The 144,179-nt window shown below is 44.1% G+C and overlaps 1 non-coding gene across 1 annotated transcript; it reads left to right on the top strand.

Moving 5' to 3' along the window:
- The first annotated feature begins 83,693 nt into the window (after positions 1–83,693).
- Trnat-ugu lies at positions 83,694–83,768 on the top strand. Its single transcript has one exon. It is a non-coding gene; the product is annotated as a tRNA-Thr (tRNA).
- Positions 83,769–144,179: the final 60,411 nt, after the last annotated feature.

The raw sequence follows: 144,179 nt of genomic DNA, 5'->3' as shown, positions 1-144,179 counted from the left end.
TTCATTCGTCTTCTACCTGAGAAAAATGATTACTGAAACTTTTGACGTACATTTATGTCACACCCTTTATTTATATGTAAGATCTTCCCCTACATCTGGAAAATTCTAGCTATCTTTTTGTTTCACACTTTCGTGACTGAGTCTCTGAGTCTTCGTTAGGAATAGATAGTTGGGACTTCGCAATGACTAATTTCTCAATCGTGAGTCGTCATCTCAGCCACAACTTCTATCTCTAGAACTGTCTAGTGAAGTAAGCAGTATTCGTACGATGACCGGAATAAAGTCATTACTTCTCTTGCTAGATAATTACTTCATGGAAATAAAGTGCTAATCTGGAATTCTATAATAATTACTGTTTATGAAATTTATTCGCAGTTGCGGAATCTTTCAGACATTAGCTGCATTAGGTGTTGAGATGTTACCTATGGCTGACACACGGAAACTTTTGTCGGACCAGCAACCGGATTTCCGCTTGCCTCCACCACTTCGGCTACTGGAGCACGCTTACAGAATCGACCCATACGATTTCATCGCCCACAAGTTTACTTGAATTCGCACACAGGGTTTCAAGGACACAAACGTATTACGCGTTAGTATTACAATCGTCACATTGCCTGTCGAGGGTTTTAATACTAACTTTTAACAATGTCTGAAGAAACAGGCGTTGGTGACGACCTTGCAGCTGTACTAAATCTATGAAATTTATTTGCAACTGCGGAATCTTTCTGACATTAGCTGCATTAGGTATTCACGTGTCTAAAACAGGTAATATCTTCATACCTAATGCAGCTTATATCATAAAGATTCCGCAAATGCGAATAAATTTCATAGATTTAGTACAGCTACAAGGTCCACCAAAATGTGTTTCTTTTTCAGATACTGTGAAAAATAAACAATTATGATGATCGGTTTTTTACAGCTTTTAGTAAGCATATTGAAGACATTGTTTTTTGTGATTCCCACTTTGTTTAAGGACAGGACTTGTAGTGTGCACGGGTTCGATTCCCGGCGGGGTGTTGTGTGCTGTCCTTAGGTTAGTTAGGTTTAAGTAGTTCTAAGTTCTAGGGGACTGATGACCATAGATGTTAAGTCCCATAGTGCTGAGAGCCATTTGAACCATTTTGTAGGGTACACAATGGACTTTGTTCTCTTCCCTTCCTATCCTGGCAGCCACCACAGAGAACAGTTTTTAAAATCACAGTGTTTTTTGAAAAAAGAGTACACCGCCATTTGACTACATATTACTATATTTTTCTTCTGCACAATACAGGTTTCTGCTTTGACGCCATTATCGACAGTGTTCTTACACCATTATCACTTTTTATGTACTGTGCAGGATGAAAAATACAAAGTTCAAATCATCTGCTTAATATTGATACAAACGGTACAAAATTAACGTCTCGTAGGAATGCAGCACATTATTGTGGAAGCCCGTCACATCTGGTAAAGGCCGCTTTGGGTTGATTTTACCAGATATAGTAATGTACAGTCACATGGTGGAGAAAAAAAGTAAAAATAAAAAGTTTCATCTCGTAGTCCCGCCTCGACAGAAGCTGGCATATTAGTAGTGAGTCAAACGGAATCTGTTGAGCGCCTGAACGCCAGTGGCGGTGACCGAGTGGTTCTAGGCGCTTCAGTCCCGAACCACGCGGCTGCTACGGTCGCAGGTTCGAATCCTGCCTCGGGCATGGACGTGTGTGCTGTCCTTACGTTAGTTAGGTTTAAGTAGGTCTAAGTCTAGACGACTGATGACCTTAGATGTTAAGTCCCATAATGCTTAGAGCCATTTGAACCATTTTTGGAGTTTGTTGAGGTTTAACTAAAAGATGACCATCATATTTTGGAACAACAGAACTGAAATTAGCAAGAAACTTATCAAAATAGGGGGCAGTAGACTATATGAAAGAATTCTGCATCTAGGAAGCAAGGAGGATATAAGAAGCAGAAAGTACTGGCAAAGACAGCATTCCTCGTCAAATGAACTTTATAGTACCAAATAAAGGCCTTAATTTGAGGACAAAACATTCTGAGAATGTTCATCTAGTGCTCAGCACAGCATGGAAGTGAATTGAGTAGTGGGGGAAAAACGAAATTAGGAATAAGCGTTTAAGAAGTTATGTTAGAGTGGTATGGAGAAACATAGGTGGACGATAAAATTTGAAATGAGGGAGTTTCCGAAATAATTTCCACTCTTCAGTAGAGTGTGGGCAGATTCGAGACTTCCTCGCCGGATCGGGGCTCGAATCTGGGACCTTTCCCTGGAGTAACGAAGGGTACCAAGCGAATAGGGAAAAACAGCTCTGGTTATTCCCGTTTTCAAGTAATGTCGACGGAAGAACACACGTAGTTATAGGTCCATACAGCTGGTATGAGTCTGTTGTAGAATTATACAAATTTTATATACTAACTTATTAGTACAGTTGGAGAATGAAAATTTCCTGTATAAAAATCAACGTTGATTCCGCAGACAACTCTTGCGACAGTCAGCTCCCTCCGTCCGACCATGAGGCCCGGAGTGCCATAGACAACGGCACCCGTGTTGACTTCCGGAATGCACGCAACAGAGTTGCCCACTGCCGGCGACGTCTGAATCACAGACGCCTCGCGTCGGTATAACCGCTTCCAGCGACGCCGCCTGTCCAGGAATGCGACTGCCGGCGGCTTTTAGTGCCTTAGCCCGGTTTACTGCCGTCAGATGGCGCGCCGGTAATCACCCAACCGATAGCACCCACTTAGCCGGCGAGCGACTAGGCTACGGCGTGGGGCATTCTCTCTCCTTCGCTCACCCCATATCATCTGGATTCTGTCGCCGGGGTCGCCAAACAAAATCTAGAAAGCTCCGGCTCCACGAAAGCTATAAAGGACTAGGAATTTCAGATTTCATTTGACGAGCCGCGGTCCTGTTCTTTAAAGGCCGTGTTGCTCTTCGTAGGGAACTGACATTAGAAGGGGATTAGTGACAGCGAACCGCTGTTGGAGTTGCAGATACGACGGCACCAGCAGCGTGTCGCTAGCAAGCATGCACACACACACTCGTCTCTATCGGGCGCTACGTATACACGGTTTGCCACCCGTAAAAGAGAGTCGATACAGAGTACCATATTTCTTACGTTGGCCGCAAAACTGCTCTCCGTCTACATAAGTAATCAGCAAACCACTACACACCGACGTTTATACTCCGCAAACCACCTTACAGTGTGTGTGGAGAGTACTTCTGGCATTAAAATGCTTCCCGCCTTTCCTCTTCCATTTGTAAATAGTACGTTGGAAGAATGCCTGTCGGTACAACTCTATATTAGTTTTAATATATGTCATTTTTCCATTCGGTTGAATGTCTACATTATATATTGTACCTTAATACGTACACACACATCAGAGTATTGTTTTTTTTTTTTTGTATGTGTGTGTGTAACAGTATTGCCGCGAACACGTCACAAATCTTGCAACTTAACGTTTTCCCCATGGCTGTACCTGTTGTAGAGACGCAATACTTACGTCTCTAAAGCAGAGTTTCGATAAAGTATCAATTAGTGGCACATGTCTGATAGTACTCCACAGCAATTAGGGCTAAATGTAGTGTTGGCAGAAGAGCCAACACTGTGTTTCTAGAGGAGGCCGAAATGCACGCGTTTAATTACACGCTGACTAGCGTGAGGTGTGGAACAGGACAATATCTTGAGAATTGCAAATAAAGTACGTAGATGATGTAATACTTAACTTTAATCCACAATTGTAGAACATCTCTCGTTACGGTACATGCTTCATAATATTAATTTTCAACTGCTATGGCACCTTGCTAGGTCGCAGCAAATGACGTAGCTGAAGGCTATGCTAACTATCGTCTCGGCAAATGAGAGCGTATCGGTCAGTGTAGCTTCGCTAGCAAAGTCGGCTGTACAACTGGGGCGAGTGCCAGTACGTCTCTCTAGACCTGCCGTGTGGTGGCGCTCGGTCTGCTATCACTGACAGTGGCGACACGCGGGTCCGACGTATACTAATGGACCGCGGCCGATTTAAAGGCTACCACCTAGCAAGTGTGGTGTCTGGCGGTGACACCACACTCAAAATATGAAAATTACGAAGAAAAAAGTTCGTAAGATGAAAATGTGCTTATTTGTCTTAAGTGAAATTCTAGTGCTACCTCCATGTGGCCTGAAGAGAGGAAACGTCGATGCCAACAAAAAAAGCGAAGAACTATTCCACTGACGAGGCCTTAAAGTAAAAGGCGAAACGCGCCTGGAAGAAAAAAAATGGTTCAAATGGCTCTGAGCACTATGGGACTCAACTGCTGCTGTCATCAGTCCCCTAGAACTTAGAACTAATTAAATCAAACTAACCTAAGGACATCACACACATCCATGCCGGAGGCAGGATTCGAACCTGCGACCGTAGCAGCAGCGCGGCTCCGGACTGGAGCGCCTAGAACCGCACGACCACCGCGGCCGGCGCGCCTGGAAGCAATAAAATACATAGTAACATGAAAATTCGGTTTTTATTTAAAAACGGCTATTTCTTTGCTTCCTGCGCATGATGGTCGTACTAATAACCATTTGTGTGTGTGTGTGTGTGTGTGTGTGTGTGTGTGTGTGTGTGTGTGTCTGGCGGTCAACGGCTCGATGAAACCATTCCGAGGTATTCACCGTCAGTCACACTCGGTGATGCCGGCCGAAGTGGCCGTGCGGTTAAAGGCGCTGCAGTCTGGAACCGCAAGACCGCTACGGTCGCAGGTTCGAATCCTGCCTCGGGCATGGATGTTTGTGATGTCCTTAGGTTAGTTAGGTTTAACTAGTTCTAAGTTCTAGGGGACTAATAACCTCAGCAGTTGAGTCCCATAGTGCTCAGAGCCATTTAATTGACACTCGGTGATGGTACTAACAAATCTCTCATCTATCCTATCTTCTTTTTATATTCTTCTTAAAAACAACAAAATTTTATTTATATTTCAACCTCAAATTACTGTTATTTTGAATCATTCTTTGTAAATTTTGTAGATAAAACAAAAGGAAAGAAAACTGTAAAAAGATGAAAAACGAAAATTGTAAGATGTACGACCTGTTTTAAACATCAGGTAACAGGTCTATAATTTGGCAATAAATAAATAAAAAAAAAAATGATGGTCGTACAAAAAACCTTGTAAAACTAAGGTTCGTGTAAATTTTACCACATGATTTTCTGAATTTCAATATGTGGGGCCTTGCCCACTCGTTGCTTATAGGGTGCCGAAAGGATGTTGCGTTCTCTGAATGCTATACAACAATTCGAACAACATTAGTAGTTTTATTTCTAGAAATCCCGTTGACAATACTTTGATTACAACAAATGTCGCTAGCGAGAGTCGACAAGGAAACAGTATAGTTCTTGCTATACACAAAGTCCAAGTAAGCACTTGATACGGATCACGAAAATCTGATAGCGTAGCACAGACGTCCGTTGCAGACCGGGTCGATCTGAGCATCCGAGGCTAGCAGAAGCGCCGCTTATATTCCCATCTTCTACGTGTCGCTCTTGGCGCGACGCGATAGAATTTCGCGCATCATTCGCCGATGTTTACTCACCGCCTTCTCTGGTCTTGCGTTCCGCATTCTCTTTCCAGCGCTTCTGCTTACGCAACACAATACTATGAAATTAATAATTATATCCTTTTGTTTAAAAAAAAATCTTCAAATGTATGTGAATTCCTAAGAGACCAAACTGCTGAGGTCTTCGGTCCCTAGATTTACACACTACTTAAACTAGCTTATGCTAAGAACCACACACACACACACACACACACACACCCCTGCTCGAGGGAGGACTCGACCTTACGCCGGGAGGGGCCGCGCAATGCGTGACATGACGCCTCTAACCGCGCGGTCACTCCGCGCGGCTCTTTTTGTTTGTCTGGCCTTCTTACTAGTAATTACTTGTCTTCTCGGTGCTTACGCGAGATACTCGGGTAGCAGAGTACTTGTGGAGTGCACATTTAATCCTTTTAGGCTAGGCGGTAATTTCGGGTACTTCAATGAACACTCGCCAATCAATATGCAGATAGCGAAATCAGACTGTCCAAATTATATCAGTAAATTGTCGAAGTATTTGTAACAAAGTTTCCGAATTTACTGCCGTCCAGGAAAGTTCTCATGCTCAAATTGTTCTTGGGTTCGAGAGCTGGGAGCGGTTCTAGGCGCCTCAGTCCGGAACCGCGCGGCTGCTTCGGTCGCAGGTTCGAATCCTGCCTCGTGTATGGATGTGCCTGTTGTCCTTACATCTGGTAAAGTCCGCTTTGGGTTGACTTTACCAGATATAGTAATATACAGTAAAATGGTGGAGAAAAAAAAGTAAAAATAAAAAGTTTCATCTCGTAGCCCTGCCTCGACAGAAATTGGCATATTAGTAGTGAGTCAAACGGAATCTGTTGAGCGCCTGAACGCCAGCGGCGGTGACAGAGTGGTTCCAGGCGCTTCAGTCCCGAACCACGCGGCTGCTACGGTCGCAGGTTCGAATCCTGCCTCGGGCATGAACATGTGTGCTGTCATTACGTTAATTAGGTTTAAGTAGGTCTAAGTCTAGAAGACTGATGACCTTAGATGTTAAGTCCCATAATGCTTAGAGCCATTTGAACCATTTTTGGAATTTGTTGAGGGTTAACTAAAAGATGACCATCATATTTTGGAACAACAGAACTGAAATTAGCAAGAAACTTATCAGAATAGGGGGCAGTAGACTATATGAAAGAATTCTGCATCTAGGAAGCAAGTAGGATATAAGAAGCAGAAAGTACTGGCAAAGACAGCATTCCTCGTCAAATGAACTTTATAGTACCAAATAAAGGCCTTAATTTGAGAATAAAACATTCTGAGAATGTTCATCTAGTGCTCAGCACAGCATGGAAGTGAATTGAGTGGTGGGGGAAAAACGAAATGAGGAATAAGCGTTTAAGAAGTTATGTTAGAGTGGTATGGAGAAACGTAGGTGGACGATAAAATTCGAAACGCGGGAGTTTCCGAAATAATTTTCACTCTGCATTAGAGTGCGCGTTGATCCAGTGCTCAGCACAGCATGGAAGTGAATTGAGTAGTTAGGTTGAAGTAGCTCTAAGTGTAGGGGACTGATGACCTCAGATGTTAAGTCCCATCATAGTGCTTAAACCCATTTGAACCATTCGAGAGCTGGTTGAAACCGGAAGTAGAAAGCTCTGGAATGTATACCGGAAAGACAGATTAGATGCCATAGGAGGGGGAGTGCTCTTTGCAGCTGACAAAAATATTGTCTGTAACGAGGTCGAATCTGAATGTACAGTGAAGTTATCTGGTCGTGAAGAACAGGTCTAGATGAAACCTAGTTAATTCTTGGATGTTTCTACTGGGGACCCAATTTCGCAATGACAGATCATGAACCATTCAAAGAAAGTCTACTGTCAGTAGCGCGTAAATAGATCATGCTATACTTCTTGGAGGCGACTTTAACCTACCGAGTATAGTCTTGGACGTGTACTGATTCATTGCAGGGGGTATGGACAAACAGTCTTGCGGAGTACGTTTGAACGTGTTTTCCGAAAATTGTCTTGAGCATCCAATTCGCCAGCCCACAGCCAATGGAAATATCTTAGACCTTCTAGCTACAGACACATCAGACCTTATCGATGGCGTCAGTATGGAAATCGGGTTGGTTATTCTGATGTCAGCATAGCGACTATGGTTACGAAAGTTAATAAATCAGGGGAGTGTTTCTGCTTGAAAGAGCAGATAATCAGCTGTTATCATCTCACTTAGACACTGAATTAACGTCGTTTAGTTTTAGTGTGATGGACGTAGAGAAATTATTGGCAAAGTTCAAACAGATTGTAAATCGTGCTGTGGACAAGTATGTGTCTAATAAGAGGGTTAAGGACGGAAAAGACCCACCGTGGTTTAACTATGACGACAGACAAAGATTAGCAGAGATTCGTGCGGCTGTGAAAATATCTGTGCACGAAGCTTTCAACAACTACCACCGTCATACCATTCTCGGATCTGACCGAGAATCCGAGAAAGTTCTTTTTCCGTGGAAACCCGCTAAGAGGGTCTAATTCTTCCAACCAGTCACTTGTTGCCCAGTCTAGCGTGGCAGTGGAAGATATGAAAGCGCAAGCTGAAGTTTTAAATTTCGCATTTAAGACACCGTTCACGCAGGGGAGTCGCACAGACGTACTGACATTTGACCATCGCACAGAGTCCCATATGAACGACGTACTAATAAGTATCCCTGGAGTAGAGAAACTGAAGGAGTCCGAATGGAATCCCAATTCGGCATTACTCTATGGCATTGGCCCCTTACTTAGCTTACATTTGTAGCGAATCTCCCAACTGGACAAAATCACAGTTGACTCCTGTAGAGTACATAAGAAGAGTAAGAGAATGGAGCCACATAATTACGGATGCATATACGTAACACCGGTTTGCTGCTGAATCCTTGAACATATGAGGTCGAATACAATAAACTTTCTGGAGACCGTAAACTTATGCCGATGACTCAGCATGGTTTTAAAAAGTGTCGCTTGTACGAAATGCAGCTTGCCCGTTTCTCACGTGATAAGATGGGAAATATGGGTGAAGCGGCAACAGTCATTTCCGAAAAAAAAAAAAACGGTACCCCACTGCAGACTGCTATCGGAGATGTGAGCGTGTGGAAGATTTTCCCAAATATGTTAGTTGCTCTTAAGTAATAGAAAGCAGTATGTTGTCGTTGAGGGTGAGCGTTCATCAAAGGCAAGGGTATCGTCGGGAGTACCCCAGGAAAGTATTTTACGACAGCTGTTATTTTCTATATGCATAAATGATATAGCGGATAGGGTGGGCAGCAATCTACGTCTGTTTGCTGATGATGCTAGGGTGTTCTTGACGGTGTCGTCGGAAAATACAAAATGGCATAGACAAAATTTCTAATTTGTGTGATGAATCGAAACTAGCTCTAAATGTTCAAATGGCTCTGAGGTCATCAGTCCCCTAGAACTTAGAACTACTTAGGTTCCGCCATTTGACTGTTAATCGTTCAATTATTTTACATAATCACGATTTCGGTTTTATAGCCATTGCCAAGTGCACGATATATTTTAACATTTCAATGTGCACTTGAGACTGGCTGCGAAGCCACATGATTGTGAAAAATACATAAACAATTTACAGTCAAATGGCGGATATTTATTTTTTATTTTTAAAGAAAGACCACTTCCCTAAGACAGTAATGTCCGTATTTTGTCTCCTCCGGGGAACAATCGCTGTCCAAGGCAGTGTACTGGGTTCTTTTATTAAAGAGTCTTCGAACCACTCACGTATCTGAGAGCCTGTTCCATACCCTCGGACCTTCGTTAACAGTCTGCAACGCGGCTTTGCGTCAAGCGCTTTCCGGAAAGCTGGGAATATGGAATCTGACCGTTGTCCGTCCGTTGTTCGGAGATTATCGTGTGTCAAAAGGGCAAGATGAGATTCGGACGAGCAGTGATTTCTAAGCCCGCGGTGATGTGTGGATAGAGAGTTCTCCCTCTCAAAGAAATTTATTGCATTCGAACTTAGAATATGCCATACAATGGACGAATAGAAATAGGAGATCGCCAGTCCTCTCGATGATGCACACCGCCCCTGTTGCAGCGTCTGCCCAACTATTTCGGCGAGTATTTGCACAACTCTCTCGCCCTTGCTAACGAACCCACGTGAAATGTGCTGCTTTTCTTTGGATCTTCTCCCTCTATCTTGTACGAATCCTACATTGACCATTCCCAGACTGACAACAGTACTCAAGAATCGGTCGAGGGAGTGTTTCGTACGTCAGTTCCTAAATGGATGAATTAGTTTCCTAAGGATTCTTCTAACGATTGTCAGCGTGGCATCTGAATTTTCTACGACTATTTTTATGTCATTAGTCCACATCAAGTCACCCTGGACGGTTATGCCTACTTACAGTTGTTACCGTTTCCAGTGAGTTATCGTCAACAGCGTAATCGAACAGTAATGTATCTTTCCCCACGTTAACGCACAATGCGTTGCATTTATTTAAGTTGAGTGTGAACGACACCAATCTGCACCAATCAGCGACGTGTAGCGGAGGATACGTTCGAGAATGGTGTAGGGATAGAAAAGCTATTGTGTCGCCTCTTTATTAAATATCCGTAATTCGAAAAGAAAACCAATGATGAACAATACAGCTTTAAAACGTGGTGCGACGATTGGTGCTTAATTTAAGGTCATAGTCATAAATCCAACTTTCGACACTAAGGAAAACGTCTCAAACGAAGTTTGATTCGTTTTGAAGCAGTTGTTTGAGTTCCCTTCCATGCGATGTTGTTTCTGATCGTCTTGAACCAGTAGTGTGGTACAAATTAAACGTCAGTCCGTCTCATGTTCAATTCTTCTTACAGAATACGTTCACATGTACCTTAACCTATTTCCCTAGGTGATAACAGGTCTTAGGTGGGATATCTGCGATTTTCCAGAATCAGATTCCTCAGTTTATGGACATTTTCTGGCGTGATACCAGTTGGCACTCGACCAGAACGTTCGTCAACGTCGGTCCAAAAGCTTGCTTCAGCATGTGGTGCGTTGCTGTTATTTCAGGTCAACCGTCACGAAACCGCAGTCTCAACGGAAATACGCTCGACATCTTACCAAAGAATTCAGCTCGCAGTAAGTTGCCACAGTGATTTGATTAAGTTGTTTGGGAACACCTAGTGCTGTCTTAGTGTACCCGTAAGCCACTTACGGAAGAATACGAATTTTGGGAACTTTTAGGAACCACCTCGTACTGTTTCCCATCCATTTCGAAGGTATGACAGCCATTTTCAAAAACTTCATAAATTCTGTGACTGATCCACGTAATATAGTTGTATTGTAACAAATAAGCCCTCGGTCACAAATATTAAGTCAAAAATTGACCTGGTTTCGACGCTACTATGAGCGTCGTCTTCAGAATTAGACTAACTGTTCTAAAACATTAGGTATATAGTACATTAATAAAATTAAAGTTTGTACTGACTCGAAAAGATGCAGTACTTACAAGTCACATATTAAAAAAGATCTCAGCCGGAAAGGCGACGCCATGAACACTTGTCAGATGGCGAGCCGCTAAGGCCTGCTCGTACTGTGGACAAGGGTTGCAACAAGACTGAGGTGCCCACTTCAGAAAGTGTGGGCAAGTAAACTTGGTGTTGCTACGAGCGCCATCTAGTAGCCGCAGAAACAACTAGGCTACTGTACATTCAAAATTAGACACATGAAATTGTGATGCAGCTGATTCAGTCATGACGTAAGCATTAATAATAACAGGATGAAGTTACATATTTATCTGCTTTAAATAGAGATACATATTGTAACGTAAAAACGTTAGTTATGACATAAGAAAACAGCAAAGATGTGACAGGAAAACAACATTTCGGTAAACTGCATTACAAGTTCCCGTGTCGACTGCTTGGAAAGTTTTAAGAAAACGCGTAGAACTACGTCCTTACCGTTTACAGTTATTACAGGCTCTAAAGCCGGTGACTATGGATTACATGACAACTTCGCCAACGAAATGTTGTTTCATGACGATGAAAATTTTCTGGACCATGTTGTCTTCAGTGATGAGGCGACCTTTCACCTCAGTGGACACGTTAACACTCACAATGTTCGCATCTGGGGTTCAGAAAATCCTCACGAGGTGGTACAAATGCAACGAGCTTCGTCTGGAGTGACTGTTTTTTGTGCCGTATTCTGGCGGAAAGTTTATGGGCCTTTCTTTTTCGGTGAACCTACTGTAACTGGCACTTTTTACCTTGATACACTAGAGCAATGGCTCTTCCCTCGGTTGGAAGAAGATGAGCCAGGAAACTTCATTTTCCAGCAAGATGGTGCGTCTCCTCACTGGCATAGCGAACTACGTGATTGGTTGGACTTCACTGTAGCCACAGCCAAGTACTGGATAGGTCTCAAGGGGCCCAATGACAGGGCTTGCTTTGCATGGCTTCCACGTTCTCCCGACCTAACGCCATGCGATTTTTTTCCCTCGGGGCTTCATCAAGGATCGTGTGTACGTGCCTCCGCTACCAGCAGACCTCCCTGAATTAAGAAACCGGGTTGAAGCAGCTGTTGGTACAATCACTAAAGACACATTTACCAACGTTTGGGTAGAACTCGGCTATAGACTTGATGTGTGCCTTGTGACAAATGGTGCTCACATTGGACATTTATAAGGTTCTTGGTAAAACCGTCTGAGTTGCTCTTTCATTTGACATATCATTTATAGCTGTAAGTTTAATATAATAAATATTATAAAGCGTTAAAACCCCGATATTCATTTATAAACACGCTGTATTTGACGGCCACACACACACGCAAATCGCTCATAAATAGCGGAAAAGGAAAAAATTGGCTCCAGGAAGGTTATGAAACTATACAACCGTGTCTTTAAGATTAACACTGAAACTCTGTAGGGGCGTCGGTTTCTCATTAAACATTCTCAAGAAAGAATGCTGTAGAATGGCAGGAGAGAATTAGTGTAATTACAGACAATTATACTCGGAACACCGGAAGATTGCTGTAAAATTGTTGTGGTCTCGCAGCTTAGGAGGAGAATTTATGTAAATTACACAGCCGCGGACGCAAGTGGCCCATGTGGACAACCCGGAGCGTGGTGCGGTCCGCGACTCGCCATTTCAGCGGGTGGACACCGCCAGCAGCTATAAGGATGCGGTGGGCGCATTCTACATGCAACCTGGCCGGCGACCACGACGCCCGTCGAGCGTCCGGCAGCACGTGGACGGGCACTTGGCAGTGCATGCGAAAATCACCCACTGGTTTCAACTGAATCTAACGCTACTGGATCTCGACATAAACTGTGAAGTAATCGTTTTGTTGTTATGTGTAACAGGACATCCTCCTCTAGCGTTAGTTTTCGTCAACAGTGGCTGTCGATATCAGTATTATTTTTCGAATTTTGGACAGGTTCGGTTTGTATTATCTCAGCTGCTTTTCTGGAAAATTTCATATAATCTTGTACACAGTATGTTATATTTCAAGCTAAAATACATGAAAAGAAATTACTTTATTTTGGATGTTGTAATCGATAAATTCTAGTTGTTAATACACAGTTAAAATCATTTTCTTACAAACATTTGAAATTACGAATTATTTAACACACTTAATATTTCTGTTATTAATTACTCAATCTGGTAGTGTTTATTATGTTAATTTCTGGATTCATTTATGAAATAATAATGGAAACCAATAAAAATTCATGTGTCAAGAGAAATTGTAAACCCTTTGGAATACTGCTATTTCCGCTGATTGAGACAGAGGAAGCATCCCTCTGATGTGATCGGACGTATTTTTGTATTTTTTACGAACATCGTAATTTCGGCTTTGTTAATGTGACAAAATATAGTAACGTAACAACAAAAATTCTGCAATAACAATCTTCAAATTTATTTAGATCAGTTCAACCAAGAGGACCTGAAATGTGAGAATTTCAGCTTCAAGGAACAGACCCCTAGGCAAGAAGAACTGAAGCCACCTCTGCGTGAAGAGATAAGTAAACTAGAAAGTTTATTGTAATCTTCGCTCCTCTTAAATCTTCATAAAAGACCAATGTGGACAATAGCGGCAAGTAGGAATGAGGGGCTTGATTACGTGCGCGACCTCGTTAAGTGTGCACACAGTGATAGAACACTGACAATATTTACTTTGCTTCAATAATATTTTGTTCGCATGTAGGTCGTGTTGAGCCGGCCAGTGTGGCCGAGCGGCTCTAGGCGCTTCAGTCTGGAACCGCGCGAACGCTACGGTCACAGGTTCGAATCCTGCCTCGGGCATGGATGTCTGTGATGTCCTTAGGTTAGTTAGGTTTAAGTAGGTCTAAGTTCTAGGGGACTGATGACCTCAGATGTTAAGTCCCATAGTGCTCAGAACCATTTGAACCATTTTTAGGTCGTGTTGGCAGACTGCTCTGTAGTGTAGCTTAGTTGGAAGGTGAAATTTAGCTTCTGAGTTGACAAAGCCGACGTCAGTGATATCATAAGAATAACTATAATTCTGGCAATGCCGCATATTTAACGCAACTGATATCCATGATTGGTTTATGCCCCCCAATTTTATGACGCCTTGAGTCAGTAAAGGCGCTTGGTATAGGCAAGTTCAGTATTTCGGCCTACTGATAGAACTTACGTTGTAGCATTTAAGATGCGATTCCTAACGAGATGACGGGTGCTGTAGAAGTACAGTGTGTTTGATATTTGCTTTAGTCGTTGAGCCTTATTTCCTAGCATGTTTTGTTCTTATTGTCTTTTCTGACGGCGTGGGCATAATCGTGTCGCGCCGACAATGCTTGTAGTATCTAGTACGTTGAATTGGTATAGGTTCTGCATCGACTGCGTCAGCATCTCGAGGTACAGTACCGGGAAATGAACACGTGAAAGTTGCAATGGGAAGTATTAAGCAGTTATATCGAGAGCCCTATTATTTGGTTTATAAAGTTTAGTTAGAAAATACCAATTGGAGAATCTTTCGTGTTGTGCAGAAGTAAATTTACACCCAAATGTCATCTATGGGATTCGTATGAAGAGCCATAGTTAGCGTGGACATAGTAATGCAGAATAATTTACAGGCGTTGTGAATATAGGCCTATTAATAAGCAGAAATGACAAGAACAAACTGTGGATTTTCTGGAATAAAGGGATTTTAACTTGCAAATTATATCAATAGGAATGAGTAAGGCACAGTTAGATGCTTCCTATTGTTTGAAGATTAATAAACTAAGTCAGTTCTCATCGGCTTTTATCTCAGAGGATCCCTGTCATCACTTGTTATTAATTTTGTGGTTCAAAATGGCTCTGAGCACTATGTGACTTAACTTCTGAGGTCATCAGTCGCCTAGAACTTAGAACTAATTAAACATAACTAACCTAAGGACATCACACACATCCATACCCGAGGCATGTTTCGAACCTGCGACCGTAGCGGTCGCTCGGTTCCAGACTGTAGCTCCTAGAACCGCACGGCCACTCCAGGCGACAATTAATTTTGTGCGGCAGTTTATTACAGGTACGTCGAGGGAAATAGGCACGGGTTTTCATCATTCGCTCTGCATGATTTGTTTGAAAGTTGTCTCCTTTCAAAGATCAGAATGACTCCAAATTAAATTTAATTAGCATTACAAGAAAAGTAGGGGGAGCTTACGATACCACCCAAATTTCTGTGCAGCAGGTCACATTACAGGGTCTATCTCACATTTCTCAAAGGATATTCAGATATTTTTCACAATGTTAGGCTTTGTGCAAGTTTACGCGTTAAGAGAGAGGCACGCAACACACAATTGAAAAATTATGAATTCCACGTCGTCCAAAACTATTCTACGATTGAAAGATAAGTAGCATTGTAAACTGTCAACACCTTCATCAATCTTTAAAGAGAGGTGGTTCAAATGGATGAAAATGATGGCCAGAATGCTGACACAACTCTCATACGTGTTCTTCTTCTACGTTAGCCTAGAGGCGGGTCTAATGCATGCACTCAGCTCCTACGATGCATGGAGTGAGTTTTCTCTCCATACTCAAAAATAGGAAGAACATTCTTCCCCAAAAAAGACGTCACTATCCCGTAGTCTACAGCAGTCCTGGGTAGAGGTTGCTTAAAATTCTCGGTGCTGTACCGGAGTTGAGAAGAAAATCGAGCTTTCGAACATTTGAATCATCTTCATTGTCAAGAGAGGATTTGACTGCCGGAATCAATGTGAGCCTCTCACTCACTGTCGTTTCGTTGTTAGATTAATGATCTTGCAGCCGACGGAACCTTAAACCACAAACTTCCTAAGTGATGACCTACTAATAAATTGTCAAGCTTTAGTTTTCCGGTGGCTATAGTGTGGTAAGCATTGAGGAGGTCATTACCATTGTCTAAATCTGTTATGAATGTGTGCCACCATATAGCGATCACTTGAGAAATAAAAGGCAAAAACTAGGGTTTTTCCATGAAGGAAGACGTTCGACCCTAAACTGCAGAAAAGCTATGGCGGTGCAAATTGCAATCTTGCGTACAATGCAGTAGAAGCTAGTTACAAAAAATAAGTGGTCAACATCTTGAGGAAATCACATCGTATAAGTACTTAGAGAAATACTACAGAAGTTAAGTGTATTAGGGCGATTACGTAAAATCAGTGTTAGGGAAAACGAATTGAGAACTTGAAATTGTTGGAGCGGTTGTGTGAAAGCGAAATTCTTCTGTAACGTATATCGCATACAAGATGAGAATGCGACCAATTCTAGGCTATTGTTGCAGTGTTTGGAGTTCTTACGATGAAGACGTGACGACATACATGGATCGAATTCAGAGAAGCGCTGCTAGGAACGTACCAGGTCGGTGTAACGCACACCAAGTGTCACGGAGATGCTAGTGGCACTTTAAATGCAGGCACTTAGAAGTAATACGATGTAGTTTTCACGGAACCCTGTTGGTAAAGTTAGAAAAACTGTATTCGAGGAATAGTGCGACTACAGGCCATTAAGATTGCTACACCAAGAAGAAATGTAGATGATAAACGGGTATTCATTGGACAAATATATTATACTAGAACTGACAGGTGATTACATTTTCACGCAATTTGGGTGCATAGATACTGAGAAATCAGTACCCAGAACAACCACCTCTGGCCGTAATAACGGCCTTGATACGCCTAGGCACTGAGTCAAACTGAGCTTGGATGCCGTGTACATGTACAGCTGCCCATTCAGCTTCAACACGATACCACAGTTCATCAATAGTAGTGACTGGCGTATTGTGACGAGCCAGTTGCTCAGCCGCCATTGACCAGACGTTTTCAATTGGTGAGAGATCTGGAGAATGTGCTGGCCAGGGCAGCAGTCGAATATTTTCTATATCCAGAAAGGCTCGTACAGGACCTGCAACATGCGGTCGTGCATTAGCCTGCTGAAATTTAGGGTTTTGCAGGGGTCGAATGACGGGTAGAGCCACGGGTTTGTAACACTTCTGAAATGTAACGTCCACTGTTCAAAGTGCCGTCAATGCAAACAAGAGGTGACCGAGACGTGTAACCAATGGCACCCCATACCATCACGTCGGGTGTAGCGCCAGTATGGCGATGACGAATACGCGCTTTCAATTTGCGTTCACCGCGACGTCGCCAAACACGGATGCGACCCTCATGATTCTGTAAACAGAACCTGGATGCATTCGAAAAAATCACGTTTTGCCATTCGTGCACCCAGGTTCGTCGTTGAGTACACCATCGCAGGCGCTGCTGTCTGTGATGCAGCCTCAAGGGTAACTGCCGCCATGGTCTCCGAGCTGATAGACCATGCTGCTGCAAACGTCGACGAACTGTTCGTGCAGATGGTGGTTGTCTTGCAAACGTCCCGATCTGTTGACTCGGGGATCGAGACGTGGCTGCACGATCCGTTACAGCCATGCGGATAAGATGCCTGTCATCTCGACTGCTAGTGATACGAGGCTGTTGGGATCCAGCACGGCGTTCCGTATTACCCTCCTGACCCACCGATTTCATATTCTGCTAACAGTCATTGTATCTCGACCAACGCGAGCAGCAATGTGGCGATACGATAATACGCAATCGCGATAGGTTACAATCCGACCTTTATCAAAGTCGGAAACGTGATGGTACGCATTTCTCCTCCTTACACGAGGCATCACAACAACGTTTCACCAGACAACAACGGTTAACCGCTGTTTGTGGTTGAGAAATCGGTTGGAAACTTTCCTCATGTCAGCGCGTTGTATGTGTCGCCACCGGCGCCAGCCTTGTGTGAATGCTCTGAAAAGTTAATCATTTGCTTGTCACAGCATCTTCTTCCTGTCGGTTAAATTTCGCGTCTGTAGCACGTCATCTTCTTGGTGTACCAATTTTAATGGCCAGTGGTATATTTTTCCACAAGATAACGCAAGACCGCATGTTGCCCATGTTGTCGTGGCCTACCTCAGCAAAGAGGATGCTAGATTGTTGTCCTGGCCAATATGATCTCTAGATCTCTCAAACGGTTTGATTTGCCGAGAGCACGCCAGATTTGCCACTGATCTCTGAGCTGTAGCTTCATGGACTGATCACGGAAGCTCAGTCCGACTCTATGTCCAAACGGGTCAGGACTGTTGTTGATGCGAGACTTGTCACTACTACTGTGTACTAAATTTCGCTAGTCCATAGTCCCATATCACCTCCAACTTTAGTCATGTATTTCTCAGATGTGCCATAAGTAAAATTGTATTGCAGTTAGAAACGGCATCCGCGTAGAAGTTAAACGTTCCCTCGTTCAATGGAATAGGACAGAAGCTGGATGGTACTGATAGTAGGTGGTGGTACCACCCGCTTCGCAGTGCGCTGTGGCTTGTTCAGTATGCAGACGTGGGAATGCCACGTAGCTGGGGAGACGGCAGGCGTCGTCAGCCGGCGCTGTCGCTGGCGGTGGCGCTATGACTCAGACAAGCAGCCAGTGGGGAGCCGTGGGCGGACGCCTCGGCGCGTCGCGAAACACGGCGACACGCCACGCCTGGCGACCGGGCGTGTCCCGCATCGCGCTGCATCAGCGTCAAGGAATGCGCGGCGGCGCGCACCACGGCGTCTGCCGCGTGGTCCAGTTACCTGCCGGGCCGGCCGGCACAGGGCTCCGACCCTGCGCCGCGAGCCGACACCCGCGCATTGTGTTCGCTAACGTGCGGGCAGCTATGGACACTCAGCATCGGTGCAATCTGACAGCTCTCTCCCTGAGGCTGAAAGAGTAGCTGTATCAAGTAATGGAATTTGTATAGGATTAAAAGCTTGAATTCCTATTGGAGCACACCTGGAGAAATTTGTTTACTTTGGATACAGCACACCTGGAGAAACTTGTTTACTATCTCCCTGGCAGAGCTGAGGCCATTATCAGTGAGAGAGGCTGTGCTCTCCTGGAGATGATTTTTTTTCAAATTTGCGAAAATGCCGTGCATAGGGAAAACAAAGAACATGATCTAAAGCAGATGTATAATATGAGGAGTTCAGACACACAAAGCCGCATTGAAGGAAATACTGAAAGCTGTAAGGAATTTAGAGAAGGGCAACATAAAGGAAAAGGACAACGTGATGGAAAGAAAAAAAATGGTTCAAATGGCTCTGAGCACTATGGGACTTAACTTCTGAGGTCATCAGTCCTCTAGAACTTAGAACTACTTAAACCTAACCAACCTAAGGACATCAAACACATCCATGCCCGAGGCAGGATTCGAACCTCCGTCCGTAGCAGTCGCGCCTTTGTAGCGCCTAGAACCGCTCGGCCACTCAGGCAGGCGTGATGGAAAGAGAAAAGTAACTGGATGGAGATGTGGCATGAAACACGTCGAGAAGAATTTGGCAGAGGGCTGAAAAACCTAAGGTAGCTGCAGTGGATGACATTATTCCAGAATTAAGAAACCTGGGAGATCCAAACCTATCAAAAATCATTTAGACTGGTATGGAATATAAGAGACAGCAGAAAAACTAGAAAACTTAAATAAGAATTAATGAACCTAACACCGGGAAAACCAGATACACTCAGTTGTAAATAGTACCGAAGCGTAAGTCAAAACATTTAAACAAATAATCTGTAGAATATTGGAACGACTAGTAGAAGCCGGCCGCGGCGGCCGAGCGGTTCTAGGCGCTACAGTCCGGAACCGCGCGACTGCTACGGTCGCAGGTTCGAATCCTGCCTCGGGCATGGATGTGTGTGCTGTCCTTAGGTTGGTTAGTTTTAAGTAGTTCTAAGTTCTAGGGGACTGATGACCTCAGATGTTAAGCCCCGTAGCGCTCAGACCCATTTTGCTAGTAGAAACGGTCCCGGCAGGGTTCGAGTCCTCCCTCGGGCATAGGTGTGTGTGTTTGTCCTTAGGAAAATTTAGGTTAAGTAGTCTGTAAGCTTAGGGGCTGATGACCTTAGCAGTTAAGTCCCATAAGATTTCACACACATTTGAACATTTTTGAACTAGTAGAAACCGACTTGCGGGAAAAACCAGTTTCGGTTCCAAAAAAATGTGGGAACACGCCAGCCACTTCTGACTCTAGGACCCGTCTAACAATAAGAAGATTGACAGAAGAAAGGCTAAGCTACCGTCATAGCATATTAAGAGCAGAGTAAAGTTTAAGAGAACCATTCGAAAGAAAAATTGGGTAAACAGGTGCGATACTTCAGTTCTTAGCAATGATGTGTTGGAAGTTCTCAAAGGCTTTTGAAACAGCGGTAGTGAACACCACAGTATGTCGTTCAGTTGAAGAGCAACGGACACCTCCGAAAAGTGCAGTCACAGAAATTGGATAGACAAATACAGGTACAAGGAATGTAACTGCAAAGAAACCATCCGCAACCTAAGAAAAATTTCAATTGATCCATGAACGAAAGAACTATAAAAATGCTCAGGAAAAGACTGTAATACAGCAATGTAAGTCACTTAGGAAGGAAATAATTAGGTCGTATAGGGTAGTCAAGGCTACAGGGATGCAGGAACAATGTGAACAAATGGATTAAAAAGTCGTCCGAACGGCTAATTCAGCGTATAATAAAGTCAAATCACGCTTGAGTAAAATTTAAAACAAAGGCGTCAACATTAAGAGCTAAACGCAGAGGATAGAGTAGACACTTGGAAACAGTACGTTGAAGGCGTCTACAAGGAGAAGGAACAATCTGATAACGTGAACAAAACGAAACAGGAGTCGATGTGGAAGACAGAGGGGGTTCTCTACTAGAGCTTAACAGAGCTTTAAAGGACTTGTGATCAAATTCCTTCAGTACGTCTAAAATCATCGGGGAAGTGGCGACTACACAACTATTCATGTTTTCAGGCATGCCATCAGAGTCTCGGAAAAATATCCACACTATCCAGAAGATATCAGTGTCAGAGAATTTCGAGAACTTTCGCATAATCTGATTAACAGTCCATTCACCCATATTACACAGAAGAATAATATGCAAAAGAATACAAAAGAAAACTGACTATATTAGATGGCGAACAGTTTGCCTTTGGGGAAAGTAAAGATGTCAGAGAAGCAAATTTTTATGTCTCCATTGATAAAGGAAGCAAGACGTAAGAAATATCAAGACATGCTCATATTGTTTGTTGTAGCCTATCACCAAAGTCAATCAACCAGTACTTTCAGGAAGCAGTGAAGGAAACCAAGAAAAAATTTGAAAAGGGAATTGAAGTTCAGGATGAAGGAATTTAAGTTAGATGTTTCCTGACTTCATTGCAATTCCGACAGAGACGGCAAAGAACGTGGAAAAGTAGTTAAGGGAATGGACAGTACCTTGAAAAGTGGACATGAAATGAATATCAACAAAAGTAAAAGAAGGGCAATGGATGTGGTGTACGTCTGCTGTTAGCTTAAAGTTGATTCTTAGGTAGTGAACATGTCTGATCACCCACAGTTCTGTTTTAGAGTACATCCATGACGTTACACTTACGTGCAGTGGTAATCAGCTTGAGGTTGACCTAAGGGCAACATTGGAAGCTCCAGGAGGCTGTTCACAGTTGTCTATAAGAAGGTAGCGAACTGAAGACCTGTAGAGGATCTATGACTGTAAGAATCTTGAGGAAATGTATTCATTCACAACAAAAGTGGTTTACAAAACTGTTGTTCGATGGATTCTTGAGTACTGCTCATCAACTGTTGAGCATCACGGAGAGGTTTATTTCGAGTAAGAAAGTTGTAGCAAGAGTAGTGCAATATACTACTTACTCTTATATCTGCGTCGCGAAATGTCCGCAACGTGAAAATTAGAGAAATTAGAGCTAGAAGGAAGTTTACAGTAATCCTTCTTACGCGCTATTCTCGAATCAATCAAGGAAGCGTGAAAAGGACATTGGTAGGAGAAGTATCTTCCGCCAAACAATGTAACGTGCTTTTCGGAGTATACAGGGTAGTCAGAAATAGTCTGCAAGCTTGTAAGGGTGTTACAGAGTAGGTCACGCTGAGAAATAATTGTTAAGAAAAAAATTCGATACGTTGTGCCGTTTCAGAGTTAACTGGTAATGAAGTCAGACATCAGGACGTTGCGTGCGCAAATCAAGCGGCCCGCGACAGTGTCAGTTGTTCTCATAGCGCACGAGATTGCCCAGCCATTGGCTTGCTTTCGATTCTTACTACCGCCCATGTCCAATGTTTGTATCGCTCTCTTGTTCCGCTTGGGAAACGAAAGGAAGGACACCTCTAGCGACACCGTCTCCGACGGGCCGCTTGAATTTGGGAAATCGACGGCCAGACTGGCTCACTTCAGTGTTAATTAACTCGGAAACTACACAACGTATAGAATTTTTTTACTAACAGTTATTTCTCAGTGCGACTTACCCTCCAACACCGTTGCAAGTATAATGATAGGAACAATTTCACTAACAGCTGATAAAATTGTTGTTTATTGAAAAACAACCATTTTCGCGGCCTAAAGCCACATCATCAGGTCCAGCCTGTAAAAAGCATTCTGCGAATATTAAAATTAATAAAGGAATGTCTAAAATGTACTGACAACATTAAATGATCATGGATATACCCTCCGTTCCTAGTAAAAATTTACTACTGAGTAAACAGGATTTTACATTTTCAGATATAGGCAGAAAAAACAGGCAGAAGGAAAAATCTGTCGTAAAAAAATGTAATGAAGCGGATGTATACTGCATTACATGCAATGAATGCCCTCAGAAATATGGAGGGTGAAGAAAAATTCGAGCACTCGGACTTCGCAGCACGATTCCTCACATACTAGCGATGCAAAAATGTCTCTCACAAATTTTTGTCCTGCTCATATTTCAGGTAGTAAATGGACATTAAAGGCTGGAAATCTGGCAACACTGTAATCATATGTACAGTAACTACCTCTCTCAGCATATGTGAGTAGTATTGTGCAGTTGGTGCAGCGCATAGCGTTTTCGGTTAGCATGCAGGAGGTCAAGCGTTTCGATTCTGGATCAAGGCGTATTTGTTTTTATTTGCTAAATGTAATCTCCGTGGTACGATATCTGGTGTCTTAATCGTCATACAGCGATTAGAGTGGGTCCTCAGCAAAACATTTGTACTTACATACAACGAACACAGAAATGGACTTACTATCAATTTCACTGGTCATCTTTTAAAGAAGTTTTTGCACGTTGTAGACGCGAATTTTTTCACACCACTGCACCTACTGGATTCCAAACCTATTTTTCGTGTACCCTCCCACTGTGGTCTCACCGATTAGTACTAACTATTATTGTTGCGACGTTCAGGTCCATTACATTTTGTTAGGGCCTTACGTCACCCGTTGGGGCTAGCAATGTCATTTGCAAATAATTTGCAAACATGTACCATGTTAATGTCGGATACATGTGGCTTAAGAAATGGTGTATACTACGGTATTATATGGCAAAATGAAACTGGCAAATAAAAACAAATAAGACTCGACACAGTATCGAAGCATTGACCTTGGTTCTTTGACGTCCATTTACTGGCGGAATTATGAACACGGCGAAATTTTGCGAGAAACATGTTTGTACTGCGAGTTTGTGAGGAATCGTTCCGCGAAGCCCTAGTGCGTGAACTTTTCTTCACCCTGTACAGGGTAAACCGGCAGGTCATTTCTAATGAGATTTCAGGAACACCTTAACTTAAATAACCCCCGATCTGCATTAACAACCCTCTTACTTGAAGAGGGGCACAGCGTTACAAGCTCTTCAGAAAATTTAAAAATACTTAATAAAAAAGATAAAAGCCATACTTGTAATATATTAAAGGAAGTATTTAACTAACAGAACCCAGTATGTTGTCCTCGACAGCGAATGTTCATCATCGTCAGAGACAAGGGTACCGTCAGGAGAGGCCCAGATAAGTGCGATACGACAGCTATTGTTCTCAAAATACATAAATGATGTGGTGGACAGGGTGTGTAGCAGTCTGCGGTTGTTTGCTGATGATGCCGTGGTGTACGATAAGATGTCGAAGTTGAGTGACTGTAGGAAGATAAAAGACGACTTGGACAAAATTTCCAGTTGGTGTGATGTATGGCAGCTAGCCCTAAATGTGGAGAAATGTAAGGTAATCCGGATGACTAGGAAGAACAACCCTGTAATGTTAGGATACAGTATTACCTGTGTCCAGCTTGACACAGTCGAGTCATTTAAATATCTGGGCGTAACGTTGCAAAGCAATATGAGGTGGAACGACCATGTGAAAACTGTGGTAGGGAAGGCAAATGGTCGACTTCGGTTTGTTGGGAGAATTTTAGGAAAGAGTGGTTCATCTGTAAAGGAGGCCGCATTTAGGACGCTGGTGCGACCTATGCTTGAGTACTGCTCGAATGTTTGGGATCCGTACTGAAGGACTGAAGGAAGACATCGAAGCAACTCAGAGGCTGCTAGATTTGTTACCGGTTAAAACAAAACGTAGGTGTTACGGGGATGCTTCGGGAACTCAAATGGAAATCCCTGGAAGGAAGGCGGCGTTGCTTATGGGAAATGCTATTGAGAAACTTTAGAGAACCGACATTTGAAGCTGACTGCCGAACGATTCTACTACCGCCAACATACATCGCACGTAAAGACCACGAAGATAAGATACGAGAAATTAGGGCTCATACGGAGACGTACAGACAGTCGTTTTTCCCTCGCTCTATTGGTGAGTGGAACGGGAGAGGAAATGACAAGCAGTGGTACAGGGTACCCTCCGGCAAGAACCTTTTGGTGGCCTGCGGAGCATTTATGTAGATGGACATGTGGTTGAAGTAGACATTTTTAGGTACAAAAACGAAAATGCAGAGCTCACGTTGAATAACCAATTAGAATGAAAGCACCATAGCTTTCTGGTCAATTTTGATTGTTTATACGATCAGGTATTAGTATATAGTAAAATCCTGTATTATTCTCCCTTGTAAAGGTAGAGACCCAGCGCTCTTAGTCACGACGTCACACTGTCCATATTGACAGTTTGATTTGTTCAGCAAGGGTGACAGGATACAAATTTCAGAATATCTCAGCAGTCAGCATCAAATATTCGGTGATGAGGATGAAGATGTGGAGAACAAATGGAAAAAAATTCAAAGGCATCGTTCAATACGCCGTAGACAAGTATGTTCCGAGTAATTAAGGGCTGGGAAAAGTACGCCATGGTTTAATAGCCATGTTAGGAAAGCGCTACGTAAACAAAGAGCACTTTATCTCAGATTCAAGAGAAGTAAAAACCTAGATGACAAACAAAAGTTGAACGAAGCGAAAAGGAGCTTAAGGAGAGCAATGAGAGAAGCGTTCAATAATTTTGAAAGTAAGACGTTGTCAACCGACCTGAGTAAAAACTCTAAGAAATTTTGGTCTTACGTGAAATCAGTAAGTGGGTCAAAATCGTCTATTCATTCTCTTAGCGACATACCGGTAGCGAAACGAAAGATAACAAAGAGAAGTCCGAAATACTGAATTCGGTCTTCCGAAGCTGTTTCACCGTGAGAGATAGTAAGCTTGTCCCTCCTATCAATCGTCGTACGGACGCCGATATGGGAGATATTGAGATAGCCGATTGCGGAATCGAAAAGCAGCTACAATCGCTTAGTAGTGAAAAGCCGTCAGGACAAAATGAGATACATATAACGTTATATAAAGATTTTTGGAGAGAAACTTGTTCCCCTTCTTGCCATAATCTATAGTAGATTAAAGGTAGTATCCGGAGTACCACAGGGAAGTGTGATAGCACCGTTGCTGTTTACAATATATATAAATGATCTAGTAGAAAGCGTCGGATGCTCTTTAAGGCTATTTGCAGATGATGCAGTTGACTATAACGAAGTAGCAACGCCAGAAGATAGTAAGAATTTGCAGAACAACATGCAGAGAATTGATGAATGGTGCAGGCTCTGACAGTTGACCATGAACGTAAATAAATGTAAGATATTGCCCATAAATAGGAAAAGAAATTCATTTCTGTACAGCTACACTATTGATGAGAAACCGCTGGAGACAGCGTCCGCCGTAAAATATCTAGGGGTAACTGTCCAGGGCGACCTTAAGTGGAATGACAATATAAAACTGATAGTAGGAAAAGCAGACACCAGATTCAGAATCATCGGAAGATTCTTAAGGAATTGTAACTCATCCACGAAAGAAGTGGCTTCTACGGCGCTTGTTCGCCCGATTCTTGAGTACTGTTCATCATCTGGCATCCCTATCAGGTAGGACTGATAGAGGATAAAAGATCCAACGAATAGCTGCGGGTTTCGTCATGAGATCATTTAGCTGGCAAGAGAGCGTTACGGAGATGCTAAACAAACTCCACTGGCAGATGTTACAAGAGGGGCGTTGTGTATCTCGGGAAGATTTACTAGTGAAATTTCGGGCAGCACATTTCAGGAGGAGTCGCAAAACGTATTACTTCTCCCCACATAAATCTCGCGTATTGACCACGAGTAAAAAATTCGAGAAATTAGAGCCAATACAGAGTCTTAAAGACAACTCGTTCTTCCCACGGACTATTCGCGAGTGGAACAGGGTTGGAGGGATCAGACAGTGGTTCCGCTTGCGGAACATGATGTAGATGTAGATGTTCCACCAGCTAGTTAACCTATCTTTGTTGTTCGTGCGGGCCGCTTTTACTTTGCCCAAGGCCGGCCGCGGTGGTCTAGCGGTTCTAGGCGCTCAGTCCGGAACCGCGCGACTGCTCCGGTCGCAGGTTCGAATCCTGCCTCGGGCATGGGTGTGTGATGTCCTTAGGTTAGTTAGGTTTTAGCAGTTCTAAGTCCTAGGGGACTGATAACCACAGATGTTAAGTCCCATAGTGCTCAGAGCCATTTGACCATTTTTGAACTTTGCCCAACACCCGGTTGCTTCGCCGCCGCGCGGTAAGACGCTGCAAATTGATAAACCACACAGCAATTTACATAATGCCGTGATTAATCACGTTAGCAGTGACAATTTTTATCGCCAGTGCGACACCTTTAAAACTGTTAGCGTCTGTTCACTATAAAATAGTTTTCTTTTTAAAGCAGGCAAATTTTAAAATATAGCTGTGTAACCGCAAGTTTCATACAACTGCAATCTGTCCTAAATGAATGGAGTACGTTTTCGTTACTTTTCGGTCGCCATAGTATTGACGACATTCAAGGAATAGTAAATTTTGACTAGGATCGATGGGTATACCTACGATCTTTTAACGTTGAGAGTGTATTTTAGATATGCCTTTATTAATTTTAATATTCACAAAATGGGGTGACACTGGCTCTGGCTCTGAGCACTATGGGACTTAACATCTACGGTCATCAGGACCTACAACTTAGAACTACTTAAACCTAACTAACCCAAGGACATCACATAACACCCAGTCATCACGAGACAGGGAAAATCCCTGACCCCGCCGGGAATTGAACCCGGGAACCCGGGCGTGGGAAGCGAGAACGCTACCGCACGACCACGAGCTGCGGACTGGGCTGACACTGTATTTTGCTTTTAGTCATGTACGTTGCACCTGGTGATGCGGCTTTAGGCAGCGAAATCGGTTGTGTTTGTGACCCTTACAAGAATGTAGACTTTCATGGCCGGAAATGTCATGTCCATTATAATTATCCGGGTACCACTAAAAGAACTGTTTCAAAACGTTTGGAAGAGCACAAGGGCAATTGTCGAAGAGGAGAAACGGAACGATCAGCTGTAGTGGAGCATGCTTTCCAGCCAGGCAACCGCCATATTCGTATCGAGGAGACGCAAGTACTAGCGGCCACAAGCGGATATTACGAAAGGCTCTTCAGGGAAGCAATCGAAATCGCCAAGCACCCTAATAATTTCAATCGAAAGTAGGAGGGCGTGAAATTAAACGGTATATGGATTCCGGCGTTAAAGAAGATGTGTACCACCCGTCCACGACTGGGTGTGGCAACGGCGATCGACGGCAGCGAACAGCGGCCAATTGCACTTACGTTTTCAAAACGCGTGACGTCACGCATCGGCGCGGGAGCGCGCGGACACGGAATTTAGCGGCAGTCAGTAGCGAGCCAGTGGGTGTGTTGGACCTTCCATCGAGCTACAGACCCATTTGAAGATGTCATCCGCAGACGGGGACGAAACGTTGGGAATTAACACAGAATTCATCAATCTACCACGGCATAACAACCCGGATAATTATAATGGACATGACCCTTACAAGCTTTCCAGAATGTTCCTGACCACCCTATAAATGTAGCTGTAGACTGGCAGAATCGGCACGGGGATCGACCCTGAGTCCCGGGAGCGGAGGGTCGTCCTGGCCTCGGAATCGCAGTCGGTGTGCGGTCGCGGACAGCGCGCTCTTGCGGTACTGCGCCACGCCACGGCGTGCAGTACGCGTATTTCATTTCGCCGCATCTGATAGCAGCCGGCGCTTAATACGCCGCCGGCCTGGGCCGCGCCGCGCACAATGCGCGTTTGTTAGTGCGGCCGCCTTATCTGCCAGCCAGCCGGCCAGAAGACCGCCTGCGACCGCCGTAATTGGGCGGCGCTGTCGCGGGTCCGGCAACCAGCTGCAGCCGGCCGATCCGAGCCCCAGCCGAGCTGTCTGCCGCGGCCTGGCCGAGCGCGCTGACCGCGCTCTGCGCCTCCCCTCCCCTCCCCCTTCTGTCCAGCCGAGTGCTTAGCACGACAGCGGGCTAGCTATGCCGTGTAGGTCAGCCGCTTGGTGTCTGCCTAGGGCACCGCAATTCCGGGGTACGACAAATTACGAAAGGAAATAAACAAATGAATAAAAATCCGGACAAGTGCCAGTAAGACGTGCGCCCTGAGGGTTCCATGCAAACCCAGCTACGTACACTGACGTGGAAAAAATCGCAACACCAAAAAATAATAACTGCAATGAAATTTCGACAATACATATGTCTAGGTAACACATGCAAGTGATAAATTTTGCAAGACCACAGCCTCACGTAAACGCGAGATAATCCATTTAAATGTGAAATTCTGGTGTATTAATACCCGGTGTAGCCGCTAGAACGTTGAACGCAAGCATGCAAACACGCATGATGTGTGTTATACAAGTGCCGGATGCCTTGCCTGCTGCACTTGGTCGATCAATGCATCTACATCTACACCTACATGATTACTCTGCAATTCACATTTAAGTGCTTGGCAGAGGGTTAATCGAACCACAATCATACTATCTCTCTACCATTCCACTTCCGAACAGCGCGCGGGAAAAACGAACACCTAAACTTTTCTGTTCGAGCTCTGATTTCTCTTATTTTATTTTGATGATCGTTCCTACCTATGTAGGTTGTGCTGAACAAAATATTTTCGGAAGAGGGTGACTGAAATTTCGTAAATAGATCACGCCGCGACGAAAAACGTCTTTGCTTTAATGACTTCCATCCCAAATCGCGTATCATATCTGCCACACTCTCTCCCCTATTACGTGATAATACAAAACGAGCTGCCCTTTTTTGCACCCTTCCGATGTCCTCCGTCAATCCCACCTGGTAAGGATCCCACACAGCGCAGCAATATTCTAACAGAAGACGAACGAGAGTAGTGTAAACTGTCTCTTTAGTGGACTTGTTGCAGCTTCTAAGTGTCCTGCCAATGAAACGCAACCTTTGGCTCGCCTTCCCCACAATATTATCTATGTGGTCTTTCTAACTGAAGTTGTTCGTGATTTTAACACCCAGGTACTTAATTGAATTGACAGCCTTGAGAATTGTACTATTTATCGAGTAATCTAATTCCAACAGATTTCTTTTGGAACTCATGTGGATCACCTCACACGCAGAACGCTGGGCTTTTCGTCCGATGACGTCCCATATATGCTCTATTGGAGACAGTTCTGGTGTGCGAGCACTCCTAGGCAACACATCGATACCCTGAAGAGCATGTTGGGTTACAACAGCGGTATGTGGCCGAGCGTTATCTTGTTGCTAAACACCCCCTGGAAAGCTGTTCACGAATGGCAGCACGACAGGTCGAATCACCAGACTGACTTACAAATTCGCAACCAGCGTGCATGAAATAACCACAAGAGTGCTCCTGCTGCCATACGAAATCGCGCCGCAGATCGTAACTCCAAGTGTAGGTCTTCTGAGTCTAGCACGCAGATAGTTTGGTTACAGGACCTCAACTGGCTTCCTTCTGACCAACGCACGATCATCACTGGCAGCGAGACAGAACCATCTTTCAACATAAAACACAACACACCTCCAGCCTGATCTCCAGTGACCTCTCGCTTGACACCACTGAAGCCGGAAACCGAAATGGTTTGGGGTCGGTGGAATGCACACTATAGGACCTGAAGCTCGGAGCTATCCTGGAAGTAACCGATTTGTAACATTTCGTTGTGTCACTGTGGTACCAACTGCTGCTCAGATTTCTGCTGCAGTTGCAGTACGATGTGCCAAAGCCAAGCACCGAAAACGATGGTCATCCCTCTTGGCTGTGCCACATGACCATCCGGAGCTCCGTCTTCTTCCGACCTTCGTCCCCCTGACCACTACTGCCAGCAATCATGCACAGCGGCCACATTCCTCCCATAACTTACAGCAATATCACAGAAGGAACATCCACCTTCTTGTAGCCCTAATACATGACGTCGTTCGAGCTCACTATGTGTTGAAGTAGCGTATTTGCCACCTTAAAGGCATTCTTGACTAACATCAACTCACCGCGTCCAGTCGCGAAGGTAACTAACTCTCACGACCCATACAGCGTGTATTTAAAGCAAAACTATAGAGCCACTCTTATGCAACTGGCGCGAATAATTTTTTCCGTCAGTGTATATACACAGTACATCTACATGTATTAACGAGTGAGTTTGCATGTATCCAAGTTGTTTTTTTTTTCATCAGTCTTCTGACTGGTTTGATGCGGCACGCCACGAATTCCCTCCATTGACAATCTCTTCATCTGAGATTGCACTTAAAACTACGTCCTCAATTATTTGCTGGATGTATTCCAGTATCTGTCTTCCTCTGCACTTTTTGCCTTCTACCGCTCCCTCTAGTACTATGCAAGCCCCGTTGTCTTAACAGATGTACTATCATCCTATCCCTTCTCCTTGTCACTGTTTTCCACATATACCTTTCCTCTCCGATTCTGCGCGGAACCTCCTCATTCCTTACCTTGTCAGGCAACCTAATTTTCAACATTAGTCCGTAGCACCACATCTCAAATGATTCGTTTCTCTTCTACTCCGGTTTTCCCACAATCCATGTTTCACAACCATACTATGTTGTGCTCTCAGATATTTCCTGCTCAATTTAATGCCTATGTTTGATACTAATAGACTTCTCTTGGTCAAGAACGCCCTTTCTGCCAGTGCTAGTCTGCTTTTGATATTCTCCTTGCACCGTCGATCATTGGTTATTTTACTGCCTAGGCAGTAGAATTCCTTAACTTCGCCTGCTTCGTGGTCACCAATCCTGACGTTAGGTTTCTAGCTGTTTTCATTTCTGCTACTTCTCATTACTTTGTCTTTCTTCGATTTAATCTGAATCCATATTCTGTAGCTATTACACTGTTCATTTCATTCAGCACATCCTGTAATTCTTCTTCACTTTCTCTAAGGACAGCAATGTCATCTGCGAATCTTATCATTGATATCCTTTCACTTTGAATTATAATTCCGCCTCTGAACCTTTCTTTTATTTCCATCATTGCTTCTTCGAGGTACAAATTGAACAGTAGGGGCGAAAGACTACATCCTTGTCTTACACTCTTTTTAATCCGAGCACTTCGTTCTTGGTCGTCAACTCTTATTATTCCCTCTTGGCTCTTGTACATGTTATATACTACCCGTCTCTCCCTACAGCTTACTCCTATTTTTCTCAGAATTTAGAACATCTTCCACGATTTTACAGATGGGGAACGCTTTTTCCAGGTCGACAATTCCTATGAATATAGTATTGGTTAAAAAATGTCTTGGTTGCAATTTCAGTTTTTTATTTTTCAACGACGCGTTTCGCCTTATCTAGGCATCTTCTACATCTACATCCATACTCCGCAAGCCACCTGACGGTGTGTGGTGGAGGGTACCCTGAGTACCTCTATCGGCTCTTCCTCCTATTCCAGTCTCGTAGTGTTCGTGGAAAGAAGGATTGTCGGGACGCCTCTGTGTGGGCTCTAATCTCTGATTTTATCCTCATGGTCTCTTCGCGAGATATACGTAGAAGGGAGCAATATACTGCTTGAGACTTCGGTGAAGGTATGTTCTCGAAACTTTAACAAAAGCCCGTACCGAGCTACTGAGCGTCTCTCCTGCAGAGTCTTCCACGGGAGTTTATTTATCATCTCGATAACGCTTTCGCGATTACTAAATGATCCTGTAACGAAGCGCGCTGCTCTCCGTTGGATCTTCTATATCTCTTCTATCAACCCTATCTGGTACGGATCCCACACTGATGAGCAGTATTCAAGCAGTGGGCGAATAAGCGTACTGTAACCTACTTCCTTTGTTTTCGGATTGCATTTCCTTAGGATTCTTCCAATGAATCTCAGTCTGGCATCTGCTTTACCGACGATCAACTTTATATGATCATTCCATTTTAAATCACTCCTAATGCGTACTCCCAGATAATTTATGGAATTAACTGCTTCCAGTTGCTGACCTGCTATTTTGTAGCTAAATGATGAGGGATCTATCTTTCTATGTATTCGCAGCACATTACACTTGTCTACATTGAGATTCAATTGCCATTCCCTGCACCATGCGTCAATTCGCTACAGATCCTCCTGCATTTCAGTACAATTTTCCATTGTTGCAACCTCTCGATACACCACAGCATCATCTACAAAAAGCCTCAGTGAACTTCCGATGTCATCCACAAGGTCATTTATGTATATTGTGAATAGCAACTGTCCTATGACACTCCCCTGCGGCACACCTGAAATCACTCTTACTTCGGAAGACTTCTCTCCATTGAGAATGATATGCTGCGTTCTGTTATCTAGGAACTCTTCAATCCAATCACACAATTGGTCTGATAGTCCATATGCTCTTACTTTGTTGATTAAACGACTGTGGGGAACTATATCGAACGCCTTGCGGAAGTCAAGAAACACGACATCTACCTGTGAACCAGTGTCCTTGGCCCTCTGTGTCTCGTGGACGAATAGCGCGAGCTGTGTTTCACACGACCGTCTTTTTCGAAACACATGCTGATTCCTACAGAGTAGATTTCTAGTCTCCAGAAAAGTCATTGTACTCCAACACAATACGTGTTCCAAAATTCTACAACCGATCGACGTTAGAGATATAGGTCTATAGTTCTGCACATCTGTTCGACGTCCCTTCTTGAAAACGGGGATGACCTGTGCCCTTTTCCAATCCTTTGGAACGCTACGCTCTTCTAGAGACCTGCGGTACACCGCTGCAAGAAGGGGGGCAAGTTCCTTCGCGTACTCTGTGTAAAATCGAACTGGTATCCCATCAGGTCCAGCGGCCTTTCCTCTTTTGAGAGATTTTAATTGTTTCTCTATCCCTCTGTCGTCTATTTCGATATCTACCATTTTGTCATCTGTACGACAGTCTAGAGAAGGAACTACAGAGCAGTCTTCCTCTGTGAAACAACTTTGGAAAAAGACATTTAGTATTTCGGCCTTTAGTCTGTCATCCTCTGTTTCAGTACCATTTTGGTCACAGAGTGTCTGGACATTTTGTTTTGATCCACCTACCGCTTTGACATAAGACCAAAACTTTTTAGGATTTTCTGCCAAGTCAGTACATAGAACTTTACTTTCGAATTCATTGAACGCCTCTCGCATAGCCCTCCTCACACTACATTTCGCTTCGCGTAATTTTTGTGTGTGTATGCAAGGCTTTGGCTATGTTTATGTTTGCTGTGAAGTTCCCTTTGCTTCCGCAGCAGTTTTCTAACTCGGTTGTTGTACCACGGTGGCTCTTTTCCATCTCCATCTTGTTTGGCACATACTCATCTAACGCATATTGTATGATGGTTTTGAACTTTGTCCACTGATCCTCAACACTATCCGTACTTGAGACAAAACTTTTGTGTTGAGCCGTCAGGTACTCTGTAATCTGCTTTTTGTCACTTTTGCTAAACAGAAAAATCTTCCTACCTTTTTTATTATTTCTATTTACGGCTGAAATCATCGATGTAGTAACCGCTTTATGATCACTGATTCCCTGTTCTGCGTTAACTGTTTCAAATAGTTCGGCTCTGTTTGTCACCAGAAGGTCTAATATGTTATCGCCATGAGTCGGTTCTCTGTTTAACTGCTCAGGATAGTTTCCACATAAAGCACTTTAAAAAATTTCACTGGATTCTTTGTTCCTGCCACCCGTTATGAACGTTTGAGTCTCCCAGTCTATATCCGGCAAATTAAAATCTCCACCCAGAACTATAACATGGTGGGGAAATCTACTCGAAATATTTTCCAAATTATCCTTCAGATGCTCAGCCACAACAGCTGCTGAGCCAGGGGGCCTATAGTGACATCCAGTTACCATTACTGAGCCTGCTTTAATCGTGACCTTCGCCAAATTATTTCACATTTCGGATCTCCGCCAATTTCCTTCGATACTAATGCACTTCTTATCGCTATAAACACCCCTCCCCCTTCACTTTCCAGCCTGTCCCTGCGGTATACATTCCAATCTGAGTTTAGGATTTCATTACTGTTTACGTCTGGTTTCAGCCAACTTTCTGTCACTAGTACTATATGGGCGTTGTGACCGTTTATTAATGAGAACAGTTCTGGGACCTTTCTATAGACGCTCCTGCAGTTTACTATCAGCACATTAATATTGTTATTCCCTGTTGCATTTCGACTACTCCTACCTTGCCGCGTCTCAGGAGGCGTCTTGTCGGGCCTAGGGAGGGAATTCTCTAACCTAAAAATCCCCCATGTGCACTCCACACGTACTCCGCTACCCTTGTAGCCGCTTCCGGCGTGTAGTGCACGCCTGACCTATTCAGGGGACCCTACATTTCTCCATCCGATAGCGGAGGTCGAGAAATTTGCACCCCAGATCTCCGCAGAATCGTCTGAGCCTCTGGTTTAAGCCTTCCACTCGGCTCCAAACCAGAGGACCGCGATCGGTTCTGGGAACGATTCTACAAATAGTTAGCTCTGATTGCACCCCGAGAGCGAGGCTTTCCGCCTTCACCAATTCCGCCAACCGCCTGTACGAACTGAGGATGACCTCTGAACCCAGACGGCAGGAGTCATTGGTGCCGACATGAGCAACAATTTGCAGTCGGGTGCACCCAGTGCTCTCTATCGCCGCCGGCAGGGCCTCCTCCACATCTCGGATGAGACCCCCCGGCAAGGTTAATCATTAAGCATTAAGCTTACTACCTGAGCCCCCATCTTATTCCGTTACTCGCTCCTGTGAACAGGAACGCGTTATGCAGATCTTGGTGTCTCTCGTGTCCATCTAGAAAAGATAACCTGAAGATACCTAAATAAGGCGAAACGCGTTCTTGAAAAATAAAATACTAAAATTGCAACCAAGACTGTTTTTAGCCAATACTGTTAAGCACTGGTTTGCTGTATGCCACATATGGATTGGATGAATTCCTATGACGTGTATTGATCTTTCTTCACTCTTGCCTCCATTATCAATCGCAACGTCAGAATTGCCTCTCTGGTGTCTTTACCTTTCCTAAAGCCAAACTGATCGTCATCTAACACATCCTCAATTTCCTTTTGCATTCTTCTGTATATTATTCTTGTCAGCAACTTGGATGCATAAGCTGTTAAGCTGATTGTTCGACAATTCTCACACTTGTCAGTTCTTGTGACTTAAACGGCCGTATGTTTTGGCTGTACTGACTTAGAAGCTTTTTTTTTTTTTTTTTTTTAGACCACCCGTAGAGCTTAATATTTGACAAAAACTTCAACTTGATATCTCTATCTATTCCTGATAAAAAGGGGTTTTAACGAACGGACAGACCAATGGACAACAAAGTGATCCTACAAGTGTTCAACTTTTACCAATTAAGGTACGAAACCCTTAAAAAGGAATTCAGTACGTTATCAACAGTTTTACCTCTTGATGATGCGACCTCTTTCATTACACAATTAACAGGCAACTGCTGCCCCAACCCCTAACATAAAATAGCGTTGATGATGTAACATCGAAAATAAGTACTACCTTCTCTTATATCTATGTGTCGTATCGGCGCAGGGATGACTCGTTGCTAAAGGATTTGGCATGGTTGATTTAAAGGGTAGTCACATGCCCTTCCTGTCGGCATCCCTTTACTCTCCCCCAAGTGTCTGCGTGAAGTGTCATTCATGTGAATGTGGGCGAAAGTTTTCTAAATGCTTGGGAATCGTGTAACTAAAGCGGGACGTGGATACTAGCCCGGTAATCACCAAATTAGGAATGGGAAACCGCCTAAAAGCCACATCCAGGCTGGCCGGCACACCGACCCTCATGGTTAATCCGCCGAGCGGATTTATTCGAGGACGGTGCAACACCGCTTCCCGGAAGTGGCGCTTTAACACGCACGGCTATCCCGTGGGGTATAACATTTAAAATAAGCACACTGAAAAAAACTGTCACCTCCACTACCGTGAACAGAAAGTAGCTGGAAAGAATGTTTGTGAATGGTGAGGCGGGGAGAATGGGAACAGTACTTCCCTTAGCTCCCTTGCGCCCCAAGTCTGCCAATCGCCTGTTTCACCGGATGTTCGATAAATATTGCCTTAACGGTGACCTTATCACCCGAGTTCATTGTCCGCTACTTACAGTCCGTCTTTTTTTTTTTTTTTTTTTTTTTTTTTTTACGAACTTCACCGGTGAGGAAAGGGAAAGTAACGTACATGCAAGCATCACTCCCACATCGCGAGCGAGAAACGAATGACGACACCCGATGACTGACGCTATTTTAAATGAATAAAGTGAAATGTATATAGTGGCGAAAAATAAGTGTTTCAGCGGTTGCGTATACAGTACCATTACTAATAAAGTATTGATACAGCAGCTACTGATGCCACGTACACACAAATTCAGTATTTGACTGATATTATTTCGGAAGTTTCGGTGTGTTGAAAAAGGGGCAGGTTTTAATATATCATTACAGTGGTGAAGTAACTGCATTCTGGAAAATGTTTTTAGGGCGGCGCGGACTGTTCTGCCTACAGCACATCACCTGCATTCCTGTAACGCATATTCGTCTCAGCCGCGGACAGTAACACTGCCTTGAATAAGGTTCAAATGGTTCAAATGGCTCCGAGCACAACGGGACTTAATTTCCGAAGTCATCAGTCCCCTAGAACTTAGAACTACTTCAACCTAACCAACCTAAGGACATCACACACATCCATGCCCGAGGCACGATTCGAACCTGCGATCGTAGCGGTCGGGCGGTTCCAGACTGTAGCGCCTAGAACCGCGCGGCCACTCCGGCCGGCTCTTGAGTAAGGCCTTAATTCGGTGATGAGGAACAATATTTTCATCAGGTATGACACCCAGTGACCGTATGATCCTGTAGGGCTATCAATTTGCTGGGATGTTTATTTCCGCTTTCCACACGCTGTTAGCCGGCCGTTGTGACCGAGTGGTTCTAGGCGGTTCAGTCCGGAACCGAGTTACTGCTACGGTCGCAGATTCGAATCCTACCTCGGGCATGGCTGTGTATAATGTCCTTAGGTTAGTTAGGTTAAGTAGTTGTAAGTCTAGGGGACTGACGACCTCAAGTGTTCACAGTCCCATAGTGCTTAGAGCCATTTCCACCCGCTGTTCCAAAGTACCTAGGGTGATTTGGCAGGCCAGCGAAGATGTAGCGACGTGTCTGATGTTCATCAAACCATGAATATATGTGTGTGGAGTCTGTAAACACGGAAATTGTCTTGTTGGACGACAAGCGTGTCCACAGACTTCTCATTATGATAATTCGGAAGAAAGTGCAACATTTGGTTATGTAGAATATTGAAATAAACATTCTAGCTGATGCTTATGGTAACTTCAAGGAGGTGGCCCAGTTCATGGCACGAAAAGTCCTTACAAATGATCACTAACCTCCTCCGGCCCAACAAAAAGCTGTTTAAAGGTCTCATTGGACTGTCAGCAGGCTCGGTAATTTTCATTATTTTAAAAGTGGCAAAATCACAGTTTTTCGTGCTCAGATTGTGTTTTGCTTGACCCACTGAAGACGTGCAGCTTTGTATGCCGCTGTGAGCAATAAGCTTTTGGGAGAAACCGACTGAAAATGTGCATTGGTAGCAGTTTCCTTGTCAATGTCAAATGGTTCAAATGGCTCTGAGCACTATGCGACTTAACTTCTGAGGTCATCAGTCGCCTAGAACTTAGAACTAATTAAACCTAACTAACCTAAGGACATCACACACATCCATGCCCGAGGTAGGATTCGAACCTGCGACCGTAGCGGTCGCTCGGCTCCAGACTGTAGCACATAGAAACGCACGGCCACTCCGACCGGCCCTTGTCAATGTCCGATCGGAAACTATCACTATCCTTACTTCGTGTTACATGGTTGCGAGTGGGAGGCAGGTTCTAGTAGAGAAATGGATCAAATGGCTCTGAGCACTATGGGACTCAACTGCTGAGGTCATTAGTCCCCTAGAACTTAGAACTAGTTAAACCTAACTAACCTAAGGGCATCACAAACATCCATGCCCGAGGCAGGATTCGAACCTGCGACCGTAGTGGTCTTGCGGTTCCAGACTGCAGCGCCTTTAACCGCACGGCCACTTCGGCCGGCTTCTAGTAGACACGTTGGACGCCAAAAAATCTGGCAACTTCACTAACGGTGCGGTCAAGGCGCGTACAAACACGGCAGCTCCCTTCTGCCATTTTGCCACGTCTCCATGTCGACCATGTTACTGCGCTGATTCCGTACAACCGACTGCTATATACATACTACTTCACTGTCGCTGTCAGCAATGGGAGATGGAAGAATATATTGTCCTGGTGCTCCAAGGTGGGTTGCAGCGCTGTTCTTTTTTTTCAGTCTTTGGCCATTAACAGAGTTTGACTTAAACAATTAGACACAAATGATCTCGTCACATAAAATACACTTGTGTGTACCCGCCTGAACCTTATGCATCGAGCTAGATCAGTTACTGGTCCGATAAACACGCAAGTATTATGAAAATGCTCCGCGCGTCAGATTGCAGAACAATTCTGCTGCCATCAACGTACATCTTACGTCGGAACCGAAAAGATGTGAAAAGAGAAATCGAGACGCGTATGGAAGCATATACACAGCTTTCCCATCGCTCGATTTGCCAGTGGAATAGGGAAGGAATGACTAGCAGCTGTACAAGGTACTCTCCTTCATGCACCGTACGGTGGCTTTCTTGTGCAATTGTGATGAGATAGGTTCCCTTATTACTCGCTCGGTAAACCAGTTGAAAGGTCGGGTGTAGGGATGAGCATTCCACCTCCATCAGGACACGGCTAGTAAAACACTGTAGTGTTCACACCAACTTTGAAACTGGTGGCAGCCTTATGTTCCTTTGCATGAAGCAGTTTCCGTTGAGATATGGTTGTGGCCAACGACCTCTTTCAGTCACTTGAGAAGTGCAGAAAAAGGTATTGGCGATGCAGACTAATATGTCAATAGTGCCAAAAATGTCCGATACATTTTACTCAGACTTTTTCCGTAAAGTATTGGTTGGGTATTATTCCTGGAGCCTATGGATAAGTGCTGTAATTGGAAGTCGAAGTAAGTACATGTTTTCTACTGTCACGCTAGACATCATTAACAGTTGGCATATTTGTTCATGTAAATCTGTAAATCTCTTTTACGTACTATGCTTATTCCTTTAATACTGCCTCATAGCACAATTACAATCAGAGATAAATTTATGGTCTCTCCACCGTTCACTGTGGAGCACCTCTTTTGTCACTGTCTACACAATAAGAGTAATTTTCTCGAGAATAGACAATGACATAAGTTTCAAGAATTTAGAACGCTGGTTGACCAGAGGTTAAGAAAGAAAATAAAGAATGAAACGTGCTGAGCGCAGCTCTGTTTGCTTGTGTGTACAGGAGAATACGGCGGATGCCACTGGCTATCAATTAAATTTGTGCCGGCGGACACGGCGCATTGTGTGTGTAAGCGCAGCGCAGCGCCTTGCGCCATCTTTCCTGAATGCGCCACGGCAGAGCGAACAATAAAGCAATTAATCAGCCGGGCAACACCCACTCGCGACCACGGGCCTAACAGACGGGGACCGCAGTTTCAGGACGGAGTGAGCTGTGACAACGTGGCGCACCTTCGATTTATTCCGTCGTAAACATGCCACTCGCATCCCCATTCACCGCGACCGGGGGAAAAAATAGCGGCATACTCGTAAACATGAATGGGCGCTAGTCTGAATAAGTAGTAATGCTACAGTGCTGGAGCGAATGAATGTATCATATGCAAACTTAGTCAGAGTCCAAACCATCCATTCACTTTCTCGTTGATCCTTCTGCTGTTCAAGTTAAAGACCGCACGTAGAAAAGCAGAAATATTAAATTCAGCATTTAAAAATATATTCACACATTGGCTATTAACGTCGCACCATCAGTATTGAAACCGAACTTACACTACTTAATGCCAACAAGACCTTCGGCTAAGGCTAAATTCCACTTAGATTTTACACTGGATACACTGCGGAATAACTTTCTTTCATAGCTCACATTTATCGCGAATTTGTAGTTCAGTGAACTGTTTCGTGTAACTGGAAAACACCACAGGTTACTCCTGTTTTCAAAACAGGTAATAAATCGGATTCAAAGAATGAATAGACTAATATCGCCAAGACCGCCAGTTGCAGGACCCTAGAACACATCTGAAGTTCAAAAATTTTGACGTTCCTGTGGGAAAACAAGCTTTTCTCAATGAATAAGCATGGATTCTGAGGAAAAACAGCTTATTTATTTGTGCGCTACATCTTGCAAATAATACATGCAGACGAACAGGTGCGTTCCGTCTTCCTAGATTTCCGTAAGGCGTTAGACACTGTACTACATCGCCAATTACAACTAACATACGGTCGTAGGTATCTTCACAAATATGTGATCACTCGATGAATATTTAATTAACACAACTCAATATGTTATAATTTACGGCGAATGTTCAGAAACGAAAGTAACATCAACTATGCCCAAGGAAAGAGTAATAGGACATCTAGCGTTTATTTATAAACTGGATGTCGCTCCTAAGAAGTGTTAGACGCGTTTTGTCCGATGCTTCCGCAGATATTTACAATTTTGCTTTTGGAATATGTAGGTGGAGTCAACCCACACAAACACTTCCCGTCACGTTTTCGTGCCGCTCCCACAGTCAGCGGAAAGCGTCGGTTTGTTTCCCGTTGCAAACAAAATCTATTTTAAAGCTGAATTATAGGTGCCAGTTCGATACAGTGGTCCTAAATTATTCTAATGCGATATTTGTTTTATTGATGTATATTAACAGCGACAGCGAAATGCTAAGAGTAGTCAGAACTCCAACAGCGATAGAGCAGCACTCCCGCATGGCGGGCCAGGACAGTGTTGTCGGTGCTGGAGTATTGGCTATCCTTCATGTTTTACTCTCCCTGTTAATCCATAATGGTAAATCATACACAGCATTAGGCTAATTTTGGACCACTCAACCGATTAGATACGTAAATTTGTCCCTAAAAATAATTTTGTTAGTAACGGAAAATATACAGACGCTTTCCGTCAACACTGGGCGTCGTATAAAAGACGTGATAAGCAGTATTTGTTTGGGCTGACCCCAGCTACACACTGCAAACACTAAATAGTGTGTGTATATGTATTATTTTACACGTCTAGTTCAAATGTTCAAATGTGTGTGAATTCCTAAGGGACACAACTGCTGAGGTCAGTGGTCCCTATACTTACACACTACTGGAACAAACTTATGTTCAGAACAACACACACACCCATGCCAGAGAGAGGATTCGAACCTGCGGCAGGACGGGTCGCGCAATCCGTGAAATAACGCCTCAAACCGAGCGGCCACGTCTAGTTCCGTAAGACCAAGTTGCGGAACAAATTTCCAAGGTCATGGAACGTGTCACCTCATGAAATTACAATATAAAAGTAAAAACAGATGAAATAAAATGTTTATGAACCCCAAAAAAAGATAAGCCATAAGTTTAAGCAAACGAATCAACAATACAATATAGGAATCAGCTTAGTTTTTCACTCCTCGACAGAAGGAGTGACCCGTGAGGAAACTCTTCATTTTCGATTTGAAAGCGCGTGGATTACTGCTTAGATTTTTGGATTCTTGTGGTAGCTTATTGAAAATAGATGCAGCGGTATACTGCACACCTTTCTGCACAAGAGTTAAGGAAGTGAGATCCAAAAGCAGATTGGATTCCTGCCTAGTATCACCCAAGTGAAAGCTGCTAATTCTTGGGAATAAGCTTATATTGTTAACAAGAAACGACACTAAAGAATATGTACGTATATGGAGAGGCCAATGTCAAAATACTCAGATTAGTGAACAGAAGTCGGCAAGAGGTTTGCGAACTTAGGCCAATTATTGATCGATCTGCCCGTTTTGAGCCAAAAATATCCTTTGAGAATGGGAATAGTTACCCCAAAATAAAATAGAATACTACATAAGCGATTGACAATACGCAAAGTAGGCTAATTTTCGTATCGAACTGTCACTTACTTCAGATACCTTTCGAATAGTAAAAATGGTAGCATTACATCTTTGAACATGTTCCCGGGCGTGGGATTTCCACGACAGTTACCATTTATCTGAACACCTACAAATTTTAACTGTTCAGTTTAAACAATCATATGCCCATTCTGTGAAATTAAAACGTCGGGTTTTTGTTTATTTGTGTTAGAAACTGTAAAAACTGTGTCTTACTGTCATTTAGCGTTAGTTTATTTTATACAAGCCTATCATGAACTGCACTATTTCAAGCAGAGCCAATATTGCACACAACATCCTTTACTACCAAGCTAGTGACATCAGCAAACAGAAATATTTTAGAATTACCTGCAATACTAGTGGGCACATCATATATACAAATAAGAGTGGCCCCAACACTCATCCCTGCTCCGATACACCAATAACGTCAGAGTCAACATCTATAACCAGTTCACTAGCTTTATCTCTAATACCTCTTATATTTTGATTAAATATGCTAATTCCTTCTCGACTTGGATACCTGACCTCCTCTGAAGATGATTCCTTTGTTAGAGGGACTTCATTTAAGCAGGTATACCTATCAGCTGATTTTAATCTAAAAAATGTGTAGCTCTAACACCAATTACTACAGGAATTTTTCCATGAGTGATCCCACCGCCACCCACTACACTGTCACCTATAAGCTTTGCCACCCTCCCCTTCCCATACTTACTGAGACGCAGCTCATGCCGAGTGAAACCCGAACTACTGATAGACTCAACTGGCACCACTGCAATGTGAGACACGCCCTCCGTCATCAGTGTTGGACTCGCATTCGGGAGGACGACGGTTCAATCCCGTCTCCGGCCATCCTGATTTAGGTTTTCCGTGATTTCCCTAAATCGCTTCAGGCAAATGCCGGGATGGTTCCTTTGAAAGGGCACGGCCGATTTCCTTCCCCATCCTTCCCTCACCCGAGCTTGCGCTCCGTCTCTAATGACCTCGTTGTCGACGGGACGTTGAACACTAATCTCCTCCTCCTTCTCCTCCGTCATCAGTGCCTTCTCTAGTCTCATACCTGCCAGAAAAGCAAAGAAAATGCCCCTTATGAGGGGCACTTGTTGAAGAATAGAATCAAAACGAAATCCCACGTATGGAAATGTCATGTAACGACGCTACAGAGTGTCTAAGTTTCAAGGATTAACCCTAGCGGTAGGCCACTCCGCTGGTAGCGAACCTGTAGGGTTGATGGATGACGTTTCAGGAATTGGATTTTCGTTTCGAATTTGTTTCTCAAGACGCCCTCTGAGAGACCTCGGTGTTTGTTGGTGGAGTTCTGGTACATATATAAATGACTGAGAATATAGGATCAGCAGTGTTATAAGATTGCTGTTGTGTAGAGGAAAGTACCATCTTTGGATGATCATGACGAAATTCAGAGAGACTTGGAGAAAATTACCACCTGGTGCAAAGAAATGATAAATATCTTTAAATTTATATAAATGTAAGTCAACGCGTCTGACAAAGAAATATGGTGATAACAATCGATTACAAGATGATTACCGAATATATTTAGGAGTAACATCCTAAAAGCATTTAGGGGTCGCACTAAAAAGTGATATGAAATGAGACGATCGCGTAAAATCAGTATTAGGGAAGGCAAATGGGAGACTTGGTGGGAGGGTTTTGTGACAGTGCTGTTCATCTGTAAAGGATAGCGCATTCAGGATGCTAGACCGAAAGGTTCTAGAGTACTCTTCTATCCTGTGGGGTCCTGGTCACGTATGCAGGTCATCTAATACCGAACGAAATCAGGGACGCGCTGGTAGGATCGTAACAGTTCGGTACAGCCAGATCAAAAAGAAACAGAATTAATCGGGGAACTTAAATGGAAATCCCTGAAAGAAAAGCGACATGGTTCTCGTGTTACCCTGTGTGATAAATTTGGAGAACCTGTATTCAAAGAAGACTGTGTGAGCATTATGGACCACCGTCATATACCTCACGTAGGGACCACGAGAACGACATGAAAGAGATTAGAGTATTTACAGAGGCCTAGAGACGATCACTTCCCCTTGCTCAATAAGGGAATGGAATAGGACAGAAAATCATTAATACTGGTACGCTATGGACTGCATACAGTGGCTTGTGGAATACATGCAGCCTGCAGACGTAGGTACGCGAAAAGAAGGTTGATGGCCCTACCAAGTCCTTTCTGAAATCGGTAGATGACTTTGATGGACCAATGACAGATGAAGTCAGAGTAGGGTTTAACGTACCGCCGACGATGACGTAATTCGAAACGTGGCACAAGCTCAGATTGAGGAAGGAAACAGTCCGTGTTCTATTTAAAGGGACCAGTCAGCCATCTACCTTAAATGTTTCAGGAAAATCACGGAAGACATAAACCTACATGGTTCAGTGTTTTAATGTTTATACCTGATATGTGACAATATGAGTTCATTAATTCCAACTATTGCGGCTATCTGAAGGTAAGGTGAGCATGTGGAATAAGGGTGCGTGTTAAATGACTCCAAGTCGCTTTAAAATGTTGAATTTTATTACCCAGAAAAGCAAAGTTTCGGCCTTGGGTCGTTTTCAGGCGCTCTGTTTCCAGTACTTCATGAAAAGTAATGTCTGCAGTACATCATTTATAGTTAAATTTAAAAGTAGTGAGTTGTGAGAATATAGAGTCACCAGAACATTGATTACCTTGCACGCTATAAACTAGAACATACTTTCGTAGGTTGTTTGGCCATAAGACTTCTATGACTACAAATATTGACATACTGGTCTGTTGTACATATTGTCTTCTTCGTCTAACCAGTAGCGCGTATATACGGCTAGAAGCAGTGGGACGATGTCAATGAGATTGCAACTACAGCAAAGAATAATTTGCCAGTTACTATAGTACAGTAGAATATATGGTAAAATGTAACATCTAAATATTAAAACCACAAACCTTAGGACTGAGGAATTTTCATAATCCTCTGTGTTACGTCCGCGTCTGTCATGAGCCACCATGACAACTCTGGCGCTGCAGAGGTTCGTTGTAGAAGTGGAACAAGCATGTCCAGGAATTTCGTGTTTCGGAAGTCCCTTTGTTCATTTAAAACCGTACTGGACTTCCCTTTACCATTGTTATAAAATACTATTTCCTCCAGTAAGTCCATAAGTTTCCATTACTCGTTCTTTGCAAAACCCACATCTAACCGTTAATGCTAAATGCTCGACATGAATCCCATCGAAGATTTATGGGACGTACTCGAGACGTCAGTTCGTGCTCAAAATCCTACACCCGCAACACCTTCGCGATTATGGACTGCTATAGAGACATCAAGGTTCAGTATTTCAGTAGGAGACTTCCAACATTTGTTGAGTCCATGGTGCGTCGAGTTGCGGCACTATGCAGCATAAAAGGAGGTCCGACACGATATTACAAAGTATCCCACTAGCTTTGTCACCCCAGTGTATATTGTGAGTTGTAGAATTAATGACGCACGCTGGTTACCTCGCAAAGCTGAAACCCGAGTACCAAATTTTGAGAGAAAAACAAATAAATGTTTGACGGTGTATCTACACTGATGTTGGTGGCGTCGAGGGCATGTGACGCGGCACAGGAAATACAGAGACGAATGAGGAATCATCCTCTCTGCGATACTGGCCGCAAAGGGGGAAATCCACTGATACAGGAGAATTTCACAAAGAACACACTGTAATGACATAGCACCTGGGAAAAGTAGTCAAAAAATTTACGTGTTCTCGAAAATGGCGTAGCTAGTCCGCTGTATAGGTACTACTGTGGTGAACATCTATGGAATGAGGTTGAAGGACGATGAAACCACGAGAGGGCGACAAAGTGCAGGGTCTCCATACCTAATCAAAGAAAATGGGAGTCGGAGGCTTGCCTTCTTCTTCCTCCGCACCATATTGGGCCAACTGTGGCCTGTTACGGTTCCCGTCTTTTTCTCGGTCTGCCAGGATTCTTGCCTTTTTGTTTAAAGTACTTTATCTGACGTGGTAGTCTCTCTGGATCCATTCTTTGTAGATTTTCATTCCATTTCTTTTTCTTTTCATTCAGTTTTTTATTCACACCGCAAATTATCGACTCCTTTCGGACGTCTTCATTTCACATTTATCTTTTCTTTCACGTCTCTTTACTGCTGTAGGAAATATCGCTTTTACTATTTATATTTGTTTTTATTGTTCTGTATTCAATACTCACGATTCACTTTCATGTAATGGGGTTCGCAGTGAGACTGTTTTATAAAATTTCAGTCGTGTTTCTTTCCGTGTTTTATGTCTTAAAGTTCTGTTAATAGTTCCACAGATACTTCCAAATCTATTCAACTACATCTGCATATCTTCTTCATTTTCATACGATATTATACATCCAAAAGAGTAAAAAAAAAATTATAGGTTCTATTGTACCACAATAGGTTATAAAGAAACCCTCACAGGATCACTTTGTTGTCCGTCGGTCAGTTTCTCTGTCCGACTGTTCAAAAGCCTCTTTATCAGGATCGGGTAGACGTATCAAGTTGAAATTTATCTCAGGAAGGGCTATGGTCCCTAGGCCGTATAATAAACGCTAGCTTCTAAGTCAGTGTAATCAAAAGATACGGCCATTTGCGTCACTTATTTTGACACTCGCAAACTAGCTCTTTAAAACCTATAGGTTACTTCCCCTTGATAAAATGGTTCAAATGGCTCTGAGCACTATGGGACTCAACTGCTGAGGTCATTAGTCCCCTAGAACTTAGAACTAGTTAAACCTAACTAACCTAAGGACATCACAAACATCCATGCCCGAGGCAGGATTCGAACCTGCGACCGTAGCGGTCTTGCGGTTCCAGACTGCAGCGCCTTTAACCGCACGGCCACTTCGGCCGGCTCCCCTTGATATAGACCCATTAAATTTGCAAGGGGGTAAGGTTTAATAGCACAATTAAATGAAAAAAAATCAGAAAATTGTTAATTTGTAATTATATTGTACAACAAAAATATTTGTTTTGTCGTTTGTTATCCGACTTTAGACTTGTAGTTAAAACATTCTCGAAAGTCTTGAAGTCCCTGGAGCATATATCTTGCTAGTATTAATGTCGGTAAACGCCAAAAATTATGTTTGTGCGGGACCCTCAGTGAGCGGTGCCCCCTACACATGGCCAATTTTTTTCATGATCTACTATCTTCACAGAATTCTTTCCACAAAATGCCATTGACATAGATTTACTAGAAGACATTTTCATGTTATATTCTGTATGGATTGTAAAACAGGACAGGTGGGGATCTGTGGAAGATCTGATGGGAGAGCACAATACTGGTGTAAGCACAGAAGTTCGGGCCACACCTTTCTCGGCACAATGTTGAACACAGGGCTCCGCAATAGACGGGCCCCTATGTGTTCCCTTGTTCACCCAATGACATCGTCAATTACAGTTCCAGTGGAGACGGAGACTGGTTAGGTTCAGTCATGGATCAACGGAAACGTGTTATCTTGTCGGAGGAATCGTGTCCCGATCGTCGTTATCCAGGCGAACAGCCTGACCAAGACAAGCACCGAGCCGCGGACAGAACCCTGTAAATGGCACTATTATGTTACGGGGGACATTCAAGTGGGATTCCGTGGTACGTGGGGCAGAAATCGAAGGCACAGTTACAGCTGTGAATTACGCGAAAATTCCTCGACGGTTGTACGATTTACCTTTACTCGCAGTTAAGGGATTCCTGTTCTCACAAGGATAATCGTCTGTGTTACGGTGCCAGAATCGTGCTACAGCGGTTTTAAGTAGCGTCATAGCGAATTCAAGTTGTTGCCTTTGCTCACCCAGTTGGCCTCACACAAAGCTACAAAACATCGGCCCGTAATGTACACGAATTTACGTGCCTGAGAGGAGAAATCTGGTGCCACACATCTCCGATAACATTCCAAGGACTTTTCGAAACTATGTCACGTTGAATCGCTGCTATACTTCGTTCCAGTGGAGGACGAACACGTTATTAACCAGGCGCTCATAACGTCAGTGTAAATGTGCATAATCTTTGATAATATGTGGTAACTCAGTTGTTGTTGTTGTGGTCTTCAGTCCTGAGACTGGTTTGATGCAGCTCTCCATGCTACTCTATTCTGTACAAGCTTCTTCATTTCCCAGTACCTACAGCAACCTACATCCTTCTCAATGTGTTTATTCATCTCTTGGTCTCACTCTACGATTTTTACCCTCCACACTGCCCTCCACTACCAAATTGGTGATTCCTTGATGCCTCAGAATATGTCCTACCAACCGATCACTTCTTCTAGTCAAGTTCTGCCACAAATTTATCTTCTCCACAATTCCTGCCATTGCCAGTCTACATTTTATATCCTCTCTACTTCGACCATCATCAGTTATTTTGCTCCCCAAATAGCAAAACTCATTTACTACTTAACTCAGTATGGAAGACTAATTTGGTACTATTAGGTTGAGTAGTGCCTTGTCTCTGCATTACATGGTTGTACGATTTACCTTTACTCGCAGTTAAGGGATTCCTGTTCTCACAAACCATGGCTAATTTGGCGTGTGGAACAATTAATGGTACAGCTGTTGGCACGTAACATGGATTTTGTCATATCTAATTATGGAATGTATGCACTGTAAAGGGAGCGGATAGTGTGATTGTTCGCTTATATTTTATCAAGTGCGTGAATAAATGTACCGGCTGGTCATATAAAGTACAGCTGCTCACAGATGCCCATTGTGGGCCGTAATTGTAGTATGGCAGTGAAACGTAGTAGGTATGCTAGTGCATTAATGTGGAACCGATTTAAGCTGGAGAAGTTAGTTCCAATTTTGGCCACCATTTACAAAACCTGGTGCAGAAAGATGAATAGAAATGTTTCCATATAAAGCGGATTAGGAACAGGACGTGGGCAGAAAAGGTTAAACAAGCTAGAAGGGAAAATGTAGATTTTTATTACATAATTTATTCAGTATAAGCACCGGAGATGTCGATGAGGTATGGCACAGTGCTAGATTTTCATCTGGACGCCAGCATTGGAACTTTTTTTTTTCCAGCATAAATCGGCTCCGCATCACGCAATACCATATATATACCAAGTTTTGCTGCTATACGACAATTACGCCCCACATAGGAACTCTGAATTGCTGCACTTTAATTATAACCACCCGATATTAAGGCTAACCACTTTCTGCACAAACACGTAGTTGGTTTTAAGCTATGCAGTTTAGTTTCCTAAAGTTATTTTTTCTTACACCCCAGTACAGGGTTTGCACCCGAGAATGTCTGCAGGTCGAAGTATCTAGTCAAATGTGTTTCACATTTCTATTTCTACCGGCGTAAATATCTATAACACTTAACGTTTCTGCCTTTAAAATTTAGTCGTAATTACGATCTACTGTAACGTGTATTTCACTTTTATATAGAAGACTGTTGATAATGAATATATAAATTGTAGTGAATACGTTGAACACGGTGTAGTTGAATAAGAAACAGCTCTTCGTGCAGTACACATGCAGAATGTTCGGCATTCTAATGTACGCCACACTTTGCATGAGAGGTCGCCATACTGCATTCCAAGTGTTTCATAAAGCAGAAGCAAAAGACTAAACCAGTCTCGCAAGTGGCAGGAAATGCGATCCACTTCAGACGAGCAGCGCAAATAATTTATCAACTCCGAGAAATAACGTGCTTTGCGGAACGAGTAGAAGCCATAGAAATGAGGCAAAGTGAAATGCTCGAATGGAGTGTGGAGGTTAACTTTAGAGCGACCAGGCCGCGACTGAGGCACTAATTTCTTTTACAAGCAAAGGGGAGGCCAACGCCGGAAAGGACACCAGGTAGAATGAATAACATCCGAGTTCCATTCCGGTAACGCAAGGTGGTCGAGGTGTCGGTCGTTAGCGTAGGGGACATCTGAACACCAGGCGCAGGAAACTACGGTGGCGTGCTTAAAGTGTACGTGGTTGTGAGATTCATGCGTGTAGAACACTTTGCAGCTTAGATACACACTTTGAGCCAAAACATTACAGCCACCTGCTTTGGAATGCAATACAGCAGCGGTTCTGTGTGGAATATACGAGGGGCGAGCCATAAGTTCAGCAACATTCACTACTGGCCATTAAAATTGCAACACCACGAAGATGACGTGCTACAGACGCGGAATTTAACCGACAGGAAGAAGATGCTGTGATGTGCAAATGATTAGGTTATCAGAGCATTCACGCAATGTTGGCGCCGGTGGTGACACCTACAACGTGCTGAAATCAGGAAAGTTTCCAACCGATTTCTCATACATAAACAGCAGTTGCCTGGTAAAACGTTGTTACGATGCCTCGTGTAAGGAGGAGAAATGCGTACCACCACGTTTCCGACTTTGATAAAGGTCGGATTGTATCCTATCGCGATTGCGGTTTATCGTATCGCGACATTGCTGCTCCCGTTGGTCGAGATCCAATGACTTGGCAGAATATGGAATCGGTGGGTTCAATAGGGTAATACGGAACGCCGTGCTGTATCCCAACGGCCTCGTATCACTAGCAGTCGAGATGACAGGCATCTTATTCGCATGGCTGTAACGGATCGTGCAGCCACGTCTCGATCCCTGAGTCAACAGATGGGGACGTTTGCAAGACAACAACCATCTGCACGAACAGTTCGACGATGTTTGCAGCACCCTGGACTATCACCTTGGCGACCATGGCTGCGGTTACCCTTGACGCTGCATCACAGACAGGAGCGCCTGCGAGTGTCTACTCAACTACGAACCTGTGAGCACGAATGGCAAAACGTCATTTTTTTCGGATGAATCCAGGTTCTGTTTACAGCATCATGATGGTCGCATCCGTGTTTGGTGACATCGTGGTGAACGCACATTGGAAGGGTGTATTCGTCATCGCCATACTGGCGTATCACCCGGCGTGATGGTATGGGGTGCCATTGGTTACATTTCTCGGTCACCTCTTGTTCGCATTGACGGCACTTTGAACAGTGGACGTTACATTTCAGATGTGTTACGACCCGTGGCTCTACCCTTCATTCGATCCCTGCGAAACCCTACATTTCAGCAGGATAATGCACGACCGCATGTTGCAGGTCCGGTACGGGCCTTTCTGAATACAGAAAATGCTCGACTGCTGCCCTGGCCATCACATTCTCCAGATCTCTCATCAACTGAAAACATCTGGTCAATGATGACCGAGCAACTGGCTCGTCACAATACGCCAGTCACTACTCGTGATGAGCTGTGGTATCGTGTTGAAGCTGCATGGGCAGCTGTACCTGTACACGGGATCCAAGCTCTGTTTGACTTAATACCCAGGCGTATCAAGGCCGTTATTACGGCCAGAGGTGGTTGTTCTGGGTACTTATTTCTCAGGATCTATGCACCCAAATTGCGTGAAAATGTAATCACATGTCAGTTCTAGCATAATATATCTGTCCAATGAATACCCGTTTATAATCTGCATTTCTTCTTGGTGTAGTAGTTTTAATGGCCTATAGTGTATTGTTTTCTCAGCCAGTACCAGCTGGAAAAAAGACAGTTTGTGTGGACTCCGTACAATATTCGTGCTACAGCCCCCATCCTTTCAGGAAGTTCTGATAGATGGTGGCTCTATACATAGCCTTATAAATGGCGCCTGTAACGGAGGGGCGTTTGAAGCAGATAGATGTCATTGAGTTTCTTTTAGCACGTGCACAATGTCTAAGGGGACCCGGCAGTCAACAAAAGCACGCTGAGTCGTTGGGCAAGGCGTCTGTCGTCATCGTAAGACGGTCGCGCAAATCTGTCCAATCTCCCCGTGTCGGCCGGCCGAACACAACTGTAACTCCTGGAATGTTGGAACATCCGGACACTCTCATTCGAGGTGATCGATGAATCACAAACACCTTGCTGTTCAACTGGTTGCTTCTGCTGGTGGTACTGACACACTGATTCATCGGTTGCGGTACTCAAAGTTTTGTGTCCATTAGGTTCCTCTACGCCTGACACAAGGCCATAGAGGGCAATGAAGGACCATCTGTTTGGTCCAGTGAAGAATGCACTCCGTGGGAAGCAGTGCGTAGATGATTGGGAGGTAATCGATGCAGTAAGACGTTGGCTCCGACGTCGCAGAGTAGTCCCACAAGATCCAATGAGTACGACACTTATTATATCGTAATATGTTGTTAAAGATCTACATCTACATCTACATTGATACTCCGCAAGCCACCCAACGGTGTGTGGCGGAGGGCACTTTACGTGCCACTGTCATTACCTCCCTTTCCTGTTCCAGTCGCGTATGGTTCGCGGGAAGAACGACTGTCTGAAAGCCTCCGTGCGCGCTCTAATCTCTCTAATTTTACATTCGTGATCTCCTCGGGAGGTATAAGTAGGGGGAAGCAATATATTCGATACCTCATCCAGAAACGCACCCTCTCGAAACCTGGCGAGCAAGCTACACCGCGATGCAGAGCGCCTCTCTTGCAGAGTCTGCCACTTGAGTTTATTAAACATCTCCGTAACGCTATCACGGTTACAAAATAACCCAGTGACGAAACGCGCCGCTCTTCTTTGGATCTTCTCTATCTCCTCCGTCAACCCGACCTGGTACGGATCCCACACTGATGAGCAATACTCAAGTATAGGTCGAACGAGTGTTTTGTAAGCCACCTCCTTTGTTGATGGACTGCATTTTCTAAGCACTCTCCCAATGAATCTCAACCTGGTACCCGCCTTACCAACAATTAGCTTTATATGATCATTCCACTTCAAATCGTTCCGTACGCATACTCCCAGATATTTTACAGAAGTAACTGCTACCAGTGTTTGTTCCGCTATCATATAATCATACAATAAAGGATCCTTCTTTCTATGTATTCGCAATACATTACATTTGTCTATGTTAAGGGTCAGTTGCCACTCCCTGCACCAAGTGCCTATCCGCTGCAGATCTTCCTGTATTTCGCTACAATTTTCTAATGCAGCAACTTCTCTGTATACTACAGCATCATCCGCGAAAAGCCGCATGGAACTTCCGACACTATCTACTAAGTCATTTATATATATTGTGAATATACTGAACTGTCGATGTTACCATCAACTTATAAGCTTTTTATCCTTGGTGTGCACTATCTTTGCTACGTGCACAGGCAGTATCTTTAGTAAATGTATTTTCGCGCCAAAGGACTTAGCTCCACATGTTGTCAGTGCACTTGAACTTGTATGAGTGATAGAACGATGGTAACATCGACAGTTCAGTATATATTTAACAACAATTACGATGTAATAAGTGTCGTATACATCGGATCTTGTGGGACTCTCACAGTGAAAAGGCTGCATTTTGACGACGACATGTACTCATGTCAGATAGTTTTATATTCTGACAGAATGTAAGTAATGTACATTTCTCTCCAATTTTTATAATTGAGCTACTTTCTTAATGAAATGTTTGCTTGATTATGTATATAGACCCTGCGCTTCACTTTTGTATTCTTGTGTTTAGGTAACTTTTGCAGTGTTACTTGAAAATGGCCATAAGGCCAAAATTGCAATAGTAACAATAAATATTTTATATAGTCAACGGCGACTATGATGTCTTTTAAGAAATATTATATGACTGTGAATCCCAACCATGAGAATCAAATCATGGGTTAATATGGCCTTTCCATAGATACCTTGCATATACGGTACGTTGGGGCCCGCAAGCCACCGTACCTCGGCTACGTCTATGGCACATGATACAAGGGGAAAGGGGGGGCGGGGGGGGGGGGGGAAGGGCACATACGTTATTATGCCACCTGAAATTTACGGATAATCTTCCCGATAATATCGGCTGCCGCGACAACTGTCTTCCTGTTGCAATTCTGATGGCCAGAAGTGCGCTTAAACTTCTCCTGTCTTCATAGCTGCCGAGAAAATATGATGCGGGTAGAAGTGACAGCAATCCGTTCCGGTTGAAGAAGAAGCAGCCACGTTCTCACGCGACCAATAAAGCCAACAGCTGCGGGCGGTGGGAGTCAACTTCTCCTTGCCTCGCCCCCGCTCAGGCATCGCTCAGAGGTGACTCAGGAATCCTGGGAGGCGGCGGCCACCAGGCAAAAGTCGTACGTGCGAGAACACAAAGCGAGTGTCTCGTTTGCATACGAATGCTGGCGTTTACAGCGGACTGACAGCCGAGACGAAACGGGGAGTGGCTGACCACAACCGTCCATACCTTTCACTGCGCAAGAACGGCTGTGCACCACGAGGACACTATGTTTGGAAATGTTCAAGCCAATCTGTTTGCACACATATTTTTTATCAGAATGTTGGCGCTTTTTAGAGAAAATCGTCGAAATGTAAGATGTGCATTGGTACCTACGGAATAATCCTTTTAACCACCGAGGGGAACGGGAGGGGGGGGGGGGGGATGTTTCTACGTGTCACACGTGAAGAGTCAGGTGATTGAAATAGGTGTCCAAGTCAGAGATTTGTGGGAGCCTATTCTGAATCTGTGTTCTAAAATTACCTTGAGCGGTTGCAGAACCGACAAGGGCACCAAAAAACTTATCTCCTGGTAATGAACAGATGCAAACTCTGCGGTTCAATTACGGTGGCCATTTGAGACACAATGGCTAAAATTGTGTACATTAAATTTTACTCTTTCTTAGTTGGAACAGAAATATTTTTCCCCAGTGGAAACCGCATGTACACGTTAGTGAATGTTCAATCTTTTTATCATGTGCAAGTGCTGCTAAATGTTGGGCTTCATTATAAAAACATCAAGTTACTGTAGCAGCACGCAGCAGCTTGTGACCGACTGAATATAAGGAACTGGTTACTAGGTATGTACCAAAAAATGGTTCAAATGGCTCGGAGCACTATGGGACTTAACTTCTGAGGTCATCAGTCCCCTAGAACTTAGAATTACTTAAACCTAGCTAACCTAAGGACATCACATACACCCATGCCCGAGGCAGGATTCGAACCTGCGGCCGTAGCGGTCGCACGGTTCCAGACTGTAGCGCCTAGAACCGCTCGGTCACCCCGGCCGGCAGGTATGTACCACCGCGTATATGAATGTTATTGTTGTATTGCAAGGTAGTTATTGAATGACCAGTTTACTTATTACAACAGGGAATATTTCAAAATTAGTTGATTTAGTCCATAAAAAGAAGCGAAGTGTAAAAAGCATATTTTGAAAATAGGTAAATATTTTTGTATAAATCTTGTATTTAAAATCATTAAAAAATCACCTAATACCATTACAGCATGAAAGAGAAGTTTTCTTCCTCCAGAAAGAAATAAGATCTGAAAGGGACAGAAGAGGTAATCCGTGGCCATAACGCTGTTACAGCATCAGTAACTTTAGATGTTAAAAAGAATGTTAAGAAAGGTAGGAAAATATTTCTGTTGAACAACTTACAAAGGAAACAGATTCTATTTTTTTTTTTTTTTTTTTCGGGACAGTGAAATTCTAGTTTTCGTCCCTCGAAAAGAAAACGTGGTGTATCAATCCATAATGTACAGACAGGTACACAATACACTTTAAAAGTCGAGAAAATTTGTCAGAAACGAGTGTGATCCGATGTGTTTCATCCAGGGTTTTAGACCTTACGAAAGGAAAGAGAGCATCACAGGCTAAAGCGAACTGAAACTCTTTTTTTTTGTGAAAGCTGGTCGAAAACAAAATGAGCATAAAGAGAACAGTCCAACAGCAATCACTGACTTCCTAAACATTTAATGAACAATAATAAGCGGATTTCGTCGTATATTAAGCCAGTAAACTCAGTGATCATACTGTCACCAAAAACGAAAAATGGCAAAGACTGATATATTGGAGTCGGTATTTCGAAAGATCGTAACATAATCTATCCAGTCATCAAACGACCGCCGTAATGGCATACAGTATAATGATGTAACTGACTACGGAAGAGCCGGCCGCTGTGGCTGAGCGGTTCTAGGTGCTTCAGTCTGGAACCGCGCGACCGCTACGGTCGCAGGTTCGAATCCTGCCTCGGGCATGGAGGTGTGTGATGTCGTTAGGTTAGTTAGGTTTAAATAGTTCTAAGTTCTAGAGGACTGATGACCTCAGATGTTAAATCCCATAGTGCTCAGAGCCATTTGAACCATTTTGACTACGGAAGAGAAGATCTTGACAGAGCAAACATAACAGGAGTTCACCAGGATACATCTGTGACGCTGTATGAGTTACACGATCGAACGTGTTCCACTTTTAGCACCAGTAAATGATAGGTCGCTGGAACCATGAAGGCTACCAAGTGATTGGAGGAAGGGTGCAGATCTTTAAGGTTTTCAAAAAGGACTGATCAGCGTGAAAGTAAGACCCTAAATTAAAATCCTTATGGGGTAATTTGCTGCTGTGATAATACACTGATAGTAACCGATATTGTATGCTACAAGTTTATAATTTTCCTTGTTCCTCGAGCAAATATGGGACTTTTTATGTAAGTACTCTCTACTTTTGCAGCACCACCGTCCGATGAAGAGCACTTGCGCTCAGTTTCTGTATCGATTGGCTACCAATTGGCCCGTGTTTACTGCCTTAGTTTATTGCAAACCTGATCGACTGTGAACTATAATTTCTGTAAAAAATACGCGTACGTTGTCGAAATTGATTGGCAGATTGGTAAAGTTTATGGAGGAGGAAACGTTACGACCGATGGAATGGTTGTATCCGAGAGTGGAACGTTACCCATCCTGTCCGCCAGATGATTTGTGTGGTATATGCAGAAAATAAAAACGGTCCTATCAGATTGGTCTGGGCGATTCACGACGATAGACCTGTCTCTGATGAACACTCGCCGTAAAAGGACAACATACTGGACTCGTAGACGCCGGCCGAAGTGGCCGTGCGGTTAAAGGCGCTGCAGTCTGGATCCGCAAGACCGCTACGGTAGCAGGTTCGAATCCTGCCTCGGGCATGGATGTTTGTGATGTCCTTAGGTTAGTTATGTTTAAGTAGTTCTAAGTGCTAGGGGCTAATGACCTCAGCAGTTGAGTCCCATAGTGCTCAGAGCCATTTGAACCATTTTTGATTCGTAGACGGCCAGCTAGCCGCGCGGACTGACGCGTTGCTTCCCGAGCGGGAAGGCGTGCCGGTCCCCGGCACGAATCCGCCCAGCGGATTCGTGTCGAGGTCTGGTGTGCCGGCCAGTCTGTGGGTAGTTTTTAAGGCGGTTTTCCATCTACCTCGGCGAATGTGGACTGGTTCCCCTTCCGCCTCAGTTACACTGTGTCGGCGATTGCTGCGCAAACACCATTTCCACGTACGCTACACCATAATTATTCTACCACGCGAACATTTGGGGATACACTCGTCTTATATGAGACGCACCCGGACGAAGGGGGGACGGGGGCTCCACTGGGGGGCCGAACCACACAATAATTCTGGTTTCTGCGTGGGGCGGCAGTGGGGTGGGTGGACTGCTGTGGGGTTGTGAACCACTGAGGGCTACGGCAGGACGAAGCTTCTCCGTCGTTTCTAGGTCCTCGGTTTGATACATACATGCTTGCCTCTGTTACTTACGAAGTCTTCGAGCCACTCACATACCTGGGAACCTATTCCGTATAGTCGTACCTTCGCAAACAGTCGCTCGCCGAATTGAAGCCATTAGCGAAACTGTAGGTTTTGCTATATGCCAAATTTTTGTCCAGTGTGTCTATAAAATCATTATTTACTTAAAGAAACACGTATCCCGATGAAGTGGATCTCGCTTTGGTACAAATTTAATGGTGAGCCTGAGACGAAACGACATAATGACACGTATTCGACATTATCAGTGGAATGCCACCATCTCTGACCGACCTCACACCAGCACGATACACTGTGGTGTGTGTGTGTGTGTGTGTGTAAACGTGCGCAATCGCGCGGCGGCCATCAGAACGCCTGTCCGTTGACGGCGCCGGCATGACAAGCGGTCTGGTCCGCCGAGGGTCCTCGACTCTTCCCCGCTGTTCCGGGAAGCCGCGTATCTGGGATCTGCCGGCGCCGAATAATTTGTCCGGCGCGGCCATCCCCGGCGGCGAGTTGTGGAGCGGCGGCTCTCAACTGGCCTCGTGGCGGACAAGCCGCACACCTTGCGTTGCTTTTACTGACGGAACACACTTTACCCTCATATTGTGTCGTATAAAGGTCAAACGTGAGACTATATGTCTTTTCAACAGACTACTTTTAGAAGTTAGGACGCGTTACCGTAAAACACTAAATCAACGATACTACCGACGTTTCTGTCATCTCTGCAACGTTCCTCTTCAGTGACGAAAGTGCCCTGAGTTGGAATGCTGCAAAAATCTACCAAACGCTCGTTGTATAATTGTTTTAATATTTGATAATGACGCACCCCTAACACTCGAACAGATTTTATTCAAATTGGCTCTGGCCGTGTAAGCCTACAAACTTGTTGTTATGGTCTTCAGTTCGTGGACTAGTTTGATGCAATTCTCCAAGCTACTCTATCCTATGCGAGCATATTCATCCCCGAGTAACTTCTGCGACCTACATCCTTCTGAACCTGCTTAGTATTCATCTCTTGGTCTCCCTCCACGATCTCCGCCCCCCCGCCCCCTCCGCGCTTACCACCAAAACTAAACTGGTGATACCTTGATGTCTCAGAATGTGTCCTATCAAACGATCACGCCTTTTCGTCAATTTGTGCCACAAATGTGTTGTCTCCGCAATTCTATTCACGAACTCCTCATTAATTACGTGGTTGACCCATCTAATCTTCAGCATTCTTCTGTAGCACCGCATTTCAAAAGCTTCTATTCTGTTTCTGTCTGAACTGTTTATCGTCCATGTTTCACTTCCATACATATCTACACTCCAGATAAATAAATTCAGAAAACTGTTCCTAAAATGTAAATCTATATTTGATGTTAAGAAATTAATCTTCTTCAGAAATGCTTTCCTCGCCATTGCCAGTCTACATTTTATGTCTTCACTAATTGTACCATCATCAGTTATTTAACTGCCCAAACAGCAAAACTCATCTACTCTTTCAAATGCCTCGTTTCCTGATCTAATACCCTAAGCATCACCTTATTTAATTCGACTACATTCCATTATCCTTGTTTCGCTTTTTTTTTTTTTTTTTTTTTTTGATGCTCATATAATATCCTCCTTTCAAGACACTGTCCATTCCGTTCAACTGCTCTTCCAAGTCTTTTGCTATCTCTCATATTATTACAGTGCCATAATGGCATCAGCAAATCTCGAAGTTTTTATTTCTTCTCTCTGAACTTTAATTCCTACTCCAAATTTTTCTTTTGTTTTCTTTACTGCTTGTTTAGTGCACGGATTGAATAATATTGGCAGTAGGCTACAAGTCTCTCATCAGCCACTGCTCTCGTTTTATGCCCTCGACTCTTATAGCTACCGTTTGGTTTCTGCATAAGTTATTAATAGCCTTACCAACGCTACCTTCAGAATTTCAAAGCGAGAATTCCAGTCAACATTGTCAAAAGTATTCCCTAAGTCTACAATTGCTATAAACGTAGGTTTGCCTTTCCTTGACCTATCTTCTAAGATAAGTCGTCCATTCAGTATTGCCTTTCGTCTTCCTACATCTCTCCCGAAATCAAACTGCTCTTCCCTGATGTCGGCTTCTACCCGTTTTCCATTCTTCTGTAAGGATTTCGTGTTAATATTCTGCAGCCGTGACTTATTAAACTGATAGTCCGGCGATTTTCACATCTATCAGCAACTGCTTTGTCTGGAATTACAATTATTACATTTTCCTTAATGTCTGCTAGTATTTCACCTGTCTCATACGTGTTGCACACCAGGGCCGGTGAACACGAGACATGACCTTCGTTGTTTGGTCTCCTAGAACACGTACTCAGCATCAGCATCTCGAGAACGATCCACGAATGCAACTTACAGAGGCAGAAAAGGGTGGAGGGGTTTGTTGGTGCAAACCGAACGGGCTCTGTGCAGCTGGATGTCGATGTATACACATTAATGCAGACTATGGTCTCTTTGGCCAGGAGAGGACCGATGCATCGTTACTTATTTATAATTATTACTTCATTTTCCTGTATGACCCATGATAATGGCCCAATGGAATTTATTTGAACCTCTGTGTATTCAGTTAGGTTGTTAGAGCATGTTTAACTCCACAATATTGAACGATTGCCCAAATCGCCTTTTTCTGGCGAGATTCCCTCAGCTGTATTATGTACATATCTGGACTCCAATCAGGTAGCCACGTTGCCTGTATGTACCGCTCATCCGTTTCTTTACGTCAGGGCTGGCAATGTTGTGGTATCAGTCTTTATTCCCGGCATCATCCCCAAGAGCTTAGTAGTTTCCGTCTTTTCCTCTTATTATCATGTAGCCAACTCCATTGAACTGTCCGACGAGTTTCGAATTCAATATGTATCCTATCCCGAATATCAGTCACTGGGTGACTTTGGCAATTTTGATAAAATCGAAGGTTAGTTTCGAAATGCTATATGGAGGGTGAAAAACAAATTCACACATCTGACGTCACAACGGAATTACTTACGTAATAGCAATGAGAAAGTCTACAAGAAAATTTCCTCCTTGTGGTATTCCCGGTAGAAGCTGGGCGTCAAAGAATGTAACTTGGTAACATTGTGGCAATATGTACGACAAGTTTCTTCGTGCACTTCGATGTAATCTAAGTTATAATGTAATAGATGAAGTGGTACGATGAGGTGGAGATCAGTGTTTAACGTCTCGTCGACACCGAGGTCATTAGAGACGGAGCCCAAGCTCGGATTAGGGAAAGACAGAAGGAAGTCGACCGTGCCCTTTTAAAGGAACCATCCCAGAATTTGCCACAAGCGATTTAACGGAATCACGGAAAACCTAAATCTGGACGGCCGGACGCGAGTTTGAACCGTAGTCCTCCCAAATACACTTCCATTGTAGTAACCACTGCGCTACTTCGTTCGGTAAAGTGGTACGAAACAGTACGTTCAAAAGACACGGCTACTTAGTGCTTATGGTTGAAGGTAATATACCTAGAAAAAGTCTTAGAGTAACGTAGAGGATAACAGAACGAGAAAGAGAAGGATATGACTGAAGAAGGAAAGGCAATGATGAAATTGGAAAGCGTGGAGGGGTGTATGCGTGTTAAGAGAAAACTCGAATGCCATATACGTATTTAAAAGTGGAATAATAAAAACGACTGTAGTTTCATTTCTGTGTTAGTACTGAGCAATAGCAAGTGTTTTGTACAATACGTCCCGTAATTTTTGCGTAACGACTGACCCCCTCATGGAGCACTCTGACCCAATAATCTGCCCATGGTACTCACTGCGCAACGCTGCCACACCACCCTGACTGAACATACTTGCCGACAATGGGATTACAGGCTGCCAAATTTCCATTCTCTGACGTCCATTTTCCACCTAGCGCATGTACAGGAAGAAATTTTGTTACAGACGTTTTTTTGTATGCTAGTGTGCAATGACTCGTGATGACAAGTCAGAATGAGTCAACTTACCTTCATTCTGTAAATATATTATGGCTGTAGTTCTATTAATGAGAATGACAACATCTTGCATACCAGTAGACCTGTTGGAGATATTTATAGCGGCCTTCTTTCACCGAGTGAGAAAACAGGTTTAAGGATTTAAGAAAAAATGGCTGGCTAATGCACTGAAATATGAATAAACTGAGTTTAATAAACTTCATTTTTCTACGTCTCTACTGAACCACGAAAAATAGTCTAATTGCTCAAAATTAAATTTCCTGTGGGCATACAAAGTTTGCACCTCTTTATCGCCTCACTTACACACACTATGATATTAAATAAAAGTGCTCCAACAAGTTGACGAATACGTCAATGTTTCTCCATCTGTAAAAGAACACTTAAAGACTAACACGCCAGTAAACATTCCGTGAAGACCGTAATTACGTTTTATTGGACAAATGAAGTAGTATGCTCAAGAGTTGTTTCTGATCACTGCGTCAAAGAACTTAGCTGGTCAGTTTGAATTCCGAAAAGGCATCTCTCTGAAACAGCTATTTATATACTGACGATAACATTTTGAAGAAATGAAAACACCACCACACGGATTTATTTGTGATGAATCTACCACATTATTTTAAAAATGACGAAGAAGTAGCTAATTTTACTTGTAAAGCAGATTATATTTTTTTTTGCAAAACAGCATAATTACATAATCATGTAAGTCATGCCAGGATAGTTTTCATGAAAGATACTAAGTTTTCCACTAAAGGTATTATTTTGAACTTCGAAGAGACGTAAATGACATTATCTGTAGAGTATGAGGTAGTAGATTAGGTACGATTTTCTCCCTGAGCCACTTTTCAAAATTTAAAAAGCTCATGTCACTGTCACTGAGATAATCCCCTGTTTTCTGGCGGGATTTAAACTTTATGTAGGCAGTCGGCAAAAACCCTACCTCTCCGCCAGCCAGGATGATGATAGTTCTCCTTCCTTTCGAAGCAGGTTTCAACATATTATCCTGAAGTGAATTGTCACTCGATCAGTACAATGCTGTATGACAAGTGTGACCTTAATGTCCTGTCCACATAGACAAATGGATGACACTCATGTCTATACTCCCGGATACTTTTTAAGTAAGCATTTCTTTTAGACCTGATACTGCTTTGTTGCAGGTGAACTTTGCGGTTATTCGCCGTCTTCTTCCACCTGAACCCTGGAGTGCGAATAATTTCACGAGCCGGCCGGAGTGGCCGTGCGGTTCTAGGCGCTACCGTCTGGAACCGAGCGACTGCTACGGTCGCAGGTTCGAATCCTGCCTCGGGCATGGATGTGTGTGATGTCCTTAGGTTAGTTAGGTTTAATTAGTAAGTTCTAGGCAACTGGTGACCTCAGAAGTTAAGTCGCATAGTGTTCAGAGCCATTTGAACCATTTAATTTCACGAAGCTTATTTATATTACCTTCAAAACTGATTAACCTCTGCAGCTTTTTACCAACTTCCGTCAAAGTGGATGGCCGAACGGAAGTAAACGATACACCTGTTCCTTCGGTCAATGGTTTCAACGTGGATTTTAGTTTGTGGAGCACCTAACACACCTTCTTTCTTCATGCACTAGTAGACATTTGCAACCGCTTCTCGTGTTTAACCATGAAGAACTTTGCCCTTTAACTTGCTTTGTACTAGTGGCATCATCGACTTCCAATGTGTTCTCCCAGAACATTTACTGGTGGAGCGCTCCACCTAACTCGATGGCGATCGACTGAGCTCGGTCTACTGTGCAGCGTGCCTACGCTGTTCGCGTCGATTTGTATAAACTGTACACTGTCCTCAACGTAAGCCCCCTCTCTCTCCTACGATATTTTGGGCTTACTCATTTAGAGGAAAACTGATTCCTTGCAAGAGAAAATTCAGAATATATGAATTCATAACTGTACATTTTGCAGCAGCATCACTGATGCATCAAGATTTGAGAGTCACGACTACTGCACTACGCTGAATCTGCGTTTCATTCAGGAAGGACTAAAGTACGAGGCTATATCTGTCTACCTGCATGTGTATTCCGCAAGCCATTGTATGCGACTTGGCAGATTCCTTCGCGAACAGTACATGAAAGGCTAGTTGTATCTCCGCGTATAAGCAAAATGTCCTGTAGTTTTCCCATTACAGTTATTCCACTGGATATATGCAGCAGTAAGTAATAGGTTTCTTGGCTAATAGGAATGTGACCACTAGAAAATCTGAGAGTAAGACCGTCCGCGATGCATAGCTTCTTGCTTTCCGCGTCTTCCAGGAGAGTTCGGCGAACAAATGCGGTCGAAACACACAGCTCTGCTTTGGATCTTCTTCGGATATTCCAAGATGGCCGATCAGATACTCAGTCCGTCGAAGTACGGTCGCATAACAGATTTTCCTGGGCGAATTACTCTTCGTGAAGAGTGTTGTTGCGGTCTTCCGTTCGAAGAATAGACAGCTGCAAACCTCCACACTAATTATCCCAAAAGTCATTCCACTCCATTCCCAAACACTGGTACAGCATCCATGGTAAGGCTATAGAGAGAAGGGTTTATTAGTTGTTCATTTGTGACGCGTTTCGCCTGTATTGAAAGGCATCTTCAGACCATCTAGGAAAATTATGAAACCCATTACAAATATAACAGCCACTCACAAACAAAACCACGTAACAGTTGTTTAACCCTACAACATAAAATTAAAGGTTCTAAATTGTGTTTGGGGGAGGGAGAGGGGAATTTTAACCGAAGAGTGTACTAGCTCACGTAGTATGAAATACAAAATTTAGCACTTACTGAACTGTTGATAAGTAATCATCTCATTAAATTATGGAGCCAAGAGCATAAAATTACACCAGGCAAGAATGGGCCAAGCGCATGTCTAACGCTAAAATACGGTACATTGTAGATGGTCGCAATTTTCGCGTAAAACAAGAACGACATTAGGTCGAATAGAAGATTATCAGCAATAGCCATAAAAGAGAAACAGGCGAAAGCCTACCTTGCGAAGCTTTACAGTAATGTGGTAACACACCACAAGTCAATAATGGTTGCAAAAGAAAACTCTCATATCTTAAAAATCAAATGTGACTTTTTTTAAAATACAGGTTCTGTCAACAACATAAAAAATTATCTGTAAAAGGAAAACAACACTGTTAAAATACGTAAACCATGACTTTATGCAACAGAAGGATGCAAACCATTTTCATACCAAAAGATCTAAGACACAGATATTATTTGACTTACAACATGGAGACTACGTACCTTAAACACAAAATAGGACCTGTTTACATCTGTCATACATGCACAACCTTACGTGCTAGCACTGGTGTGACTAGATGAACAGTAAGGCCTATGGTGTCGTAATACCGGAAGATCGCCAGGTGGCGAAGCTACGGTTTCTAACAATGGAAGAGTGTTTGTAAATAATCGGAAAGAACGCTGGCCGTCTGAAATAATATAAATTATGAAGATGCGTATCATAACATCGAGAAACGCATGATTTTTCGACAAAAACTGTTGGTTTAAGAGCCTATGAAATTTGAAGTGAAAATGCTTCGAAATTTCGAATTCCTCAGCAAATTTAATTTTCGCTCTTTATTTTCTACGTGCAGGATCACAAGATTTTCCAACCTAGGGGATTGATGGCCTGAAACGTTCAGATGTTCATCGAAGGGGACTATTTTCTAATCTGCGTTTTTTTCGTTAGCAAGTGTTCACTGAATGTTACAGTAAATGACCTCCAAGTCTGTGCTATATATATCCGACCGGACGTTCTGGGCACCTAATTTTATAAAGTCCCGATTTCAAAAATAAATTAGTTGCTCGTTATGGAGGAGGGCATATTGAATCGAGCTACCCCGAGAGAAAGTAGTCTTGACGTTAGTCTGTTTACATAAGTTATAGGCCCTTTTTCTTATAATTTAGCAACGTTATGCAAACATACAGTTGTACCACTCTACTTTAAGAGAAAGCCACTAACTATTGTAACATATGACTCATAACCCGAGTGATGTGCACGCTACTTGATATTTTCTGTCGAACATTATGGCCGAATATTCTTTGCAATCGTTAATATCTTTAGTTTACGAGGTTTTATTTCTTGCATACGAGTCTCTGTGGACGCTAGTCAGTTGTTACCTGATGGGCTAATAAGGCGAAAAAATAATATTAGTGGAACAAAATGCAATTTGTTTGCTTTTCACTTTTAATGGTGTAGCTGGGTTTCATAAGACTGGTGCTAGCTGAATTTGTGATCCGAGCAGATTCCTGCAGAGGACTTGCTAGGTCCCCAAAAGTGAAGCTGTAACCAGGATAAGAATGATTCACGGGCTGAAGAAATATGTTTAAAAGAGGACACTGAAGCAGTTTCTCCCCTATGTCTTCTATGATGTGGTTGAGTTAACTCAGTTATAAAGCAGTTGCAAGTGCACAGAATGTAACGTAAGCGCGCTGCAATAAAATATGTGCAACCGGCATAAGAGTGAGACGTCTTCACACAATGAATACAGAGGAATAGGGCCGCGATGCCAACCCGTTGGCAGCACCATGTGGTGCTGGGTGCTGTGTGCTGTGTGCTGGGTTCTCGGTGCAGACCGGCGGCCACTCGGTGCCTTGCAGGATTAAAATTCAAGGCCGGCCCGCCGTTTATCGCTGGCTGCTTCCTTTTTTGGGCGCCGCGGCGCGCGGAGTACGTACTGGATCATGCAACTTTCCTTTGTGACGCTGCGTGCGTACGAGCTGCGCCGACTCGCGCACACAATGCGCATTTCCTCCCCATTCTTATCTCTCCGCTGCTCGGCGATTCTGTACCCGCGGCAACGGGAATAAATTACGTTTACTACGTGCCAGGCCACTGAGGACAGTTAGTTGAAGCTAACTTTCACATTAGAAACCAAGAAAGGTTACTAAAACGGTTCTTATGTTATTACGCGGAAAAGCCAGTGCAGCAGTAACGCCGGATCCACGTCCAAGAATAAGAGCCACACAGCATACTAGCGACCCGCCCCGGCTTCGCGAGGTCAGCACTAAGCATCTACGACCGAGCGACTTGTCTAGCTTAGCAGTTATAAACTACATACACAAACCTTCCCAGTGAATCAGTCTATTAGAGACAAACGTATCCAAATACCTTCAATAACTTCTGGGAATTACGTACAGATAATCTCAGCGGAAGACTTTAATTTTTAATATGTGTACACTAAACATAACAATTCTCGCATGGTTTTGACGATTCGCGGGATTTTATATCACTTTAACATACTTTTGGAAACGGTGTTATTGGTTGTGTTAACGATCGGAAGCATGCTTCACATGTTCAAAAAATGGTTCAAATGGCTCTGAGCACTATGGGACTTAACTTCTGAGGTCATCAGTCCCCTAGAACTTAGAACTACTTAAACCTAACTAACCTAAGGACATCACACACATCCATGCTCGAGGCAGGATTCGAATCTACGACCGTAGCGGTCGCTCGGTTCCAGACTGAAGCGCCTACAACCGCTTGGCCACACCGGCCGGCGGTAAATAAGTGATGCGGTATTTGCAGAAGACTCAACGACAGTTCTGCTGCCTCCACCTTATACTTTGCGTAGGCATCATGAGAAAAATGAGATCAGAGCGCCTTCACCGGGACAGAAACATTTTGTTCTCCCCCACTGTGATTCATAGAAGACAGAGAGTCGTTGGCATTTCACGAAGTGCCGGGAGACACCGAATATATATTAGTATCAGGCGTTCAGTTGTAAGTACCGATGTACATTTCACTTCAAAATGTCGTCAATGCGGCAAATTTGTGAAAAAAGACGAACACAGTAGTTACTCCACTCTGTAGTTCTCGAAATGAACGCCAGCTGGCTCTCGTCGTCCACGAGATGAGAAAACATAATACGTGCTGACGGTATATGAGAGGATGTTCACGACTAGACTGAAGGAAAATGGCTCCGAGCACTATGAGACTTAACATCTGAGGTCCTCAGTCCCCTAGAACTTAGAACTACTTAAACCTAACTAACCTAAGGACATTATACATCCATGCCCGTGGTAGGATTCGAACCTGTGACCGCAGCAGTCGCGCGGTTCCGGACTGAAGCGCCTAGAACCGCTCGGCCACAACAGCCGGCGGACTGAAGGAATAGAAGAATCTTATGACACTGTTGTCTGGGACATCCTGAGAGGTTGTTGAGTTGTCCAAATGGAAAGGGCGGTGTGTCAGAAGTATCTGTGCATATATGCGACTGTAAATGAATGTGTGTCTGTAGTGTGGTGCCATGGTTGTGTCGCACGATAATGAAAGAAGAGAGAGAATGGAGAAAAGAGCCAACACAAAGCTTACTTCTCTCTAATAGTATCTAGGGTACTATTCACTTTCTTTTAGAAGAGATGGTGGAATAATGTTCCTGCTCATTACACTTTGCGTCATTGACCTGATTATAAACCTCTCTGCAGTGTCAGTTCAATGGCGCAAAGTATAATGAGCAGAAGCCGGCCGCGGTGGCCGTGCGGTTCTAGCCACTACAGTCTGGAACCGCGGGACCACTACGGTCGCAGGTTCGAGTCCTGCCTCGGGCATGGATGTGTGTGATGTCCTTAGGTTAGTTAGGTTTAAGTAGTTGTAAGTTCTAACGGACTGATGACCAAACAAGTTAAGTCCAATAGCGCTCAGAGCCATTATAATGAGCAGAAACATTATTCCACCATCTCTTCCAAAAGAAAGTGAAGCTGTCAACAATCTGAAGGCTGGTTTAAACACCACAGTTCTCTACTTGGTATGTTCCTACGAAAGGTGATGTGTAGTGTGCCGTTGCTTTCCTCCGACCTTTTAACTAACTAACCCCAGGAGTTATAGAGGAGTACCTGCAGCTTAACGTGGGCTCAGACATAACATGCAGCTTGGCGCTATTCAGATTAGTCAGCAGTGCCGGTTGTGAAAGAAATGATAAATGATAGATACAAATCATGGAACAGACCAAGAGTCGAAACCGAAATCTTTGTATCCATAGTGTTGCCCATAACGCTTGAGTCACCCAGTTACACTTATTGACGGCCGGATACTGGTGGTTGAAATTAGTTCTATCGCCAGGATTCGTATCGGATTCCTCCAACTCGTGCGACAGCGCACCGGCATGCGTACGCGACCTTGACTGCGAACGCTTGTATTGGATTAGAGACTCCATAGCCAACAGAGTGCAGGACGTCATTGCTAATGGCGAAAGTTGCGTCTGCTGTGGCAGGACTATTACTGTTCACAGTATCTATAAAAGGCGTTTTAGTTTTCTGAGATGTTCTCAGACGGCGAAGTGGCGTACAGATGTCGAAAAACTGATAGTCTATGTTGAAAGAATTGAGGATGATCAGTGCTTTGTGCGAAGAGTGGCAGTCGACCTTCAATGCGCATACACTATCCGATCATAAATATCCTCACACCTATTAGTGTACATTAACATTATGTGCGTCCACCGTGGCCGACCCATGCGTCCGAGCGGTTCTAGGCGCTTCATTCTGGAACCGCACGACCGCTACGGTCGCAAGTTCGAATCCTGCCTCGGGCATGGATGTGTGTGATGTCCTTAGGTTAGTTAGGTTTAACTAGTTCTAAGTTCTAGGGGACTAATGACCTCAGTAGTTGAGTCCCATAGTGCTCAGAGCCATTTGAACCATTTAAGTGCAAAGCATGCGCATGCCTGTATCGCAACTGTCACTTGGAATCCTCAACAATGCCATCCCCGACTGTGCCTCGAAATGCGCGAACCGCCGTCGGATCGGACAGTAGTATGGACGGCGGTGGTAGACAGTAGGAAACTTTTACAGATATCCTTGCGGGAAACTCACACTGTCAACTGATCACAACAACGGATCGAGCACCTCAGATCCCGCTGTTAATACGCGGTCTACAATTTAGCTCGCTCTCTCTCTCTTTTTTTTTTTTTTTTTTTAATCACAGCCGTATAAAATTTCTGAACGACTATTACCCAATAACATTTCATTTCCCCTCTAGTACTTATCTCTTCGGCAACCTCGAATTTCGAAATGCTGTCTTCTTAGTAACCAGTCAACACGATTTTCTCTCCGGCGCTAAAACCTTCCCTCTGAGTAACATCTAAACCCCGCATCCTCAATTATTTGTTCTACGCATATCAAGTTTTATCGCTGACGCCTTAACGCATGTCCTGTCATTCTGGCCCTTCTTATAATTAGTGTTCCCCCTCATTTCTTTCCTCTTCGGTTCGGCGGAGAAAGTCCTTATTCCTTATATTATCAGCCACCTAATGATTAGAATACTTCCATATACTGTATCTCAAGCGCTGCGATTCTCTACTTTCCCGGGTTTCCTATAGGCCTGTATTCATTGTCATACAACACTGTGTTCCAGAGGTACAATTTCATAAATTTCTTCATCAAATTCAGAGCTATGTTTGATACCGATAAACTTAGAGCGAGGAATACCATGTTTGCTTCGTATGTCCTTGCTTCGTCCAACCAGCGTAATTTTTGTTCGAAGGTAGGAAAATGACTTATTTTCGTCCACTGGCTGGCGCTCAAGTTGAAAAGAGAGAAGATCAAAGCTTAACATCCTGTCGAAGAGGAGGACATTACAGACGGAGCAGAAGCTCGGACAGGGTGGTGGCTCAGGGAAAGAAATGGGCTGTGTCCTTTCCTTACCTCTACATCTATAATTGTACTCCACAAGCCAAGTTATTCCGTGCCTGGTGAAGGGTACTTCGGTTCCCTCTTCCTTGTTCCACCCGCGAGCAACGTTCGCGAAGAACGCTTATTGGTGAAAATTTCTCTACGTCTATCTTTTCGCAAGGTATGTGTAGAAGGCAGCAACATGTTGGTTGGACTCCTCTGGAAACGTAAGCTCTCGGAATGTTAACGCAAAACCATACCGTGAATCACAACGCATCTTTTGTAGCGCCTATCACTGGAGTTGGATGAGCCTTCCCGTGACACTTTCGTGCCTAGTAAACGAGCCTGTGACGAAACGCGTTGCTCTTTCCAAGATTTTCCTTAAACGATTTAGAGAAATAACGGAAAGTCTGAATCTGGGTGGCCTAATTGACCATCACTCACATCCGTATTATGCAACCGCTATCCCAGAGCTCGGTACCAACTGCAGGTTGCCCAGCTAACGGCTTCCAGTGGAAAGAAAAATTTGACTTTCAACACTCCGCGTGATTACTGAGCGAATTTTAAAGTTTAAAATGTCATAATCTACTCATTAAGATGTACAATCTTATATTAAAAGCGTAATACAATAAGACAAGTACTACAGTTAGAAACTTTTTTTTTTTTTTGATCTAGCGTAACTGACAGAGCGCAGATACCTGAACTCGGCGACTTCCAGTAAACTTTGGTAAACTTTGCACATAATTTCAAACCTCCAACAAATCTTTTCTCTTTCTTTTACACACCGCAAGTCGCTCCACGAAGTACCGTATCGTCAACTGCTAAACAAGATACGATCATATGGAGTATTTCCGTGAATACGTGATTGGAATACGTCAGTAAGAGATGCCGATTCGTTATGCTGGACTGCGAATGTTCCGTAGAACCAAGAGTAACATCGGGGATGGGCCTGGAAGCGTCAACAGGACCTCCAGTATTTTCAATAGACGTTAACGATTTATCAGATAGGATGAATGGCGTTAGACTGTTTGCTGAAGATGCACTCGGGTAACGGAAGGTGTCGTTGTTGAACGGTAGTAAGGAATTGCAAAAAGACTTGGACAACAATGACACTTGACATAATGAATGACTGTGCCCTTTACATGTGAAAAAATATGACAACGTCAGTAACAAAGATGAATGACGCAGTTGTATCCGACTGCAAGATTAGTGGCGAACGTTTTGAGCTCGCCACATCGTTTACGTATTTGTATGTGTGATACGGAGAAACGGTATGAAATGGAACGATAACGTGAAATGTGCATTAGGGACTGACAGCTCTACGCAAATGCCGCTGCTCCGTGTTGTTAAGTGAATGCCGTAGGGGCTTTACGTTGTCCGTTGTCAGAGGGAATGCCTGAAATGTGCCATGCTTCTATCGTCAACTACCGCTCCATTTTCAAACTCTGGTAATTCCCGTCGTGCAGCCATAATCACGCCGGAAACCTCTTCACACGAATCACTTGAATACACATGACAGCTCCCCCAATGCACTCCCCTTTTATATCTTCTGTACACAATACAGCCGCCATCTGTAAATATGCACATCGCTATCCTATGACTTCTGTCGCCTGAGGGTATTCGCAAAACAGTTTGCAGTCAGTAATGCTGAATGTACCTGCAGAAACTTAACATTCTATGGAACACATTCGCGGAAATATGACGTCACAAAAATTTAGAGGGGTGAAAAATTAGATTTCGGTTAAAACTGCGCACCGTAAGACTTCATCATGCATGACCTTTTGATTTTTTGAGATCTTTACTAACTGTAATCGCAGCACACTTTGTAGACATTATCTGCTTATATTACAGAATGTGTCTGCAAAATTATATTACTGTACGATTCATAGTTAAGCAGATATGACGTCATAAATAGTGAGATGCGTGAGAAAATAGCTTTTGCCTAAAATGGAGCGCAAGTTGCCGAGTCTATATTCCTCCAGTGTTTCGTAATGAGACATTAGCGACTGCCTACAAGCATAATTTCTAACCTTTCCCCAACATTTTCTGGCTTGCGTGCTTAATAACGCAAATTTGATGTTTTTATGTCGTAAGTATTCAATATAATTATTAATATTATTATTCCAGAATGAGATTTTCACTCTGCAGGGGAGTGTGCGCTGATATGAAACTTCCTAGCAGATTAAAACTGTGTGCCCGACCGAGATTCGAACTCGGGACCTTTGCCTTTCGCGGGCAAGTGCTCTACCATCTTTTTTTTTTTTTTTTGTTTTTTTTTTTTTTAATCTCATTCTGTTCGCTTTTGTTCGTTGCGTCTGCTCGGGGCGGACGTCGTAAGACATCCGTTTAAGTTCGTTGATGATCGATTAACTCAGTTTTTTTTATTACAGAGGGCATGTAACCCTCTGACCGAACACGCTGAGCTACCGTGCCGGCAAACCATCTGAGCTACCGAAGCACGACTCACGCCCGGTCCTCACAGCTTTACTTCTGCCAGTATCTGGTCTCGTACCTTCCAAACTTTACAGAAGCTCTCCTTAGTTCTGCAAGGTTCGCAGGAGAGCTTCTGTAAAGTTTGGAAGGTAGGAGACGAGATACTGGCAGAAGTAAAGCTGTGAGGACCGTGCGTGAGTCGTGCTTCGGTAGCTCAGATGGTAGAGCACTTGCCCGCGAAAGGCAAAGGTCCCGAGTTCGAGTCTCGGTCGGGCACACAGTTTTAATCTGCCAGGAAGTTTTAATATTATTATTGCCAATTATTTTTCCAATAATGCAGATTTCTATCATTTTATTGTTACATACTATTCCTTTGTACGCGTTGTTCCTGGTCCTAATCTAGTCAGGCTAAACAAGCAATATATACATAATATCAAAATTTAACACATTAACTCATCTGTAAATTAATCAGATGTTTGAAGATGTTTTATACATGATAGTTCGATTCTTGAAAGAGGCGGGGGTTTAGTGGTGTTTCACGAATCTATGCCGCGTAACGTCTGCTGGTACTTTAACTTCTGGCACTAAGCTATGTACTGATATTGCTTTCGAGTGTCTCTCAGAAAATTTTTTGTAGGGTTGTTATCTCGATAAAGGAAAGCTCAGCTACGAACAAATTAATCGCATGCCATGACGAAAACTTCTAGAGGACCACTGGGTGCATACGTTGGACACTTGTTCCGAACGCCGCATTAGGGAGTTACCCGAGACGCCAGATGCTGAGAAATCCCGTGGAAGCCCACAGCTGGTATCATCTAGCAGCAATCTCCGTCCTTTGGCGCCCCGAGTCCTCACATTTAAGATCTCCATTTTAACGTTGTTTGACAGTTGGTATCCGGGTGCCAGGGACGGGATTAGGACGACCGTCGACGATTAAGCTTGTAGCGTTCATAATCTGGCACGGAACACGAGGCGAGCTATTCGCCGACGGCTGCCTACAGTAGCGACGCTGGCTCGCGTCTAGACCTGGGCGTAGCGCTTACACCTTATAATTCCGCTGAATTAAGAGGATTTTAGCCGTCTGTGGGTATGGGCATCGTCGCCGTAGTTTAGCCCCGTTCTGGAACGACAGAATTAACAACAGCATGCACAGACCGAGATCTGGGAGGTCACAGGGAGCACGTAACGCTGTGTCCAGATAGATTCTGTAGGTGCTGGACTTCGCTTGATGAATTTAAACTGAGTCAGGTGCGTCAAGCGGATAAACTGTCATGGTATTATGTCACTGGCGATAATTCTAGTTTACACATTACGGAAGTTATTGAGCATTTTTAACATCAAAGAGGAAACATTGCACAAGTTGACATTGATACATGGGGAATGATATTGCTAAACGGGGACAAACAGGACAGGACAGGACCCCCGAGAAATGCTTTCCGAGTTACACCCACCTGAAATTCATAGGACACCTTGATAGGATTTTTCGACCAGAAAAAAGCGTTCGACAATGTGCAGTGGTGCAAGGTGTTCGAGATTTCGAGAAAAATAGGTGTAAACTGTAGGGAAAGACAGGTCACATTTAATATGTACAAGAACCGAGTGGGAACTACACTAAAAGACTGGAAGACCAAGAACGAAGTGTACAGATTAAGAAGGGTGTAAGACAGGGGTGTAGTCTTTCGCCCCTACTATTCAATCTACTCATCGAAGAAGCAGTGATGGAAATTAAATTTAAAAAAAGGTTTAAGTGTGGGATTAAGTTTCATAATGAAAGAAAGTCACTGGTAAGATTGGCTGATGACACTGAGATCCTCAGTGAAAATGAAGAAAGATTATCTAATCTGCTAAACGGAAAGAAGAGTCTAATTAGCGCAGTACATGGATTGAGAGTAAATCGAAGAAAGACGGAAGTAGTGACAAGTGGCAGAAATAAGAACAGTGAGAACCATCGTAAGAATTGCGTAGCACCAAGTTGACGAAGTTAAGGTATTCTGCTACCTGGCAGCAAAATAACCCATGATGGACGGAGCAAGGAGGACATAAAAAGCAGACTAACACAGGTAAAGAGGACATTGCTGGCCAAGATAAGTTTACTAGCATGAAACAAAGGCTTAGCTTGAGAAATAAATTTCTGAGAATGTACGTTTGGAACACAGCATTCTGTGGCAAGGAAACATAGACTGTGGGAAAACCTGAACAAAAGAGAATCGAAGCATTTGACAAGTGCTACTATAGAAGAGTGTTGGAAATTTGGTGGACTGATAAGGTAAGAAATGAAGGGGCTGAAAGCACACATAAGAACACACAAGGCAAGTTAAGATATGCGGAACTGAGCTGGAGCGTCATCATATAGTAGCCACATTACCTTCTGCACAACCAAAGACACGTCTTCCAACAGGAAAGACAGGCTCACCCGCAAGAAATGCAGATGTGGCTTACCTGTGAGGCGTTTTGGAAGAATGACTGCTCCCACGAGTTGATCGCCGATCATTCCCGCCCACTTGAGCTGACGGTTGGCTGCCATCACTCCACTATAACTCTAGTACAGGCAGAAAATTACCATTTGCCTAGTATGTTCGCATGTGCGCTGTAGTCACTAAACCCTATAATGCCAACGATCTCTTATCCCTACCTTCAAACCGGTATACCTTCCTTGCAACGCATTTTCAGCTATCTGTTGATGTATTCTTTTTTACTTCTCATCCTCTCAGGGAGCGTTTCCTGTAGTTTGCCCCTAATTAGCAAAATCCCCCTATAGACCTAGTATTGGTAAGATATGGGTATCAAGAGAGTTTTGTTTTTATTCTGCTGGAACGCAATAAAGCAAGTCACATATATGAAATACCTATCGCCTTAAGTATGTCAGAGACTGTCTCCGTGGTTGGAAATGTCTGATTGCCTTGCTGAGGAACAGGGTCCAGTTTAACTCCAGGTACTGTCAGGGATTTATCCTTGGTTCAAATGGCTCGAAGCACTATGGGACTAAACATCTGCGGTCATCAGTCCCCTAGAACTTAGAACTACTTAAACCTAACTAACCTAAGGACATCACACACAACCATGCCCGAGGCAGGATTCGAACCTGCGACCGTAGCGGTCACGCGGCTCCAGACTGAAGCGCCTAGAACCGCACGGCATTTATCCTTGGCTGGGACGGTTGGAACGGAATGTAATCAGTCACGTGGGGGCATCTGAATGATTGCTTGGTTCAAATGGCTCTGAGCACTATGGGACTTAACTTCTGTGGTCATCAGTCCCCTAGAACTTAGAACTACTTAAACCTAACTAACCTAAGGACATCACACACATCCATGCCCGAGGCAGGATTCGAACCTGCGAGCGTAGCGGTCACGCGGTTCCAGACTGAAGCGCCTTTAACCGCACGGCCACACCGGCCGTCTAATGATTGCTTGAATAAGAAGCAGCATCTACAAGGTATGGAAAACTGACAGTGGTTTTGAGAGCGGTGTGCTGATCCCACTGCCTTCCAAACCACATCCGAATGAAGCCATATGGCAGATGACAATACGGCTGCCATGGTGGCGTCGCGTAGTCTTCAGGGCATGACTGGAGGGGTACCTTCATCTACATATACATTGCTACTCTGCACTTCACACTTAAGTGACTGTAGCTCATCGAACCACTTTCACATTATTTCTCTACCGTTCCGCTCTCAAACAGCGTGTTGAAAAAACACTTAAGTCCTTCTGTACGTGCTCTGATATCTACTATTTTATTACGATGATCATTTCTCCCTGTGCAGGTTAGCGGAAATAAATTTTTTCGCTTTCAGAGAAGAAAGTTGGAGAATGAAATTTTGTGAAAGATATCACCGTAAAGAAAAACACCTTTGTTTTAATGATTGCCACTCCAACTGGCCTGTCGTATCGACACTCTGTTCCCTATTTCTCGACAGTACAAAAGGAGTTCTTTGGACTTTTTCGATGTCCTTCGTCAATCCCATCTGGTAAGCGTCCCATACCGCACAGCAGTACTGTATCAGAGGATGGAAAAGCGTCTCTTCAGTAGAGTCGTTGCATCTTCTAAGTGCTCTGCCAATAAAACGCAGGGAAAACCTGATTGGCTGGAGGGGTTCTGCTAATGTTTGGTGGATATCCGAAGGAAACTGAACAATTATAGAGTACTGTTACAGCACTTGCAATCCTTACTAAGTTGGGTGATGATAGAAAAGAAATAGATTCACGGGCACGTTGGTAGGATCGTAACAGGTTGATATAGCCCACACGAAAGTGTAACAGAGGTGCTATGGGAACTTACGTGGGCTTATTTGGAAGTAAGGTGACGTGGTTCTCGCGGAAACCTGTTGGATAAATTTAGACAACCGGTACTGAGGAAGCGTGTGCGACATTCCTGCTGCCTTCAACGTACATCTCGCATAGAAATCACGAAAGTAAGAGAGGTGGGCGCGTTCAGAGGCGCACAGGCAGTTACTTTTGCACAACTCAAGACATGAATAGCAAAGAAGAGGAAATAGTTATCACTGATACAGAGATCCTCCGCGGAGCTCTTGTTTGAGGTTTGCATAATATGTAACGGTAGCTGTAAAATTCAGCAGCTGAACTTTTATATAAGCATGTTCCTACGGTGGCTTTTTAGTAACGAAGGAAAAGGATGGTAGGCTTCGTCGACAGTGAGAACATTAGAGACAGGTCAGTAACTCACGTGGAGCAAGTAATCGTCCATCACGCCATTAGCCTGTACGGTTGGTTCGGACTGGACTATTAGTGTAGTCCAGTTGTTAGTCATTTAGCATTCTCAGCTTAATTATTCTTGTAGGTCATCTTCTTTGCAGACGAACGCGCGGACCAACGCGGGAGAATGTTTTTTTATTGGACTTAAAGAAAACCGACCAATCAGAACTGAGTATTCTTTGCGCGTCTTTTCTCTTGGAGATATAGGAAGCTTAGAGCAGTCTAAGGCAATCGGAGCCCAGCCTTTGAATGGTACTGTCGTGTGTAGTATGAGCTCCGAAGCAAGTTATAATTTGACGGATTTAGTTGTGCAACATGTTTCAAAAGTGTTTTAAAGTGAAGTCATATTTATTCCAGTGTGTTTTTTTTAGAAAGTACGGATTTTGTAAGTAATTTTAGGTATGAGAAAAGACAGTAATTCTACGTGGCATACTGAGGAGATCGGTAACTAAAAACTGGACTGAATTAGACATCGATTAAGTCAATAGTATGGCGAGCATTTTCATTTAAGAACAATCCGTGCTTAGTAGCTGTTCAGATTTTGGGGAATACGTTACCATGAACTTGCTAACGTGAATGAAAGGGTTTGTGCATGACTGTGTGAAGACTAGCACGGGTTGGCAGTGAATGTGTACACTATCAAGGTTCAGAATATACCGAAGTTTTGCCAGTTATTTCCATCTTTCATTCAAAATTGAGGCCTTTTCCCGATTCTTGGAATAATTACGTTGTATGCAGCCTGGCGCGAGTTGCAGTACGGTAGGTTTCTGCTCGGCTTTCCTACCGGCGATCTGCTGCAACGAGTTCACAGGTAGGTGCGGGTAATGGACGAAAGGAACCGTGCCGCCGCAAGCTCAATATTGACTACAGCAATATCTGGTTTATGAGGAGCAGTTCGACCACTGTCCTCCACTCCTTTCAACTCTGTACGCACAGCCATTGTGCTAGCTGGACTGCTGGGAGCACTTTGGTTCTCACGAGTGATTCCTTCCTCTGATTTCATACGATATTTTAGAGATGTTCTCCTAAATTCTAGGCGGTCCCCGTCCTTCAGTGCACAAGGTCTGGGTGGATGTGCTTTCGCTTTTCCAATTGATAATCATGTCACCGACAGTCGACTTCAGCGGTTTTAGAAGGGTTGAAATGCCCTGATGGATTTCTTACTCACGTTATTATTAATTAAAATGGGTAAAATTTGCAAAGACATGCAAATACAAATGCAAACACCAATATAAACACAAAGCTGATTTACAGTACTCTGGTCCTAGTTTTATTACTGACACCGTTCTTTCAGTGCGCTATTTTGTATGATACCTTCGTAGCAGAGTTCACACACGCAATTTTCATTCGGCGGGTGCAATCTCTTGTTTTAGCAGAACTTGTGGAATCCATGCTCTACAAACCGTGTCACCACGTGTCAGAGTTAGTAGTTTGTTTCCACTCCTGTGTCATTATGGCGTCCGTTGAGCAGAAGTCGCTCCAGTAAGAGTTGTGTTTTTCTATGAGTATTTGGTGTGTGCTTTCGTAAGCGTTGGTGTTGGAAAGGGGCATCTGCATGCTGATGTCTTCTACGTAAAAGGTTCCATTCATTAAGGCGTATGCCAGTCTTGAAGCAGCTGTCTCCCGACGCATAGGATTCGTTTTATAAAGTGGGATTTGTCTGTCTCTAGTGTTACTAAGTCATTGACTTTAGGTGTGTCCCAGATTAAGTCCATCCAGTGATTAGACAACTTTCGAAATCTCTGAGCTCTCCTGACCTATCCGTACTGCAGTTACAGGTTTTCTGTCCACAACACAATACTCTCCGCCTCCTTTCATACTTGCGTGTCCGCTTCTCGTAACATCTAGTGGTCATTTCCGCTTTACAATAAGGTATTATATTGTATTGGATGTTAACCGCTGCAGCCGCAGTGGTCCACAACCCCACGACGACTACCGCAGTCCATTTCACCCCTCCGCCGCCCCACACCGAACCCAGGGTTATTGTGCGGTTCGGCCCCCGGTGGACCCCCCAGGAAACGTCTCACACCAGACTAGTGTAACCCCAATGTTTCCGTGGTAGAGTAATGGTGGTGTACGCGTACGTGGAGAACTTGTGCAATCGCCGACACAGTGTAACTGAGGCGGAACAAGGGGAACCAGCCCGCATTCGCCGAGGCAGATGGAAAACCGCCTAAAAACCATCCACAGACTGGCCGGTTCACCGGACCTCGACACAAATCCGCTGGGCGGATTCGTGCCGGGGACCAGGCGCTCCTTCCCGCCCGGAAAGCCGTTCGTTAGACCGCACGGCCAACCGGGCGGGCTTACACTACAGCCGTCGGCACACGGACCGTTCATCCGAACGTTGAGCGTGCCGCGTTTCTGACGTCATATCGTGAAATAGCACGTTCCGGAGTCTTTCCGAACGTGCAGAGCAATATATGGCATGTCAGATATTGTGAGCGTGCGTGTGAGCGTTGACCAATGAGATGGCACAACGCCAGCTACGTCACACGCACGCCGTCTCCCTTCAGTACAGAGTTGCGAGGCGCCATATTGGCATTCATTTCAAGCCTATATGTATATACGCCGCTTCTGAACACCAGCAAATTGGGAATAACTGGAAAACCTGTTGTTAACTGTGTGATTCGTTCCAATAAAATAATAAGAAACATCATATTCGTTGCATAAGAATTATTGGAACTTGCGTATTATGGGAGTAGGCTATTTGAAGGCAGCGACACGCTGAAGATCCACACAAAACGCATAGTTGTTGGTACAATTTGTTACAATTAAATTTCAATTAGTAACATATCTACGATTAAGGTTTTTCAGCAAGGGTAACATAATATAGTTAGAGACAAAAGGCGTGTTGTTGGTGTAGCGTAGTGAGTAGCGTTATAGCCCTGTATTGAGCTGTTTGGTGGGGCGGTGGTTGGCGTCTTGACACTTCCGAATTTTTTCCCCTACAATTGCGTTTTTATTAGGTTCTGATACTTTATTATTAGTTTAATATAAATATATACTATAAATTTGATATTACGTAATGTAAGTTCACCTTTTTTGAGGGGTCACTTTGTTCGATTGGCGTAATCTACAGGACAGCTTGCGCTACTTGTATAAACATATTTACCTCCTTTTTCTTTTACGCTTCGTAATCCCATGTTGCAAAGATTCTGTTACTGAGTAGGAACAGTGATCAAGTAAGACTGACCTTGGGGTTTTACTAAAATGTGGGAATGATGAAATAATGTTTATCTTATGCGAAGAAGTATTGCAGATTCGTAGCGCACTGTTTGTGATGGAAGTTTTATAAGCCTGTGTCCTTATTGTTTGGACACGGTACATTCCTTTTCGTGGACGATGCAGGAAAATGTGCGTCTTAACGGAGCTAACGTGGAAATTTTACGCCCGCCCGTTGAGTAAACAGTGTGATTTACGAACTAGAAACATTCCTCGACTGCCGCTGGAGTGCGTTGCGATCGCGTATACCACGTTGGGGCCCACATACAGTGTGCACAAGTCGAATCGTTCCTGAGCGTTCAGCAGCACGTTGAACTCGGCACGCTCAACGATAACGTTCGACAGCACGGTCCGTGTGCCGACGGCTTAAAGTATCCTGACGCTTTTGATCAGACCGTATAAATACGAGGTAAGAAAGCATCGAATTCCAGAATGAGATTTTCAGTCTGCAGCGGAGTGTGCGCCGATATGAAACTTCCTAGCAGATTAAAACTGTGTCCCCGACCGAGACTCGAACTAGGGACCTTTGCCTTTCGCGGGCAAGTGCTCTACCATCTGAGCTACCGAAGCACGACTCACGCCCGGTCCTCACAGCACTCCGCTGCAGAGTGAAAATCTCATACTGGAAACGTCCCCCAGACTGTGGCTAAGCCATGTGTCCGCAGTATCATTTCTTTCAGGAGTGCTATTTCTGCAAGGTTCGCAGGAAAGCTTCTGTAAAGTTTGGAAGGTAGGAGACGAGATATTGGCAGAAGTGAAGCTGTGAGGACCGGGCGTGAGTCGTGCTTCGGTAGCTCAGATGGTAGAGCACTTGCCCGCGAAAGGCAAAGGTCCCGAATTCGAGTCTCGTTCGGGCACACAGTTTTAATCTGCCTGGAAGTTTCAAGCATCGAATTGCTTCGCGTATTCATTGAAACTTCTCACTGGAACTCATTGCAGGTGGCGTCAGTGACTTACGTGCCGTAGCCGTGGAGGTGGCCTCTGCGACCGCCACCAGCACAGCGAGCGGCGTGTGGGTGCGGGTGTGTGGCTCCTCCGCTATCGACAGTCGCCGGACCACAATTTCCAGCGTCCGTCGCGTCGTGACGGCATTATGGGCGGCGACTGCCGAGATTACGGAAATCCCTCAGCCGCACGTCCGCCCCTCCAAATCTGATTAGTGCTTCCTCCGGAGTCATTTTTTTTGGCGGCGCCTCGCCTCGCCTCGCCTTCCCACAGAGCGATCACGAGCGGGCGGCGGCGGTGGCGGCGGCGGCAGGTAGGGCGGGAATTCCGCGATCCCACGCTCCGGCCCTGCTGTGCCCGCGGCGCAACAGGCCCTTTAATGACACGCTAACTCGTCCGCGTCTCGGATTCCACTGTAATCTATACGTTCCCCCTTGACAGTAAATACATTGTGCCCCGACAGAGGTAAATTTTGTGGAAACGTACGGTGCCCATCACGCATATGTGCTCCGTGGGACGGCCGGCCTTTACCGTGCTCTTCCACGGCCCGACGAGAGAGGAGCTAATAAAAACGCCAATTTCGTCCTCTCCTAAATAAAGCGAAAGTATATGGACAAACGGAGTCTGACGGACCTACGATCCGAATCACCTGGAGAGCACACATTCCCGATATTCAAAAGTCGGCTCACGTCGCTACGGACGCAGTGGACAATTTCAGTGATAGCTTCAGATCGTCTTCCTATAACGACAGCGACTGACGTGGCGTTGTGGTTAAGACAATGGACTCGTATGCTGTTGGTGCTGTGGTTCATAACCCCGTCCCATTATACAGATTTGCTTTTTACGTGGTTTCTCCGTATCGGTTAGGGCGAAGGCCGGGATGGCTCCTTTGAAACGAACGTCGCCAACCTCCTTGCCTGTCCTCCAACAGGAGCTTGTGCTCTGTCTCTTACAAATTGTTCGTCAGGTTGGTCGTCGGCGGGACGAAAATCGCTGATCGTCCTTCCAACAGTGCGTCTGGTTGGCCGGTATCCGATGAAACCGGCTCTCCGTCAAAAATGTTAATGTTCTTTGATCCAATGTTAAATTTACCTGCGTGGGATAGCGATGAAATGCACTATTTCGTACTTCAGAAGTTGTTAGGTGGGCTACCGTACTTACACATTCTCTATCTATTTCGTTACACGAGAAAAAAAAGATCATCGAAAAATTGAACATTAATTCCAAATAGCTGAGCGTGTACGGATGAAGGAGCACTTATTTCCGGCAAAAAAAAAAAAAAAAATTTGATTGGAGGTCGCTTTTACCATTGGAGGAGATCGTGGACCTCTAACTACGTCTTGGCATTTACAATATTAAAATTCAGTTCAAAATGTTCAAATGTGTGTGAAATCTTATGGGACTTAACTGCTAAGGTCATCAGTCCCTAAGCTTACACACTACTTAACCTAAATTATCCTAAGGACAAACACACACACACCCATGCCCGAGGGAGGACTCGAACCTCCGCCGGGACCAGCCGCACAGTATAAGACTGCAGCGCCTAAGACCGCTCGGCTAATCCCGCGCGGCTTAAAATTCAGTAAAGGACATCATATCCATATAAGTATATAGTTCTGGCAATACCAGCCATGACCTTCCTCTTCTGTGCCGATGCACACATATTACCCGAACTCTTACGGGACTTGGTAAGAATTGTCATCCACGAGTAATGTGTGTGTTGGGTAGGTACACTACGAATGTAATGTGTGGACATATAAGATGAGAATGCGGGTCTCGTGGGAGGCGTGCGCGAGATAGTCCCTGCAGGCGCACTATCCTCCGTGCCCTCGGTGGCTCAGATGGATAGAGCGTCTGCCATGTAAGCAGGAGATCCCGGGTTCGAGTCCCGGTCGGAGCACACATTTTCACCTGTCCACATTGATATATATCAACGCCCGTCAGCATCCGAAGGTATTAATATTCTTATTTCGAAGTTTATTTAGGTTGGCAACAGGTTTAGTTCTATAGTTTAAATCATGTTCAAACTGTAAGCCCAATGACGGTGGCTGGTGGTGGTGGACGGAGCAATACCCGAAGAGCACGGACGTCAAATACAATGCCTGACAAATAGCAGCAGCAAATACAATAACTTATACCTAAGCCTGACAAAGCACAAGCAGGAAAAAAATATTGCAGTAAGGACAGCAATGCAGATAAGGGAAATATACATGCAAACTTACAATAGTAGATGTCCATCTGTGACCATCAAAACTCCCATGTGAAATGCAGTGATTCTATGTCACATCTTAACAGTAAAGTGGTGCACCACAACAACTTATTCTACCAAAAAAAATTACGAAGTCCGACTCTCCACCACTGTCATCTGGCTCACGGCCTGTGGATGGCCGAAGTTATAGACTAAACCGGTTGCCGATTTAAATACACTTCTATTGCGATCGGCACTGTTTTACTAACTCTTAATATTTAATACTGATTGTTGTTTACGCTCCATTAACAGAATGTTTTCTAAAATTTTAAATTCACAGCATTATTTGAAGAGATAAGCCATTTCGGCTAAAAAACCATCATCGGATCTGCAAAACGAAAATTTGTGAAACATGAACAAGAACCTGTTACATACAAAAGGAAAAATAAATAACCTGATGACCTTCTCTAAGGAAAATCGAAGAGATTTTCAGAATTTGCAAAAAATTTCATTGTAATAATTGACATGGGTCTATCACTTGACTCCTGTTTTTAATAGCTATCTCACGCCATTAAGTAGATAAATGTACTATTAATAGCACTACTGAAAGATTTTCATTCCTTTGCGTGCTAGTCTTCCCACACATTATGAAAAATTGTGTGAGATAGGTGAAAAACTATATGAGCAAGGTGATTGAGTGCAAGACTTTTCCTCACTGCTGTCGTGGTTTGCAACGATTTTTATGTCTGCATAGGAATATTTTTTCAATGGCGAAGATTGCTAGTGGTTCTGAGTGATGAATGTGTATTGTCAATGAATTAATGGTACCAGTGTAAGGAACTGTTGTGGAAAAGCGGAGTTATGTCAGCCATTGATACCTGAGCGTAAGCTCCACCACGGCGGCATATGAAGGCCAACTGATAAAACTATTTTCTTAATAGCAGTTGTCAGTTTGTTTATTGTCCGTGCAACACCATTGTGTTCTAGAAAGCATAATACTACTTGCCTACCCAGCTAGTTATCTGCATGCAAGTCATGCTTTTCCTGATTATATCCGTGGTTGCGACTAGAAGAAGGAGTTCGATTATCACAAAAGATTGGCCCACAGATCGATCCCTGAGGGCATCCGTTCGTGATGTATTTTATTAACTTACGATTTCCGTCTTTCCATACTACTGTCCTTCCAAAAGAAAGCTCCGTGGCTATGATATGAAGTACTGGATTTCTGAAATTTCGTAAGTGCTCGAACATGGCAAGTAACCAAAAGCTTCTGACGACGACAGCCGTCATTCCACTGCACGGATCTTGCAATATTTGTTTATTTATCCTAGCAAGATTAGGGCCATCAGGCCCTCTTACGGTTTGCTAGGCATTCTACATATTTTAAATTATATTCGTTATGACAGAAATTTTATAAGACATCTTACATTTAATATGAAATTTAAGATTCAGAAAAACTGTAATACAAAAAGTGGAAACAGAAGAAAAAAGTTTTTATTCGTTATTGAAAAGTAGAGCAACAAAGACAAATCACAGGTTGTTCGGTTTAAACCGAGAGCATTGAAAGCAATTGACTTAAGCGAAGAAGTGCGAGGGGAAACAAAGAGGAATATTATAGAACACGAGTGTGGAATAGGGAAGTACCATAAATGATTAAAAAACGAAAAGGAAAGGAACTTAACCGCCGGCCGAAGTGGCCGTGCGGTTAAAGGCGCTGCAGTCTGGAACCACAAGACCGCTACGGTCGCAGGTTCGAATAATGCCTCGGGCATGGACGTTTGTGATGTCCTTAGGTTAGTTAGGTTTAACTAGTTCTAAGTTCTAGGGGACTAATGACCTCAGTAGTTAAGTCCCATAGTGCTCAGAGCCATTTTTTGAACTTAACTTGGAGAACATGGGAACATTTTCCCTACTGTCTGATAGAGAAAAACCGGCACTATATGTTTAGTATTCAGATGTGGTATACACTGGTGGCTCTGTGGCCAAAACACGAACCGGTTTTGCTTACACACATGCAACATGCAGTAAACTACGCTTCCTCTCGAACGGATGCAGTGTATTCACTGTAGAGTTGGTGGCCATCGCCCGAGCCCTCAACCACGTCAGCTCTTGAGTCGGCGAGACGTTTCTAATCGGCAGCGACTCCCTGAGTAGTCTTCAGGCTATCGACCAGTGCTACCCTCGACACCCTTTTGGTTGTAGTTATCGGGGACAACCTTTGTAGTCAAGCTGGGCGGTCGATAGTCTTACTATGGACTCCGAATCTTCAGTCGACTCTACGTCGTTAACTGCTGCCAGCTTGGGACCTGGATTGGTGAGGGACAAGGGTACCAGAACCGAACCTTCAGTCGACTCTACTCCCCAATTGCTGGAGGCTTGGAACATGGGTTGGTGTGCCCAGGTTTCTCCGAATAAACTGCGAAAGGGACCACGACCAGGTAGCAGTCTCCCTTCGTGCTTCTCACAGGGAATCTACTGTCCTCTGTCGGTTTTGCATTGGGCGTACTTAGCTGACCACAATCACATCCTCCGACGTGAGTATTTGACCACAGACACATTCTGCGACGTGGGGATCCATAGCAGTGTCAGTGTGGTACGCTTCTGACGTTGGCCCACATTCTGCCTTGGGCTCTCCTACTTTGCCCGCCTTACGGTGAAACCTCTGGTGCTAGCGGACAACGCCAAAGTCGTGAAAGTGTTTTCTACTCCTCTCTGTAACGTAGGCACATTAGCCTAGTCGGTCGCTTGAGGGACTGGAGGGTTGCCCCATAATCTGCTGCGATACAGGCGGCCCATGGCTGCCTTACTCGGTGGTCCACCCTAGTTCCTGGCCTCCCCACATTTTTAATTCTTCTTACTCTTTTATATCTGTCGGTGGTTTACTGTCTCGTCGTCGTTCTTATCTTCCTGAGATTTTGTCAACTTGTCCGTGTTACTAGCTTTCTTGCGTTAATGGGAAGTATGGAAGCACTGGTCGGGTGCAGAGTATGCGTCTCCCATCGCAAGATGCGTCCCGGGGGTCTCCAGCTGCTCTCTGAGCGGATCAGCTCGCCCACCTTCACCGTTTTCTCCTTCTCTCTCTTCTAGTAGCTTGGCTTTCTTGATTGTCGGTTACAGTCGGGTTCCTCGGGATTTGTGTTTTGTACCCTTCCGCTCTCGGGACTATTCCCGAATTGACACACCAAGGATTGACGGACAGATGACCTCGTAGTTTTGTCCCTTTAACGCCATCATTCCATCCTATTACATTTTTATTTTTAGAAAAAAAAACACCCTGCTGTCGTTTCTCAAGACGGTTTTTTAATTACCTAAATTAGTGCTGTGCATTGTGTTACGGTTTGCGTTCCGACGAGTCCCTATCTTCGGAATTATTAATAACGTTTACTTCCGAAGATTTTCATAGCCACCTTTGGTCCCAGAGTTCGGCGATAAAATTTCCTTCCCTCGTCGGTCCTCGTCAAGAGCTACAGTGTCACTGCCGCCTAGTGACCTAAGCCACAGGACGCGGGTTAGCTGTAATTATAGCGTAGTTTCCGTGCGGACGTAACGCAACCATCCTCTGTTCCCAGCAAGTTTAATGAAGCACTTAATAAAGATTTTAAGACTGGAGGGAGGTATCAAGCGCCTTGTTAGTTGCATTTCGGTTTTCACCGCAGATCACCGATCAGTCCAAGCGACGCAGGCGTTTCTGAACAATTCTTGAGCTTCCTCTTCGCTTGCCTCAATATTTTCTTGTATAAGATGATTACGTGTGCCGGCCGGAGTGGCCGAGCGGTTCTAGGCGCTACAGTTTTGAACCGCGCGACCGCTACGGTCGCAGGTTCGAATCCTGCCTCGGGCATGGATGTGTGTGGTGTCCTTAGGTTAATTAGGTTTAAGTAGTTCTAAGTTCTAGGGGACTTATCACCTAAGATGTTGAGTCCCATAGCGCTCAGAGCCATTTGAACCATTTTTTGAATCAAGATACTGCTGCCAAAGGAAACACACAACACTTCTGTAGTCTGACTGTGCCATCTGGAAGTGTACCAGGCGCTTGCATCGCATTGGTGACATGAAAACTCTAACGTCTAGCCGATGTGCATTAGTCTACCGTATCGCCCCTAATGCACGCAAATTATAAAGACCTGACCGAAAACTTTTCTGCTTCGAAACTGAAAGAATATGGAGTGAACCATCTAAAACGTGCACCGTAAATATCTCGGAAATGGAAAGTGTTATTGATGTGCGCTTTTCAAAAATGTTCAAATGTGTGTGAAGTATTATGGGACTTAACTGCTAAGGTCATCAGTCCCTAAGCTTACACAGTACTTAACCTAAATTATCCTAAGGACAAACACACACACTCATGCCTGAGGGAGGACTCGAGCCTCCGCCGGGCCAGCCGCACAGTCCATGACTGCAGGGCCTTGGACCGCTCGGCTAATCCCGCGCGGCTGCGGTTTTCACATAACGGATTGGTAGTCAGTGGCTCGTATTGTTAGCAAATCAACAGATTGTAATAACAATTATAAAGTTTTTTTGTGAAAAACATGTAACAACAAACAAACAAACTAAAAGTAAGGTAAACTAGAGTGTTAGTGATGCTTGTTGCTGGCTTCCATTGCGAGTCGTTTAAGAGATATCGCATTCTGAATAGTTCCCACACCGAGTCTTGGGCAATACGTGCTGTAGGACAACTAAGAACAATAGAAGTGTATACACCAGCTATGTAGATTCTGGCCAGTATCGACACAACTGACCATCACTGGTTGTGTTCAACTGACTACCGACAGCGGCAATACACGCTTCCAGTCTGGTATGGAACGACAGCTACACACGTGCTAGCATTTCAGCGGAGATGTCCGAGCAGGCTGCTTTAATATGTCATTACACATCATCGGGTGCAGTTGTTATATCCATGTAGACAGAGTCTTTCAGCTTTCTCCAAAGAAAAGTCAACAGGCGTCAAATCCGGGAAACGGGCCGGCCAAGGTGCAGGTCCTCTGCGTCCAATCCAACCGATTTGGAAACAATTCGTGAAGACGTGCTGTAGTACTTAGTGTGATATGGGCTGGACAGCCATCACGTTGGTACCACAACTTCCTCCTAGACTGCAAAGGAACGTCTTCTAGGATCTGTGGAAGATGGTCTGTTAGGAGACAGCGATACTTGTGTGCGTTCAGTGTTCCTTATATGAAAAATGGGCCTGTAAGCTAAATGGTTCACTATCCCACACCACCTGTTTACGCTCCATTGACGCTGTCTTTCCAACTGACAAAGCCAACGGGGATTGTTAACAGACCAATACTCATTTTTCGACGGTTTACCTGGCCATGACTGGTAAATGTGGCTTCATCACTGAACAAGATACATGTGAAATATCCCGTCTTAATGCCCACGTACAGAAGTTAACACATTATCGTGATCGTCTTCACGTAGCACTCGATGGAGAGAGATGTGACAGGGGTGGAACCTATGTCGATGGAGAATGCCACTTCCTCCTGTGACAGCGAGGGATATAATGTGCGGATCAACTGCTACACTACCACTTTCAAGTAACTGGAGAAGGGACTGGTAAATAACTGCGGATATGGTTGACGCCTCTTGGGATATCTTGTCGCATACACCGTACAAGCACGAACGGCGTTCTTGATACACTCGCCACACACCATGAGCATGTCGGCTTTTTCTGCGCTAGTAAATCCCATTGTCCACTCACGATCTACTGCTTGGACTATCACGCGTTAACTGACTCGGGGAATACACAAGCAAACTGTAAGCAAACACAACAACATCGTAGCTAAAAACTACGCAGGTTGAATGACACAAATCACCGCCGGCGTGGAAACGTTCAAAATACGGTATCTTGTAAACGACTCTGACTAGAAACCTGGAACAAACATCACTGAAATTCTAATTATCTCTACTTTTAGTTTGTTAATGACAGTAAGCATTGCTTCATTCAAAAAAAGTGTATGTTTGCACACTTTCTAAGTGTTCTACAGTCTGTTTACTGGCTAACGGTACGAGCCCCTGACTACGAATCCATTCCGGAAAAACCGCACTTTCCACTGTTTCGGAAATATGTGCGTCCAAGTTTTATATGCTTCACTCTGTATATTGTGAGAAACATAGGAATGTGGTGTAATAAATGTGTATGCTATTGCACTTTGCCTAGTGCAGTGCTACAACCATCATCGTTTGAATGAAAATAGGAAAAATACTTGTTAGTGTGGTTGAAAATACTTGCCCAGTAACTGAAGAGAAATGTGGTGCTGTTATCGTTCAGCAATGGACCAAGAGCGATAGTATTCAGTAGAGTCTACAGGACACGTATCGCTACAAGTTCAGGAACCGTAGCATTTACAGTAGAGTCAAGTATTTCAAAATTGCCTGTTATCTCAGAGATCATGGATATATCGAACGTTTGTTGCTACCTTAAAGATTAAACTGCTTTAAACAATGTGATTATTTTTTACGAGTATATATATCGTGAACAATAATGAAATCTACAGACTGCAGTGACACATTCCTAACTCGAAGAGGAGCATAAAAAGTCCTATGAACATGTGTCCGGAAATGCGTCGTTGCCACGGTAAGTGGCACCGATGAATGACAGTTCCTCTTGCCACATGCCGTGTGTTCCTTATGTGTTGCAGGCTGCGTGATTGACGTAGCGTACTGTAAGCAGCAGAATTCGTATCGAGATCAAGATGAGATTCTGATTGTGTAATGTTAAGAAGATGGAAACGGCCGAGATGTACACTATGTGATCAAAAGTATTCGGACACACCCAAAAACATACGTTTTTCATATTAGGTGCATTATGCTGCCACCTTGTGCTAGGTACTCCATATCAGCGGCCTCAGTAGTCATTAGACATCGTGAGAGAGCAGAATGGGGCGCTCGACGGAACTCACGGACTTCGAACCTAGTCAGGTGATTGGGTGTCACTTGTGTCATACGTCTGTACGCGAAATTTGCACACTCAGGAACATCCCTAGGTTCACTGTTTCCGATGTGATAGTGAAGTGGAAACGTGAAGCGACACACGCAGCACAAAAGCGTACAGGTCGACCTCGTCTGTTGACTAACAGAGACCGCCGACGGTTGAAGAGGGTCGTAATGTGTAATAGGCAGACATTTGTCCAGACCATCACAAAGGAATTTCAAACTGCATCAGGATCCACTGCAAGTACTATGATATGTAGGCGGGAGGTGAGAAAACTTGGATTTCATGGTCGAGCGGTTACTCATATGCCACACATCACGCCGATAAATGCCACGCGACGCCTCGCTTACTGTAAGGAGTGCAAACACTAGACAATTGAACAGTGGAAAAACGTTGTGTGGAGTGACCGGTCACGGTACAGAATGAGGCGATCCGATGACAGGGAGTGGGTATGGCGAATGGCCGGTGAACGTCATCTGCCAGCGTGTGTAGTGCCAACAGTAAAATTCGGAGGCGATGGTGTTATGGTGTGGTTGTGTTTTTGATGGAGGAGGCTTGCACCCCTTGTTGTTTTGCGTGGCACTATCACAGCACAGGCCTACATTGATATTTCAAGCATCTTCATGCTTCCCACTGTTGAAGAGCAATTCGGGGATGGGGATCGCATCTTTCAACACGATCGAGCACCTGCATAATGCACGGACTGCAGCGGAGTGGTTACATAATAATAACATCCCTGTAATGGACTGGCCTGCACAGAGTCCTGGCCTGAATCCTATAGAACTCCTCTGCGATCTCTTGGAACGCCGACTTCGTGGCAGGTTTCACCGACCGACATTGTTACCTCTCCTCTGTGCAGCACTCCGTGAAAAATGGGCTGCCATTCCCCGAGAAATCTTCCAGCACCTGATTGAACGTTTGCCTGCGAAAGTGGAAGCTGTCATCAAGGCTAAGGGTGTGCTAACGCAATATTTATTTATTTTTATGTATTTATTTATTGTTCCGTGGGACCACATTTAGGAGAAGTCTCCATGGTCATGGAACGAGTCAATACATGAAATTATAACACGATTGTAGAAACAGATAAAATGAAATATAAGAAACATATTCAGGCGACACGTCGTTAGTTTAAATAAAGAAAATCAAGAATGTAACACTGGAATTTGCTTAATTTTTTATCTCTTCCAGGAGCTCCTCGACAGAGTAGAAGGAGTGAGCCATGAGGAAACTCATCAGTTTAGACTTAAAAGCGTTTGGGCTACTGCTAAGATTTTTGAGTTCTTGTGGTAGTTTATTGAAAATGGATGCAGCAGAATACTGCACTCCTTTCTGCACAAGAGTCAAGGAAGTGCATTCCACATGCAGATTTGATTTCTGCCTGGTATTAACTGAGTGAAAGCTGCTAACTCTTGGGAATAAGCTAATATTGCTTGCAACAAACGACATTAAAGAAAATACATACTGTGAGGGCAATGTCAAAATTCCCAGACTATTGAATAGGGGTCGACAAGAGGTTTTCGAACTTACACCATACATAGCTCGAACAGCCCGTTTTTGAGCCAAAAATACCCTTTTTGAATCAGAAGAATTACCCCAAAAAATAATACCATATGACATAAGCGTATGAAAATATGCGAAGTATACTACTTTTCGTGTTGAAATGTCACTTATTTCAGATACTGTTCTAATGGTAAATAAAGCGGCATTTAGTTCCTGAACAAGATCCTGAACATGGGCTTTCCACAACAGCTTACTATCTATCCGTACGCCTAGGAACTTGAACTGTTCCGTCTCGCTTATAACATGCCCATTCTGTCTCATTAAAATGTCAGTTCTTGTTGAATTGTGGGTTAGAAACTGTAAAAACTGAGTCTTACTGTGATTTAGCATCAAATTATTTTCCACAAGCCACGAACTTATATCATGAACTACATTATTTGATAATGTTTCAATATTACACACAAGATCCTTCACTACCAAGGTGGTGTCATCAGCAAACAGAATTCCAGCATTACCGATGGAGGATGCCAAGAACTTGTAAGTCATTTTCAAACAGGTGACCGGATACTTTTGATCTGTGCACTATATTCATCTCTTGGTGTCCCTCTGCGATTTTTTCCGCCACACTTGCCTCCGGTACTAAATTGGGGATCCCTTGATTTCTCAGAATTTGTCCTATCAACCAATCCCTTCTTATAGTCAAGTTGTGCCTCAAATTTCTTTCTCCCCAATTCTGCTCAGAGCGTCACCATTAGTTACGTGATCTACCCATCTAGCCTTCAGCATTTTATGCAGCACCACATTTCAAAAGCTTCTATTCTGTTCTTGTCTAAACAGTTGATCGTCCATGTTTCCCGGGAAAATACCTTCAGAAAAAGCTTCCCAACACTTGAGTCTGTATTTGATGTTAACAAATTTATCTTCTTGAGAAACAATTTTCTTGCCGTTGCCAGTCTACATTTTATATCCTCTAGACCTCGCCGCCATCAGTTGTTTTGCTACCCAAATATCAAACTCATCTACTACATTTGATGTCACGTTTCCTAATCTAATTTTCTCACCGTCAACTGATTTAATTCCATTTCATTCCATTATTCTTGTTTTCCTTTTGTTGGTGTCCATCTTATTGTCCTTTTTAAGACACTTTACATCCTGTTGAACTGCTCCTATAAGTCCTTTGCTGTCTCTGACATAAATCCAATGTCATCGGCAAACCTCAAAGTTTCTGCATCTTCTCGTTGGACTTCTATCCATACTACAATTTTCTCTTTGGTTTTCTTTACTGCTTGTTCAGTGTATAAATGTACAGACTGAATAACGTCGGAGATAACATATCACTCCCTTCTCAACCACTGCTTCCGTTTCATGGCCTTCGAATCTTATGATTGCCGCCTGGCTGCAATAAGAGCTGTAAAAAGCCTTTCGATCCCTGTATTTCACCCCAGCTACCTTCGTCATGTCAAAGAGAGTATTCAGTCAACATTGTCAAAAGCTTTCTCTAAGTCTACAAATGCTATAAACGTAGGTTTGCCTTTCCTTAATATATCTTGTAAGGTTAGTTCAAATGTTTCAAATGGCTCTAAGCACTAAGGGGCTTAACATCTGAGGTCATCAGTCCCCTGGACTTAGAACTAATTAAACCGAACTAACCTAAGGATATCACACACATCCATGCCCGAGGCAGGAGTCGAAACTGCGACGGTAGCAGTCGCGCGGTTCCGGACTGAAGCGCCTGCCGGCCTGTGTGGCCGAGCGGTTCTAGGCGGTTCTAGGCGCTTCAGTCTGGATCCGGGCGACTGCTACGGTCGCAGGTTCGAATCTTGCCTCGAGCATGGATGTGTGTGATGTCCTTAGATAAGTTAGGTTTAAGTAGTTCTAAGTTCTAGGGGACTGATGACCTCAGCAGTTAAGTCCTATAGTGCTCAGAGCCATTTTTTTGAAGCGCCTGGAACCGCTCGGACACACAGCCGTAAATCGTAAGATCTGTATTGCCTCGCGTGTTCCAACATTTCCCCGAAATCCAAACTGATTTTCCTGGAGGTCGATTTCTGCTGGTTTCTCCACTGTTCTGTAAGTAACTCGTGTTGATATTTTGCAACCATAACTTCTTAAACTGATACTTCGGTAATTTTCACACCTGTCAGCAACTGCTTTCATTGGAACTGAAATTACTATATTGTTATTGATGTCTGAGGGTATTTCGCCTGCCTCATACATTTTGCACATCACACGAAAGAATTTTGTCATGAATGGCTCTCCCAAGGCTATCAGTGGTTCTAAGGGAATGTCGTCTACTCCCGGGGGCTTGTTTCGAATTATGTCTTACAATACTTTGTCAACTTCTTCTCGCAGTACCATATCTTCCTCACATTTTCGTCTACATCCTCCATCATTTCTATAATATTGCCACCATCTCCATTGTACAGACCCTCTACATACTCCTTCCACATTCCAGATTAAGGGAGGGATAAGCTATAGAAAAAATCCTAAGACTGTCTGCGAAGCCGGCTGATGTGACCGATCGGTTCTAGGCGCTTCAGTCTGGAACCGCGCTGCTGCTACGGTCGCAGGTTCGTATTCTGCCTCGAGCATGCATGCATGTGTGTGATGTCCTTAGGTTAGTTAGGTTTAAGTAGTCTAGGGGACTGATGACCTCAGTCCCATAGTGCTTAGGGCCAGTTGAACTGGCTGCATTTGAAACAAGAGCCATCCGTAAAAAGTCTTTAGGGTATGTCGCCGCACTGTCAGTGTGTAAGAAGATTGGCTGGCAATGTAGCAGACACAGGGGGACAATTACTGTGATCGGCAATATTGCCCGGCCATATTATCGAAATAATGCAGTTTGTTTTGTCAGTGCACACGCACCTTAAGGAAGTGCGACGCTTTGTGCAGCCCTGGCGATGGCGAGGCGACGGCGTGGGAGCGGCCTGCCCCACTGTGCGCGCCACGCTACGGTAGCGCGGCCGCCGCTCAGCGCCGCGCCGCCGTCACGCGATGCCATGCGCCGCGGTGCGCATGCGCCGCACGCCGCCGATCATCGCCGCTACGTGAGAGTCGCCGCAGACACCTGTTCCCAGTCCCCGGCGCCGGCGCTCCGTTCATTCGCAGAGCGACAGTCTAAAGCTGAAGCGAATGTCGCCAGCGGCAGCCTCCTGACCGGTGCACATTTGTGCCAATACAAGAGAAATTCTGCCTTATGCGGCACTTTCTGTCCTTCAGAGGGTCTCAGAGAACGCAATGTAACAGCGATTCAACGTGGAATCGATTCGACAATTCCTAGCAGGCACTAGATATCCATCCGCAAGTCACACAATTCCTGTAAATTACGGGTCGGCAGTTTGTGGGCGCGGAGAAGAAAACTGTTCCAAGTAGGCAGCTGAACCTACCCCTTGAGATCTCTCAGCCAACAATGCCTTAATATCGATAAGAGAATTTATTTTTATTAACGTAACATGAACAGCTGTGTAACTGCATGAATAAGAGCTAGTTATGTTCTGCTCTACTTCTTAGACACTGAGGTGGCTAGTAATAATATAGTTAATTATAACACTCTGAATAACTAATACAGGGTGCCGCACGAAATGTGTTACCACTTTGTTTTTGAATATAAACTTTATTGTGGATACTATCTGGAAGGCCGGCTGGAGTGGCCGTGCGGTTCTAGGCGCTACAGTCTGGAGCCGAGCGACCGCTACGGTCGCAGGTTCGAATCCTGCCTTGGGCATGGATGTGTGTGATGTCCTTAGGTTCGTTAGGTTTAATTAGTTCTAAGTTCTAGGCGACTCATGACCTCAGAAGTTAAGTCACATAGTGCTCAGAGCCACAATCTGAAAGGAACATATACTACAATGAGCAGCTGTCCGTGGAGATTTGTTCTAACTCAACACACGTTCAATATGTCCACCATTTTGTTTCCTAACTTCCTTCAAACGAACACTGAAGTTAGTGATTACCGTACGGCACATGTCTTCCGTAATTTCACTGCAAGCTTGAAGAATAAGTCTCCTGAGCTCCCTTGCCCGTCAACACGCAGTGGGTCATGCAAGATGGAGCAAGGCCACATACTGCAAACACTGTGTTGGAGTTTCTACACAAGCATTTCGACATGCGGATCATTTCACTCAGGTTTCCAGATCGCTTCAATGACGGACAAAATTGGCCCCCCAATAGACAAGACCTCAATCCATGCGACTTTTTTCTTTGGGGGAACCTAAAGGAAAAAATTTTCCCGAAACGTCCACGTGATTTAATGGAGCTCAGAAGACTTATTCTTCAAGCTTGCAGTGAAATTACGGAAGACATGTGCCGTAGGGTAATCACTAACTTCAGTGTTCGTTTGAAGGAAGTTAGGAAACGAAATGGTGGACATATTGAGCATGTGCTGAGTTAGAACAAATCTGCATGGACGGCTCTTCATTGTAGTGTATGTTCCTTTCAGATTGTACTGACAATAAAGTTTATATTCAAAAAACAAAGTGGTAACACATTTCGTTCGCCACTCTGTACTTTATTAATTACAACTAAACTTATCTTTGCTTGCCAGGCTTGGCTGCACCCATGAAACTGCACTCATGGACTTCTGCATCTACATCTACATGGATACTCTGCAAATCACATTTAAGTGCCTGGCAGAGGGTTCATCGAACCACCTTCGCAATTCTCTATTATTCCAATCTCGTATAGCGCGCGGAAAGACTGAACACCTATATCTTTCCATACAAGCTTTGATTTCCCTCATTTTATCGTGGTGATCGTTCCGACCTATGTACGTCGGTGTCAACAAAATATTTTCGCATTCGGAGGAGAAAGTTGGTGATTGGAATTTCGAGAGAAGATTCCGTCGCAACGAAAAACGCCTTTCTCTTAATGATTTCCAGCCCAAATCCTGTATCATTTCTATGACACTCTCTCCTGTAGTTCGCGATAATACAAAACGTGCTGCCTTTCTTTGAACTTTTCGATGTACTCCGTCAGTCCTACCTGGTAAGGATCCCACAACGCGCAGCAGTATTCTAAAAGAGGGCGGACAAGCGTAGTGCGGGCAGTCTCCTTAGTAGGTCTGTTACGTTTTCTAAGTGTCCTGCCAATAAAACGCAGTCTTTGGTTAGCCTCCCCACAACATTTTCTATGCGTTCCTTCTAATTTAAGTTGTTCGTAATTGTAATACCTAGGTATTTAGTTGAATTTACGGCTTTTAGAGTAGACTGATTTATCGTGTAACCGAAGTTTAACGAGTTCCTTTTAGCACTCATGTGGACGACCTCACACTTTTCGCTATTTAGGGTCAACTGCCACTTTTCGCACCATTCAGATATTTTTTCTAAATCGTTTTGCAGTTTGTTTTGATCTTTTGATGACTTTATTGGTCAATAAACGATAGCGTCATCTGCAAACAGCAGAAGAAGGCTGCTCCGATTGTCTCCAAAATCGTTAATATACACTCCTGGAAATGGAAAAAAGAACACATTGACACCGGTGTGTCAGACCCACCATACTTGCTCCGGACACTGCGAGAGGGCTGTACAAGCAATGATCACACGCACGCCACAGCGGACACACCAGGAACCGCGGTGTTGGCCGTCGAATGGCGCTAGCTGCGCAGCATTTGTGCACCGCCGCCGTCAGTGTCAGCCAGTTTGCCGTGGCATACGGAGCTCCATCGCAGTCTTTAACACTGGTAGCATGCCGCGACAGCGTGGACGTGAACCGTATGTGTAGTTGACGGACTTTGAGCGAGGGCGTATAGTGGGCATGCGGGAGGCCGGGTGGACGTACCGCCGAATTGCTCAACACGTGGGGCGTGAGGTCTCCACAGTACATCGATGTTGTCGCCAGTGGTCGGCGGAAGGTGCACGTGCCCGTCGACCTGGGACCGGACCGCAGCGACGCACGGATGCACGCCAAGACCGTAGGATCCTACGCAGTGCCGTAGGGGACCGCACCGCCACTTCCCAGCAAATTAGGGACACTGTTGCTCCTGGGGTATCGGCGAGGACCATTCGCAACCGTCTCCATGAAGCTGGGCTACGGTCCCGCACACCGTTAGGCCGTCATCGTGCAGCCCGCCTCCAGTGGTGTCGCGACAGGCGTGAATGGAGGGACGAATGGAGACGTGTCGTCTTCAGCGATGAGAGTCGCTTCTGCCTTGGTGCCAATGATGGTCGTATGCGTGTTTGGCGCCGTGCAGGTGAGCGCCACAATCAGGACTGCATACGACCGAGGCACACAGGGCCAACACCCGGCATCATGGTGTGGGGAGCGATCTCCTACACTGGCTGTACAGCCCTGGTGATCGTCGAGGGGACACTGAATAGTGCACGGTACATCCAAACCGTCATCGAACCCATCGTTCTACCATTCGTAGACCGGCAAGGGAACTTGCTGTTCCAACAGGACAATGCACGTCCGCATGTATCCCGTGCCACCCAACGTGCTCTAGAAGGTGTAAGTCAACTACCCTGGCCAGCAAGATCTCCGGATCTGTCCCCCATTGAGCATGTTTGGGACTGGATGAAGCGTCGTCTCACGCGGTCTGCACGTCCAGCACGAACGCTGGTCCAACTGAGGCGCCAGGTGGAAATGGCATGGCAAGCCGTTCCACAGGACTACATCCAGCATCTCTACGATCGTCTCCATGGGAGAATAGCAGCCTGCATTACTGCGAAAGGTGGATATACACTGTACTAGTGCCGACGTTGTGCATGCTCTGTTGCCTGTGTCTATGTGCCTGTGGTTCTGTCAGTGTGATCATGTGATGTATCTGACCCCAGGAATGTGTCAATAAAGTTTCCCCTTCCTGGGACAATGAATTCACGGTGTTCTTATTTCAATTTCCAGGAGTGTAGATAAGGAACAGCAAAGAGCTTACAACACTACCTTGAGGAACGCCTGAAATCACTTCTGTTTTACTCGATGACTTTCCGTCAATTACTACGAACTGTGACCTCTCTGACAGGATATCGCAAATCCAGTCACATAACTGAGACGATATGCCATAAGCACGCAATTTTACTACGAGCCGCTTGTGTGGTACACTGTCAAAAGCCCTCCGGAAATCCAGGAATACGGAATCGATCTGAAATCCCTTGTCAATAGCACTCAGCACTTCATGTGAATAAAGAGCTAGTTGTGTTTCACAGGAACGATGTTTTCTAAACCCATGTTGAATGTGTGTCAACAGACCGTTTCCTTCGAGGTAATTCATAAATTTCGAACACAATACAGTTCTAAAAACCTGCTGCATATCGACGTTAACGAAATGGGCCTGTAATTTAGTGCATTACTCCTACTACCTTTCTTGAATATTGGTGTGACCTGTGCAACTTTCCAGTCTTTGGGTACCTGAGGCTAAGAACACACTAAATGAGTCACGATAAATGAGTGGAGTACTAGAGAAGTTGAGAATGGCCGCGCTGTCGCGTCACTACCGTCCCTAGAAAACAAGTTCGTAGACACTTGTTGACACCTTTCTGATAGAGCTGGCGCGTGGGCACAGTTCACACGGCACGAAAGTCTCTTCACTCCCCGACGGTTGACACAGGGCTGCGTCACGGCGAGTAGGCAGCACGACGACGTTATCCCGACAGGAACCTCCTGCGAGCGGGCAGGATCCGACCTGGACTCTGGCGACGCTGTTTCAGGGCAGAGGAAGTATGGGAGGCACTACTTCTTCCTAGCAACTCACTGGCGCCTAGTGATACCGCTTTGCAGTTCAGTATCTGTGCGCTGGTCGATGTTTCTTGGGCCGCTCTCGACACTCGATCACTTCACATGTTACTAATTGGAAGGCTCATGTTTCCAATTTCAGTCATTTGTACGATTTTTTTCCTGTCACTTATCGCTTCCTTAAGGGGGTATATGAGAAAATACACGGGTATATATAAACTGATGTAACTTTTACTGCTCGAAAAATAACTGAACCGAATTTTGAACACGTCATTAGGAAATTAGGTATAATCTGGATTTTTAAATTTTTTTTATTTGATCAGGACGTCGTTGGATACTTTTAGAACACATGAGGAACATTTTCACAAAGGCTATATAACTTTCAAAATATGGTAGGTTATTCTTAGTAATTAGATAAACAAGTCTGTGTACCACCTTTTTAATATCGGTCTTAGAACTCACGCAATATTTTTAAAAAAATATGTGTTGGATACATAGTAATTTTTATTTCAGAAAAATTGAAATAAATTTTACAGTAATGCACTCTGAAATTTTTTTTACAATAGGAAGTTGTCTTATAGTATGTACGAAGTCTGTACCAAATGTCACCTCTTTATCTGCAATGGTTCAGCGGAAAATGTTCCTCATACACATAAAAGTGAAAATTGTGAAAAATAAATAAACATTTTATTAGCATTTATGGCAAAAACAAGCACCTTAATGAAGGCCATAGTCATACATTTGATCTTTTAGGTCTACGTGCAGCTCTAGTCTGATCCTCTTGGCGTGACCTTTGGCAATATCTTTCACTGACATTTCAGAATTGGCATTACGCACTTCATCAGTCTTCTTCAATGGGTTGTCAGTGAAACAACCTGTATCAAATTCTAGTCTCATAAGTAACCTGATTCTTGCAGTGTTACCATCGTTCAACACCACACAAGCATCTTCGGGCGTCTCTTCTACATGAGGGAGAAATGATCATCAAGATAAAATGAGAGAGAAATCAGGACTCGCACAGAAAAATTTCAGTGCTCGTATTTTCCCGCAGGCCGTTCGAGAGTGAAACGGTAGAGAGACAGCTTGAACTGTGTGCCCGACCGAGACTCGAACTCGGTCCCGAGTTCGAGTCTCGGTCGGGGGCACACACTTTTAATCTGCGAGGAAGTTTCAAATCAGCGCACACTCCGCTGCAGAGTGAAAACCTCATTCTGGAAGCTTGAAGGTGGTTCATTGAACCCTCTGCCAGGCACTCTATTGTGAATAGAAGAGTAATCACGTAGATGTAAATGTACATGTATTAAAGCTTTCGTTTGGGTTTTGCGTTCCACCATCTCTGCATTTCTTTAATAAATCGTGATTAAACTCATGTAAATGGGCTCACAGGGTTCTGTACTCTACAGATGTCTTCTCTAATGGCAATAATAAAATATCGCAAACATGGACTGAGTCGTGTATAAAAGGGGTCGTGGCACCTCACACCGATTGAAAGAAGATTGCTTTTACATAATTTGTAGCACAAATCAAATTCGGAAAATTGGAGACAATATTTCTAACATACTGCAGAACTTTATGGTGGAGAAAAAATTTCAATATTTTTTTATCAATTTTATATATATCTCCCTTTAACCTCTGCCAATGATATGTATAAAGGGTAAGTTAGGAGAAAACGTAGATGCTTTGGAGGGGTGATAGTACTGGTGATTCTGAGCAAAAAATGAACATATGCCCTTTTCTTAACCGTATCCGACATACAGCTGTTTGAAAATCACGGGCGTAAGCCGCACATCCTTCTTCACCAGCACTCACAACCGAATACAAAGTGGTTCAAATGGCTCTGAGCACTATGGGACTTAACTTTTGAGGTCATAAGTCCCCTAGAACTTCGAACTGCTTAAACCTAACTTATCTAAGGACATCACACACATCCATGCCCGAGGCAGGATTCGAACCTGCGACCGTAGCGGTCGTGCGGTTTCAGACTGTAGCTCCTAGAACCGCTCTTCCACCCCGGCCGGCCAATCGAATAAAACCAAACCTACATTAGGCCACGAAGTGTAGTCTTTACTGTGGTATTACTGATGACCACCTCATCGTTCCAGCTGTTTTAGATAACTGTGTTACTGAAGTCTGGTGTCTTGATTTTCTTCAAAATGTATTACCAGAATACTTGGAGGGCATTCCTTTGGCAACACGATGTCGTATGTACTTTCAGAACGACGGAGCTCCTTCATATTTCGTACGGCCACATACGCAATAACTCAATGAAAACCCATTGAGGCGTTGGATCGGTCCCCTCGGAGTCATTTTCCGGCCATTGAGGACACTCGATGTTACTCCCTCAGATCACAGTTCGTGGGAGCCGGCCGCGGTGGCCGAGCGGTTCTAGGCACTGCGGTCCGGAACCGAGCGACTGCTACGGTCGCAGGTTCGAATCCTGCCTCGGGCATGGATGTGTGTGATGTCCTTAGGTTAGTTAGGTTTACGTAGTTCTAAGTTCTAGGGGACTGACGACCTCAGATGTTGTGTCCCATAGTGCTCAGTGCCATTTGAACCATTTTAGTAAATTGGGAATAATCACTACGTGGACGATGTGGCTTATTGTACACCATACTTTAGATCCATGTGACGATGCTATGCTGATTATATTTATATGTTTTGACGATGCCATTATGGCTGTATCACTTTAGGACATGGTGTAAAAAAGATCTGAGGATGGTCAATACAGACTGAAACCGGCCATCGTTTAAAGAATTCATATTGTGATCAGAGGCTGAAATAAAAAAGCATTTTACAGTATTGGATCACTGTTTGTATATGCGATTATGTCACAGTTGGTGAAATTATTATCTCTGTGTCTCTACCTCAAGACCCAGAGCCCCTCTAAATGAGCTGCTGCAAACTATATCACGTACCACTCGACATCTTGTCTGATACTTTTTGCCGAGTAACATAGCTGTCCCTTTTCTGCAGTGGGCCATCTACCGGCAAAGCTGGGTGCGGTATCTTCAGGGTAATCTACACATGGTAGAGCTACAAGAAGACTGAAAAATGATGAAATGTAGTCGACGCTGTTGAAATGGCCAACGCCTTCCTCCATCGAAAGACACGTTTAATCCGCGTATTATCTGTCTCCCAGCGATACGCAACAGCCCACACGCGACTGCAATAGCGTAGCTGTATTTCGTCGTAAAGCCGTTCTGTCCACTTAACAGCTCTCGAGTTGCTTGTTGCCCATCTGCCGTCACATTCCAGGCACGGACTCTGAAGACTGCCGCACGCACATACGCAACAGTCCGTGCCGCTCGCACAGACGGCCTTCGGTAAGAGACTCGCCCGCATAACGATACGTTGCGGCCGTCAAGCCGCTATCGCGTGCGCCGCACACGACCACATTTCGTGCTTAGCGCGGACTGTAAATGCTACGCGTTCCGAAATGCATCTGCACCATAGAATGTAGAGCTCCGAGTTATCAGATCTCACATGTAAATGGAAGAGACACGGTAATAGGAAGGGATCGGACTTGATCTGAACGACCGAAAGTCAATCGCGTGGGAAAACTTAATGTACCAGAACAGCTGCTGAAATCAAGCGAGAGACGCTGTGCTACACACATTGATTTGATGTTAGGGAGTACAAGGACTGAAAACCCGATGTAGCCAATCAGACTGAGATTTCCCGTGGTTTTCCAAACCACCTGAGTCGAATTTCCGCACGATTCCTTCTGAGAGGACACCGCCGATTTCCTTCTCTTCACTTACCCAACATGAACATTTCCTCCGTCCTCAATTATGTTGACTTCGACGTAACGATAAACCCTCATCATCACGCAGTCATTGTACCACGCCGTAACAACGTCATCATATGGAAATAATTTAGTCTTTATTGAATCCAAGCGTGTACCTCGTATTTTTCATTTGTTCAGTTATTTTTTGAGTTTTCTGTCTGCTTTGATGAGGCCCGTCACGCATTCCTCTCCTGCGCTAACCTCTTCATCTCAGAGTAGCACTTGCACCCCACTTCCTCAATTATTTGTTGAGGTTATTCTAATCCCTGTCTTCCCCTAAAGTTCTCATCCTCTAAAGCTCCCACTAGGACCGGTTTTCCCATTGTCCACGATTGACTCCCGTACAATGCTATGTTCCAAACGTACATTCTCAGAAACATGTTCAAGTGTGTGTGAAATCTTATGGGACTTAACTGCGAAGGTCATCAGTCCCTAAGCTTACACACTACTTAATCTAATTTATCCTAAGGACAAACACACATATCCATGCGCGAGAGAGGACTCGAACCTCCGCCGGGACCAGCCGCACAGTCCATGACTGCAGCGCCTGAGACCGCTCGGCTAATCCCGCGCGCCTTCTCACAAGGGAACCTCCCCATCGCACCCCCCTCACATTTAGTTATAAGATGGCACAGTGGATAGGCATTGAAAAACTGAACACAGATCAATCGAGAAAACAGGAAGAAGTTGTGTGGAACTACGAAAAAATAAGCAAAATATACAAACTGAATAGCCCATGCGCAAGATAGGCAACATTAAGGATAGTGTGAACTTAGGAGCACCGTGGTCCTGTGGGTAGCGCGAGCAGCTGCGAAACGAAAGGTTCTGGGTTCAAGTCTACTCTCGAGTGAAAATTTTACTTTCTTTATTTTCGCAAAATTATGATCTGTCCGTTCGTTCATTGACGTCTCTGTTCACTGTAATAAGTTTAGTGTCTGTGTTTTGCGACCGCACCGCAGTACTGTGCGATTAGTAGACGAAAGGACGTGCCTCTCCAATGGGAACCGAAAACATTTGACGCAAGGTCATAGGTCAACCGATTCCTCCACAGGAAAACACGTCTGGTATATTCTATACGACACTGGTGACGGCATGTGCGTCACACGACAGGAATATGTTGTCGACCCACCTAACTTATACACTTCGCGAATGGGTAAAACGATTCTTCTACCTTGCCCGATTTAGGTTTTCTTGAGGATGTGATAGTCACTTCCAAAAAAGTGATGAAAACATAAGAGTTTGTCATGTAAACCGAAAATAAAAAATTAAAATTTTCACTCGAGAGAAGGCTTTAACCAAGGACCTTTCGTTCCGCAGCTGCTCACGCAAACCACGGGACCACGGCGCTCCTCTGTTCACATTTGCCTAATATTGCCTATCTTGCACATGGACTACTCGGTTTGTATATTTTGCTTATTTTTTCATAGTTCCACACAACTTCTTCCTGTTTTCTCGATCGATTTGTGTTCAGTTTTTCAAGGCCTATCCACTGTGCCAACTTATAACTAAATCTGAGGGGGGTGCGTTGGGGAGGTTCCCTTGTCAGAAACATCGTCCTCAATTTAAGGCCTGCATGGGATAAGGATGCGCACATATACGGATCGAAGAATTATCGCGTACTCAAGGTGTAAAAGGGCAGTGAATTAGCGGAACAATCATTTGCGCTAAAGTGATTCACCCGAAAAAGGTTCCGACGTGATTATAGCCAGACGACGAGAATTAACAGACTTTGAAAGCGGAGCTAGACGCATGGGACATGTTATTTCTGGAATCGTTAGGAAATTCAGTATTCCGAGATCACAGTGTCAAGATTGTGCCGAGAATACCAAATTTCGGGCATTGCCTCTCACCGCGCACAACACAATGGCCTACGGTCTTCACTTAACGACAGAAATCAGCAGCTTTTGCGTAGAGTCGTCAGCGCGAATAGACAAGCAACACTGAGGGAAATAAGCGCAGAAATCCATGTGGAAAGTACGACTAACGTTTCCGTTAGGACAGTGCGGCGAAGTCTGCGATTCATGGGCTGTGGCAGTGGACGACCGACGCGAGTGCCTTTGCTAACAGAACGACATCGCCTGCAGCGCCTCTCCTGGGCTCGTGACCGTATCGGTTGGACCGAAGACGACTGGAAGACCGTGGACTGGCCCGATTAGTCCCTATTTCGGCAGGGTTCGATTGTGGTGCAAACTTCATCAAGCGGTGGACCTAAGAGAGCTTATAGCAGGGTTCGATTGTGGTGCAGACCCAGCAAGCAATGGACCCAAGTTGTCAACAAGACACTGTACAAGCTAATGGTGGCTCGGTGTGGGCTGTGTTTACATGGAATGAACTGGATCGTCTGGTCCGACTGAACCTATCACTGATTGGAAATACACTACTGGCCATTAAAGTTGCTGCACCAAGAAGAAATGCAGATGATAAACGAGTACTCATTAGACAAATATATTATATTAGAACTGACATGTGATTACATTTTCACGCAATTTGGGTGCATACATCCTGAGAAATCAGTACATAGAACAACCACCTCTGGCCATAATAACGGCCTTGATATGCCAGGGCATTGAGTCAAACACAGCTTGGGTGGTGTGTATAGGTACAGCTGCCATGCAGCTTCAACACGATACAACAGATCTTCAGAAGTAGTTGCTGGCGTATTGTGACGAACCAGTTGCTCGGCCACCATCGACCAGACGTTTTCAGTTGGTGAGAGATCTGGAGAACGTGCTGGCCAGGGCAGCAGTCGAACATTTTCTGTATCCAGAAAGCCCCGTACAGGACCTGCAACATGCGGTCGTGCATTATCCTGCTGAAATGTAGGGTCTCGCAGGGATCGAATGAAGGGTAGAGCCTCCGGTCGTAACACATCTGAAATCTAACGTCCACTGTTCAAAGTGTCATCAATGCGAACAAGAGGTGAACGAGACGAGTAACCAATGGCACTGCATACCATCACGCCGAGTGATACGCCAGCATGGCCATGACGAATACACGCTTCCAATGTGCGTTCACCGCGATGTCGCCTAACACGGATGCGACCATCATGATGCTGTAAACATAACCTGGATTCATCCGAAAAAATGACGTTTTGCCATTCGTGCACCCAGGTTCGTCGTTGAGTACACCGGCGCAGGTGCTCCTGTCTGTGATGCAGCATCAAGGGTTACCGCAGCCATGGTCTCCGAGCTGATAGTCCACGCTGGTGCAAACGTTGTGGAAATGTTCGTGCAGATGGTTGTTGCCTAGCAAACGTCCCCATCTGTAGACTCAGGGATCGAGACGTGGCTGCAAGATCCGTTACAGCCATGCGGATAAGATGCCTGTCATCTCGACTGCTTGTGATACGAGGCCGTTGGGATCCAGCACGGCGTTCCGTATTACCGTCCTGAACTCACCGATTCCATATTCCGCTAACAGTCATTGGATCTCGACCAACGCGAGCAGCAATGTCGCGATACGATAAACCACAATCGCGATAGGCTACAATCCGACCTTTATCAAAGTCGGAAACGTGATGGTACGCATTTCTCCTCCTTACACGAGGCATCACAACAACGTCTCACCAGGCAACGCCGGTCAACTGCGGTTTGTGTATGAGAAATCGGTTTGAAACTTTCCTCATGTTAGCACGTTTTAGGTGTCGCCACCGGCGCCAGCCTTGTGTGAATGCTTTGAAAAGCTAATCATCTGCATTTCACAGCATCTTCTTCCTGTCGGTTAAATTTCGCGTCTGTAGCACGTCATCTTCGTGGTGTAGCAACTTTAGTGGCTTGTAGTGTAGTTACTTGGAGACCATTTGCAGCCATTCACGGATTTCATGTTCCCAAACAAAGATGGAATTTTTATGGGTGACAATGTGCCCTGTTATAGGGCCACAATTGTTCGCGATTGGTATGAAAAACATTCTGGACAATTTGAATGAATGATTTGACCACCCAGATCGCCCAACATGAATTCCATCTAACATTTGTGACACATAATTGAGAGGTCGGTTCGTGCACATAGTTTCGCAGTTATGGACGGCTATAGAGGCAGCTAATAGTTTCTGCAGCGGACTTCCGACGACTTGTTAAGTCCATGCCACGTCGAGTTGCGGCACTGTACTGGGTGAAAGGAAGTCTGACACGACATTAGGAGATATCCCATGACCTTTGTCATCTCAGCGTACGTTTTATACCAACAGGCTTCTCTTGGCCAGGAATGCGCTAGCATGCTTTTTGTGTCGTCCTTGCTTCGTCCATCGTTGATTATTTTGCTTCCTAGGCAGCAGAATTCATTCACTTTGTCCACTTCTTGATCACCAGTTCTGATGTCAAGTTTCTCGCTATTCTCACTGCTGCAATATGCCATTACCTTTGTCATTTTCCGTTTTACTCTCAGTCCATATTCTGTACACATGAGACCATTCTGTACTCATTAGACCATTGAACAGATCCTGTAATTCTTCTTCACATTCACTGAGGGTTACAAGGACATCAGCAAATCTTACCACTGATATCTTTTCGTACTGAATTTTAAGCCCAGTCTTTAGTTTTTCTTTTATTTCTGTTCTTGCTTCTTCGCTGGAAAGATTGAACAGTAGGAGCGAAACACTGCATCCCCGTCTTACACCCTATTTAATCCGAGCGATTCGTTCTTTGTCTACCAGTGTTGACTGTTTTTTCTTGGTTCTAGTACATATTGTATATGACCTGTCTTTCCCTATGGCTTACTCCTATTTTTCTTACAATTTCCAAAATCTCTGTCCATTATACCTTGTCGAACGGTTTTTCTAGGTCGACAAATACCATGAGCGCATCTTGATTTTCTTCAGACTTGCCTTGATTATCAAATGCAACATTAAGATTGCATCTCTGGTACCTTTACCTTCCCTAAAGTCGAAATGATCGTCATCTAACAGTTTCTCACTTTTACTTCCCATTCTTCTGTATATAACTCTTATCAGCAACTTGCATCCATGAGCTGTTAAGCTGATACTGCGATAGTTTTCGCTCTTATCTGCCTTACTCGGAACTGTTTTTTTTTTTTTTTTTTTCGAAAGTCTGATGGAAGTCCGTCGAACAGTCTGTATCCTTTGCCTTTTATTTGATCTCAAGTGTTCCACTGCTCCTTTAAATTCTGATTCTAATAGTGGATTCTCTATGTCATCCATATCAACTCCCCCTTCCAACACAAGGTAAGACAACTCCTCTCCCTGTATGTGGCCTTCAATGTGCTCTTCCCATCTATCTGCTCTCTCTTCGGCGTTTAACAATGTAACTACCCTTGCTTTTAATTTCACAGAAGGTTGTTTTGACTTTTCTAGTATTCAGGGTCAGTCTTTCTGACCATAATTTCTTTTTCGATTTCCTCACCCCTTTCCTGCAGCCATTTCGCCTTGGCTGCCCTGCAGTACCTTGTTATTTCATTCCTAGCAAGTTCACAGTGATGTTTTCCTGCGTTCCCTTAACATTTTTGTACTTTCTTATTTCGTCGATCAAATGAAGTATTTCATCTGTTACTCACGGTTTCTGCGCATTTACGTTCCTTGGTACCTACACTTGTTATCAAAAGTATATGGGATCCCCACAAAACAAACGGTTTTGTATTAAGTGCATTGTGCTGCCACCTACTGCCAGGTACTCCATATCAGCGACCTCAGTGGTCATTAGCCATCGTGAGAGAGCAGAATGTGACGCTCCGCGGAAATCACGGACTTCGAACGTGGTCAGGTGATTGGGTGTCACTTGCGTCTGTACGCGAGATTTCCAAACTCCTAAACATCCCTAGGTCCACTGTTCCCGAAGTGATAGTGAAATGGTAACGTGAAGGGACACGAACAGCGGTCGACGGTTGGTGACGTGATTACGACTGCACTGACGGACACGAAACGTCGAGCACTGTGCAGGGTTATTGTCAATAAGCGATTGAAAATGGTTCAAACGGCTCTGAGCACTATGGGACTTAACATCTGAGGTCATCAGTCCCCTAGAACTCAGAACTACATAAACCAAAGTAACCTAAGGACATCACACACATCCATGCCCGAGGCAGGATTCGAACCTGCGACCGTAGCAGTCGCGCGGTTCCGGACTGAAGCGCCTAGAACCGTTCGGCCGCCGCGGCCGGCAATAAGCGATTGAATTCAGCGGAAGGAATCACTCTATAGCTACATGGTACCACCAGCAGTCCAGCTAGCACAAAGACTGTGTGTACGAGGTTAAATGGAATAGGGCGCAATGGTCAGTGTTAAGCTTTGCTTATGGTGCTTTAAAGAGGATGCCACGGGACAGTAGATGACTGCAAGTGCGTGACTGGGAGTGATGAATCACGCTGTAAGCTGTGGCAGTCCGATTTACATCTACATCTACATGGATACTCTGCAAATCACATTTAAGTTCCTGGCAGAGGGTTCATCGAACCACCTTCGCAATTCTCTATTATTCCAATCTCGTATAGCGCGCGGAAAGAATGAACACCTATATCTTTCCATACAAGCTCTGATTTCCCTCATTTTACGTGGTGATCGTTCCGCCCTATGTACGTCGGTGTCAACAAAATATTTTCGCATTCGGAGGAGAAAGTTGGTGATTGGAATTTCGTGAGAAGATTCCGTCGCAACGAAAAACGCCTTTCTCTTAATGATTTCCAGTCCAAATCCTGTATCATTTCTATGACACTCTCTCCTGTAGTTCGCGATAATACAAAACGTGCTGCCTTTCTTTGAACTTTTTCGATGTACTCCGTCAGTCCTATCTGGTAAGGATCCCACACGGCGTAGCAGTATTCTAATAGAGGACGGACAAGCGTAGTGTAGGCAGTCTCATTAGTACATATGTTACATTTTTTAAGTGTCCTATCAAAAAACGCAGTCGTTGATTAGCCTGCCCCGCAACATTTTCTATATTTTCCTTCCAATTTAAGTTGTTCGTAGGTGTAATTCCTATGTATTTAGTTGAATTTACGGCCTTTAGATTTGAGTGATTTATCGCGTACCGAATTTTAACGAATTCCTTTTAGCACTCATGTGGGTGACCTCATACTTCTTGTTATTAACGATCAATTGCCAATTTTCGCACCACACATATCTTTTCTAAATCGTTTTGCAATTTGTTTTGATCTTCTGATGACTTTACTAGTCGATAAACGACAGCATTATCTGCAAACAACAGAAGACGGCTGCTCATATTGTCTCCCAAATCGTTTATATAGATAAGGAACAGTAGAGGGACTATAACACTACCTTGGGGAATGCCAGGAATCACTTCTGTTTTACTCGATGACTTTCCGTCTATTACTATGAGCCGGCCGGTGTGGCCGCGCGGTTAAAGGAGCTTCAGTCTGGAACCGCGTGGCCACTACGGTCGCAGGTTCGAATCCTGCCTCGGGCATGGATGTGTGTGATGTCCTTAGGTTACTTTGGTTTAGGTAGTTCTGAGTTCTAGGGGACTGATGACCTCAGATGTTAAGTCCCATAGTGCTCAGAGCCATTTGACCCATTTTGAACTACGAACTGTGACTCCTCTGACAGGAAATCACAAATGCAGTCACATAACTGAGATGATATTCCGTAAGCACGCCGTTTCACTACAAGCCGATTGTCTGGTGCAGTGTCAAAAGCCTTCCGGAAATCCAGATATGCGCAATCCATTTGCAATCCCCTGTCAATAGCTCTTAACACTTTGTGTGAGAAAAAAGTTAGTTGTCTTTCACAGGAACGATGTTTTCTAAATCCAAGTTGGCGGTGTGCAAATAAACCGTTTTCTTCGAGGTAATTCATAATGTTCGAACACAATATATATTCCAAAATCCTGCTGCATATCGACGTTAACGATATGGGCCTGTAATTTAGTGGATTACTCCTACTACCTTTCTTGAATATTGGTGTGACCTGTGCAGCTTTCCAGTCTTTGGGTACGGATCTTTCGTCGAGCGAACGGTTTTATATGATTGTTAAGTATGGAGCTATTGTATTAGCCTAATAGGAACCTAATAGGTGTACAGTATTGACTAGAAGACTTGCTTTTATTAAGTGATTTAAGTTTCTTCACTACTCCGAGGTTATCTACTTCTATGTTACTCATGTTGACAGCTGTTCTTTGTTCCAATTCTAAAATGTTTACTTCGCCTTCTTTGGTGAAGGAGTTTCAGAAGGGTTTGTTTAGTGACTCTGCTTTGGTAGCACTGTCTTCGATAGAGGCAAGGGTTTGGGTTCGTCGAATGCCATGATGTACAGCGCCAACAGTGAAGTACAAAGATATGGTTGTATGGTATGGGGCGTTTCTCGGGGTTAGTGCACGGGTCCACTTACAGTTCTTAAGAAACGCCTAAATGAGAAAGAATATAAAAACATTTTACGGCATTGTATATTGCGCAGAGTAGAGGAACATCTCGAAGAAGATTGTATCAGCATGACTATGCACCATCCCGTAAAGCAGCATCTGTAAGGCGATGTTTTATACAAAAGATCCTGAAACGGACTAGTCTGAGTAAATTCCGTACCTGAGATTAATGGCACACATTTGGAATGAGTTACACCGTCGACTTCGCCTCAGACACCAGCGTCCAACATCACTGCCTTCTCTGTTCCGGCTCTTGCGGAAGAATGAGCTTACCTTCCTCCGCGAAATTTAGACGCCTCACTAAAATTCTCCACAGCGTAGTGAGCCCTTATAAAGGCGAGGGGTGGATATCCCATATTAACTAGATAGCTTCCTTCGCACATCGTACGGTATCTGACGGACGTTAGATGCAGGAATAGTTTTCTGTGGAACTTCCTGGCAGATTAAAACTGCGTGTTGGACCGAGACTCGAACTCGGGACCTTTGCCTTTCGCAGTCAAGTGCTCTACCGACTGAACCACGCAAGGACGACTTACGACCCATCCTTCACAGAAGCTCTTCTGCGAAACTTGCAGAACTAGCATCCTGGAAGAAAGGATATTGCGGGGACATGGCTTAGCCACAGCCTGGGAGATGTTTCCAGAATGAAATTTTCACTGTGCAGCGGAGTGTGTGCTGGTGTGGAACTTCCTGGCAGATTAAAACTGAGTGGCGAACCGAGACTCGAACTCGAGACCTTTGGCTTTCGCGGGGAAGTGCTCTACCGACGGAGGACGGGCCGTAGTCGTGCTTGGGTGGCTCAGTCGGTAGAACACTTGCCTCCAAAGGCAAAGGTCCCGACTTCGAGTGTCAGTTCGGCACGCAGTTTTAATCTGCCATGAAGTTTCATACCATCACATTCCGCTCTAGAGTGAAAATTTCATTCTAGTTTTCTGGAGGAGTTTTCTAGGAGGAGATTAGTGCTTAGCTTCCCGTCGACAATGAGGTCACTAGAGCGGAGCACAAGCTCAGGATGGGGAAGGAAATTTCAAAGGAACAATCCTGGCATTTTACTGAAGCGATTTAGGGAGATCACGGAGAATTGAAATCAGGGTGGCCGGACGCGGGTTTGAACCGTCGTTTTCCCGAATGCGAGTCGAGTGTGTCCCTGACGTTATGGGGTGGTGTTCTAAGATAATATTGGGCAATGATACTGTGCTATATGCTGACAGCTGAATGCAGCCATTGAATCGATACTGCGCAGAAGTAATGTCAAATACAGGAAGCGCAAACATGGCGGTTACGGAAGCCAGCTGTTATCTGGTTCCTCGAATAGCTTTGCGTTCACATAAAAAAAGAGGAAGTGTAGATGGATGAAGCAGTCGCACAAGAAGGGAGGAAGATTCATGCATAAAAGTGACTTGGTGATAAGCGAACCTAATGATTGGTTATAATCGCGTAATAATTATTTATTTACATTCAGTTTCAAAAACAAGAAGTACACGCATTTGTTTTTATTGTGCTAAAAAAGTTTCTTGCCCTTGCAAGAAATTTCCTGGTCTCAAGTACCAAAATGCTGGCTTAGTAGCTCGTCAGCGTCAGCTTCGATTTTCGACGCATTGTTAAAAATGGTTCAAATGGCTCTGAACATTATGGGACTTAATATCTGAGGTCATCAGTCCCGCCGGTCGGAGTGGTCGAGAGGTTCTAGGCGCTAAAGTCTGGAACCGCGCGACCGTTACAGTCGCAGGATCGAATCCTGCCTCGGGCATGGATGTGTATGATGTCCTTAGGTTAGTTAGGTTTAAGTAGTTCTAAGTTCTAGGGGACTGATGACCTCAGGTGTTGAGTCCCATAGTGCTCAGAGCCATTTGAAACATTTTTCATCAGAACCCTAGAACTTAGAACTACTTAAACCTAACTAACCTAAGGACATCACATACATCCATGCCCGAGGCAGGATTCGAACCTGCGACTGTAGCAGTCGCGCGGTTCCGGACTGAAGCCCCTAGAACCGTTCGGCCACCGGAAGCATTGTTAATTCTCTTCATTTTTTGCTATAATTTCTCCCCAATTAATTTAATTTCTTCACTAATTGAACGTCATCTGCCTCCAGGTACATACCCTCTATTTCCACAACCACAGATCGTATTGTTCCTTTTTCTTTTGGAGTTTATTACATTCGTTTCATTTAACACACCTTAAGACTGGCAAACTCCTAAATACTTGCAATAATTCTCCAATCTACGTTCGTTCCGCTGATTCCGAACCTATTTCTACTTCACAATCCAGCAAATCGCACAAAATAAACCGTCATCAGATGAGATTGGTTGAAATGGCTCTGAACACTATGGGACTTAACATCTGAGGTCATCAGACCCCTAGAACTTAACATTAACTAAACCCAAATAACCTAAGGACATCACACATATCCACGCACGAGGGCCGGCCGGGGTGGCCGAGAGGTTGTAGGCGCTACAGTCTGGAGCCGCGCGACCGCAACGGTCGCAGGTTCGAATCCTGCCTCGGGCATGGTTGCGTGTGATGTTCTTAGGTTAGTTAGGTTTAATTAATTCTAAGTTCTAGAGGACTGATTACCTTAGAAGTTAAGTCCCATTGTGGTCAGAGCCATTTGGACCATGCCTGAGGCAGGATTCGAACCTGAGACCGTAGCGGTCGCACGGTTCCAGACTGAAGCGCCTAGAACCGCTCGGGCACACCAGCTGGCATACGAGAGTGAGTTGACAAAGATATGCAATGTTAGCCGGAGACTATACAACTGTAGCAGTTTCTTCAATAAAATCTACATTCAGTATATCTTTCAATATATTGCACAACATTCAGTATTATCTACAGACGGTCAGTAATGTCGCGCGGTAAGGAATACTGGACGATATTATTGACAGTCCATAGGCCGCTTTGCGGATATTGTGCGGCGTAGTCGTGCGACACGAGAGGGCAGTAGACGCTGCGGGGCGAGGCGAGGCAAGGCGGGCCTCGTCAGAGAGCGGTCAGCGACCAGGAATTCCTCTGGGACAATCGCAATTACGGCGCGGTGCGGCGCGGCGCCGGGAGCTAGCATTACGGGCAGTACGTCACAGATAGGCGAGCGGGCCATTACGGTGCATAAACAAGAGCGCGGCCGCCCCCCGCTCGCGGCAGCCGCGGCCGCTCCAGATGCGGGCCCCGCGATAGCGCATCGCTCGCCTATCCTCTCCTCTCCTCTCTTCTGCTCCTCTTTCCCCGCCACCGCCACCTCCTCCTCCGCTCCGCCGAGTAATGGCTGCGCGCGCTTCCACAACACAACCTGTTGCTGCGCCAGCGACGGCCGCCTCGCCTCGCAATTACACGCACACGCACGCGCATGCGCGCCGCCCACGGTCGCCGGCCGTGGCCATTGGTCAGTGTCGGCCGGGTTCGCGCGCGGCCAGAGCCGCCGCTGCGCTGCAATCCACTGTCGCCCTGCAAGGCAGGCCTCGGCCCGGACTGCCACATCTAACAGAATACTACCGACGAGGAAAGGATGGCTTACCGGAATGAATTTTCACTTCTTACAATCAATTTTACTAAATCGAATAAGTGAAAAGATAGAAAAGGAGCTGAGTGAAGAACAGCATGGGTTTAGGAAAGGAAGAAGCACGATCGACCTGATATTTTCTATCCGCCAAGTGATGCAAAAAAGTTGGGAGTATAACAAAAGGTTGATAATGGTTTTTATAGACATAGAAAAGGCATACGACTCAGGTAACAGGAAAAGACTCTGGGAAGAAATGAAGAAGAAAGATATAGAAGATGGTTGCATCAATGTAATGAAAATAATGTACAGAGGACACAATTGTAGAATTAGAACACCACTGGGGAACTCTGGATGCTTCGAAATATGACAAAGACTTAATTAAGCAAGGAAGTATTCTATCTCCTGCACTTTTTAATGTTGTGATGGAGGGAATGAACAGGGCAGTTAAAGATATAGTGAAAGAAAAAGACAAAAAGATGATTTTTGCGGATGATATGGTAATATAGGGTGATAAAGAGGTAGATGTACAGTTACAGCTTGATGCGTGGAAGGAAATAATGAAAAGGTATGGATTAAAAATAAATAAAGATAAGAGTGAAGTAATGGTATTTGGAAGAGAGAAAGGGATCAACGGAAATATTACCTTGAATGGAGAACCCCTCAAAGTGGTAGAAAGTTTCACTTGTTTAGGGAGTGAAATATCTAGGGATGAAAGAATAACTAACGAAATTAATAGGAGGTTACAGAAGGGAGGCAATTTCTACCAAACAATAAAACACCTGATTTGGAATACGGAAGTTTCAGAAAAAGCAAAACTCGTTATGTATAAGAATTATTGCTTCCCTATTGTCACCTATGATGGAGAAACATGGACAATGACAGAAAGGGAGTGGAGCAGACTGCAAGCTGCGGAAATGAAATTTCTCAGAGCAGTTAAGGGAAAAATAAGAACGGACAGAGTAAGGAATGTAGAGATTAGAAAGGACCTTAAACAAGAAAGTATGAGGGAAGAAATTGAAAAAAAAAAGAGATTAAGATGGTATGGGCATGTTAAAAGGATGTTTGGGCAGAGACTCCCCAAAATTATGGAAGAACTAAAGATGGATGGGAAAAGACCTAGAGGGAGCCCAAGAACACGGTGGAAAATGGGAGTGAGAATATCTGTAGAAAGGAGAGGTGTCACCTGGCAGGAAGAAAAGAGGTGGGAGGACCAAGCCGAATGGAGAGGACTCGTCAGCACCCAGACCCGGCAGGAGCTGGAGCGGAATTCGGATATAGATAGATAGATAGATAGATAGATAAGATAGATAGATAATCAATTCCCGTGTGGTACAGCGATCAGTGGAAACAATATAAGAAAAGAAACAATCTTCCAGAATGAGATTTTCACTCTGCAGCGGAGTGTGCGCTGATATGAAACTTCCTGGCAGATTAAAACTGTGTGCCGGACCGAGACTCGAACTCGGGACCTTTGCCTTTCGCGGGCAAGGCTCGCAGGAGAGCTTCTGCAAAGTTTGGAAGGTAGGAGACGAGGTACTGGCAGAAGTAAAGCTCTGAGGACAGGGTATGAGTCGTGCTTGGGTAGCTCAGTTGGTCACCTGAATCGCCTCAGACAATGGTCCTTTGAATGGTCGACGCAGGAGAAATACATGCCGCCCACAATGGCAGAAATGGTCAAGATTATATGGCTTTCTGCCAGATTTATGATGCGACACCCCGTGCTGCAGGGATTGTGATGCAGATGATAACTTCATTTTCACTCCCGCCCGTGACTAGGATTGTCATTTACTTTATTCATGTTAAAAAAAAGATGGCGGCCTTTACGTTGATTTTATGGTTTCCAAATTATTTTTGCCGTCTCGATACTTTTCTTATCCCTTGGACAGCACAATTGTACGAATAAAGATTGTTTGTTTACCCTGCCTTCCTGTTCCAAAAAACAAAAAGGAAAATAATTAGTGGTCGCGTTGTTGGACCATAAAGCGGAGGAACCGGGTTTTTATTTTTATTTTATTTTTTTATTAAAAAAAGAAAAAAGGTAAAAAAGGAAAAAAAGCAAATTAAACCTAATAATAACAAGTTCAAGCCCCGTAATCGCTGGGCCGCTGGATCGAGTCCCGCTCGTCAGTTTTTTTTTTTCTAACACAGTCATTTTCTTTACTATTTATATTACAAATTGATGTAATGGGCAAAATACGTGTAATCGGAAAAAAAGTTGGTAGAGCACTTGCTCGCGAAAGGCAAAGGTCCCCAGTTCGAGTCTCGGTTTGGTACACGGTTTTAATCTGCTGGGAAGTTTCATATCAGCGCACACTCCGCTGCAGGCTGGCTAAGCCATGTATCCGCAATAGCCTTTCTTTCAGCAGTGCTAGTTCGGCAAGGTTGGCAGTAGAGCTTCTGTAAAATTTTGAAGATAGGGGACGAGGTATTGACAGAAGTAAAGCTGTGAGGACGGAGCTTGAGTCGTGCTTGGGTAGGTTGGTAGAGCATTTGCCCGCGAAAGGCAAAGGTCCCGAGTTCGACTCTCGGTCCGGCACACAGTTTTAATCTGCCTGGAAGTTTCAAGAAACAATTCTGGTTGCAAAACGGGAGTTATTATATCTTTTATGCAGACTGTCTTGGAAAATATGGTGCACACAACGCACAGAAATGTCCGAGCAGGAAACCGCCTTTGTCAGAATTAAAACAAAAAACAAAAAAACAAAAAACAAAAAAAAAAACATTGTGTGATGTCTGATATAGAAGTTGTTAAATACACGGGAAACCGCTCCTAGACGATACGAAAGCCCCAGGAGGTAGTTACGCAGGTCAAATTCTTTTAAGGCCTAGCACGGCGTTCTTGTCAGATATGCGGCGCGGTCCACATCCACTAAGACGGGATCGAGCCTACATAGATGCATCACACAGTAAATACGTTGCAGGCGCAGTAACTCATGCTCCTGTCTATGCACACAGTTAATCATATTTTTCCAGCCATTCTGTAGATGCCTTGTATGAGGCGAATCGTGTCATTGGAGGGTAAACAAAACAAAAAATCCAGTTTTGCGACCAAGACTCTGTCCTTTCACACTGAATTACACTCTGTGAATTACACACTGTGTTGATTTCAAACCTGTTGCTGTATTTTGGACCGGGATTCTAACCTGACGCCTTTGCCTTCCGCTTCCAAGTGCTCTAGTGGCCGAAGTTATCCTTTCTGCCAGAACAGGTGCCGTAACGCATGTGGGACAACGTCTGTGAAGTTTGGGAGATAGGAGCTGTGGTACTAGCGGTAGTGGAGCTGCGATGGCGGGTCGTAAGTCGTGTTTGAGTAGCTCAGTCGGTGCATATGTACAATTATAGCTTGAAGTCGCCCGCCGCGTTTTTCGGTCTGTATGTGGAAGCTAATCGCTAGATTTTGATGCTGTCTCCACTAATAGACAGACTGATTCACAAGGAAAACAGAGGACCGTACGAACTTCTCCTCACCGATTTAGTTCATAATGGCACGGTAAGCAGCGCGTGACTAGTATTTCGTCATATGCAAACAGAAAGACGCAACTCGCGACCGTTTTCGAGAAAATCGAATTTGAAAATTTTAGGTGTGCTTGTATGCTTTGAATGATCGCTATTAATCAAGGAATCCGCAGCCGTGCGAGCACGGTATGGTCTTCCTTTCACAAAGGCGAGATCTCTGGATCTAATATCTCTTTGTCATTTCGCCGTAATTCTAACAACAGATTCATGTTGACTGTGCATATTATCAACAATTAATTATTCAGTTATTATTTTCATAATCTATATCCTGATAAAAGGAGAAAAACTTTTTTTTGAGGATATTGGACGTAAAAACGGGATACGCATTCAAGCAAATCGATACAATCAATGTATTTATGTCATTGTATCTATGTTTATGGAAGTATACTGTGTACCTATTGTACCTATTGGACGTAAAAACGGGATACGCATTCAAGCAAATCGATACAGTCAATGTACTTATGTCATTGTATCTACATTTATGGAAGTATACTGTGTACCTATTGTATCTATTGGACGTAAAAGCGGGATACGCATTCAAGCAAATCGATACAGTCAATGTATTTATGTCATTGTATCTACATTTATGAGAAGTATACTGTGTACCTATGGAGCACCGCACGACTCTGTAGGACACTGATCACTGAAAAATGGAAAACTATAGTTATTGCGTCACGCAGCACATGAATTCAAGCCGGATTTTTGCAAGTGGTTATCCAATTTGTCTACTGCTCAAAACAAAAACTCGGTTTGCATTCATTCTCGGTCATCACACCATTTCCTCATGTATCACGCATATCTGTCAGAATTACAGAAAATGAAAAAAAAGGTACCGGAAGCGACATTCGCTCCAGAAACATCGCGACTGTAAAACTAAGTGCTTATTCGCTCGGCTGCGGACTGAATGGATTCGCGTTTTGCCCATCCGGACGGATGTCAGCTGTTTGTGAGAAATAAAATTTGTGCCCCAGTTGGACTCGAAACCGCGTCTCCGCTTATCGTGAGGGGTTGTCTTAACCACGTCGGGTATCCGAGATCGCCTCCACGACCGATTCAAACTTCCGTATGTCGCGGAGACCACAACTTTTAATGCTCGCACGTTTCGCGATTCTCACACACAGTTGTAATTGTCAGAACAGTGTCTGTTCCTTCACACATGCATACATGTCTGAAGGATATTGTATTGTAAAGATACAGACACTGTTAGCGTCAATGATGGACCCTGTACCTACTAGGCAACAGGACATATACTGAGCGGAGAATGAGAATCATTCCTGCAGAATATACTAATGCACATGTACTGTGAATTAGGACATTCTGTCTCCAGTCGTATAAGGTGTTCTGATTTTTTCTGAACATGAGTGTACGTTGTATCAGACTACGGCCTTAGGCTTCACCGTAGGATCTTTAATTTCTCCCTCTCTTGTTATCGTCACCATCTTGTGAAATGTGAGAGGAGACTTCAGAGAGTAATTTCTGATTTTCCTGCAGACACAGTTTTGCTGTGGTAAGGCTAACAGGTCCATCACAGCGCGCGAGTGAAGTGGCGCAACACAAAGACGAAGTGCACGAGACAGTACCATTACTGTGGACAAAAGGTTTAAATTGGGCACAGATTCACCGTGAAGTTCTACTAGTATGTACACTCATGCTCATAAATTAAGGATAATGCTGATACATGGTGAAAAAACGCTCTGGTGGGCGGTTTGCGGGTTTAAATCACCTCGGGGTATGACAATGCGATGCATTTGACCTGCGGTCGTCGCACGGTGGCGCTGGCAGCAGTCCACATACGCATAAGTGTGTTGGTGCATGTCAGTATACGGTGCAGCGAGTAAGTGTGCAGCCGTTTTCACACGTCCTAATGCTGACTGTGTTGAGAAGGAGGAGGAGGAGGAGATTACTGTTTAACGTCCCGCCGACAACGAGGTCATTAGAGACGGAGCACAAGCTCGGATTAGGTAAGGATGGGGAAGGAAATCGGCCGTGCCCTTTCAAAGGAAGCATCCCGGCATTTGCCTGGAGTGATCTAGGGAAATCACGGAAAACCTAAATCAGGATGGCCGGACGCGGGATTGAACCGTCGTCCCCCCGAATGCGAGTCCAGTGTGCTAACCACTGCGGCACCTCGCTCGGTGACTGTGTTGAAAACGGCTCAAAGAACACATATTGATGACGTCATGAGGGGTAGAATACTAGGGGGACTGGAGGCTGGTCAAACATAGCAGGTCGTGGCATGGTACCTTAGTGTGCCACAAAGTATGATCTCAAGATTGTGTCAACGATTCCAGCAGACAGGAAACGTGCCCAGGCACTACGGTACGGGCTGTCCACAGTGTATAACACCACAAGAAGACCGATATCTCACCATCAGTGCCCGCAGACGACCACGGAGTATTGCAGGTAGCCTTACTCGGGACCTAACTGCAGTCACTGGGACAGACACACAGTCTACAGACTGCACAGACATAGTTTACTCGCCCAGAGACTTGCAAGGTGCAGTCACTGACTCCTGGTCACAGGAGACCCCGTAAAGCCTTGTGTCAAGAACACAGTACATGGTCATTGGAACAATGGTCCCAGGTTATGTTTACGGACGAGTCCAGGCATAGTCTGAACAGTGATTCTCACCGGGTATTCATCTGGCGTGAACCAGGAACCGGATACCAACCCTTAATGTCCTTGAAAGGGATCTGTATGGAGGTCGCGGTTTGATGGTGTGGGGTGGGATTATGATTGGTACATGTACACCCCTGAATGTCTTTGACAGAGGAACTGTAACAGGAACTGCACCAGTATGTGCGCCTTTTCAGGGACGCAGTGGGTCCCACCTTCCTCCTGATGGATGATAACGCACGGCCCCACCGAGCTGCCATCGTGGAGAAATACCTTGAAACAGAAAATATGAGGCGAATGGAGTGGCCTGCCTGTTCTTCACACCTAAAACCCATCGAGCACGTCTGGAATGCTCTCGGTCAAGTTATCGCTGCTCGTCTTCACAGCTCTAGGACACTTCAGGAGCTCCGACAGGCTGGGAGGCTATACCCCAGCAGCTGCTCGACCACCTGATCCAGAGTATGCTAACCATTTGTGCGGCCTGTGTACGTGTACATGGTGATCATATTCCATATTGAGGTCGGGGTACATGCGCAGGAAAGAGTGGCGTTTTGTAACACATGTGTTTCGGGACGGTTTTCTCAAACTATCACCAATGCTGTGGACTTACAGATCTGTGTCGTGTGTGTTCCCTATGTGCCTACGCTATTAGCGCCAGTTTTGTGTAGTGTGGCACCACATTCTGCAATTATCCTTAATTTATGAGCATGAGTGTAGATCAAATGCAATGTGAAGTACAGTCATTGTGAAATGGTGCCAATAATTTGGGCAGGTCGGTCCGCACAGACTTGGGTGATGCTAATCCGGAAGATAGTCAATCGACATCGAACACAGACGACAATGTCCAGGCAATCGAAGAATGAACTGCAGCATTCGTAGATTTTCCATACACGAGAGCATTCGCACAACGGTCTTCGAATGGCTCCTTGACCAAGGATTTGATTTCCATCATAGAGGAGCTGAAGGACTGGGCTGAATATTCCGACTATTGTTCACAGACACATGGTGACTGACGAAAAATAATACAGTATCATGTACCTCTGTCACTTTCAAGTGTAGTGCAACATTCGGTAGAAGTTACTTGGCCTGCTATAATTATGTGTAACTTATGTTTTGAAGTCCCTTCGTATGTGACAGGCACTAACATGTTCACGGGGATACTCTGGAGCGCTCGGAATTTTAAAGGCAAATCGCTCCGTGACTCGAAACGCCTCTGCTATAGTGGTTGGCAGCGCAGCTTTCTGAGCGTTACCGTAAAGCCATTGTGTTTAATGGACGAACTCGAATGTTTATTGGATCATCCATGTCTCATCTATTAATCCCACCCTATAAGACCGATGTGAAATACTCAAAAATCAGTCTACGAGTTAGGAAGCTCATTATTTTGTGGGCGAATGAATTTTCCTGAGCAATATTGCTGTGAACCTCATTTCGAGTGCTACTATTCTCACGTGCGTTCGTTTCATTTTGCGACACAATATACTGATACTGTCACAGATTTCATAGTTGGTACTGATTCCAGTGATTATTACCAATATATAACGCAATATTAATCAAATGGTTCAAATGGCTCTGAGCACGATGCGACTTAACTACTGAGGTCATTAGGTGCCTAGAACTAATTAAACCTAACTAACCTAAGGACATCACACACATCCATGCCCGAGGCAGGATTCGAACCTGCGACCGTAGTGGTCGCTCGGCTCCGGACTGTAGCACCTAGAACCGCATGGCCACTCCGGCCGGCGCAATATTAATCTGTAGGCAATACCGTCGCGTAGAAATATCTTTAGAGTGAGCATTCAGAAGTGCAGAATTGATTTTATGTCGTCAACATGAAGTGCCACCATAATCACGTGATCATGGGACGGAGTAGCTTTGTCTGTAACGCGTCCTTACAAATTTTGAATGTCATCATATTGCCAGCACAGACAGAGTCCTTTCGTATGTGCTGTGGATTTCGTACAGGCGTTTTACAGGCGCCATAACAATTTGAATATGATATCTGGAATAAACTGCGCTCTTAACTCAGAAGAACAAACTGAAAGGGCTACACGTCATGGCAGCGTCACGCCAGCATGCGTTTACACGAGGCCTACGAGAAAGACAGTGTAGGGAAGCAGCCTACTCACGCTGTAGTAAATTCACATCAGTTTCCATTGTGTGCCAGCCAGTCTGCTGTAACTAGCTCTGACATCATAAATGTTGCGCAGTACCTTAAAAATCAAGCAAATGACCTAAAACTTTTCTAGCATGTCAGGAATAATACTAAATTAATGTGTGTTAAATATCAGTTCGATAACTTCAGCCATTTTCGAAATTTGGACGTTTTTCTGAAAAAATCATTGGCGCAACAGAAAAGAGCTAGAGACTTCAAAATTTATATTTAGATTCATCTTTCATAATGATTTAATAAAAACAGTACTTTGGATTTCACAAATTAAGATTTTAGTGGAAATTCATGATTTTCTGGTTTTCAACTCAAACCTGAAGGAAGCAAGATAGATTAAGTAGGCTAATAAATAAGGCTAGGATGTTTAGATTTAAATAGGTTGGAGGCCCGCTATGACTATGAAGATGTGAAAAGTTTCTTTTGAATACCTATAAAATTATAGCGATAGCGGATCTCAAAAGGGCCAGTTCACAGCTCATCTACTGCGTGCAGTGTAATTTAATTAATTCTCTCGCCCAAAATATTTAACTTAGCCACGTCAAAATTTTATTATCAATACTTACCTGCGTGCTGAATGCACGTTTAAATTAAGAGCTTCATCGGCCATCAGCAAAAGAAGCTATAAATTACTATGTAACTTGAAGTGGTGCATTACTAGCCCAGCGGCTAGGCGGGAGAGCCGATTTGATCAGGCGTTCCCTTAGCCATCCGCACCGCGGCTTTATATATAAGAACGCTGCGCGAGGAAGCAAGGCCCCAGTTCTCTCCAGACACTGAATGACACGCCATTGTGTCGGGAGTCGCGTCGCATCAGTGTCACTGCTACAAACAGCCTCGGGTGCCGTATTAAGTTACTAGAGATACGCGGAACCATGAAAACATTTCAAGTGAAGTGTTAATTCTGGAATGATTTTCATTATCTAGCTTCAGTTTGCGTATTGTCGTATTTTCACGTGCCGTCGCGGGACAGACATTCTACCAAATATTGAGCGTGGCGTTTGATGAAATATTTTCATCAAATTATGGCGAGCATTCTTTTTAACATTTAATTCGGACATTTATAGTTGCATCAGCGCATTAGACTCTGAACTGCTCTGTTAGTTAGGTTGTAGGGATACTTGTGTTTTTTATCAGTGAATTTCAGAATATACTCAACTATTTTGGAAAACCGTTTTTGATTAGAAATCCCGGACAATCTCCTAATTCCTTAGAGCTATAAGCTGCAGCTATAATGACATTCTCAGCTAAAGTGGGCACTAGGATCTCTAATTACTGGTTCCATGTTTTGTTAAATCACTTTCTGGGTGCTAAAAAAAGTAAATAGAGAGCCAGTGTTGAGAACGGCGAAAGACAGCATTAACAACATTCTAAAAGCCAGAAACTGATTCTACATGCAAGCATTTATACAGCAATTAGATTTAATTATTTTTACAAAACTCATCCGCCGCCCCACAACAGGCCGTGGCGCGTACGTCACGAAGGTAGTCCTGCACTCGCTCGCGCACCCAAAACAGCTGACAAATTACGTTTCTACACCTGTTAACTCGTAACTAGGCGTGTCCGTACAAACGGAAACTGAATCTTCTACTGGAAACCGCTATTATGGTATCTTACTGTTATTAGTCCTACAATGATGAGACTGGCGTACAAAAAAATAAAATCATGCTACAATGATTATCAGTTGCATAAGGCACCACTTCCAGCATGTAATGAGTTATATTAAGCAGGAGAGACTGCATGCTATAAACAATCGAGTATTGATCTTAAATTAAATTTTGCTGTAGTACTGTTAATCAGTAAGACTTTATAATAGCAGATTCCACTGGAAGATGCAATTCTCGTTAGTACTTACACGACCAATTGCGAGTTAACAGGTTTAGAAACGCATTTTGTCTGCTGAGCTGAGCGAGCGAGCGAGTTCAGGACTACCTTCGTGGTGTACGCGCCGCGGCCTGTCTTTCTCGTGGGCCTCGGCGTTTACAAAAGCCGTCACGTCACGTGACGTCATTTCGCTTAGTCCAGTGCCGAACGGATAAAGTGAGGTTATCAATCACCATCTCTGATACAAAAAGACACAGTACAGTATCGGAATTAAAGAACAAACAACGACAAAGTTTATTAATGGCCGAAACAAACTTCATAACGTATGTTGTTCATCAGTTTTGTTAGTTAAAATGCTGATAAGAGAAACAACATTTCAGAACATCAATATTTATTTGTTAGGGAAACTGTATACATACTAACACCTCATACGAATAAATGGCGCCTGTTTACTTTATCCATTATGTTTTTTATGTAACTATAAACGTCATAAACAAGTGTATTTTTTTTCTTCTTCATTAAAACCGATCTTTTCACTTAAAACGGCATTTAATGGAAATTGCTTGTTCACTTACGTTCTTGTTTATTTACATTCACAACATCAACTCCGTTCTGCCTAAATAACTGTTCTCTTTCTGTCATCTGACCTCGCTTGTGTAAGTACGACTGAATGGAAAAAAATATCCAAGTCGTCATGGAGCATTTGCAATTTGCCGCGAAAACAAAGCATAACAATAAAATAAAGATTATGAAGGCAGATAAGCACGAAATCCAGAATTACAACAGGAGCGAGCGCGACAAAATAGATTAACTTACGTTTTTAGCAGACGCCGATACCGCTATAAATTTCTTCTCGAGCAACCTTGAGGTGCCGTGATACGACGTGACGCTCCGTTGACAGCTTGTGTGAATACCGCCATTTGAAATGCACTGTGAAATATTTTGACGTGATGGCCACTGTGAACTAGTCTTAAACAAACCACGTCGTTCCGAGATCATGCGACAGTTCCAACTTAATGTTGACAACATGCGCAAAACGCAATGCTCACTCCAGAGACATTTCTACTCTATGGCACAGTCCAAAGATGTTTATGAGCAGTACATTACATTTATTTACACTTGAGTGTCAATTGTCTGTACTTGCGCCCCACGAATGCATGACGCCAATAATCAATCGACTGTTTAGTTCTAAAATCTTGAGTATGCAGGACAATGCGCATGCAGAGAACAGGGGATCATGGTATCATCTGCTATCATCAAAAGAACATATTCCCGCCGAGCTCAGTCATGTTATAGTGTAGGATGTTGTCTCTTCTTGATCTTTATTTTATTTTTTCTATGTTCTCGTGGCACTGTAAAGGTTGTACGAGGCTCTGATATTCTTCTTACTAGTTATTTCCAACAAGAGAGACGAAATATCTAGAGCAAAAAGATGTTTACGTTTTATAGTGCCTGGACAAACACAAATCCTAAACAATGTATGAATAAAAACGATAATAGATAAACGTGTTAATGTAACCGTTGTTTGAACAGTGAGAAAATCTGATATACATAATGATAAATACAAGTTTTCGATGTTATTTGGCACTTAGAAGACATCAACATAGGACGGGTAAAGCAAGAGAACGCTATTCGCTGCCTTCTAAATACAGTTTGTGTTGAAAGTAGTGCATTTTCTCGAGCATATAAATGTAGATTGTTTCGAAATGTTTGGACGACAGGTTTCTTGTTCTCTCAGGCTTCAGGAAAGTGGTGGATATATCATAAGATGTTTATCGAGAACATCCTCTTCGAATTTTGCTGTAGTCAGCAATAAACTTTGTTAGCATTGCTTTTTCGTACATTACCTTAACATATTTCGAATTTTTTTAGGAAAAAGGAGTCTCTCATGACGTCGGTTTCGCCAAACAGGTGCCACACGTACAGAAGGCTCCCTTATAACACACGCAATTTTGGTGCCGACATTTAAATAGGAACGACCTATCGTGAGAGGTAAGACTCAGCATAATAATAAAATGTCACGAGCACTCTAGTAGACTCACTCGTCACAATTAGTCGAATGAGAGAATAAACTGACGCGTTTAAAATGGACTTTATTTTCCAAATGTGGTCTTGGGGCTGAACGGAACTCACCTGATTCCAAATTTTACGCAACGGGTGTAACTCACAAAGAAAACATTGCAGCAAGTTCTGTATGTTTACAGGAACATTTTAATTTGCTTCGTACTATGAATCACCTCTCGAGTTTGTTACAGTTGTTTAGAACGCCCTGTATAATTTCAGATTTCGGTAGTTTTCCCTTAAGCCGTCTTTACGTGGGACGAGCTAGCTGATATTGCCTTGGAGGTGTACGACTTTTTTGGCGTCACTTTTTGTTATTTCACGTTGCGAAGCCATTGCCTTGCGTGAAAAACAAAATAAAATCTGCGATATTTCGGTAACGTGCTATGAAATGCTGACCAAAACAGGGAAGAATGCTCTCTACGTCACAAGCAGAACTACCGAGACGCCACATTGTGTTTGTCGTTTTCTGCTGAAGTTTAATGTCCTGGGTTATATATAATAACTTTCACCCTATGAATATATTCTGCTTCGACGCAAATTGAGAAGCTGTCAAAAATGTGTCGTTAGTGATATGATTTTTTGTAATACTATAATTAGAAACTTCATATTGGTGGTTAAAGAACTTTCTTACTTAGTTATTTTCGTGGTGTAACTCGCGTGTTATGTAAGTACGCAGTTTTAAGACAGCGGTACATTGAAGATTCATCAAAAGCGAGTCGTTCTTGGTAGGATTTGTTGTAATTAAATGCCAGTTAATAACATTTCGATACTTAAGATCTTCGCCAAGTTACGAAACAATTTTTCTGTTTCCAAATTCTTTTTTCACCTTCGCGTTTTCTAAATGGTTGAGTGGCTTTCTTACTAAATTAATAGCAATATTTACTACAATATTCAGTGTCGTGTAAATATATGTGGACTCTCTCAGGAATGAGTTTGTCCCATTGTGTGAAGCTATATAAGCTGACATCCTTACGGACTGGACAAACAGTTTCTCTGTCTGTCGTAAACATGTTCACGGATATTGAAGTTTTCATTTATGTATACTACAGAAAGCGTAAGTGACTGGTTATTACAATGACAGTTTATTTCGTAAGCCAACACGCGACCTATTCGTTGTTTGATAAAGAGCTGAGGGTGCAATCAGGGTCCGAAAAGAGGGAAATTCTGTTGTTAATCGTACGGAAAATGCGTTACACAACGCACAATTAAGTATCACTGGGCACCGCAGTCAGTTGTGGAATCGGTAACGGTCCACCGAGAGCGAAGAGCCGATAGCCGGACGAGAATGCGGCGGGTGTTAAAAAATCCCTGCAGAAGATAAAAAGAAATTAAATTATACTGCCATTTTTAAGTTGTGTTTCATACTATCTGATGTACTGCAACTGTTCGGCGCCTAGCCACAGTTGTTGATATAGACCCTGAATAACTTAAATGACTATGGTAACTAGGGATACTGCTGAAACTTCCTGGCAGATTAAAACTGTGTGCCGGACCGAGACTTGAACTCGAGAGCTTTGCCTTTCGCGGGTAAGTGCTCTACCATCTGAGCTACCCAAGCACGACTCACGCCCCGTCGCAGGAGAGCTTCTGTAAAGTTTGCAAAGTAGGAGACGAGCTACTGGCAGAAGTAAAGCTGTGAGGACGGGGCGTGAGTTGTGCTTGGGTAGCTCAGATGGTAGAGCACTTGCCCGCGAAAGGCTAAGGTCCCGAGTTCGAGTCTCGGTCCGGAACACAGTTTTAATCTGCCAGGAAGTTTCATATCAGCACACACTCCGCTGCAGAGTGAAATCTCATTCTGGAGACTAAGTCTATAGCGACTCAGGTACAGCACACAGGTGACGCTGGAGAGCGCTTTAGTCACAAATCACTTTAACTTGCTCGTTCCATGTGAAGCGTGCGCTGTGTCTTGTGCGGATGGATATCCCGTCCGCGTCCTCGTCCCGTGTGAAGACGGCTTTAGCTGCGGCAACTAGACCCGGCGTTATCCCAGTAGGAAGCGAGCGCGGCGCTGTGGCCCTGTGGGTGCCCGGGCAGCGCACGGAGCGTCCCGGCGACGCCCTGAGCGGCGGGCCGCGCTCACGCAAAGCGGCCGCCACTCTCGTTTAGACTGTCGTTCGCTGCTCCGGGCGGGGAAAAAAGGCGGCAGAGGGGCGCCCTTGAGACGGGCGATCGGCGTAACTAAAACGGTAAGAGGTAGCGGAAATCCTGTCCGGCTCTTATTAGGCGCCCGCCGCACCGGCAGATACCATCTCGGCTCGCTACGACGCGATCTGTTTGGGCTATCGTGCCTACATAATTGGTATCTCACAGACACTCCTGCCGCGATACTTTGCCGCGGAAAACTAGTTATTTCGCCGTTTACACGGTCGCCATCGCCACGGCGGCAACGAGCCATGAGAAATACGTCCGGCCGGTACGGGAACACTGCTGCGCGCCGAAATTGCCACAGTGGACACTCTGCCGCCATTAGGAAGCGAAACCTGCAGTTAAGCAAACGTACTGAAGATCGTTTGCCTTCGCGCTGGAGAGCAGATAAGCAACGTCGTGCAGGGCACATAACGGTTTAACTTACACTTATCCACGTTAAATGGAACTGGATGACGCCTGCCACATCTTACAAATTTTATAAACAACTCAGTCACGTTTTAATGTCAATATTTAGTTTGGCACGTCGCATTTCAACAGCATACTGCCATCTACCAGTTATACTCCTGTACACACAAAGCTGAAAGCAGCACGCTCATATAACATGCTGTTTTTTTTAGGCATTTCGCGGTGTGCCGCAAGAAGTGAGCGGGGGTGGGGGTTTGCTCTTGTCCTCTAGTTAATACGTAAACAGCGGGTAGTCAGACATTATGAGAAGCATATCAAATGACACAAACTTACTTCTCAAAGCTGGCCGGGTTCCCGGGTTCGATTCCCGGCGGGGTCAGGGATTTTCTCTGCCTCGTGATGACTGGGTGTTGTGTGGTGTCCTTAGGTTAGTTAGGTTTAAGTAGTTCTAAGTTCTAGGGGACTAATGTCCATAGATGTTAAGTGCCATAATGTTCAGAGCCATTTGAACCAAAATTACAAAAAATTATGATTTACGCCATTTTCACGATATACCTAGTTTCACTCTCATCTAATATAGGCGCAGTTTTACAGTTAAAGTGAAAACACAGCAATGTGACGACGACATGCATATACGTCAGATGATTTTTAGGTTTTGACATGTGCTAAACCACAATTATTTCCACTTCATAATGACCAAATGGAAAAAATTGCATAACCGGGTCGCTCACATAAAGAGTTCTACACTAAACAGCGACCATAATGTGTTTTACACACTATATTCATTGTATTATCTGAGAGTTAAGCTTACGACCCATGCGGTACAACAAGAACCAAAGTCCATAAAATTGTAAGGTAGCAGATATCTGCTTCAGAACATTAGACATACACCAGTGTTGTTGTTGTTGTGGTCTTCAGTTATGAGACAAGTTTGATGCAGCTCTCCATGCTACTCTATCTTGTGCAAGCTTCTTCATCTCCCAGTACCTACTGCACCCTACATCCTTCTGAATCTGCTTAGTGTATTCATCTCTTGATCTCCCTCTACGATTTTTACCCTCCATGCTGCCCTCAAGTACTAAATTGGTGATCCCTTGATGCCTCAGAACATGTCCTACCAACTGATCCCTTCTTCTAGTCAAGTTGCGCCACAAACTCTTCTCCCCAATTCAATACCTCCTCATTGGTTATGTGATCTACCCATCTAATCTTCAGCATTATTCTGTAGCACCACATTTCGAAAGCTTCTATTGTCTTCTTGTCTAAACTATTTATCGTCCACGTTTCACTTCCATACATGGCTACACTCCATAGAAATACTTTCAGAAACGACTTCCTGACACTTAAATCAATACTCGATGTTAACAAATTTCTCTTCTTCAGAAACGCTTTCCTTGCCATTGCCAGTCTGCATTCTATATCCTCTCTACTTCGACCATTTTCAGTGATTTTGCTCCAAATGTCTCTGAGCACTATGGGACTTAACATCTATGGTCATCAGTCCCCTAGAACTTAGAACTACTTAAACCTAACTAACCTAAGGGCAGCACACAACACCCAGCCATCACGAGGCAGAGAAAATCCCTGACCCCGCCGGGAATCGAACCCGGGAACCCGGGCGTGGGAAGCGAGAACGCAAGCGCACGACCACGAGATGCGGGCGATTTTGCTCCCCAAATAGCAAAACTCCTTTACTACTTTAAGCGTCTCATTTCCTAATCTAATTCCCTCAGCATCACCCGACTTTATTCGACTACATTGCATTATCCTCGTTTTGCTTTTGTTGATGTTCATCTTATACCCTCCTTTCAAGACACTGTCCATTCTGTTCAACTGCTCTTCCAAGGCCTTTGCTGTCACCGACAGAATTACAATGTTATCGGCGAACCTCAAAGTTTTTATTTCTTCTCCATGGATTTAAAAACTCTGCGGTCCACCGATGGCATTGTAATTCTGTCACAGACAGCAAAGGACTTGGAACTTTAGTTGAACGGAATGGACACCAGTATGTATCGAAAATCTCACAAAATAGCAAGTAACCTACGCTCAACCTGCTCACGTGGTCTCCTGACCTGAAGAATCAAGCGGCAATAAAGATAGATAACTTTACACAGCCGGCCGAGGTGGCAGAGCGGTTCTAGGCGCTGCAGTCTGGAACCGCGCGACCGCTACGGTCGCAGGTTCGAATCCTGCCCCGGGCATGGATGTGTGTGATGCCCTTAGGTTAGTTAGGTTTAAGTAGTTCTAAGTCTAGGGGACTGATGACCTCAGATGTTAAGTCCCACAGCGCTTAGAGCCATTTGAACAAAAAAAAAAAAAAAAAAATGTTCAAATGTGTGTGAAATCTTATGGGCCTTAACTGCTAAGGTCCTCAGTGCCTAAGCTTACACACTACTTCACCTAAATTATCCTAAGGACAAACACACACACCCATGCCCGAGGGAGGAATCGAACCTCCGCCGGGACCAGCCATTTGAACCATTTTGAATCTTTGCAAATATCTCACTGCGAGATTTTTGAAATAATTGTGTGTATAAACGCAGTATAGGACGCAGTCAAAGAAAGACCTTAGGGAAGAAATGCAGCGGTAATGTGGCTTTGGCAGTCGGTTTCACTTGAAAAAGCGTTCTACCAGTTCCGGACTACCCGCCTGTATTTTGTAAAGTACGGCGAACTAATTTACAAACGTGGTACCGACAAGGAGCTTTTTTGTCGGTTTCCTACGGTTATTTAGGCAAATGCCACGATGGTCGCCAGTCTAGATACCAGAAAAGACAGTACACAAACAATTAAAACACGACAATAAGCACGGCGAATTTTACTCGATTCGGCCACACATATGAATTGCCGAATCACGCAACAGCTGTGCTCACCAGATAAAGTGAACGCTAGTAAGAAGAGGAAATGTATAATTGGATACCAGCGATACAAGGTAGCGGAGGATATGATGAATGATGGCGGTTGTGATAATACGTAACTAGCGAGAAAGGAAGAAATACATTAAACTACACGTTCTTTCCGTCTGAAATAAATACAAAACTATGCTCGACCTCTGTGAAGTAAAAATGAGCAGAAAGTAGCGAGGGATGGTAATGAAATCGTGAACAGCTATAATTGAGATTTTCTAACATTACGCTACGTCCAGTTGTAAGGAACTTTGCTCTGACATTGTGAGCAAATCATGCTAAATGTTACTCGTATACCTAGTCTCCTTGGCTCTGACACACACCGCACACACACACACACACACACACAGGGAGAGGGAGAGAGAGAGGGAGAGAGAGAGAGAGAGAGAGAGAGAGAGAGAGAGAGAGAGAGAGAGAGACGAGATTACTGTTGTGCCATTAACAGCTTTTTAGTATCTAAGGAATTGTCTCATAAGTCCCCACCTACAACCAGGTTATGACACTATTCTCGGACACACTGCACAGACCGCTTAGGGAGAACAGTAATAGACCTGTCAACTGTACTGAATGGCTCTCACGCCACAGCGGTCTTTCTGCAGTCCTGCGACAATGTAAATGCCACTGCTGGACACGAGGGAATGTAGGCTACTTAAGAACAGCACGATTCTGTAGAAACCGCTTGTTTTGTCATTACGCTCATTCTGACGGTCCCAGATGTATATGACTAAGATTAAAGACAAAGTTACGTCTTGTATGCACCACAGAGCCGTTAAAAATATGCGCCTACTTTCCTCATACTGTTTTACCACTTCTGCATCACCATCTTTACACTTCACTGTTACTACTGTTTCTGTTTTTGTAATCTCCTGTAAGTTACTCCCTCTTTTATTCACAAAGTCGTTCTTAAGCCATTGATAAGTCTACATACAAAAAGTAGCGGTATACTATAAATAGCTAAATCTGCCTGCTGTAAGTGGTAAAATATGGCGCTTGTAATCTTTCGTTATCAGCCACATTGAAAGCTTAGCTTGGAAAGCAGTATTTAACTTTGAAAAATCACTCTAACAATAAGACATTATTACTCTTCGCTGTACATCCAGTCGTAGCAGTCATCACCTGTCATCAGCATTAAAACCTACTGGCAAATATTGTCCTTATTCGGAATACCAGCAAGTAAATTACTGGGTTCTAAGATTGTTTTCTATGAATCAGGAAATAGTTTCTGCTAAGAAAATTCGAGCCAGAGTACAATTAAACGTACTGGAAACTGATTTTCACTGACTATAGTTGGCAACATTTTGGTGAAAACTTGGTGGCAAACCTTGATTATATCGCCCCAATTGCAGGCTGATTTCCGACTATAGCAACAATCAAAAGAAAAGCGAGAACCAGATGAATTAGAAGCATAACTAACAGTGCACAGTGGTCGACATCAAAGCTGACATACTCGTAAAGAAGATCGTTAGAGTGTTGGGTTGTTTTGGGGGAGGAGACAAAACTGCGAGGTCATCTGTCTCATCGGATCAGGGAAATATGGGTAAGGAAGTCGGCCGTGCCCTTTTCGAAGGAACCATCCCGGCATTTGCCTGAAGAGATTTAGGGAAATCTCGGAAAACCTAAATCAGGATGGCCGTACGCGGGATTGAACCGTTGTCCTCTCAAATGCGAGTCCAGTGTGGTAACCACTGCGCCACCTCGCTCCGTAAGATTGTTACAAATATGCAGTAACAACCATCTTATAGACTCATTGTCTCTTGGTTTAATACAACAAAAATCTACAATACAATTTATCCGTTTGAACGGTAACCAAATACTAGGCTACTTTTCTGTTGTTGTTGCCGTTTCTAGTATAATGGCTGGTTCGATGCAGCTCTCCACACTAGCAGATCTCGTGTTAAATCTCTCCACCTCTGCATAACTACTGCAATCTACGTATATTTTCACTTGCTTAGCACACTGCTTGACAAATGTTAAGGAACAACTGTCAATTGCTACGGAACAACCGGCAATGATAGTAAGAGGATATGAAGAGGGCGAAAAGAGTGCTAACACGCCTGCTCGCGAAAACTGTATGCATTCGACAGTTCATGCAATACGGTGTTCGACAAAGATTGTTGTGGATCCGATTACTGTGACATTCTGTGTGGTACGACAACATCTCTGCAAGACATCATTCGAGTACTTACGAACTCGGACGAGCAGCTGGGCAGCTCGAAGCCGGTGAAAGTGTTAGTACTGCGGCCGAAGTATGGGGTGTTTCCGAAAGTGTCATATCACGAATAAAAAAGGCTGTTGAAAGTGGAAATGCTTTGCGAAAGCATGCCGGAGGTCGTAGACGGACTACGAGATCGCAACAGGATCGATAAGTAGCCCTAGCAGCGAAAACGAACAGACATCTCCCTCCTAGACAGGCCGCTGCAGACCTTGTAGCCGCTGCATCTGTACGTGTTTCTACCAGAAACATTTAGTGGCAATTAAATGAGGCTGGTTTGCACACTCGGAAGCCTGTTAAATGCTTCCCACTTCTACAGTAGCGTCGTCGGGAAAGAGTTCGTTAGTGCAAGGAGCGTGCCGGCTGGGGTTAGCGACAGTGGTCGAGAGTATTGTTCTCCGACGAATCCCGCTTCACTGCGACAATTAATTCTGATCACAGAATGTTCACGAACGCCGTCGGTAACAACGCTGTATACCTTTGCGCAAGGTACCATTACAGCACAGAGGTATTGCAGAGAGATTATTCTGGACCAAGTCCGTCTGTTTAAGGGTGCGTTAAGTTCCTACTTCCAGTTTATGGACAACAACGCCTACACACACTAGGCAGCTGGGATGTGGGGCACACTGGAAAGTGAAGATACTGAACGTATGGAGTACCCTGCGTACTTCCTGGACGTAAACCCTGTAGCGCATGCCTGGGACGCTCTTACCAAACGTGTTTCTCAATGAACACCCCGTTCCCCAATAGTGCAAGAACAGAAAACCACCTTGAGAGAGGAGTGGGGCAATATCCCCCAAGAACTCCGCACAGTTTGGTCACCATTCCGAATAGCAGGTGCAAAATGTGCATTGGTCACCGGGGAGAGCATAGTCCTTACTGAGAGTCCGATATCGACCTTTGTGCTTGGAAATAGACCTTTGTCAAACAAGAACGTTGTTTATGTCTCTTGTCCTGTTTTCCTATGTGGTATAATCTTTACCACTTTCATTTTAAGGATAACACTGCACCTCTATCACATATGTGCTGCGTTTCATGTCATCCATTATTTTCTGTGATTATTCCTGTCAAGAATGTCTCTGTTCCTTAGCCATTGTCAGGCAGTGTATAATCAAGCGTAGGTCTCACCTTATAACTTTTAGCCCAGACACTTTCCTACAATGCCAATTGTGAGTTGTGGCATGCGTTTCTTTTCTTTCCGCTTGCACTGAGTATTTCTTATTTCTTCATTAGCTATCGGATCTGCCTCTCTCGTCTTCAACATTTTTCTGAAGCGTCACATTTCAAAAGCATCTCTTCTCTTCTTGGCTACAATGTTTATCGTGCATGTCTAGCTTCCATACATTTCTGTAAAGACTGTCTAACATTCGTATATATTTTAGACGTTAAAATATTTTTCCTTTTTTTCCACAACGGCTTTTCTTGCTACTGACAGTCCCCATTCATTCCTCCTCCACTTCGGCTGCTGTCATCTACATGGTTGCCCCAACAGCAAACCTTGTCTCCCACTGCTAGTGTCTCATTTCTTACTGCAATGCCTTCAGCAACGCCAGGATCTGTGATTTGATTCGACTACACTCCATTGCACTTTTTTTAGAATTGCTGATGTTCGCCTTGAACCACTTTTCGAGATACTATCCATTCTACTAATCTTCCAGGACCTTTCCAGTCAGTGACTGAATTAGAGTGAAATCGGAAAACCTTCACACTTTTATTTTTTTCTAGAATTTAATTTCGTTTCCAAATTTCTCCTTGTTTTCCTTTGATAGGTCTGCGCAGGCTGAATAACATGGGGGATAAGCTACAATCCTGTCTCATTTCGTTCTCAACTACCGCTTCTCTCTCATGTCCTTCGAGTCGTACAGAGTATTACTGCAGTGTGGTTTTTATACAAGCTGTAAATAATTTTTCACGGTTTATTTTATTCCCTGGTAACTTTTCTGAAGGTATTTGTCAGGAGTTAGCTTTGTACGGAACTGAGATGTGGACGATAAGCAGTGCAGACAAGTTGAGAATAGAAGCTCTTGATAAGTGGTGCTACTAAAGAACGCTGAAGAATAGATGGGTACAACGAATGATTAGTTAGAGGGCTCTCAGTCTAACTGGGTAAATAATAAACTTATGGCAGAACCTGACTGAAACAAGAGATTAGTCGATTGTAGGCATCCTGAGTCATTAAGAAATAGTCGATTTGGTAACAGAGGGACGTGTGGGTATAAAAATTGTATAGGGAGACGAAGATGAAGGGGCTCTGGAGAGCTGTGTCAGACCAGTTTTCGGGCTGAAGACGATAAACAACAGAACAACAACTACTTCAAGATTGAAAGTGTGTATTCTAGACAACATCGTCGAAAGCTTCTTGACCCACCTGGGTAGCTGCACGCGTTAGTACACCGCTTCCGGGATTCAGGGAGACGCGCTGGTCACGGATCGAATCCGCTCGGCTAAATGACGACGAGGTCTGATGTCCCGGCTAGCGTGGATGTTGTTTTTAGGCGGTTTCCCGTATCGCACTAGGTGAATACCGGGCTAGTACCGACGTCCCTCTTCAGGTACACGATTCGGGAATATTTCGAAAAACGTTCACACACTTTCACACGACGTAACACTAGAAGTAGATAGATGAGTTACAGGAACTGTATCGCGGTAGGTTGTGGGTGATGAGGTGGGAGACTGGCTGTCGGAAGGGCATCTGCTCCCTCTTTACCACTATCACTGGCCAAGTTCGGGTTAATGTGTCGACTCCGTGAAGACATGGGGTGAGGCCAGGAAAAATAAGAAGAGTAGTCGAATGCTCCTTCGAAAGTCCGTTTTACACGAGCGACTTTCTTGTCAAAATCGACTACTCGAAGTGCGTTCGCCTTTGGTGCCTGCGTGTAAATCAGCTGCTAACAGCTAGGGCGCCAATAATCTGTAGATTTCCAGTTATGCTGCACATTGCGCATCCGGAGAATCTGAAGAATATGGCGGTGTCTCGTAACATCGGAAGTTGACCTATTCTGGCAGAGCTCACCCCTATTATAGAAAAGGATTTTGCGCTTTCCTGTCTTCTTAATCTTCACTGTGTTGTTTTCTTTGTTTCCGTGACACAATGAAAAGTCACACAATGATCTGATATTTTTCCCGCTAGTGTTCCCCTACAAGAGAGAAGATACATCAGGAACAAAAAATTCATTTACATTTTTCAGAAAAATAACCTTCACTATGCATAAAGAAGAATGTATATATAAAAGTGCTCTAATAAAGATAATTTTAACGGTTAAAAAGCCATAATTATTTTACGAGAAAAAATATCTTCTATGTTATTCGGCACTTCGCAAGATAACAACATACAAAGGATAACGCAAAAAGGCGTTATTTCCTCTGTTCTAAATTGTGTTTGATGTGCTTGCAAGTATATTTATCTCGAGCAAGAAAATGTTCTGAAATGTTTGGACGATACTTTTCCCATTCTTTCAGTTCCTACAGATGTAAAGAGTTTACCATGCGACCTTTGACAAGAATTTACATTACGAATTCTGCTTTGGCAGTTATCCCTCTGAGCCCCAGAGCTTTCTGCCTTAAATCAAAATTTTATTAATTTTTTTTAAATACCAGTGGCTTTCGCATAAAACCTCCGACGCTCCTGCAAGACAGAGACTTCTAGAGGCACACTGTTGTACTTCTACGAAAGTAGTGCTTTGTAGCAGTCACTTAACAGCGTTCGAAGCAAGAGTCGGCGCGGAGATTGTGCTACGTGATTGTAGGATATTACGACACGCGTTTTTTTAATTTTATTTTGTAATTGCCTTATTGAGGAGATTACTGAAAGCGAAAGTAAGTATATCTACGTTTTTGTGACGTAAATTTAGGTTTGAACTACTGCATTTATGAGAATTACCGAAATGAAATCACAGGGGTAGTATGTAGTTGTGAAACAAAATGTATTAAATTTTAGGACCATTTTTGCTTGATACTTTGGACTGTAATTTGTTTTAGGTGTTAAGAGTTCATGGAAGTTTTAGATTTGTGATTTTGTCTAGGAAAAATGAGAATTTCCTTTCAAAGACATCACATGACGGGTGGTTGAAAAATATTTGTCCTAGTGGTTCCAAAGTGAAACTACCTGCTTAAAACAACTGATTATTTACCTTTGCCAATTTCATCTTATATTCGTTGCTTACAATGGTAATAAAGATTAACTATGTGAAAAATTTGAATTTTTTCGTACTGTTGGGACTCAAAGGCTTAATAAACTCTGTTATCATTGTTTGTTGCTACATTTTGTTACTATATTTCAATTTTTCATATCAAGGGTAGTCCCTAATAACCTTCTTTTCGCAGTTCAGATGTCATACTGTACAGTAGACAGCTTTCACAACACAACCAATTTCGACCCTGACGTATAAACGAAAATGGCCTCTGGAAACAAACCAGACTCAGTCAGGTTTAAAACGTCTGGTGACGGGGGCTGCCGTAGTCCCGCTTCCCGAGTAGTCAGCTGAGACAAAAAAAGTCGATGGTGAAAATGAGGCTTAAGTCTGCTATTACTATAAATGTACAATGACGTCCGACTGTGGCGCATAGACTGTAATACGCACAGTCATACGAATATAACCGGGAAAAGAATAATAACTATTTCCTTACATTTGTTGATTTCTGCACTTTGAAATAAAACGCTCTTTGTGGTTCATGCGTCGCCGTTATACAGTTGTGTTTCATCCAGCGCAGTGAATAGTTGTCTCTCCGGTCTGAAAGCCTTGAGTGATATTTACGTAAAACAATGCGACACTGCAAAGGAAGAGACAGAAATCTGCGTCAAGTTGTTTCGACAAGGAAAATGTTTTCAAGAAATCGGAGAAATCGTCGGTAGATCTACCAGCACAGTGAAGAGTATTATACACAGGTTTAATGAGCAAGAAGTAAGAAAACAGATCACGAAGCGGTCGTCATGCAGTTCTGTAAAAGATGGAGAAACCACAGCTACTTCTAGAAGTCATCAAAAATCCAAAACTGAGCGTTCCACACCTTGCTACTGCTTTTCATATGCTTACAGCACAGACTGTAAGAAATATGATTGATGAGGCTGGGTATGCAGGCCGAATAGCCCGTTGAAAATCGCACATCAGTAAAATCAAGAAAGGGAACATAAATCAGATGGGTTTGATTTCTGGTAGAAGATTGTATTTACTGACGAGAGTCGATTTGAGGTGTTGAAGTATAAAGGACGCTTAACAGTGTAGAGAGAAATACAACTTGAAGAGATAAATACAACAGCCTCAGTTAAACATGGAGGAGGTTCAGTACTTGTGTGGGGGTGCATGAGTACAAACGGTGTGGGGATTTGTGTTTTATTGACGGCATTATGGACCACAAGATCTACATAAATATCCTAAAAACACATCTTTTCAGTAGTGTTAATCATTTGGGACTTAATGGTGATTATATTTTCACACAAGATAACGATCCAAAACATATGGCTCTAAATACAAAACTGTGGCTGTTGTATAACAGATCCCACTGGATGCAGACACCACCACAATCTCCAGACATTAATCCTATCCAGAGTTTGTGACATTTACTCGACAAAAACATCAGGAATCGTCAAATATCCAGTAGAAATGATTTACAGACAGCTCTACAAAAAAAAAAAAGAAAAAAAATTGGAAATTTGTGGTAAGGTCTTATGGGACCAAACTGCTGAGGTCATCGGTCCCTAAGCTTACACACTACTTAACCTAAATTATCCTAAGGACAAACACACACCCGTCCCCGAGGAAGGACTCGAATCTCCGCCGGGACCAGCCGCACAGTCCATGACTGCAGCGCCTTAGACCGCTCGGCTAATCCCACGCGGCAATCTAGATTAAACTAAGTTACGCTAAGGACGACAAACACACACCGATGCCCGATAGAGGATTCGAACCTCCGACGGGGAAAGCCGCGCGGACCGTGAAAAGACGCCCTAGACCGCTCGGCAACCCCGCACGGCTCTACTAGAGCAATAGCGTAAAATTACAGTGCAAACAACAGCATCTCTGGTTAAATCAATGCCAAGACGAATGCAAGCGATTATAAAGAGGAAAGGAGACCCTACTAGGTAATAACAACATTATATGTTCAAAGTGTGATTTTCAGTACTGCAGACGAATACTTATTTTGCGTCTTACTTTGCCTATCTGTACTTCTGGATGCTTAACCATGTTTTTTTACATAGGAATATGTGTTTCTTTATTGTATTCTCATTTTCACTGATCAATAAAGACGTCCTTGTCCCTGCTTTATTTGAATAAAAAAAATGGTTCAAATGGCTCTGAGCACTATGGGACTTAACTTCTGTGGTCATCAGTCCCCTAGAACTTAGAACTACTTAAACTTAACTAACCTAAGGACATCACAGACATCCATGCCCGAGGGAGGATTCGAACCTGCAACCGGAGCGGTCGCGCGGTTCCAAACTGTATAGCCTAGAACAGCTTTCCGTTTCCGTTCATCGTTGATCAGTTAACTCAGTTTTTTTATTACAGAGAGCGAGCAGCTCTCTGACCGAACACGCTGAGCTACCGTGCCGGCATCCGCTCGGCCACCCCGGTTGGCTTATTTGAATCCGCCAGTTTTTCATCCTTTATAAACCCTTAAACATACAATCATGATTAGACGAATACTTTGTGGAGTAACTGTAGCAGTCTGTGCTTTCACTTTACTGAACAGTGTAGAAGTGATAGCCGAGGAAGTGCAGAGAGGAGGAGAGAGATTGTAAGGTTCCGCGGAAGCTGTGACTCATTGGCGCACAAACATGCTATCGCGGAGGTGCCCGCTCGGCTGGGCTGCTGGTCAAGGTGGCCGGCACGCCGTATGTAGAGCGCGCCGCTTACTGCTATATAGGGCCGCCTTGTGGCGCGGCCGGCAGTATGTCAGGCGACGCGTGGGCGCAGCGCCGTGAAATACGCGAGGCGGGCCTCAATCGCTCGCCGGTCCAGCCGCTACGCCCCTGCCGTTCCCACTGTCCGCAGCCGCGGCGCCGCGCCATTAAAAATAACTCCCCTCCTTGTTTATGCCCGAGCACGCTATGGCCGCGAGGCCGCCGGCCGCACTTTGTGCGTGCGTTTGAGTTATCGCGGAGACGGTATTTATTTTAGGGAGTGGTATGGAGAGGAGGTTCCGCAAGAGTGACAGTCTGTCTCGTTATTCCCCTTACGCAAGGAACGAGATGGGACTGATACTGGCAGCATCTCGGCGTTCTAGTGGCAAAGAAAACTGGGAATACAGGTTTTGCCGGGTTGTCTTGTGGTGTCTTAACTCCTCCCAGCTAATGAATCATTCCTAAATGCTTACGCCGAGAAAGTATAAAAATAGGTCGTTAAAATTACGACCGTTCAGACGTTTCCTATAGCGTCAACAACTATTTGTAGTGCCGGTATGTAAGAAATTATTTTCATTGTGGAATAGTCTGTTCAGCACATAATATGGACTGAAAGTAAAATTAAGGAAGGTGAAAGTATTGAGGACGAGTAAAAATGAGATTAGCAACAGACATCAGAATTGTGGATCACGTGGTAGACGAGGTGAAGTAATAGTCCTACCTTCAAAGCAACATAATGCATGAAGGATGAAACAAAGAGGATGTAAGAGGCAAACTAGCAGAACAAAAACAGCATTCCTGGCCGAAAGAAGACTTCTAGTATCAAACATATGTGTTATTTTGAGGCAACAATTACTGACATTGTATGTGCTGTGCACTGGTACAGAGAGAAAGCATCACATGGTCGCAGGCAGTTTCGACGCCAGGTGCCACTCACGACGAGAACACGGCAAGTGTCATAATACCATTGCTCGGGTGCTTCGCTCAGAGGAAGAGGAGCCAAAATAAACGAACACGTGCTCGGCATATCCATAGATAATCGACCGTTTCTGAGAAAACTACTATCAAATTTTTAGGTGTAACTTAGATGGCTTTTAGCGCGCGATAAACTCAGTATAAGCTCAATCATACTACAGTTCTACTAGTGACGCCGCCACGGTAGCTCACCGTATTCGCTCAGAGGGCTGGCTCCGCTCTGTAATAATAATAAATAAATAAATAAATAAATAAACTGAGAGAAATATTCAACGATGAACATAATGACGTCTGCCCGGACCAAATGAGAACAGTAACGAACAAACTGGACCAACGATGAAATAAAAAAATACAAAAATAAAAAGTAGTGGCATAGTAGTTAATTCACAGCAGAGGGATCGAAACGTCTATTTTAGAGGAAATATGACGCTGCCTAATAATCTAGAAGATTTTAACTTCAAGAAATAAAACTTTAAAAAAGGTGGACTGATAAGAAATGAGGAGGCTCTCTATAGAACCGAGGAGGAGACCAATATGTGCGTAACAGGGACAAGATGATAGGACATGTATAAAGACACCGATAAATAACTTGAATGCTACTAGGAGTCGCAGAGGACAACACATGTAAGCTAACACAGAGATTCGAATATATATATTCAACAAACGAACTGGTTGTGTACAAATGACGGGAAGGGTTGTCCGGTTTATAGACATGTCGTGTATGACGCCCGAATGCTGCGGCT

The sequence above is a fragment of the Schistocerca americana genome, chromosome 4 (assembly GCF_021461395.2).
Source record: "Schistocerca americana isolate TAMUIC-IGC-003095 chromosome 4, iqSchAmer2.1, whole genome shotgun sequence".
In the NCBI taxonomy this organism is placed as follows: Eukaryota; Metazoa; Arthropoda; class Insecta; order Orthoptera; family Acrididae; genus Schistocerca; species Schistocerca americana.
Note: the sequence above shows the minus strand (reverse complement) of the source record. Positions and strands in the feature narration are given on the sequence as shown.